This window comes from Cyprinus carpio, chromosome A20 (genome assembly GCF_018340385.1).
Source record: "Cyprinus carpio isolate SPL01 chromosome A20, ASM1834038v1, whole genome shotgun sequence".
NCBI lineage: Eukaryota > Metazoa > Chordata > Actinopteri > Cypriniformes > Cyprinidae > Cyprinus > Cyprinus carpio.
In genome coordinates this window covers 26,859,798-27,003,976 of record NC_056591.1, presented here as the reverse complement: position 1 = coordinate 27,003,976, position 144,179 = coordinate 26,859,798, and the positions used below count along the sequence as shown (strand labels likewise).

Here is a 144,179-nt window from a genome sequence, read left to right as displayed (position 1 = left end):
ACTGAGGAGCAGCGATGTCTCCTCAGCAGATGAGATCGGAGATGACAGGCCAACACTGCTCTTTGTCAGAACATGAGAGGGAGAGAGTGTGTAAAATTTTAATCTGTAGTTATTTAGGGTATGGAGGCGTAGTGAGCTTGTCTCTGGGGTCATGGGGGCTTATGGAAGAAAGTTGTTGCAGCAAACGGCACGAAAGTAAATGTCTGTGACAGCTTCCTGTAGCAAAACGAGTCTTAAAACTCTTGCTCACTCGCTCACTCCTTCTCATTTGGGGCATTCTGGATTAATAGTCCCTGTTTTATCCGTCCCATCATGCTTTGCTGTGTGCAACTCAACTCTCTTCACAGAAATCGCAGGTTGCAGTGTCTCTCAAGAGCAGGTTTAATCATTTTACAATGATACTGATTAAAGTACACAAGTATAATAACATCTACGGATTGATGCTGTAGAAGAGCGTACAGCAGTGGGGTTTTAAATAACGATTTCTTGTTCAGTCAGTGTGTAAAAATTAATAATAAAAAAATTAATAAAAACCCCAAAATTATATTTATTTTACTCACCCTCATGTTGCTCCAAAACGGTCTGATTTTCTTTCTTCTGTGATATACAAAAACAGATATTCAATTATAATTAAAAGACAAAATTATATATATATATATATATATATATATATATATATATATATATATATATATATATATATATATATATATATATATATATATATATATATATAATTGTGTAAATTATACAAAGAAAAATAACATTTTTGGGATGTACAATCAAATAGCTTTTTTTTCATTTTGTATTTTATTTTATTGTTATAGTTCAGTGATTTGAATTCCTAATTAACTTTGGATGATTTTGGAATTTAAGGGAGTTTGGAATGTTTGGAATGAGGGTCATGTGAAGGTCAGACACTGCATTTCCCCTCGGTGACCTTTGAACTTTAAAGGGACCCATTAGAAAACAACAATGATCGGAGCAATGACCATTCTCTGTGATATATTCTGGGAGGCAGACGGCGAGTTAAACTGGTTAGATAGTATTTGAGTTAAAGGTGATATGGGTGATATATTTTAACGTTAAAATACTTTTTCCTACGTGCAGATACAGGGACTGGTACACACAAACAAACACACACACATATCAGTGATGGATTATTTTAAGGGTCGGAGAACAAACCTATTAAACACCGCTGAGGTTTATGGGTAATCACTAATTAGATTCATCCAATTAGCAGCTGTTCAGAGCGGGAAAACAGGTGCAAAGCGAGAGGAGAGAGAGACCAGAAAAGATGGAGGAGGGAAAGAAAGAGAGAGTTACAGAGAGAAAAAAGGAAGGAGAGGAACAGAATCTGGGAGGGTTTCAAACACAAACTCCAGAGGGATGGAAACAATTCAAAGAAACCTGAGATAACAGACATGCAAATTACGAAACGCACACACACAACACAAATATACACACACACTTTTATAGACATTTTCATTGTCTAATTAATAAATGTGATTTTAAACTAAAAATAATGTAAATTATACAAGTGTGAGCACAGTGAAAATCGCATGTTAGTAAATTAAAACGGTCGCCTATACACATTATTCATTCTCACAGTAATCCATTATATCTATATGCACAGCACTCATCAACATGTTGAGTTGATAAACTACACCTGCAGTTACTCTTCTAGGACATCTGTGTGAGCTTGACTTCATAAATCCACTAAAAATCACCAAAAACCAAAATATACCTTTATGCATTGATATATGTTTAAATTTATTGTTATTATTATGAATACAAATACATAGATTTAATAATATAAATTATACATTTACATTTACAAAAAGGACTTATGATAGAGGAACATACATTTATTCATATTTTTGTATAATATTATATACTATTGCCTCTAGTATACTGTAAAAAATTTTTTAAAGCTGTAAATAAAAAGATAAATGGACTACTTCAAAAATGTATGTTTAACTCAATTTACTAGCAATTTCAGAGTGAAAATTGTTTCAACACCTTTTTTTCTTTTTCAATACTGTTTTAGTTTATTATATATAACATTTTTGTGAAGCATTATAAATTGGCACATATGTGTACATACACACGCACAGACTAATTTATACTAATGCTTTAATAACATAACTTTTTTTACCATGCCAATAATAATATTACTATTGCTATTACAGACAGACAGACAGACAGACGGACAGACAGTAAAAGGGTAAAAAGGGGTAAAGTAAGAATGTAAAAGAAAAAAGGCAGAAAAACTGAAAAAGGACAGCACAGTACGACAGCAGGTATCAGGTGGGGGGAATTATCCTCCATCCTCTAATTGAGGCCCCCTGAGTGTGTTCATCCCTGTGTGTGTGTGTGTGTCTGTGTGTGTGTGTGTGACCCTCTGCTCTTTGCCTGAGGCAGTGCCTGACCCCGCCCACCCTGGCCACACCCCCTCATTAAAACCCTAATCCCTCTATAACACCACATGCTCTCCTCACAACACACACACACACACACTCTAATTCATACTTCAGTGAGTATGAGTTATGAATGTTAACAGCAGCATATACCTCAATCTATCAGATCAAAATACACACAGCCATTCAAAACACACATCTCAAAGACTGTCTGTTTAACATGATAAGCAAACAAGTGTGATAAATACATAAACTCTGAGAGTCTTTGTCTGGGAAAAGTGATTTTAGGCTAGATTACTTTAGTTATTACTGTTAAATGCATTTTGTTTTACTATTTACAATTTTCTGCCCCAAAGCATTTCATGTCTGTTGCATTATTAATTATAGTTATAATTTTTATTATTAAATTCATTTATTTTTTAATTATTATTAATTATTACTATTATAACACCAAAATAAGAAAACAATAGATTTAATAATACAAACTATACATTAATACATCCATTTATTCTTCATCATCATCATCATCTTTATAAAGCAGATGCTTTTTTCCAAGGCAACTTGCAATAAAAAATATACCTTTATGCATTGATTTATGTTTAAATGTATTGTTATTATTATTATGAATACAAATACATAGATTTAATAATAAAAATTCGAAATTTACATTTGTGCATTTAGCAGAAGTTTTTATCCAAAAGGACTTACAATACATTTATTCATATTTATGTAATAATTAGTAATGTAATAAATGACACATCCAACAGGCATGCTTTTAAACACCTGTATAAATAGTGAACTATAAATTTGATTTTAAATGTTTATGTATATAATGTAATTATATGCCAACACACAATTTTTTTTTACTATGTGAATTAAGATACTTTTATCTTGAGAGAGACAGAAAAAGAGAGTCAGATCATGTGAGACCTATATGGAAAACTCAGACCTAAGAACTAAGACAGCAGAGCAAATCGATTACACACGACAATAACTAGCACCAGATTGTCCGTGTCTCCTAAATGACTCGTGTGTGTGTACTCCTGGGCTGGATATCACTATAGTTCTCTTTGTTTTAATATTCTTGCTTGCAGGCATATGCCACAGCCTCTCTCCTCTCATCGCCATATATATTAATAGTTTTATCTCCCCAACCGAAGAGCGCAAATAAAACACAAATGAAAGAATCCTCATGCATATAAAACACACGCGCACACACACAGGAGCAAATGCCAGTCAAGGTTATTGGTCTCATTTCCTATTTTCTGCTCTGGATGGAAATTCAAATCGCTATTTGCAATAACACCTTCAAATTCAACCCAAACGCCTGCAAACTCAGTGTTCATGTGTGTTTGTTACAGCCGAAACCTGTGAGAATTTCACACGGAGATGGTGATGCGTTTCATAAGCTACATCAAACACTGATTTATTGCAAACGGTGGTTGTTTAATTAGTGCTGTTTGCTCGGTTATGACCAGATGCACAGTTTTTGCTATGTGGGTGCTAAAATGCCCATAGAAATCCCTTGAAAAAAGACTTGAAGGTGAACTCTTTTGATTTGGGCCAGTAAACAACCACCTTTAAACACCTTTGTACACACTTGTTTTTAAATGTGCTTTATAAATAAACTTGAACTTGAACCACCTAGTAGCAACCATTCAGAACACAATGATTCAGAAGAAACTACACATAGCAACCATCAGAAACTACCACAAACATCCTGGAAACCACTCAGAACACCTCAGAAACTACATAGCAACACCCTGGCAACGATTAAGATAGGAACTCCCCAGCAACTACTCAGAACACCTCAGAAACTACAAAGCAAAGCAATGGCAACCAGAACTCAGAAACCATAGAAAATGTATAGCAACACCCTGGCGATGACTGGCAACCATCCATTACATCCTAGCAATATTGTAGTGAGATTTGCATGCAAACACCACTCAGGTTTTTTTTTTTCAGAAAATAAATGTAGCTCTACTTTTAGAGTTACACTGAAATATACATTTCATGTCAGACCAAACCACACAACACCCCCCAAACACACACAGAGAGAGAGAAGAGACACAGCCTCATTGTCTTTGGTGCAGAGATACACACAATTTCTATGTTAATTTGTGAACAGAGAGAGAGAGACAGAGAGAGAGAGAGAGAGAGAGAGAGTGTGTGTATGTGTGTGTGTTGATTATTTGGTATCCCACAGTGAATCTGTCTTTGTTCTGTTGCCCTTCTGCAGTGCTGCCCAGAACAGCAGTCCAGCTAATTGAGAATCTGCACAACAAACCTGTACAACACCTGATCTGCAGCTTTCACAGGGTCTGCTGAGAAATAAAAACCACACAAGAGCTTTATATCTTGAATGTCTCGACTGTTGCTCCTCAACAGCAATGATATTTAATGAAGAGCAATTAAAATGTGCTGATCTTCCTCCTGAGAAATTGAGGAATCTCACATTGTTCCACAGGATCTCAACAATGTCTCAGACTGTGTTCAGATTATAAGATACCAATGTCGGCAATTTCAATATGAATTTAAAGATTTCTCCTCACATTCACAAGATCAAATTAGCTATTCAAATCAAATTAATGTTAAGGCTCTATTATCTTAATGTATGTCAACTACTGCATCATGTATATTAAATTATGAGAAACATCTTAGACAAAAATGATACTTAATTGAAACATAAATGAAATAAAACATAAACCCACAGAGTCTACATAGTTATCAAAGAGCAACTTCTGAGCATTCAAAATGTTATCTGGAAAAGTCTGCAGCTAAATGTCATTGATCTTAATATAACCTCAAGTATTTCTCATCAAAATCTAGACCAAATCACTTTCCACATTAATTTCTTCCCTCTCTATACTCATTCTGTTCATCAAAACTTCATCAAAAATGTAAGCTGAATTTTCAGCATCATTACTCCAGTCTTCAGCGTCACATTTGCTGCTCAAGAAACATTTCTGATTATCATCAGTGTTGAAAACAGTTGTGCTGCTTCATATCCCATAAAAAACAAAAAAAACTAAAAACACTAAGAAAAGTTTTCCAATTAACCCATTAAAACTTTAAAACGTTAACATTTCTGAACATTCTCTAAACATTCAAAATGTATAGATTCTATTATTATGCAAATGTTGAGGAAATATTCCATTTGATCATTTTGCAAACATTGTGGGAATGTTATTTTAAATGTTCTCTGAACATTTTGGAAAAAATTGTAACATTTAAAAAACATTAAGCAAGCATCCAATTAAATTGTAGGGATAATATTTTTGTGCTAAAGTTTTATGAACATTGAACAAATGCTCTATTAACGTTATTGGAAAACTGTTACTTTGATTGATTTTTATTCAGGATTCTTAAATGAATAGAAAGTTGATGAACAGCATTTAATCAAAGCACTAAAAGAGAAATCTTTTGTAACATATATTAATAATAATGATAATAAATAATTCATTACATTTATATAGCACTTTTCCGGGTACTCAAAGCTCTTTGGAAGACCACCACCAAGTGCAGCATCCACCTGGATGAGGGGAGAAGGAGTGAACCAGGAGCCAGCCAGTATATTGGGATGATTAGGAGGCCATGATGGTGGACAGAGGCCAATTGGTCAATTTGGCCAGGATGCCAGAAGGACATCCTGGGATTTTGTTTTAATGACCACAGAGAGTTTAACATCTCACCTGAAGGACGATGCTTCTTGACAGCATTGTGTCCCCATCACTACACTGGGGCATTAGGACACACACAGACCACAGGGTGAGCAGCCCCTGCTGGCCTCACTAACACCTCTTCCAGCAGCAACCTAGTTTTCCCAGGAGGTCTCCCATGCAGGTACTGACCAGGCTCAGCCCTGCTTAGCTTTACTGGGCAACCAGTCTTGGGCTACAGGGTGATATGGCTGCCGGCAAAATAAATATAAATATAAATGTCTTTACTGTCACTTTTTTAAATCAATTTAATGCACCCTTTCTGGATAAAAATATAAATTTCTTTATTTAAAAAAATAATAAAATCTTACAAACCCCAAACTTTTAAATGGTAGTGCATGTCAACATTTGACTAATTTGTATTTGTCCTAAGTCATTTTAAGCAAAGATTCTGAAACTAAATTGATACCTAAAGAACTCTATTAAATCTCCCAAGCTGCTCAATTCCACAGCAGAATGAACCACTGATTCACACACTCAATTAAAGGGTCAATAATGTCAGACTTGTTATGGACTTAAATATTTCTGCTCCTCTCCTCTCCTCTGCCTGGCCGTTTCTCTCTGAAGTGTTAGATGAAGGCATTTGTCTGGAGGGTGGGTGAGGTACAGCCTGGCTCGTGTGTATGAGTCAGTCACAGAGCTCTCATCTCAGGCATTCTGACAGGTACAGACGCTCCGTCCGGCTTTAAAGGGAATTCCAAACGAGCCTCTGACAGGAGGCCTATTCCGTCTGTGAGCATATGTGTGTGTGTGTGTGTGTGATTTGCACACTACTGTGAGGCTTTGGACCTGCAGGGCAACACAACTACTGACAGCCAGATCAACCAATCAAATCAGACCTCCCCGGATCCACCTAGCCAACCCATGAGCATGATGCAGCGCAAAGACCCGCCTCCACCCCTGATTAATGCAAATGAGAGCACTGATTAATCCACCGATGCATGCTGGGTAACTGTATCATAAATTGGCCGTCTGTCAGCACAAACCGGCGAGGAACTGCACACATACACACACAATCTCTCTGTGACACACCATCAAGGCCCGTCCGATCAACAAGAAACAATGGAGTAAGCAGTAATTGGAGACCAGCGCTTTTGAGTGTGTGTGTGTGTTAGACTGTGCAGCGAGGATGTAACCTGGACTGTGTGTGTGTCTCTTCAAAGCTCAGGTGTGTTGTTCAGCAGCATTAGCTGCCTCTCAGAGTGCTTTTAACACAGAGCGAGGGATGACAGGCCTGCCACAGGAGGAGGGAGAGGAAAACGAGTAAACATGCGTATGCAGCAAAACAACAGTTACCTGAACAGCGAGATCTGAGCGAGCGCACACACACACATGCACACACAAACAGGAGAGCGGCAGAGGAACATGTCACTTACTGCCAGGTGTGTGTGTGTGTGTGTGTGTGTGTGTGTGTGTGTGTGTGTATGAGAGAGAGTTGCGTGGTGCAGTTCTGGTTCTAGTGTGTGTGTTTTTTTCTGGTGTTTTTGATGACTAATCACACACAGAAGAGAGAAAACATCATTTAAACAGGTCAAATCAAAGACCATACAGTCTATAGTTGTTGTTTTCTTACTTTAGTGTTATCAAAGTTTTAGTTTCAGTTATTTTTAGTAGAACAATGAAAATGAAAAATGTTGCTTTGGCAACTAGTGGAAATTAAAAAAAGTTGAATTTATTTCATATTTTATTTGATTTCAGTTAACATTTATTTTATAGCTTTTTTTCAGATTTAGTTAACTATAATAATCCTGGTTGGGAATTGAGATTATAAAAAAAACTATATAGTGTAACAGTGATTTAAGTGAAGAAATGATTCTCATAAACTGGTTCTTTACTTATGACTTTAATTAGAGTAATAGTTCTATGAAAACATATCCATGTATATGTACACATGTATGCACGCACACACACACACACACACAACACACAATATTTTTATTCATATTTAGGAATATATTTATATAGGTAAATATATACTTTAAAACTAAAATATAAAAATAAATTAAAATGTTAAAAAAAACTTAAAATAGTAGATTTTTGATTTGTATTTTTGTCTGTAAACTATCTAAACAAAATATAGAATTATTTGGTATTATGTGCAACCAGTTCAGATCTTGTCTGATCGCTTGTTCGGAATCAAGAGTATATAGTGCACTTGGATGTTACACATCATGTCCCAAATGTTGATGTGCATCCTGGATGTGGTTCAGGTCTGGTTTATAAACATCTGATTTGCAAGTGGTTTACTGCTGTTCAAGCTACAACCAACTAAACAGATTTAATGGGATACATCAGAAAAAAGAATCTGCCTGTCTGAACAAGGGCCTCAGACAAAACTTTCAAAGAGTTGATGCCTGGAACCCTGCAAACTTTGGCAAATCCAGCAAGTAGGTCTTCCTCAGAAGGCTCGTTTTAGCAACTTGGGAACTTGCAAAGATAACTTTTCCAGACGGACTGATGTAAACCAGCACACTCTGACTTGTGCAAATCAGCCAATCAGAATAATGCGTATGATTGCGAAAAGTGCTTGCCGTTTTACATGCAATACACATCAGACGGCACACAGGCAACTCCGTACCATGTGACACAGCAGGTGGATTAGATATATGCCATCACTGCCCTCTCTTTCATTTCTACAGAGACAGAGAAGAACACGCACACACTCCTGCGAGGCGGCTGGCAGTGCGCTCGGGTTGGATTAACTGCTGGATTTGTTCCCTGTAGCTGAAGTCAAACAGAGGAAATTCTCCTACATTACGCTTTTAATTAGAATCATCGTCTTACACAGCTCAGAGACGAATCGGCTCACACACTAATAACCCACACACAGGCAGAGAGCGTTAAAGTCCCCATGAAATCAAAACTGAAGTATTTTGTTTTTTAGTATAAATATGTTAGCCTTAAGTTTATCTATAAACTAGTGTGCTCCAAAACAATGACAATTCACATTTAGAAGATATAAGCATTCAAAACTTACATTCTCTAAAAAACAACCTTAAATAACAATTCATAAAAAAACTCAGAACAACCATAAAAATCCTCAAAGAACCTTTCAGTTCTTAAAAGAACTGAAAAACAACCTTTCAGAACAGTTCTTAAAATAACTTCAGAACAGTTCTTAAAATAACTGAAAAAGTTACTACTATCTTAAAATAACTTTTTTATAAAGTGTGAAGAACCTGTTACTACTATAAAGGACCTTCAAGAGTGAAGCAATTCAACTGAACACTCGTCAAAATAAAGGTTCTTTATTGGTGTTGATTGTTCCATTAAGAAGCTTTAATATCCATGGAACATTTTCATTACACACAAGTTTCTTTATAGTGTAAAGGGGTTCTTTAGATTATTCAAATGTTCTTTACACTAAAAGAACAGATCAATGAAAGGTTCTTAGGGAACCCAAAATAGTTCTTCTTTTGAATCATGGAAAGATTCCATGGATGTTAAACCTTCAGTGCCAATAAAGAACCTTCATTTTTAAATCAAGTCGTTGTCTTTATTTCTACAGCTAGTGCTCCATACAATAGAGATTCACAGTAATAAACAGTAATCAAATCATTGATACAAAATTCATCAAATATCAGGCAAATCAGAATTCTGCTATAAAGCAGCTCTACAGAAGACGATCTTGTCTCTATTCAGCTCAATTCAAGTTTTGTTCTCATCCGATAGTGTCAGTGCAGTCAAATCATAAATATTACTGAATATTAAGTGTCTTTGAGAGTGCATGTTTGTATTTGTCCTGCCAAAGAAAATAGTTCCAAAAGAAGTGAAGCTATAAAAGGTTTATGAAATATCCATACTCTCGGAATGCTGCTCAACCAATTAAATGAACGGAGCAGAACTAACTAGCAACAACAAAACTTATGCCGCTTGACTCTTCCCTAATAATGTTTTTTGCTAAAACAGGTGAAATACAAAATGTGGCCATTGTCTCTGTCGTATGACCCGTTGTGTGGGTTTGGTGGGTTCCTGTGGCTTTCAGATAGAAGTGCGCCTGCCATTCCAAACTCTCCTCTGGAACAACGCATTCTGTTTGAAGTGCTGATCCCTGCTTCACCTGTGAGATCAATACGCTCCCGTTCAAAGCCAGTTCGGCTTCATACAGCACCAGATCTTTATTAATTTATAGAAACTTCTTGAAACTTTCTGTAAAGGGAATCTGGGAGAAAAAAAAACAGAGAAGGAAGAGAAGGAAGAGAAAGAAGAGAGAAAGAGGGAAGAAAAAAAGAGAAGAAACCAGTATGAAGAGTGTGATTAACTCAGAGATGCCTTTGACGGACAGCGAGGTCACATGATCGGCCTGCTGCAGCCCATAATGAGAATGAGTGGATATTTAAATGAGCATGCATGTAAATGAGGAGATGTGATATTGAATCACATTTGTGCCAGAACTGATTTGTGTTGGAATTTTAGGATCAGAAAAAAGCCAGTGTCAGAAATTAATTTAATTGTTTTTGCAATATGGGTGCAATAGTTGCCTCACTATTTAAAATAACGGTTCTTTATCTGCATCTATGGTTCCATGAAGAACCTTTAAAATTCCATGGAATCTTTCCATTCCACAAAAGATTCTTTAAGGGTTCCGTGATTTTTTTTTAATGTTCTTCACACTAAGAAAAAAAATGTTTCTTTTAAGAACTATTCACTCTAAGGTTCTTTGAGAAGCTAAAAATGGTTCTCCTATGGAAGTCACAGCAAAATATTATAACATTATATATAATGCCTAATATTTTCAGGGACATTTGTACTTTTACATAAGGATTATTTTCAGCAGATTTACATTAAGATGGGGCAATTTCTTCATGTAAACAAAGTGTGTAATTGTTTTACATATAGGCACATGATGTAATTTTAGTATTTGCAGATGATAATCTGAGTTTTTGCTATCTTAATGGGAATCAGTCTATGTTTTTCTCCACCAGCCAGGAGAAAATTCCCAGCTGAATTATCTACTGTTTGGTAATTGAATTTCTGCATGAATCGCCATCTCTGTGTTAGCATGGAGGAATTGGCCCAAAAGTCATTTTAAAAATATTTTTTGACTAATACTAAATGCCGTAGGGCTGCTCTCTGACATTTTTGCAGGTAATGAGCATTTGGGAATTTAAATACTGGCTTAATTCCCTAAATTATCATTCCCATATAGAGTCACTCCTGAAACCGTTACGGTTGACAGAGATAACCAGAAATACGAATGACTGGCAGATTTTACAGACACACTAACAAACAAACACAATCTAAATAATGCTTAAAAGAGTAATGCAGTAATGCAGCTTAACATGAGAAATTATGTGTGTTATGTCCCCTTAATTTCCATAAAATAAATGCAGACTTGGTGAACATAATCTTACAGAATTTTACAAATTACTCATTCTTCATGTCATTCTTCTGTGAAACAAACAAGAAAATATATTTAAATGTCTCAGTGTTTTTTTGTCCATATAATGAAAGTCAGTGTTGTTTCATTCCTAACGTTCTTCAAAATGTCTTTTGTCTTCTGCAGTAGAGAGAATGTCAAACATGGTTGGAAAGACATGAGGATTTTTGGGTTAAGCATCTCTCTAATTTCTCATTTCTGACCTTAATTTTCAGAGCTGTGATTTTAGAGCCCAATTTGGAAGCGTTTCAAGACCTCTGTGAATGTTTGAGCGTGTGCAAGAGTAAAGTGTAAATGTGTAACTGTGAAAGAGAGAGAGAGAGAGAGAAACCTGCATGCACAGCGCTGGAGATCTTCATTTCTTTGTTGTCAGATTTGATGATTTTAGAGAAATTACCATCCCTGCATTCAAAGGAAATCTGCCTCACACTTCCATGGCCTGCGGCACGGAGGGAAATAGAAGGTTTATATTTATTTTTAATTATATCAGTTTATCAGGAGGCGTAACATCAGAGCCACATCTGATTTTATCTCTTCTCTTTCACACCTGAGGGAATATTAATACAAACAGCCATTCCAGCTCTGATCGTTGCCTCACACACTCCACACACACACACACCGCCACTTTTATGATATCATTTCATCATCTCTGTCGTTCTCGCAAATAAAAACAAACTGCAAGATCTGTGTTTATATTCGGAGCTTATAAAACACTCTGATGTAAACAAAACAGCACACGGCGCTAACACACACCTCAAGACTGAATATGTCTGTGTGCAAAGGAAAGAAAAATCACAGATGAGATCTCTTTACTGTCTCACTTGTTGCTCCTCAACAGCAATGAGATTTTATGGAGAGCAAATTGAGACTTGACATTTAAATCTTCTACTTCTCAGACGTTTCTCCTAAAAGACCACAGTAATCTCACACGCATCTTCTCTGAGTTTCAAAATAAATCTTTTTAATGTCTCAATTGTTGCTCCACGACAGCAATGAGATTTTATGGAGAGCCAACTGAAATTTGAAATTAAAATTTTCTGCTTTTTAGATGTTTCTCCTAACATACTGATATTTTTGAAATCCAGTAAGAGTATAGCACAATAAAAATTTAAATCTTGTGTCATTTAACTTTGTGAAAAATGTTTGAGTTCGTACTGAGTGCTGATGTCAGGCTTTAGAGCAGAGTTTCTTGGAGATAGATCTGAGCTTCTCAGAAAAAGAACAGTAATCTCACATGCATCTCTTCTAAAGAAATCTCAACAATGTCTCAATTGAACCCCCACAAAATCAAAAAAAATATATAAACAACAAATTAAAACTAAATTAGGAACTCAAACTTTTCTTGTCAAATTAAATAGCTAATTTCAACAATTTGAGTCTGTTATGAGAAATCCCTAAAATGAATTTTTACCTCAAATTCCAATAATTTATAAAACACAAACCCCAGAAATCCCTAAAATGAATTTTTACCTCAAAGTCTCCTGAGTTATAAAAGAGCAACCTCTGAGCAATAACACTTTCCTCTGAGTGCATTTCAAGATTTGTGCTGCTACATTCAGTATTCAGGATGGTCACAACACCCATAATCCCTTGCTGCAGAGCATCCCTGTGAAGATGATTTTCCCAGATGATATGAAGGTGACCTCTGAGTCAAATGCTCACTCTTTCTCTCTCTGTCTCCAACCTCAATGTATAAAATAGCTAATGCACACAGACACAGTGCCTTTATGTGCGGTACAGCAGTGCATTCACATGCTAGCAGTGTCTCATGGTTTCCTGCATTCACTCTCTCGTCACCTTCATCTCTGTGGCCACATAACCCTTTTCAACAGACTTGAGAGCAAAACTACGACATAACTGTTTCTCCATAACCTGTCCACAAAAAACATGGCATACTGTGGTCTGTGTTTACAGGTCTTATTCCTAGTAATGAGAACATCTTTATGCAAAATTACAGTTCAGTTCCTGAATTTAAATTGAATTTGTATTGAGGTAGCAAACAAGATGCAGAATTGCTAACTGAAATTAAATGTAAGGAAAGAAATTCATGTTTTTTAATATAATGAGAAAAACAAAGTTTGTCAAAACAAACTTCAAATGTTGATTTGACAAAGCCTTGTTTGAAGTCTTAAAGTTTGAAGATTTATAGACCTCATATTGTAGAAATATGGATGGATGGATGGATGGAAGGAATGACAGACAGAGCGACAGATAGAATGATAGACTGAACGATGGATGGATGGAAGGAATGAATGGATGGATGGACAGAAGGATAGATAAACACAATGATAGAAAGAATGATAGATGGATGGCCAGACAGACAGATAGAATGACTGATAGAACAATGGATGGTTGGATGGAAGGATAAACAGACAGACAGAATGGCATATAGATAGAATATTAGAAAAAATGATGGATGGATGGATGGATGGATGGACGGATGGATGGCAGAGAGACAGATGCAGACAGATATATATATAGATCGATCGAGATAGATAGATAGATAGATAGATAGATAGATAGATAGATAGATAGAATGATATGTGTGTAAAACAATGACATTTAGTTGGGTTTGTCTGCTGAAGGTGTTTTGGGCCTCACAACATGATCCTGTGCCAGAAAGTAACTTCTTAACACATCAAGGAAAATCCAGCAATTTGATTTCTGGGTAAAATTCACCTTTAAAGCCCCAGCGTCTGTCTGTCTGTCTCATGAAGGCTCTCTCGGCTCACTCCAGTGCTCCCAGTATGCCGAGTGCTGTGACACGGCTTTGCTATTCCACACATCGCCGTGACCCAGTGCCGACGCTTCTTGGCTTTTTCTTGGTTTTCCCCGCGGCGCTTTTCTGGGGGGCGGTGGAACGGGGCAAAGAGCGTGAACCAGCGTGTGTTTGTGTCTGTGGGGAGAGCGGGTGACATTTAGAAGCTGCTTGGGGTTTCGTCCCGTTAATATCCAAACTAATTAGCCTCAAAACGCAGCGGCGTGGAAATCACTACCCAGCCTCGTGGCTGAAGCACTCCTGTACAGACCAGCACACCCACACAAGCTCCACAAGAACTACAGTCCACAGGATTTGTGTGTGTGTGCGTGCTTAGATTACAAATGTCAGAGAGAGATTGTAATTATAACTTCTCAGCTGGTATATCAGTCAAAACGCTGACACCCTCTCGCTGTCTCTCTCTCTCTCTGGCCTGTCTGCTGTGCGGTGAGGGACGATTGTCATGATGTTTTGACAGGCTGGTCAGAGCTGCAGTCCCTGTGGTTTCACAATTATGCAGCAGATCTCAGCTCACACCCCACTGCCAGCAGATACAGGCCAAGAATCTCAATGCAGCCCCACACATACACTCTCACACTCGTACTCTTCTCCTGCCTTTCTCTACTCCATGGTCTCTGCTCAATTTAACAATTTTGCAATTTTCTCACTTGTCTTTTATTGTTTCTTTCACATTGTTCTGTTGCACACAATCTCCTTCATATTTATCAGGCTTTCCCTTCTTCATAATTGAGTCTGAGACTCATTAGATGTGCATTTTTATCAGTTAAGGTGAAATAGGTTTGCCTATCTATCTATCTATCTATCTATCTATCTATCTATCTATCTATCTATCTATCTATCTATCTATCTCTAAAAAATTGAAATAAAAATATTTTTAACTGAAGTGTTTAATGTTATTATATTACATGAATTTCAATTAATTTAAAAAAAAATCTTTATATATTAGATGAAGTAGATACATTATATATAAACCCAATTTGTTTTAAATCCTTCCTCTGATGAAATATAATTTTTTTTATATTTATTTTAATTGTTTAAAAAACTAAACAAAAACTAATAAAAACAGCAAAATCAAATAACAAAAATGACTAAAGTACTAAACTATTTGAACAAAAATAAAATGAACTGAAAATATAAAAACAAAAACTAATTCAAAATATTTTTAAATACTACAGTAGTTAATTGTAATAATACTAAAACAGCATTCAGTCACTCTTAAAATATCTGAAAGTCACTGTATGCAACGAAATATCAATTATTTAATTTTATACAAAAATTGCACTAGCATATTTTTAAGCAAACTATTTCACAAAATGCAGTTTGTTAGATTTTAAATACTATACGATATCCAGTCTAAGAAGTTTATTCTGCTTGCCAAATGCTGACTTGCAGAAAATGACAGGTTCGTCTCGTAAGCCAAAAGCTTTAAACACGGTTGGTTGGAAATCAGAAAGATCAGTCACTGGGAAATTGACTTTGAGGGGAACTGACTTTATACATGCACTAAAAATGATTGTGAGATGAGCTGTAAAAACAGTTTAAAAAAGTGAAATCATTTTTGAAAAAAAAAAGTTCCTGCAGAGTTTGAGTGCTGATGACACTTGCCTTGATATTTTGTTATTTAATGCAATGATATCCAAACATCTGATCTGTAAAATCCCAGCTATGTTCTTCACTAAAAACATCTACATTTCAGTGTGAGCTTGAACAGCTCTGAAGTTTAACAACAGCCAGTGAAGATGGTTCTGCTGAGACGTTCCTGCTGTATTAAGCATAGATGGTTATGAAGGCAGATGCCCTATGAACAGAAGAGTGTGTGTGTGTGTGTGTGTGTGTGTGTGTGTGTGTGTGTGTGTGTGTGTGTGTGTGTGTGTGTGTTTTAGAGGGTCTGTAAAAAACTATAAACTTGAGAGTGGAGGTCAGTAAGGAAGGTGGGGGAAGAAAGCGAGAGACAGTGAAAGAGAGAGCAGGGTAGAACCTTGCCTCAAGGCAAAAGCCACTGAACAGTTAAGAACTTCCTGTTTCACTTCAGGCTACGAAGAAAACGCTAACCACACATGATGGAATGATGGCCTTTCATCCGTCCGAAGAAAAGAGGGAGAGAAAGAGAGGGAGCCGGCGGAAGAGAGATGTTATAAGACAGATCCTATTTTCTTGCTGTCTGTGTCAATTAGTCCGGTGCCTTTGTGTTAAGCACAGGTAACTGTTTTAAATGCGTCAGCGCAGTGTTTGTACTCAATCTGTCCGGCTCGCTTTGGGTGGTTTGAGAGAGAAGCGGTGGAGAACAAAAGGAACATACACATATACAGACGTTCAGATGACTGGATGTGGTCAGGGTTTGGTTTGATTGATTGCTGGATGATGATAATTTGGCAAATACTAGAGACTCAGGCTGTAAATCAGTATGTTGTGAAAAAATGTAGCCACTAACAAGAGCCTTGAGTGACTGAACACTGGGTCATTGCCGATTCAGTTACCAACTACGAAATTAATACAAGGTTGTGCAATAAGGTATATCCATCATTCATCTTAACTGTTAAACTGTTAAAATGTCACTATAATATACACTACCATTCAAAAGTTTTACATTTCTATTTTTAAGTCTCTTCTGCTCACCAAGGATGAATTTATTTGAGCAAAATAAATTTCTATGAAAATTATTGTGAAACATTATTACATTAAAAAAAAAAAATTCTATTTGAATATATTTTAAATGTAATTTATTGCTGTGATCAAAGCTGTATTTTCAGCATCATTACTCCAGTCTTCAGTGTCACATGATCTTCAGAAATCATTCTAATATGCTGATTCGCTGCTCAAGAAACATTTCTGATTATTACCAGTGCTGAAAACAGTTGTTCTGCTTCATATTTTTGTCATTTTTGGATCAATTTAATGCATCTTTGCTGAAGAAAAATTATTTCAATTAAATCTACTTCACATGCATACTTACACTTCAACATACATAAATGCACAAAAATAGAGAGCTTTTTAATTTTCCTCTAAAAAAAATGTAATAAATACAAAAATATGACTTGATAGTAATCTACATCACTGAGATGAATGCTGTTATTCTCTGATAATCCTTCTCTCCAGTGAGTCAGTGAGTTGAACTCTAGAATCGAATCAGTTCAATTCATGAACAAATCATTCAGACCACTTTTTCAAACTGGACCAACTGATTCATAGAAAAGTTACAAGAGCGATTCTGTGAATTCATTTTCAGTGAATACATTTCAGTCTGTTTCTCCATACAAAATTACTGCAAGACTAGAAATATGGTGCATGAGTCACATAAGCCATTTATGATTCTTTTATGCTGCTTTTGCATCTTTTTGATGTCTGAAAGCTTTAATACCCATCGTTGTAAATGCATGGAAAAAAGCATAGAAAACAGCCTTCATACGTTCCCCTTTAGTGTTTTGCAAAAGACAGATAATAGAAATCACTTAGAACGACATCAGAGTGAGTATGATGACTAAATGTTCATTTTGGGTGAACTATTGCTGTGAAGGGCGCGATGCGCTGATGCTTTGTGTAATATGTGTGTTTGTCTGTACAGCCTCCAGTAAAGCAGCTGCTGGTATCTGAATCCAGACCCTACGATAGATGTTCACTCACATTTCAGAGGCTAAATGTTTAGCTATTAGTGAAGCACTTTGATGTGTCAAACAGGTTAACAGGTACATTTTCTGCTTCATGAAAAGGTGTTTTAAAATACACACACATACACACGCATGCAGTGGTTTAAGGCAGATACTTAGAAGTGCAAATTGGCCGTGCCTGTGTCTCTGATCAGCGGATTACGTGAGTGTTTGCCAGGTATTTCCCAGCGATGCTGTGACAGGGCTTTTACATGATGCCCACAACCCGGCTCAGGGACAAGTTTCAGGCACTACACGCAACCTCTGCCTCACTCTCTTTTCATTTAAAGGTGTTGTATGTCATTTTTTGACTGTGCTAATGCATAAAAATACCATAATATGTTTGCAGATATTTAAGAAACATGCTAAATTCACATACTTGTTTCTCTAAAAAACAATGCTACAGCCAGTTATTAGTCTGTTTTTGTTTTGGACTGTGTGATTCCGCCCACTGCCAATTCACCCAATGATATTTCAACACCCTGGGTTGCCAGTTGGTGGAAAACACAGCGCACAGCAGCCATGGAAGCCAGCAAACGAATCGGGTCAGAGATCACAGATTCTACCTGACCTAAAAGCCTTGTTATCCATCTAAAAAGCTCTATGACCAGAGGAATATTAAAACATGGATAAATTAACTTGAAATGTAAGGCTAGTCACCTTCCACTGTGAATTGTGATCATTTGTTGCATGTTCTCAATCTGGCAACCCACGTTCTGCATGTTATATAGTACATTGCTATGCAGTTGCTAGGGTGTTCTGGGTGACAACCTAAAGTTTCTATGATGTGGCTTTGGTCTCTATACTTCAATGTACATCAATGGTACGTTTTCACTTGTTTTATTATCTACCAGCTAAAAACACCACAGAATAAACTAATATCATGACATTCGCAGCAAGCTGCACGATTTGAGGCATCATTCAAGTCCGTAAAACAAACAAAGTTTAAAGTCAACATGAATCATTAACACTTTCTGTACACATGTTCCAGGTCTTACTGGAAATTATTCATCAGTGCACCTTATTTCAAAGAAAAAATATATATTTGTAACTTTAAAAATATAATTACTTGCTCTTCTTCTGAACCAACTTCCTATTGGGTCTTTTATGGTTTCACTCAGAAGTAAAATGAGTCTCAAATGACAATTCATGTGGGTCTCATGAGCAAGTCTAAAGAACTATAAATGAAACCGCTGCTATAGTTCTTAAATAGATGTCAGAGGGCGGGTCTAAGTGAGGCCCCTCCCTCTATGTGTCGCAGTGGGTGGGGCCACAGACTCCTCCCTCTCCCCAACAGCAGTGTCAGGTTTCTTTATATGTTTTTTTGGTGCGGAGGCGAATCCTCCCACTCGACACACACAATCGCCTACAGTCAGGCTGAGCGTGTTGTATGTGTGTGTGATGTCAGTGCCACAGGCGACTACTGCTCATGGGCCAATCTACCCAACCTGTCACTCCACATCTGTCTCCCACACACATGTGCACAGCAATTCTGCCTTAAGCATCTGGGCAGACACATGGAAAGAGGATTTTTGTACAACACTTAGCAATATTAGCAGACTCAAGACTGGTCATGTGTTTGTGTGTGTTTTTGGGGGTGGGTGCATCCGAATTGTGATGAACTAGCAATATAAGGTAAACATACGTGTGTGTGGGTATTTCACTTACCTGCTTCATTTAAAGCTGAATTGTGTCATTTTTTGCTATGAATTACTTTTTTTTTTAGGTTAATATGTAGAATATGCCAATGGCGTGAAATTATCTGTTTTGCAGGCCAGTGAGTAAAGGAGGGAAGTTTCCATTAACCTGTTTGAAAACAATCTGATTATTTTTACAATTCCATTTAGTGATACTAAATGACACACTTTGGCTTTAAATACATTTACATTTGTTTTCTTAAAACACTAGAGAACTACTAAAATTGACAAATTTTTTGGACAGATCAATATATTTGACTAACCCAAGGATTTTAGGATCAGGGTAGTCAAGTATTACCTCCTCATGTTTAAACATTGATGTGAACAACACATTATCAGAGCTTACAAGTTGTTAAAGAATTAAGAATATCTACAATATATATATACATATATTTAAAAATATATTATAAAAATACTTTTAAAAGTGTTATCTTTAAAAAAAAATATTCTCAGTAAATTTTTGATTTTATACATTAAATACATTTAAAAATACTTTTAAAAGTGTTATCTTTAAAAAAAAAAACTAAAAAAAACTAAAGGCCTAGCCATGTGAAAAAACAAATCTAAATAACATTAAAAGTATTATATATATTTTCCAAAAATATAAAACATGATTTATTAAAAAAAGTATCCTACATGAGATTTCTTATATATATATACATATATATATAGCCAAATAAAACAAGAATTTAATAAATCAAAATAAAATTTGAAAGTATTAAATATATTTCTAAACATTATTTAAAATATCATTTATGTATTATATTATTTTAAATATGCATATATAAAATAAAATAATAAATAAATGTAAAATAATTTAAAAAATAATATTTTTTGAGATTTATCTCATATAGATAAAAACAGGAAACTAAGGATCGAATCAACTAAAAATAAAATGAAAAGTATTAAACATATTTCTGACATATAGATAATAATTTAAAAAATATATAAAATATATAAATACTGGAACTAATACATACATTTAATAATCATTTAAAATGTTTTACTTTAAAAAGTATTCTTCTTTTCCTGGCCAGTAAACTAAGGATTGAATTCTACTAATGCACTGTTGAAAACTAGAACTCTCATTATCAGTGGAAAAAGGACACACACACACACACACAGCGCGCATTAATTTAAGCCAAGTCTCTGCCTGAGTTTAACTACTCACCACCAGTCATTCCCAAAACTACAGCTCGACCTCATTGCCCCAGGATATATATCCCACACACATACACACACAGGAGAGCAGCTCCTCTCACACTCCCATTAATTAACCACATTAACATACGAGCACAATGACCCAGTCAAATGACCCGGGGCGAGAGTCGTTCAACTTCATTAAATGTGAAGCCGTCACCCTCCGCGGTCTCTCAGCGGTGCTATCATCTCATTCTCACCGCCACATAACTTCACACGTCACTCTCCGTTTCAGTGCGAGACATAAACAGGCCAGCTAATTAGAAGCGGTTTAATAATGACCTGCAATAAACCAAAGACTCTTCATAACAGTTTTTACAGAGCTGACATTGGTTTATCGTAAGTTTTTTAGTTGTTTTCAGTTCTACGCCTCCCTGACCTTCATATCACATGCCTGAAGGCGATTCAGAGCACTTTAAACTGATTTCAAAGCAAGAAAGAAAACAACTAAATTTGTAGTTGAACTCTGATTGTTTTAGTGAACTCTTAGCTAGACGCTTGTTCAACATCTTTCTACATCTGAATATTTACACATGAAGAACTGAAACTTTAGCGTGATGTGACATTATTAGTACTGCGATTCAGACCAGCTTTTGAAGCAAACAAAGTATGAAAACTAAAAACATAATGCTTTGTCAACATTAATAAGTGGCACTGCAATATATCCCACAAAAAAAATACATGTTAAACAAAGAAATTAACTAGTCCAAATGATGTTAGTTTGTGTCATCTGGGCCCATTGTCATAATTCAGAGCAAACAATCTGAACAATTACTGTAATACTGAAAAGTGTAATTTTCATTTACTTAATGTAAAAAAAAATAAAAAATGTAATGAAGAAAAAAAAAGATGTATTATTTAATTTGTTTGTTGTACTGCCCCTAAATTATGCAGATTTTTAATGTAATTGTGTCCATACAGGATATTTTTTGTTAGTGCATTACAAAAATGAGAATGAAAGCTTTGCATTACAATAATGAGAATTTAATGTATTAAATTGTCATAATATCATAGTGCTCAATTGTTGTACAAATAGGCCTCATTTTCTTTTATGCAAAATATAATTTCTCTTTGCTTCAGTTTGATTTTTTTGGGTGAACTATGAGCCAGATATTTCATCATAAGTTTCACCTACAAATATACCCGACTGTGCAAAAGTTTGGGGCTTGTAAGATTTTTTTATGTTTTTGAAATATGTCTCTTCTGCTCACCAAGGCTGCATTTATTTGACCAAAACTATAGTAATTTTTTTATATATTATTGCAATTTAAAATAAATGTTTTCTATTGTAATATATTTTAAAATGCAATTTATTCCTTTGATCAAATCTGAATTTTCAGAATCATTACTCCAGTGTCATATGATTCTTCAGAAAACATTCTGAATTTGCTGATTTGCCACTCAAGAGACATTTATTATTATTATTATCAGTGTTGAAAACAGTTATGCTGCTTCATTTCAGGATTCTTTGATGAATAGAAAGTTAAAAAGAACAGCATTTATTTGAAATAGAATTCTTTTGTAAATGCCTTTCCTATCACTTTTAAACAAATTGAATAATTCTTGCTAAATTAAAGTAAATGCAAAACCACAATCAAGCAGACTCATATTGAAGTCAAGACAAAACAATTAAATTGTAGAAGGTTTCTGATTTTCTGAAGCTCATTTAGAGTTGCCACATCTCATCATCATTCATTTGCTTAAAGTTAAACTCTGTTCAGCTTTGTTGTGTCTCTAACAGTCGCTGTCGCTCACGTCGCCTCAAACCACCAGCTCTTTGAAAACTAATGACTTCTGGTGGTTTTGGCGCTGTCAGTATGAATGACCCTTAAGCTTTTTCATGACATGACAAATGCAACATTAGGCATACTGTGATATCAGGGCCATAGCTAGGGGAATCTGCCCTCTACTCATACGGTATACGATATGGGCATGGAGGCCTACATCTGGTGCCATGTTTTGTTTTAGTTTTTTTAATGAAATAACAAAACAGAAAATACATAAATAAATACATACATACAAATAATGGCTCCCTGATAGCACACATACATCAAATTTGATGCCTGCATTTACATCTGCATGATGTATGTTTTTATAGTGTTTGCTCATCTGCAATACATCTCTAAGATGTGTCCTATCAGATGTTATATGTGACCCTGGACCACAAAACCAGTCATAAGCGTCAATTTCTCGAAACTGATATTTATACATAACCTGCTTTCCACTAAATAAGCTTTCCATTGATGTATGGTTTGCTAGGATCAGACAATATTTGGCCGAAATACAACTATTTGAAAATCTGGAATCTGAGGGTGCAAAAAAATCAAAATACTGAGAAAATCACCTTTAAAGTTGTCCAAATGAAGTTCTTAGCAATGCATATTACTAATCAAAAATATGGATTTATTTCTACTCAGAATTCGTGCTCTGCATTTAACCTATCCAAAGTGCACACACACACACCATAAACACACACCCGGAGCAGTGGGCAGCCATTTATGCTGCGGTGCCCGCCCGGGGAGCAGCTGGGGGTTCGGTGCCTTGCTCAAGGGCTCCTCAGTCGTGGTATTGCTGGCCTGAGACTCGAACCCACAACCTTAGGGTTAGGAGTCAAACTCTCTAACCATTAGGCCACAACTTCCCCCGTTGCTTTTGCTTATTTTATATAAATTTATAGGCTATACAAAGTAATATTACATCAAAATGGCATTAAGCGATTAATAACTTTTTAAAATCAATTTTTAATCAATTTAACACAAACTAATAAAATAACAACAAAAGACAAGAAATTAATACTTTTGGAACATGTCTTTAGTGTCTGTTTTGATCAATTAAATAAAAGTATTATAAAAGTATCAACCGAAAACAGTGAGAGTAATATTAAGGCAGTATGATGAGTGTGCGTCTGTGAATGCTAACCATATGATTAATAAGCACGGTCATGACACACACACACACTGGGTTTTTGAGTGGTCTGCTGCGGTCACTGCTCATTTCCTGCCCCCCAGCACTGTTCCCAGGGTTCCTTGGGGCGACCTGTCTGGCCAATTACCTGCTGAGCTGTAATGAGCTGCCAAGAGCCAAACACAAACACACACACACACACACACACACACACACACACACACACACATTCCTACTGTAGCCACATGTGTGTGTGTGTCATGACCGTGCTTATTAATCATATGGTTATTATTCACAGACACACACTCATCATGTTGCCTTAATAATACTCAATCCTCACATAAATGCAAACACTAATTCGGTGTTCCTCACACACAGCAGAAAGCGAAAGACTCTTATTCTCCAGTGGTCAGGTTTAATGAAGCCGAGTTGAATTAATGCAGGCGAGCTGTACTCTGCAGACAGTTATAGAGTGAACATATAGAGCTGAGGAGATGTATAGAGAATGACAGAGAGACAGGATGAGCTGAGAGTGATGCTGGCAGAGAGACGAGAGCCGTGTATAAACAGAGCCGGTGAAACGGAGCAATGCCTCGATCAGCTGAAAATCTGACATTATTGACATGACATTCCTATACCCCCTCGCACACACACTCTCATACATACATGTATCTAGACCCGTGAATCTCATGAAACCAAATCCAGGTCACATTTCAGCTCAAAATCAAAACAAAAATGTAAGAAATGACATTTTTCATAAATGAAATGAAGTCTGTTTTTTTTGCACTGTGACATTATTTTTCATTATTTCTCAATGATTTCAGTAGACTCTGTAACACTTTTTTTCTAATCAGCATACAGCAATTACAACAGACACTACCATGGTGCAAAAACACTTTCTTTCTGAGGTACTTTTTTTTGCATCACAGTAATAAAAAATTTAAAATTTTATTTAAAAAAATAATAAAAGTTTGCTTGAACTCAAAATGTATTACCAAATTCTTATTTCCATAATTTAAAAACTTTTTATCATTATTTTCATGACTGTCATCAGATTTTAGTATGATTTTAAACAATAAACAATTACATTTACAGATTAAAAATATAACATACAGTCAAACTTTATTCAGACACCTTCAACAGTTTATAAAATGGTAATCAAATATGACAAGAACTCAGAGTTAAACTGTCATAAATTCATCTTGATAATGTCAGATAACACTTAAGCAAAACATGCTCAGGTCAAAGTGTCTGAATAATTTTTGGTCCCAAATTTTTATCAATTTTACTGGAAGTCCACTGTATGGAGAGTTTTTGGGATAATTTGTCAAAGTTTACTATATTTTGCTATCCTCACTTATATAAATAAATAATAATGTCCTGCACCCACTAGTAAAAAATATCAAAAATTATATCTGGTGCCTGAATAATTTTTGGTTTGACTGTATATATATATATATATATATATGTGTGTGTGTGTGTGTGTGTGTGTGTGTGTGTGTGTGTGTGTGTGTGTGTGTGTGTATAAATATTGACCTGAATGGTCATAAGTGATCGATTAAGCTCATAATTTATAATTTCTTTGGATTTTGGGGGAAACATGAGCTGGCCATGATCTTGACATGACAGGTTTCCTGAGATTCACCCATACATCAAACACACACATTGAGACAGACTTTTTTCCCAGACAGACATTGACACATTTACACAATAATTCACAACTACTTACATAAACATCGTTCACTATGTGAAATGTCACCCAAACACTCATCGTGACACACTAAAACCACTGAACTCATGCAAAGGATGATGGGTAAGCTCTGACAGACAGCAGGCCATTTAGCATCCTCACCCAGACAACACACGCCACCACCCCCCCCCAACCCACACACACACACACCCACCGCTACAGTGCCTGGGGGGGTTTCCACGGTGACGGGCCGTGTCAGTGTCAGGTGCTCAAATCTGCCAGTCTGCGCTACGGCCCTGCCATCTGATTGGCTGTTGCATGCTGCTAAGGAAACTCAGGCAGAAGGAAGCATGGTAAGGGGGAGTCCACTCCAAACACAGTGTGTGTGTAAATGTGTGTGTTCTGGTCTTTCCTGGATGTCCCTGCCCTCATGGGACCCTGTGATGCAGATGTTTATAAAAACCTGAAAACTGGTGAAGTTTCAAAAATGCACAACAGAGACTAAGACCAGCGTGTACAGTGTGTTTACGTCTAAGAGGATCAGTGTCTAATCAGCTACTGTACTGCTTCACTCGGTTGAGAAACAGCAGCTAGTGACCAGCTTAAATGACCAGTTAAATCCATCATGTTACTGGTTAACAGCATACAGTGTGTTTTAGGCACTTTTATGCTGGCCTTCCTGCAACAATAACCATCTTGACCGACTTGTGCCAGTAATAGACCAGCAGTGCATTTCTAAACCAGTCGGACCATTCTTAAAATAATAATAAAAAATAAAATAATTTAATTACTTAATTCGAGCCACACACATTTAAATTTTTAAAAAAAATTTAAAAAAAATATTTAAAACAAATCTGAATTAAAAACAATAAACAAACCAAAAAAACAAATCCAAAAAATAAACATAATTTACAAAAAATAAAAAAAAGTAAGCAAAAAATAACCTGTTACAGAATGAGCACAAAAAAATCAAATCTCCACCATAACATGGACTCTAAATCTCTGAATATTAAACACTGACAAGCCTTTCCCTGTACTCAAAAACACATAAAACACTTTATATTAGTATAACGTAAATGTTACTTTTTTCACTGATCTATTTTACAATACAAGTGTAATAAACATAATGAAATTGTGACAGCTTGTTCATAAATTGTGTTGATTTAGCTTGTGTGACAAACCAACTTGACAGAATTCATCAAATCAACCACTAATACACAAAGTAAATGAAAAATAATTTGAGACTTGGGCTTAAAAATAACACTTTATTAATCAAAACTTGACTAATATAACTAAAGTTAGCCCACAAAATAAATTTTCTACATTAATAATTGACAAATATAACTAAAGTAAGCAATTGCTCAGTAATTGTCCAATGACTGTAGATGTCAACTTATTAATTGATTTTTAACCATCTTTCACTAATACTCACTGATGTTTGTGATGACAATGTTAATCCCACCAAAAAATAATACTTCCTGAAACAGAATTCATCAAATCAACCACTAATACTCACTGATGTTTGTGCTGCCGTTGATTTCCCCCCAGAATGATGTCACTTCCTGCAGGATGTTGTCACTCAGGAACCGGCTTTTGTTTGTTCGTAAGGATTTTACAAAAGACAGAGAAAATGGAATTTAAAGATTTTGAGGACACATGAAAAATGTTTGAATTGAAAAAAAAAAAAATAAAAAAAAAAACAAAATATAAAATATAAAATAAAGTAAATGTATAAACATTTAAATTATAAATCAATTTTAAAATAAAATTAAAAACAAAAACACTTTTTTTAATTTCAATTAAAGAAAGAAGAAACATACATTTAATAAATTACATTTTAGAAGTAGTGAAATTATTTAAAATAAAAAATAAAATTAATTGTTATAAAAGAAAACGTAATATGACTGCAATTGTGAAAATGTGATTTCAATATTTTATCTTGCTTATAAAGACAACAGGGAATGAAAACGTACTTAATAGTAGAGAACATCCAAACTTTTTGGTCAGTATGATCCGAATACACCGCACTACCAGAAAATAACCGTCTTGATTTATCCATGAAGGCTTGGGTTTTGGAGACTGTGGTTGAGAATGGTTGAAACCGACTAGCTTAATTTCCTACCGATATCCAATCCAGGGAAAACTGACCTAAGGAAGCTAGAGGGGTCAATTTGTGTCTAAAGGAGTTGGTGTGTGTGTGTGTGTGTGTGTGTGTGTGTGTGTGTGTATACACACACACACACACCTGATGCGGGCTGGTTAACCCTTAAGTGTTTTGCCCTGAGGATGTCATTAAATGTTCAGCAGCACACCTGGGAGGAGCTGCAGCTAATATGAGCGAGAGAGAGTCTAAATGCTACACACACACACACACACACACACATATATAACTCCAGTCTGGAAGGAGGGTCATATCCATAATTGATGGTTGCTTTTTATTTGAGGTACTGTGGGACACAGGACTGCAGCCTAATTTGATGAGAAATCGTTTTTTAAGGTTGTTACTTTGGTTTGACACGTCTGCTTTGAGCCGACTGCCTCCCTCTCGACTCAAACAGCACTCTGCTCTGATGGACGAATTAAAGATACATGTGAGAATAAATCATACATGCAGGAGAGAACAGTGCAATATAGCACATAAAGGTGTGTGTGAGTGTGCATTTTGCCGGACGGGACCAAAAAAGTGGCAAACAACTGGTTAAAAAGTCAAAGCAAGAAAAAAACAGGAAATTAAATTCAAAGCAGCTATTTATTATTCATATTATTATTTGTGGTTGTGTTAATTAAAGTTAAAGAAACTGTAAATTATGCGTGCATGCTCATTATGATAATAACATATGCAGAGCGAGTGTCTGTCGAGGGAGGGTCAGACCTTCACTACACAATCGCAGCATCTGAATCTCTAATATCACATGCTTCATATAGTGCATAAAAACACATGATAGCATTACACTTTTAAAATTTTCTGAGAAAAAAAAAGTGAGTTGTGCTACAAAACTGAGCTCGGTTATGAATGGCTGCTAAGTGCCTTAAAGAGACAGTTCACAAAAAATGAACATTATGTCATAATTTACTCATCCTTGTGTCATTCTAAACCTTATGCATTTCTTTCTTCTGTGGAACACAGGAAAATGCCTTAGTGCTTCGTGTCTGTTAAATATAAATGCATGTGCCGAAGTTGAACACTTCAGAATTAAAATGATTTAAGTTGTAAATAAAGCAAAGATTATTGGAGTACATTTTACAAGAAAATATTTCAGTTTTTCTACTTCAAAATTTTGAAATGTACATGCAATTAAATTGTTTCTAAGCAATTCTTCTGAGGTGGTTGAAACCACTTAACTTAATTAGGAGCAATAGATGCAAGTCTTAACAAGCCCTGCTAATAACTAAATAATGAGTGCATGTGTTTAGTGGATGTAAAATCAATTTTTCCACATGTACAATATGTGTTTTGTGCCCCAGTTTTCCTTTAAATCAAACAAAATCATCATGTATGGAAGATTTCAGAGACTGTCTGAATACTGAATTGGAATTAGAGGATTTCTTTGGCCTTTATACGAGAGCTGAGGATTCCTCAAGGAGACACTTTGACGCTGAATTTTCCTTCAATATTTAAGATCTCTGTAATCTACAGTCAAAAAGATGTTTAAAACCAGCCCTGTCAGGTTTGAGGAAATCTCGTAAATCTCGTGTTTATCTCGTAAAAGCAGCTACATGCTTAAGACCACAATCCAGTGCATTTCTCAAACAACACTCTTGTAAATCTCCCAGTCGAAGCGGTAGATAAACACGCGTCTCTCATGCATGTCAGGGGTCTGGATCTGCTCACCTCATGGGTTTACCAGCTTAACCACAGCACAAACCCAAGCCGCAGAGCTCATCCTGTGGAGAAACATGCGTTTATTAGTCACATGACTATGTCAGCTTACAGATTTCATAGTGTGAATTTAATGAATGTAATATTGTTTTCCTTGCACTGCAATGAAATTCAATAGAAAGCAATTGGAGAGCAGTGTTGTTAACTAAAACTAAAACTATTAAAAACATGTTTGATCATTAAAATAAAGCTGAAATAAAATATAAATAGTAGTAAAAACAGAATAGTAATAAAAACAATTTTTTTTACTATATCTATATTATAATTATAAATGTTACCTTAGCAACAAACTGAGATAAAAAAGGAATAAAAGGAATAATTATAAATTAAAGCTATACAGAAATATAAAAACACAATTTAAACTAATAAAAATGACAAAGTAAAAATTACAAAAGCATAAACTAACATTCAATTAAAACTGAAATAAGTAGGCATCTAAATTACTATGTTACAAAAAACTAGCATAACTTGTTCATACCCTGGGGAATCGAACATCTCTTTTTGTTTTAAACAGGAAATACATTGACAGAGGAAAGAAAACCATCTTTAACTATCATCTTTACATAATTTCACACACATGCTGGAAACTAAAACCAAAATACAACCATATTCCAGGCGAACCATGATCCATTACCATTTTCCAGGGAAAGTTTTGAACCCACAATTGGTGATTTAAAAAAGGGCCCTTCGATCACGTGTTTTAACCAAAATATGATTTGCAAATTAAAAGAAAACCATGTGCAGAATTTTAACTTTTACATAAATATTACACAAACCCACAATCTAACCCACAATCTATTTAAAAAAAAAATTAAAAGAAACCAAAACCACAATCTTGCTTAAAATAAAAAAAAACAAATATTCTTGTATTTCCTATTAAAACAACACTTGCCAAAGCTCTTTAGCTATTTGTCTTCACATAATTTTATACATTTGCATGCTGGAAACTAAAAGCTGTGACAACAGCCAGATTCCCTGGGAATCGAACCCACAACTGGTGTTGCTTGGTGTTTTATCGGAAAATGCATTAACACAGGAAAAAAAAAAAACATGCACAGAAGTGCTTTAACAGTCAGTCTTTACATAATTTTACATATTTGCATGCTGGAAAATAAAAAACCTGAGACCACCACCAGATGTCCAAGGAATCGTACCCACAATCTTGGTATTGCTTGATTTAAAAAAAAAAATAATAATTTCCTGTTAAAACAGCATTTGCATATGGGCTTTAGTTATACATAATTAACTCTTTACATAATTTCACACATTTGCATGCCGTTAACTACAATCTGAGACTATTTTCACTCAGACACTAATAGTATATTTTAAAAATAATTACAAAAGAAACAGCAAGTAACACACTAAATTAAACATGAAATTTTGAAGCAGAAAGACTAAAATAGCGATTTTTCCCTGTAAAACTTACTCCAATAATCTTTGTTTTATAGACAATTTGAAAAAAAATGTTTACAGCAATGTTTTTTTTTACAGTGTAGTCTTTCTAAAGTAATCAAGTCAAACAAACAAATATCTAAATGAGCTGCTCATAAGACCTCATGAACAATGGAGATATTTAGTGCCGTGTAAATACTTCTGAAGCCTGTGCTAAGGGTGTATAATGATGTTTACAGCAGCTGTATTAAAACTGCATGCGCTCACCTGTGTTAGCAGAGGCTAGTCCCTCTTCCCTTAGGCAGGTTACGGTTCTCGCTCTCAGAATGGCCCGAGGCCTCGGTTCTAACACACTCATCCAGACATATCTCCTATCCCTTAGTTCAGCTCTCCCTCTACTGCTGTCTGCCACTTTTCATCTCCCTCTTTCTTTTGCTTTGTTTTCTTTATAACCAATTATACCTTCCTTTCAAGCTATTACCACTTGTTGTCTCATCCCTTGACCACAGCGATCCCCTTAGGTTGTGGTTTCCAGCATGCTAATGGGTGCTGTGATTACGTAAAGACTGATAGTTTTATTGTATTGACTTATTTCCCATTAAAACAGTAAGAAAGGGTTGGAACATGTCAAACACCTTTTTAAATGCACAACAGCCTTTTTATTTCATATCAAAGCCATTTGCCATGATTAGGTACTTACTATTACTAGTGGAAGCACACTATCATTTAAGAGATCAAACAAATTAGATGCATTAGTCATCAATATTGAATGACTGCATTATAAATGTGTTTATTAGCCTGATTATATACTATCAAATTATTTATTGTTTTCTTTTAATTTTTATATTCTCACATTTCATTTTTATTTTAGTTTAAGTTTAGTTTAAGTGTGTTTACTACTGTGTGTGTGCACTTGGATGGGTTAAATGCAGAGCCACATGTCACTTCACTTTCACTTTATAAGTAGATGAGACAGGCAGCCCATGATACAGTGACTTGCGATAATCAAGCCATGATGAAATAAAAGCATGGATTACAATCTCAAAACTCTTCCTACTTAAGAAGGCTTTAACTTTGGCTAGTCTTCGAAGGTGATAAAAACTGGAGCTGACAACAGAGTTGATCTGTTTGTTCCACTATCCAGAATAAAACCCAGATCCTTGACATCAAGTGAACCCAAGTCAACAGCACTCAGATCTGTCATCACACCAAAACAAAAAAAAAAAAATTTTGCCATCATTCAAACATACAAAATTATTAAAAATACATGTTATCCAAATTTCCAATACACAGACAAATGAAATTAATTGATATATGGCAGACATGTCGTTGTGCACAAATGGTATCTAAAGCGGATACCAGAAATGATACAACACAACCAAATCTCCTACCAATGGGTAACATTAAAGTGAAAACAGTAACGGTGCCAAGGTTGAACCCTGAGGAACACCACATGTAACATGCGCTAAAGTAGAAAAACGCTTCCCTATATTTAGTGAGAATCTTCTATTGGACTGAATGGACCGAAACCAGTCGAGTACAGTGCCTCTAACGCTAAGTGAGACAGCAAGAGACCATGGTCAACAAAATCAAACGCGAGCTGAGATCTATCAGCACTAAAGCCATAGGAGTAGGGATGTAACGATTAACTGCGAGCCCGTTGAAAATCGATTCAAATATGTGACGATTCAAATCGGTCATTGCAAACAAATAATTTAGGGGCAGGAGTTTATATGAATGTATGTCTGAGGGGAACTTACCTGTCTTTAGAAAAGTTTAGATGGTATTTTTTTGTCATCTTGCTATCTGTAAATGCTAGCGCTGCTTTGTTAACACAGGCAGAAACCAAGGAAAGGCTTTAAGAGCCACCTCAGAAGTGAAAGCTGTTACTGAGTTTCATGAGGATATTTTTATGTATCGTTTACAAAACTGAAGTGAAGCCAAATTCTTTTTGGCTTCAAAATTTCGAAATTATACAATCCTCAGCAAAACTGCTCATGTTTGCATGAATGCAACATCTTTATCTGGATCATGATTAAAATGCAATTTACATTCTATTTACATTTAGTCATTTAGCAGATGCTTTTATCCAAAGCGACTTACAGATGAGGACAACAAAGCAATCAAAACCAACAAAAAGAGTTTTAATATGCTTTGTAATATTAGTATTTATTATAGTTTATATATTAATTTCACAAAGAAATGTACAGCATTTTGTCCAAGCAATAATAAAAGGACCCATTAATTAATAATTTGTCTTAAATATCATTTAGTTAAAAAATTTTTTTGAATAAATCGTGAATCGAATCGAATCATGAAGTCAAAATCGTGACTCGAATCGAATCGCAAAAGCATCAAATGCAAGTGTTACTGAGGGAGGGATCAAACACAAGACTAAATCAATAATTTAACCAGCAACATTATAAAATAAAAATTCATTAAAAACTCTCAAAATCACAAAACAACAAATTCAATCATCACATACAAAACCAGTTTGCACCTGTTTGAGACCAAAATTTTTGAGGACTTGCCCACCGCCCCAGAAACCAACCACTTGTTCACGTTTGCACAACAAAATAATATAGAGTTTTAAATATTCAGTTCATTTATATTATTCTGTTATGTTATTCTGCCCTTATTTTATTTGTTTACATTAATTTTATTTTTATTAGTGCTGTCAATCAATTGAATCACGTAAAGGGATAGTTGACCCATAAATAAAAATTCTGTCATCATTTATAGAAGCATCTCATGTTGTTCCAAACCTGTATGACTGACTTTCCACTGTGGAGCACAAAAGAAGATATTTTGAAAAATGTATCCATGATGTTTGGAGCAAAATATAAAATACTTTTTTTAAAATTTCAGCTACTTGCAAAGGCAACTTGATGTACTCAAATAAAAATCTATAAAAACTATAAACATAAAAAGACATACTAAAACTGACAAAAATACACAAAAAACTACTAAAACATTAACTAAAATTAAAATGAAAACTGAAAATATAAAAATAAAGAACTGATTCAAAATTTTAACATATTATAACAGTAGTTAGATACCAAAATAACACTGAATTAAATGCAATTTTTTTTCTCAAAATAAACATTTAATTAAATCATAGGTTAACTGTTATTATTTTTTAAGAATATTTTATTACCATTATTGGCTCTTTATTTGTGCATGTTTATAGATGTTTTGGCAAAACAGTATGCAAAAACAATCTTGCATACTTGAAGTACTTTGAAATGTTAAAGCTGTGACAGTATTCCAGGCGTTATTGCTATCAGTGACAGAGCCGTTACACAGACTTGTGTTTATGTTACTATCAAACACGGCTTTAGGGAGCAGGGCCTGACGGGTCACGATCCCGACGTCCCGCTCGTGGCGATCCGAGATAGAGAAACACACTCACTTCAGACACTAGTCTTGTCTCTGTCCTTTCACTGGCGTATGATGCTAAAGGGCTAATCCACATATTAAAGCTAATTTATGGAGATCCAGTAAGCACTGCCTTTAAACATGCAGTCAAATTAATATTCAAATGTAATTCCTCACCTAAAGAAATAAAACATGCTAATGGCATACTAATTTAGCTGCAGCTGCTGTTGCTCAGAGGCTGATGGTCTGATTTCTCAAGGCCGGGTATTTTAGCACTAAAGCCAGAGAGTAAAGAAATACATTTTCTTCCCGCAAATTAATTAGTAAACAGTGAGTACGTGTTTGTAGAAGCATGTGTCTGTGGTTGTAAACGTACGCTGCTGGATGTATCTTGTCAAATAGTTTGTTCTTAACTGCGTACGTCCTCTCAGGCCAGAAAAGGGTCACGTTTTAACTTCAACCTCGTCTCATGCAGGGAAACTATTGTTTATGCAAACTTGATTTAATTATGACTTATAGATGTGAGGGAAAAAGCACATAAGCAACGGATTATTCGGTTTGGCGGGGAAGTTGCACATTAGCCGTCACCACCTGTGGCTGTTTCAGTATCGGCTGTTTTCATGCATGTCTACGGGGGGATGAATAAAACAAACGAAAATATGAAAATATAGACATTGGTTTGTCATCGTGTGCTGTCCTACAGGGGTGGCTTTTGCATATTCATATTTTCGACTGGATATATGAATAATTTCCCTCTCTCCAAAGGTTAGAGCTCATTAATTAAAGCCCAACAATTAGAGAGAATATTTTCTATTATTAATTGTTTCAGTGTGTGTGTGTAAGTGGTGCCACATGGAGCTGTTCTAGCTGTTCTAGTTTCCACTCAGTTACCACTGAAAGCCAGTTCACCTTGGGCAATGACAATCTCCAGCTTAACCTCTCAAAGAGCCGCCACAGGGCAGTTCCTCCAGCCCAACAAACAGCTCCTCCTAGATTTTCCACAGGGAATTGACTCTGCACAAATGAATTGGACTAGAGAGCGAGTGCTTAAACAAATCATTTAGGTGAACTAGAAACAGATTGAGGGATGCTGAAGTGGACAAATCGGGAGCAAACAGAAAGCTCCGCCCCCAGACTCACACCATTGGTTGAGACAGCATCACTGCATTAAAGTATTTTAACATCAGAAAAGGACACACAGCTCTAAAGAAGAAAAATAAAGTCACAAGCCTGTAGTTTTCGAAGCTGATCCTCAACAGCGGCTTACATTATACCTGGATCAAACAAACTGAATGAAAATTATCTTAAAACTATCATATTAATGCATGCTACTATGTTGGGATTGGTAAGATTTTCTAAGAGTTGCTTTCAAAAACATTTCTCATTAATACAAATGTTGAAAACTGTTGTGCTGCTTAACATTTTTGTGTAAACCATGATATATTTTCATGACTCTTTGATAAATATAATGTTCAAAAGAACAGCATTTGTTTTAATTATAATTTTTTGTAACATTACAAATGTCTTTACTGTCACCTATCACTTTTGAACAATTTAAAGCATCATAGCTGAATAAAAGCTTTCATTTCTAAAATTAAAGTATTAATTTCTTACTGACCCCAAACTATATATATATATATATATATATATATATATATTTTTGTGTGTTGTGTGTGTGTGTGTGTGTGTGTGTGTATGCTGCTTAAAGGTGAATAAATATTAAAATATGATTAAATTATTACCGCAATAACAGACTGATCACGGTTCACATGGTTATGGGAGCTTGAAGTTTTCGGCAAAATTGAAATATCTGAAAGAGAAAAAAAAAAGTTTCCAGTGAATTCTATGAGATTTGAATTCTATGTTGATTCAAAAACATTAGTATTATAATTAATTGAAAAGAGCATTAAAAACAAGCAAACACAGTTCCTTGTGAAAATCACCAAATAAATATCAAATCCACCCAAGCAAGATTACTTCAATGCCACGCCACAAAAAAAAGATTTAAACCATTTGGTGGCACTAATGCACAGAAAGCTGTTTTGCAATGCAGCATGAAAACACCAAAGAACGAAGCATCTAGAACAAACTTGACAGCTTGAAATAAGATGTTCAATTAATTTTTGAAGGGTACAAATTCAGTTTGTGTTGAGTGAAATAAAATCTGGCATGCGAGTGTGCACACAAGAAATTTCTGGATGTGTGCGTCTGAATATTTGTCCATTTCTGTCTCTGACTTCTGAATTTCCGGGGTGAATAATGACAGTAAATCAGTTCGGTCCAAACTGCTTTAATCGTTATTAATTCGATATATATTACCTCCCTGTTTCTCTGTCTTTATAAAAAGTTGCTCCTTATGGGGTAAATGGGATTAAAATATGATTAATAGTTCGGCAACAAAAGAGACTGATCACGGTTCACATGGTTATGGGAGCTTGAAGTTTTCGGCAAAATTGAAATATCTGAAAGAGAAAAAAAAAAGTTTCCAGTGAATTCTATGAGATTTGAATTCTATGTTGATTCAAAAACATTAGTATTATAATTAATTGAAAAGAGCATTAAAAACAAGCAACACAGTTCCTTGTGAAAATCACCAAATAAATATCAAATCCACCCAAGCAAGATTACTTCAATGCCACGCCACAAAAAAAAGATTAAGCCATTTGGTGGCACTAATGCACAGAAAGCTGTTTTGCAATGCAGCATGAAAACACCAAAGAACGAAGCATCTAGAACAAACTTGACAGCTTGAAATAAGATGTTCAATTAATTTTTGAAGGGTACAAATTCAGTTTGTGTTGAGTGAGATAAAATCTGGCATGCGAGTGTGCGCACAAGAAATTTCTGGATGTGTGCGTCTGAATATTTGTCCATTTCTGTCTCTGACTTCTGAATATATCGGTCGATTTCGGGGTGAATAATGACAGTAAATCAGTTCGGTCCAAACTGCTTTAATCGTTATTAATTATCTCCCTGTTTCTCTGTCTCTATAAAAAAGTTGTGCAATATTTATTAAATCACACCAAAAATTGTTGAATGTTGAGGGGCGAAAAAATCCTTGAAATTTTCATCAAACATATTCTAATCAGGCAGTCGTCAGGTCAGCTAATGAGATGGCAGTGAGGGCCTGACATTGCAGACTCTGCCAAACGACTACCTCTCTCTCTCTCTCTCTCTCATTCTATCAGCCCGTATCCCTCACGCGCTCTCTCGCACTTTCATCATCGCTGAAGCTCATTAGTCCATCTTTCAGGCTTCCATTTGATTATAGTTTCACTTTTTAAAAGTAAAAAATATTTCACTCATTTACTCTCATTAGTCCTCAAGGTCATCGTTTGAAGCCGCTCCTGTCAATATAAGATAAATCGACCCTTCGCTTCCTCTCCCTCTCTCGTGCTTGTATCTCCTTCTTCTTTAGAAACATCTCTCACTGTCCTTTGGCTCCAAAGTTATGCTGCTGTAATCATCTCTTCCTCCCGTCCCTCCGTTTCGCTCACACCATCCTGACAGAAACTAGCGGAAAAGCAAAGTGGAAGACAAAGATGCAGAAAAAGAGATGAAGTGAGAGAGACTGGCTAAGCATACTACTACTACTCTTTCTGCAATATCTGTAGTATGCATTACACAAATTGAGCCAGAGACTCTAAAATCTAGTGTGCTAGTCTTATAGGCAGCATCCTAAATGAAATAAAACCTCATAAGAGAGTATGTATACTTTCTATGTATAGCAATTCTGTAATACAAATAGTCCAAGAATACATAGCACACAGAAATTTATTGCATAAATGTCTATTAAAAATGATATCTTGAATAGATTTCATGGATTTCGCTGCAACATATAAATATAAAAAATTACTACAATTTAAAAGAGCTGTTTTTTTAATGTTTCTGAAAGAAGTCTCTTATGCTTACCAAGGCTGCATTTATTTGATCACAAATCCAGTAAAAACAGCCATATTGTAAAATATTACTACAATTTAAAAGAACTGTTTTCTACAGTATGTAAATATATTTTAAAATGTAATTTATTCCTGTGATCAAAGCTGAATTTTCAGCATCATTACTCCAGTCTTCAGTGTCACATGATCCTTCAGAAATCATTCTAATATGCTGATTTGCTGCTCAAGAAACATTTCTTATTATCAGTGATCATATTTATTATCTTCCTATTTTTGTCAAGATCATTTGATGAATAGCTGTATTTGAAACAAATCTTTTTTAACATTATAAATGTCTTTACTGTCACTTTTGATCAATTTAATGTGTCCTTGCTGAATAAAAGTATTAATTTCTTTCAAAAAGAAACCCACAACCTTTGAACGATACATATGTATACAGTAGCAATAAACAAATCATCATGTTAAAATCCACTCACTCTAAAGGTGGACGGTGACATACTAATTGCTATATTAGTAATAAATAATAAATTAAATAATATAGCTATTATATTACTACCGTCTAAAGGTTTGGGGTGTGTATGTTTTTTTTTATTCATATTTAAAATGTATTTATAAAAGATTTATTTTAAATAAATGCTTTTGAACTTTCTATTCATCAAGGAATTCAAAAAAATAGGTTTTTGCCAGTAACTTCCACCACTAGAACAAAACAAAAAGAAACTAATGGACTGAATAACAGTAATACAAGTCTGCCACATCACATGAGTATTTGTTTCTGCTAAGCTCCTGTGTAAATGAAATCTGTTTGTGTGTCTTTGGTTGTGAACGTGGCGTGTGATTGAGGCCTAAGGCTGACTTCAGGAATTAAAGCACAATCGATACTGACTGATGTTTCTTCCTCTGACGAGTCTCCACCAGTCACACTGTGTGTGTGTGTGTGTGTGTGTGTGTGTGTGTGTGTGTTGTCAAATGCTCATCAGTACGGCTGTTTCATGGATTAGCAACTTCTGTATTAATTGCTAAATTTAATGACTGTCAGTCAGTCCAAGTCCTGCCCTCAACCTGTCAGTCAAACTCTCCCAGGCAGTGTTGGGCAGTAACGCATTACTTAGTAACGTGTTACTGTAATTTGATTACTTTTTAAGTAACAGAGTAATTTAATGTGTTATAATTTTCAAAATAGTAATTAAAGTATAGTTATAAGCCAAGGTCTCTATATGTTACTGCCACGTTACATTGCTAACAGAATGCAGTGTTTTATAATCTAGAGATAGTAAAAAGGATGCAGCACATGCGCTGTAAAGTCAAGTGCATTCAGATGATTAGAGACCTGCTCCCGCGAGACCCGACGTAACATCAGCGTGGGAAAAGATGAGCGAATTGGCAACATTATGAAAGATTCATTATGCTTATATTTATTGTGTTATAACAGAGATTTGTGAGATTGTGATGAACCGAGATGTCTTTTAGTGATTAAATGCAGCCCTCTTTGCTGGTATTCTGCCAAACCATGCACACAGCAGCCACTTGCTTTAGTTAAAAATAACAGTGTTGTGTGAATGTTGATGCTTTAATAACAAATATTTATCTGGAGTGTGTATGCTGGGATTTCATAAGTTTCATGGAAGAAAAAGTAACGTAACTAGTAATGTAACTAATTACTTTTAAAATAAAGTAATGAGAACAGTAATGTGATTACTTTTAAAAAGAGTAATCAGTAATTTGATTACATTTTCAGAGTAACTTGCCCAACACTTCTCTCAGGTGAATTATTGCACCACAAACACACTTTTGCTTTTCTTTTCTATTGGCTTCTACTGTTTTCACCCTAAGCTAATGCATTTTCTATTTTCACACTGCACAAACTGTCCCTTGGTGGTGGAAGAAGCAAAGAAATCCCCAAAAAATTAAAAATAGATAAATAAATAAAATAAACCAGAGGAAGACACAACTTTTCTGAGATTAAAAAAAAGAAAGAAAATAAATTTGCACTTACATTTTTTATATATTCATTTAGACACTATTTAATTCAATTTGTTTATTAAGCTATTTACCTCAAGGGAGCAGTTGGCCCTAAAAATAAAATCAGTTTTAACATATATGATTACTTATGTTTTATTCATAAAAATAAGAAGGAGAGAGATATTGACTGTAATTATAAAAAACAATTTTTGAAATTATTATATATAATGTATATATTTGTATAGATATGTATAAATATACATGTATAGATACTGACTGTGATTATGTATAAATGTATAATATAAAATATAATTTCAAATAATCTTTTTATAATTACTATCAATAAATATTAATCAAAAGTTTTTTTTATTTCGTACTGCCATTTTAGACTCAATTACATCATTCACTGTGCTTATGAGTATTGCATTGCATCTTCAAATGTTTTCCCTGTGATTTTCAAATACTTTTTGCATCAAAGTTTGTAATGTCAGTTTCTGAGCTTGTTGATCTGGTTTATAACTTTGAATCTCCATGGAAAAAAATAAATGTAAAAAATACTTCCAATGCCAAAGCCACTAACAAATGGCCGGTTACTATTCCGCACTGTAGTCTCTCTCTTATTTATATGTGTGTGTGTGTTTGTTCTGAAGCTCCGCCCCTGACAAGGGTCTCAACCTCATATTTAAAATATCAGACAAAGTGCTGTGATGTCACAAAGCATCAGTGTCCAGCAAACTCGCTCTGTGTGTGTGTGCATGTGTGTGTTAGAGAAAGAGCTTAACTGAACCCTTTTTACTGTTATGCACTCTTTTCTTTTCTTCCTCCATCTTCCTGTCACTCTTGGCTGTGTCCCTTCTTTCCAGTCTTGCTGTCTCTCCTGGTGTCTTTAAGCTGCTGAATGCAGGACGCTCTACACAATCTATAGGCCTCAGGGATACAGCAGAGAAGAGAGAGAGACAGAGAGAGACAGGGCACTCAGTCAGTGTCTGCAGATGAACATGGTGCCCAGAGCGAGACAAACAGGAAGCTCATTGAGCATCTCGAACCCTGACAGCACAATCAGCCTTACACTGCAGCCATGCACACACATGCTCACATGTATAATATGCTGCCTTCTTTTTATATTTGAAGTCCACTCCATGTGAGGACACACACACATTGTGTACATTTACTTAGCTCTCTAAACCTTACCCTACCCGTGAACTTCATTTATAATGATTTATGAATCTTTTTCCAAATGAAGATTCCCAAAGCAAGCTCACTTTGGAAATTTCCCAAAGTTTTAAATAAAACAAAGATTATTGGAGTTTATTTTAAAAGAAAATACTATGTTATTCTTTTTTGTCTTTCTACTGCTAAATTTTACATTTAATTCAAGGTATTGCTGTTTCTTTGTAATTATTTGTGAAAAGTTGTGATTTTCGGAGTGAAAATAGTTTTTAAGCAAATCCTACATAAATTTAGTGTCAGGTTTAGCTTGACTTGAAGCAAAGAACAAATTTGTATCTATCTCATGCGCACACACACACACACACACACAAACACACACACACACACACACACACACACACACACACTTTACCTAGTTATCTAAATTAGATACTTCCATTATTTCTGTATAAAACTAATTATGAACACTACAGTTGCACTTAAACCCTAAAACTCTAAAATAAAGCTTTTTTTGCCTTTTGCAGTTACTTAATTTAAACCTCTAAATGAGGAAATATCATAGACTTCCATAATTACTATACACTAATCTAAAACCTAAATGAAAGAAGTTTTCCATTATATATATATATTTCCAGTGAATGCATCATAATATGCACCTTGAAAGTCGCTTTGGATAAAAACATCTGACAAATGAATAAATGTAAAAGTAAAATTTATTTTATTTATCTTTTTCACCAGTGCAGCTTTAGTAAGATTTACCTCAACTTCTGTACACACAACCAAATAGCTATGAGGATATAGCATAAATTGCTGCTGTTTATATTTAATGCTAAACCCACTCCACAGAAATATTAAGGCCTAAATAACTAAACTATTAAACTTAATGTGGTGCATATTTGTCAGTTATACACAAATGAAACGGGTAAGAACAATGTATGAAATTGAAACAAATTGGATTTATTGATGATACACATATAAGTCTGGTTACTATTTATTACTGTGTAATTAGTACTATTACAGAAAACTGACCCATTTCTTTTACAAAAGATAGACAAATGTGCACCAAATTAAGTTTATTAGTTTTTCATGTTTAAACTGTGTAATTCAAATGGATGGAAATTTTATATGCAACTTAAATACATCAATCTTAAATTAAGGCCAAAATTTTTTGTCAATACAGACACACTCTCATCCATCAAAACACATTAACCTAGTTATAGTTAAACTGATCCTGTCTGAAACAGATACACACCGAAATAACGACCCCTGACTCACTCACTCACACACACACACACACACACACACACACATCAACACACATGCAGGCCACAGAATGAGAGCAAGGACTGCAGTGTGGCAGAAATTTCAGAGGGATGAGTGTGTGTGTGTGTGTGTGTGTGTGTGTGTGTGTGTGTGTGTGTGTGTGTGTGTGTGTGTGTGTGTGTGTGTGTGTGTGTGTGTGTGTGTGTGTGTGTGTGTGTGCGTGTGTTTGGAGGTGGGGTCTGGGGGGAGTGTGTGTGTGTGTGTGTGTGTGTCTTTGGGGTGGGGGGGGAATGGTGTCAGCTGCACAGGCAGCAGAAAGCAACATCTTAATAAAACAGCCCGAGGCAAAATCCCATTAAAGACTTCACAGAGCAGCCAGGTACACACACACACACTCACAGTATACAATACATCTGTCTGTCTTTGTGTATGACAGTGTGAATTCATTTGGACTGTGTAAGCCTGTGTGTGTGTGAGGGGTTACAGACCTCACTGCGACCTCAGTACCTTCAGAGACATTCAGAGAATACCAATAAGAAAGAGCTATTCTTTTATGCATTTTGTGTGTTGTTGAGAGATACAAAACTTTTTTCGGCGCGCGTACATTTTTGGCGCTGCTGGATTGTTCAATATTTCACTATATTTTCCTTTACAGCAAGTCATAGAGGGAGACAGTTCTGTGAAAGCTACCCGAACCAATCTGGCCAAACAAACACACGCACCGTTTACAAATGACGAACGCTGTATTAGCTTTTTATATGTATGGAGGCAGATTGTGAGCATTAGCACACATAAAAACACCCGAAACTGTCAGAGCGCAAACGGGATGCCGCGAGAGGGAGGGTAAAAAAGAGACAGACGCAGAAGTTAAAACTCCCTGGCTTTTTCTGCCCAAAACGCAGAACTTCACGTTTTTGTAAACTATTGTTATGACAGCATGTCACTTCGGTTTGAGCGTCAGCGGTTAGCGGCGCGGGTTTAGCAGGGCGGTGCAGCGATCTTTAGCGAGACCCTAAGGCTATTGTCATAAAGCTCAACGGCACTAACAGCCAACTCTAATTCACTTGTCAACTGCCTGATAAAATACTGCACAAATGCCATTTTAACTGAAGCAGCTAATAGGGAGGTTTATAGGCCTTCTAGTGCGGCGCGTGCATGAGAGCGAGAGTCTTCACACAGTTGTCCTCTAAAGCATATTAGAATAATCAGGCGGAAATAGATACTCTGTGTCATCTGGTTAAGTAGATTCGGTTAAGTCGCCTGTTAACCCTTGTAATCCAGACAGCCAGTGAGTCCTGACCCTCACTTTAGAGTTTGAATGCTAAACTAACCCTTTAATCTGAGTCGAGATGTGTTAAGTGCTGCTATTGACTCTGGCGCTAATGAACACGGCTCTGCTGCCAAGACAAACAAGTACAGAATTGACTGCACTGGATTTAAACCTAACAACAAAAAGATTGGTAAAACAGTCACGTGATGTGGTGAGAGGCGTTTAGTTGAAATGAAAATATCGTACGGAGTTGCACAGGATGTTCAGGTGTTTGTCTGCACCTGGAGGCAGGAAGCGAAGGATGAAGCTTGTCTTGTTATTTCAATCAGTAAAATATATGAAGGCTTATGCTTAACACATAAACTGGTGAGTTACAGACTCATATTATTTCTCATATAATACTCATATGTATTTCAGATTTCACAGATTGTAAAGACACAGAGATGTAACAGAGGCCTATGGCTGCTAAAACGTAGAGTAATGATATCAGACATTATTACTGCAGTATTTTATGAATACTTTGTTTTTTGCATGATACATTCACAAAAACTACAGTATAACGTAAGTGTGAGCTACATTAAACAGAAAAACTGTGTTGTGGCTAGAAGGGATACAGCAAAAACCGGAACAATAAATTTAACTTTCTACCTATCAGATTGTGTTTTATTAACGTCTACACCCACCCCAACCCTAAACCTGCCCCTTACAATAATGCAAAAATAGTAATTATTGTTGGACAGTGTGAGAACAATTATGCTATACTGATGTGCCTATGCCCAGTAGTTTTTTGCTGTATGTCATCTAGCCTTAACCCAAAAACTGTGAGGAAACAATGACGCTTGGCTTTGGAGATGTACTTTGGACGCACTTGCCTAATGCAAAAAGAACTTTTTGTTAGTGTCAAGTTGGGTTGTTGACGGTGTGCTGGTTACGCCCCCTGCTGGCGCGAGCCGCTGCTCAGTTATAATTAAACCCGCGCACCTTCCGGGTCAGAAGAGCGAGACAGGTGAGGCTTGCTGAAGCTCACGGTGACGCGGAGCCCACTGATGCAGTCTCAACCGCTCAGAACGTGTGTTTACACTCGCTTTACCGGGAACTGTACCAGCAGAACTAGTAAACAAGTTAATGAACGTGGAGAGAAATAAAGAGCGCGCGCGTCCGGTCAATATTACTGTGGCAACAGCGACATCTGCTGAGAAATCAAGATCACTCACTTTACCAAAGTGCCCAACAAAATACCAGCTTCCTTTATTACAATAAAACTGTGGTGATTTTGTATGATTTAACACTATCATAAAAAAATATTTTGTTAAATAAAAAGACAAAGATTTGAAAAGCTTCTTATCTGTTGAAAGGGCATCCTATATTCATTATTACGTGGGCTGATCAATACAGCATTTTAGCTATGCTAAATTACACCATACAGGGAAATGAGGAAGAGAACATAGCTATGCCCTGCTCATTACTGTTATGCCCTACAGGCGTATATATAAACTCCATAAATGAAAGCATAGCACCTTGTTTTTGGATGCTACCTTGATAATATAACAGCAAAATTTAAAATGATTGTAGCAAATTTCCATTAATATAGACTGTACCGTATACATATTTAAATATATTTCTTGAGTACGGTCTATACTTCTGGTGCATGGTAGAAACAAACATTTCCTGCTGAGTTTAAATCCCAGGTAATACATACATTTCTTGCGCCACCCAGGATCATGAGTTCATAAACAGCAAAATCACTTTAAATTATGATAGCACTCATAACAAAGTGAAAGGAGCCTTTGTGAAGGGATTCAGTTGCTCACCTTTGTTTATGACGACCCTTTAAGAAGCATTAAACTAAAACTCCCACAATGCAACATAAAACTACTGATCATCTGCTGTTTACTAATTAGAAATAGAGGACTTTTGCTCACACTAATATTTACTGTAAAGCTGCTTTGAAGCCATTTGTATTGTATAATGCGTTATATTGATAAAATGAATCAGAACTGATACTATTTCATCATGACACTGTACTTCTTAACAGCTACAACAAAAATGAACAGCATAAGCAAAAACAAAACATAGCAAATCGGTGCGATAACGTTTCGCAGGGAAGACGTCAGAATCCTAATTCAAATTTGATCAAGGCCCAAATTCCTCTTTTTTTTAGATCTGATCTGCAGTTGAGACGAAACTTTCATTAACACAGTCAGAGGAAATATAAATTATCATGATTTCTAGTAATTTATTTTGTTAACAAAGCAGCCTGCATATCAATGAAGAATCATTCACAGAGCCAATAAAAATATTAATTTGATAAAATGGTGTGTTCATGAAGTTTTATTTACATCTGAGATGTGTCAGATGTGTGATGTGATCATTTAGACGTGCATTTCTACATGTGTGTGTGTAACATACATGCAAGGTGTTGTTTTTGATTGTGAGAGATGCTAAAGAGTGACTTTCCTGTTTGTTGTGTGTTCATGTGCATGCTCTGGCTGGTGTGTGTGTTTGAGTAATGGTACCTGTCTGGAATGATTGACTCTCAGGAGACAGATGAGTGGTGTCAGGCTGTCAGCGTGAACTCTATCACACCAGTGCGTCTCTTTCAGACGCAGAGAACAGAGAGGAGAGACAGACATACTGAAAGAGTGCAGCTCTGTCTCTCTGTTTGCTTTTCGCTCTGCTCGCAATCATTTCCCTCCAGCCCTGCACATTAAACAATTTACCCAAACTTTCCTCGCAGTGCTGGAGCGAACACAGGCGCTAAATGTTTTAGCTCGACAGTAAACAGGATCTCAGATCAGATTTTAAACTCATTTAAATTCACATTCTGCACTTGCTCTGTGCGGCAGGCACTAATAATATGCTAAAAACATCAGATATTCAAAATAGCTCAAAACACTTTCAAAATTATTCATTTCTGACAGTGAGAAAACAAAGGCTGTGAAGAGCGATGACAGCGGATGGAGGGATGAAATCGAGAGATGGTGCAGTGAGGTGGAGGCCGGGTGATGAGGGGTCAATGGTCAGACGGCCCGGAGCAGATGATGCTCCGACTGAACAGAACCGTCTCAACAGAGGGAACAGACGGGTCAGAACCACAGGGACACAGAGAGAGACAGATATACATTAACTTCAAATAAAATTACTTCTGGCACCAAAATAATATTAATAAATATATATACAGAAATAAAGATATAGAAAAAGATAAAAAAGATAGATAGACAGACAGACAGACAGACAGACAGACAGACAGATAGATAGATAGATAGATAGATAGATAGATAGATAGATAGATAGATAGATAGATAGATAGATAGATAGATAGATAGATAGATAGATAGATAGAATAGAACAGAACAAATGATAGAATGAACAAACGAACGAATGATAGATAGATAGATAGATAGATAGATAGATAGATAGATAGAAAGACAGACAGACAGACAGACAGACAGACAGACAGACAGATAGATAGATAGATAGATAGATAGAAAGAACAGAACAAATGATAGAATAGATAGACGATAGATAGATAGATAGATAGACAGACAGACAGACAGATAGATAGATAGATAGATAGATAGATAGATAGATAGATAGATAGACAGATAGATAGATAGACAGATAGATAGATAGATAGATAGATAGAACAAAAGATAAAAGATAGAATGAACAGACGATAGATAGAAAAACAGATAGACAGACAGACAGACAGATAGATAGATAGATAGATAGATAAATAGATAGATAGATAGATAGATAGATAGATAGAAAAACAGATAGACAGACAGACAGACAGATAGATAGATAGAACAAAAAAACAAATAAAAAAATGAACAAACAAACAAATGTTAGATAGATAGATAGATAGATAGATAGATAGGTAGAATGATCAACAGAATGATAGAACAAATGAATGAACAAATGAATGATAGATAGAACGAACGAACGATAAAAAAGAGAACGATAGAACAACTGATAATGTTTGTTATACAGTGAAATGTGAACATGCTAGATAGATAGATAGAAACAAAAAGGGGGAAGTTTACAAATTTTAGTTTGTATGCATGATTGAAATACAAACAAACTTTAACATTCCATTTAAAAAAACAAAAAATAAATTATAATCAAAATATATCATAAAAAACAAAAACAATTAAAAAAAAAAGTATTTTAAAACATTATTTAAAACACTAAAAAATTACCAAAAATGATCATGTTCTCCAGCATGATTTGAGACGTTCCAAAGAGCATCTTGAGCTTCAAAGGAAAGAAAAACATATGTTCAGCTCTACAGAGTCATATGACCAATGACACTTATTTACTTACATTTATGTCTAAAAAAAAAAAATTTGTTTGTACAAAAAAAAAAAAAAAAATCCCTGATTTCCAACGTGGTCTCAGACTTTTGGACCGACTGTATAATGTGACTTCTTAAGGGAGACAGAGAAATTGAAAAAATGTGGGGAACATAGGAAGGGTTTTGACTTAACAGAGTACGGCAAGGTTACAGGAGTGTCGAAGTGTATTTGAGAGCTAAAGCGTGTGTGAGTGAGACAGAGAGCAGCTCTGAGACTAATTAAACAAGCAGAAGGCAGAGAGCGTTCGGAAGAGAAGCCATCTCTGGGCCGGGACTGAGGTAATGATGGAAAAAAGGATTTAGTCTATCCACCATCGCTCCATCCTCTCCTCCCTTTCCCTCGTTATTGAGAAGGTGTCCGTGTCCCAGCTCAGTGTGTGTATGTGTGCGCACGTGTCCCGACGGAGGCTTTCACAGATCTCGGCTCTTGTGACTGTATCTCCTTCACCAGGGCTCAAACTCCCATTTACTGGCAGATATGTACAACATAAACCACAACCAACCAGCAGTTCACACATAAAATCATCTCAAGCAGTGCTGGGGAAGCTGCTTTGAGGGTGATTTCACAATAGAGCTTAAGGACTTGAGGTCAGATCGTTCGGTTTGATGTGAAAGCGGTTTTCTGAACTTGGGTACATCTGAGTTTGCTTAAAAACTTTTGAAGTCTGGTATGGTTTACAGTTGGTTTAAATGCAATCCATCTTTAAATGTAGAAATGCAGACTGTTTGCTAAATTGCATGTTCTGGTGGTAAATCCAAAGCTACAAAACATGAATAAAACAGTGATGCTGACATCTCGTCCTGAGGGGTTACCTAGTTACAGTGGTAAAGAGCCTGTACTAGTATTCGGCGATACACCAAATATTACAATGGGGACAGGGAGGTGAAATCAAGCTCAGGAAGAACCTGCCTGAAACTAGCTTGCCAGGTCACAAGCTACTCGTAATTTAATTGGGGAAGTCGTGGCCTAATGGTTAGAGAGTTTAACTCCTAACCCTAAGGTTGTGGGTTCGAGTCTCGAACCAGTGAAACCTAAGATGCAATCAGATATTTAAGATCTGGGACCAAAAGCTTAAGAACTGGTAACTGAAAATGCATTGATATATACAGTCGTGGCCAAAAGTTTTGAGAATTACATAAATATTGGAAATTGGAAAAGTTGCTGCTTAAGTTTTTATAACAGCAATTTGCATATACTCCAGAATGTTATGAAGAGTGATCAGATGAATTGCATAGTCCTTCTTTGCCACGAAAAAAAAACATAACCCCAAAAAAACCACCCCACTACATCATTTCAGTTAATCATCTTGTGATTGGCATCTTGTGAGAATGTTGACGAGCACATACTCAGGTGAGAATGTTGACGAGCACAAGGCTGGAGATCATTATGTCAGGCTGAATGGGTTAGAATGGCAGACTTGACATGTTAAAAGGAGGGTGATGCTTGAAATCATTGTTCTTCCATTGTTAACCATGGTGACCTGCAAAGAAACGCGTGCAGCCATCATTGCGTTGCATAACAATGGCTTCACAGGCAAGGATATTGTGGCTACTAAGATTGCACCTAAATCAACAATTTATAGGTCATCGTATCTGGAGAAGAAAAGGTGACAACTACCATAAAGAAGGCTTCAGGGCGTCCAAGAAAGTCCAGCAAGCGCCAGGATCGTCTCCTAAAGAGGATTCAGCTGCGGGATCGGAGTGCCACCAGTGCAGAGCTTGCTCAGGAATGGCAGCAGGCAGGTGTGAGTGCATCTGCACGCACAGTGAGGCCAAGACTTTTGTAAGATGGCCTGGGTGTCAAGAAGGGCAGCAAAGAAGCCACTTCTCTCCAAAAAAAAACATCAGGGACAGATTGATCTTCTGCAGAATGTATAGTGAATGGACTGCAGAGGACTGGGGCAAAGTCATATTCTCCGATGAAGCCCTTTCTGATTGTTTGGGGCATCTGGAAAAAGGCTTGTCCGGAGAAGAAAAGGTGAGCGCTACCATCAGTCCTGTGTCATGCAAACAGTAAAGCATCCTGACACCATTCATGTGTGGGGTTGCTTCTCATACCAAGGGAGTGGGCTCACTCACAATTCTGCCCAAAAACACAGCCATGAATAAAGAATGGTACCAAAACACCCTCCAACAGCAACTTCTTCCAAACAGTTTGTTGAAGAACAATGCATTTTCCAGCACGATGGAGAACCGTGCCATACGGCAAAAGTGATAACTAAGTGGCTCGGGGACCAGAATGTTTAAATTTTGGGTCCATGGCCTGGAAACTCCCCAGATCTTTATCCCATTGAGAACTTGTGGTCAATCCTCAAGAGGCGGGTGGACAAACAAAAACCCACTCATTCTGACAAACTCCAAGAAGTTATTATGAAAGAATGGGTTGCTATCAGTCAGGATTTGGCCCAGAAGTTGATTGAGAGCATGCCCAGTCGAATTGCAGAGGTCCTGAAAAAGAAGGGCCAACACTGCAAATACTGACTCTTTGCATAAAATGTCATGTAATTGTCGATAAAAGCCTTGTAATTATATTTCAGTACATCACAGAAACAACTGAAACAAAGATCTAAAAGCAGTTTAGCAGCAAACTTTTTGAAAACTAATATTATGTAATTCTCAAAACTTTTGGCCACGACTGTATATGTCTGTATATATATATATATATATACACACACACACACATACATATATATATTTTTAATTAGAATCTCAATTAGGGTGATGACAACAAACTTTAACACTGAATGTAAAATATACACAATTCATAAAACTAAAAAACATTTTATTTAAAGAAATGAATACTTTTATTCCACAAGGATTAATTAAATTTAACAAAAGTCACAGTAAAGACTTTTATAATGTAAAAACAAAATATATGTATATTTCGAATAAATGCTGTTCTTTTGAACTTTCTGTTAATTCAAGAATCATGAAAAAAAGAAACGTATCAAAATTTCCACAAAAATATGAAGCGGCACAACTGTTTTCAATATTGATAATAATGAGAAATGTTTCTTGAGCAGCAAATCAGTATATTAGAATGATTTCTGAAGATCATGTGACACTGAAGACTGGAGTAATGATGCTGAAAATCCAGCTTTGATCACAGGAATAAATTACATTTTAAAATATATTCAAATAGAAAACAGATATTTTGAAATGTAATAATATTTCATAATATTACTGTTTTTACTGTATTTTTGATCCAATAAATGCAGCCATGGTGAGCCGAAGAGACTTCTTTCAAAAATCTTATAGACCGCAAACTTTTGAACTGTGCAACCAAAAAAGTAAAATGGTATGTTGGCACCAAAACAAACTGAAATGAATAAGATTTCCCAACACTTCTTAAGAGTAAAAGGAACATTCAGCAAGAGCATGTTTCATATAATGTGACATCAAGACAAACAACAATGAAAATCGTGAGTTTGGTCATGTTACATCACTACTAAAAATAGCTTGTTTCTTAAAAAAAGCTGTTTTGAAAACAGGTGAGCTATTGTCATACTGCTAAACAAATGTAGTCAAGAGAGAAGCATGGTGCAAATACTGGCCTCAACATATTCAGCAACAAACAACATCCTGTTCTTTCTTACTGGCCTTGTACTTGTTGCTAAAAACATTCAAATTTATACTCATATAACAGTGTCACCGTCTTTCTGACAGGTGTGGTAGTGCTATCTAAAATCATTTTATATTCTCTACAGACAGGGAAGGACTAGACTGGCACAGGTGTCTCGTTCAGGCCAGATGAGGGTTAAAACTAATTGAATGTTTTGAGTATTGCAATCTTTCAGCTGTGTTCTGCAATCACAGAGCAAATAAACCTTGTCTGTTGTCTGTCCGTTTCCTCCTGTTAATCACTCTTAGCACATCTCCTCATGACGGCTGCTCCTCCGTCTACTTCTGATTTTCATAAAATCGTATTAACAGCAAACCAATTGTCATTCGTCCATTCTCCTGTTGCCGACAGGCTGCCCTTCTCAAATTCTGAATGGTATTGTGTGTATAAAAGCCCCAGAGTGCCACAAAACCCAGCGCTCATTCATATACGCCTTCTCTTCTCTGTGCCTGCTGCCTGATAATGTCTAGATGGTAAACTTCATTTGATTAGCTGTAAAATCTTTCAAAAATGAGGGTTACTATCTACACAACCAGATGCCTGTGTCAGGCCAAAAACATATATTCTCAAGTCAACAACCAAAAGTCACATGACTGACATGTAAATTGTCCAACAACCTCCCAAAATCACATATATATCTGAAAAAAATCAGACATACACTATTGTTCAAAAGTTTGAGGTAGGATAGTGTTTGAAATACGTTTCTTATGCTTACCAAAGCTGCATTTATTTGATCACAAATACAGTAAAATCAGTAATATTGTAAAAATATTATTATAATTCAAAATAAGCCTTTTCAATTTGAATATATGTTAAAATGTAATTTATTCATGTGATGCAAAGCTGAATTTTCAGAATTAATACTCCAGTCTTTAGTGTCACATGATCTTCAGAAATCATTCTAATATGCTGATCTGCTGCTTAAGAAACATTTTTGTAATATTATCAATGATGAAAACAGTGCTGCTTAATACTTTTGTGGAAACTGTGATACTTTATTTCAGGATTCTTTGATGAATAGAACGTTCAGAGGAACAGTGTTTATTAGAAATAGAAATCTTTTGTAACATTATAAATGTCTTTACTGTCACCGTTGTTCAATTTAATGCATAACTGCTAAATATAGTATGAATTTCTTTGTATATATCACTTACTGCAGTGGGGAGCAAAACAAACACAGGTAGTATTTATATATGAAAACTAACAGGAATTTTCAATAGATTTGGCTTTTTAAAAAAGAGAAACATGCCTAAACATTGTTATGCGTTTTCACAATGAATATATTTTAATAAGACAGTGGAATCAAGGAATTCAGTGACAACATGATAAGAGAAGCCTGTGGAAAGCAACATCTAAACATGCGTACATCTGGAGCAGATCTTGTTTTGCAGATTATATTACAGGTAAAATAATAAAAAAAGAAAATTCAGTCTCTTATCACCTTGTCAGTGAACCGCTTGCATTCAGTCTTCTTTTAGCATATTTTATTCAACTGACTGTCGCAATAAAAAGGCAGTTGTTGCTTTTTTAGCCTTATTTGAGCTATAAAAAACAGACATAACTTTCTGTTTGTCTTTTTGGAAATAACTAAATTTATCAGTACGTTTTCTTCATTTCCCCAACGTTCCCTCTTCTAAAAAAGTTGGTGAAATGAAGAAAACTTATTCTGAAAGCAAAATGCATAGAGAAAATCAGACCAAACTGTGCCTTTCAGCTCAAATGTGCAAGCCTGGTTACAAGCCTGCTTGTTTCACCACATTTTGGTTTCCAGCACAGAAAGAGTTGAGGAATGATTAATGCAAGAGATAAATTGACATATACATGCTTAAATGTTCTTAAACAACTAAATAAAGTAAATGCATATAATATTAATTGGTTACAAACCTCTGGAATAGTTCCTATTCAGTGAAACACAGCCTGGATACTTGATGTTTTCTGGTGGACTGATAAAAATCTGTGCATTTGACTTCTAGAAATTATGTAAAATTAAGGGGGGGGGAGGGGTTGTATCACTGAGATACTACTGTAGTTTTTATTAATACTTTAAATTAGATTTTAATTTTATTGTTGCCAATTTTATTAGCATTTTTAATATACACTGTTTATATAATTATTAAATATATTTTAATAAATTAAAAAAATTATAAATCTTTCTAGTAAATAAAAAAATGAAAAATGTTTCCTTGGTAACTGGCTGAAATAAAGTACACACACACATAAAACAAATATATATAGAATATATAATAAAATATATTAATATACATATATATATATATATATATATATATATATTATTTTATAAATATAAACAAATATATATAGAATATATAATAAAATATATTAATATAATATTATATATATATATATATATATATATATATATATATATATATATATATATATATATTTTTATTATTTAATGCATATATATTTGATATTATAGTAGATGTTATAAAATATAAATCTTTTATAGTTATATATTATATTTTAATGTGTTTTATTTTATTCCAGTTAATGTTTATTTTATTTCAAGGAATACATTTTTTCTATAGTTTAATTTTACTTAACTATAATAACCCTGGTAAAGTCATATTGGCGCATAAGGTCCTGCCATTTTTGTGTGCAGCATACATTAGACGGTCTGTTAGGGTCAAAGGTCATGACTGCACACTCTACTCAGGCCTGTTCTATACGGGACTTCTCTCCCTCATACTGTAGCACTTAATTTATTCACATCTGAATCATACCTAAAAAACTGACACTCACAGTTGAATACAAAAATACTTTTTGCACATAAAAAGAGCTCCGAAGTCAGTCAATGGCCTGTCTGCCAGCAGCCCAGTGCAGTATTGCAGCTTTGAGTTTCTGCTGTGCTGGTGATGCTCTCTCACCAAACACGCCGGCCCTCTCAATGTTCCCTTCATCTTGTCAGCTCACAGAGGCTGCCGGTGTTTTGATGCTGCTAGCAGTATGACGCCACAGCCAGTAAAATGCCAGAGGGAAAAATGCCCTTAAGGTGTAGTATCCGCACTCCTCCCTCCGTTCACTAGCTTAACGTCTATAAACAGACACTAAACGCTGGGTCTCTCTGTCTGACAGCCATTTTGAACCAGACCTCACACGGACATGCGCTCTGTCAGTTCTGCTGACACGCTTCACTGTGCTCAGCAAAAATGCTCTTTTGAAGTAATTGCCTCATTTTTGTGTGAAGCTTCACATTCAGAAGGGATGCTTAGAAATGTCTTGTTTGAAAACACGGCGTGCATTATGTAACACGTTTTCGATCAAAACTAGGGCTGTCAAAGTTAATGCATTAACGCAAATGATTGATTAAATCAATTTCACACTATAACTAGTATTCTGCTGTATGATTTCTAATTTTCAGAGATAATTGCAACAGAACGGTATATAAGCACACAAACCATTTTTAGCAGTAAATTATAGAGAAAAACTCTTTTTTTATAGGTTGCCTGTTTATAAATCAAATCCGAATTGGATGTTTAACACAAGAAAGTCATTTCATCATGCACTGACTTCCATGTTTGCATTTACAGTGCATTTTAATGATATTTGAGAAAGACAAATAGAAATACAAAAACAATTTGTCCAAGTGAGACAAACTGCATGCACTGTAGATTCACACAGATTGCAGAAGCTAATAATACCACATGGGCCTTTTTTAGTTGTTTTTCGAACACAATATCATTAACCAATTAAAAAATGACAAAAAGTGGAAATTAAACACATATTTTGATAAATTAATCAAGCCCAAATTAAAAGCTATTACTTTTAATCGCAATTGTTTCTGCACATCCATCAGACTTGGGTTACAAATCAATCCTCAGGTAGACACCATCTTTAATATAATGCATTTAAATTAATTTAAATTGCATATAAACATACACATTATTGTGCATGAGTGCACCGTATTTTTTTAATCCGATTAAGAAAATAGTCAGATTCAAGCATTTACATGCTTATTTCAGGTCTACACTGCCCCTTTCAATCCGATATAAATTTAACTTGGATCGAGCTCAGTTTGCTCGGTTCTGATTTCTGTATACATGAAGGCTTTTCAATCCAATTGAATCATTAATCCAATTAACACATCATTTGGTTGGATGTAAATGTAGCTATTTAAAAATCCAAAAATAAGACGTGGCATAGGGCCTTAAGACAGCATGACCTATTACATGGACTGTTATTTTCACTTGTGCCAGTTCTTATACAAAAGGTACAAAACCTGTCACAGGGGTGGTATCTTTTCAAACGGTACTCTTTTGCAATCTTTTTTTTTTTTTACCCCTACAGGGTGTATATTAGTATCTTCAAGGTACACAGTATTACCTAAAGTGTACATATTATTACCTAAATGTTAAAGGTACTTGTCTAGTGACCGATTTTGTACCTTTCTTTTAAGAGTCACCAAACTCTGCAGGATGTCACATCTTAACTAAAAAATAACAATAACACCAATATCTGCAGGACGTCTGAGGTTCAGTGAAAGTTTACGCTCGCACCAGGATTCAATCTCGACGTGAATTCAGACCAAAAGAGTACATCTGACCGATTAAAGAATAAGAATTGTTATTTAAGAGTTCAAACTGTTGAGAGAAATCTCATTGTGTTGAATCGGTCATAAGATCACAGGCACAAACCATACACACACATGATTGTTATATGGCCCTTGGCATCCTAAACGATGCCTACAAACAGATTCAGGGAAATGCTTAAAGTAGCCGTGTCGAGGGCGGAGGAGAGAGGCACAAAAGAAGACTCGGACTCGCCATAAAGGGTTTCAATGAGAGCAAGACAGACAGGACGGAAAGCGCACAAAGCAGCTGCAGTGCAAGATGATCTCGGGCCCGTGCATGCACAGGAACGGGAGCGCGTTTGAGGCCGAGTCGAGCACAGCGGCATTAATGTAGAGTGGGACTCAGGTAGCAGCCTGCTGTCAATCATTCATCCATCCACCTGACTAATTGGCTTCTTACCCTCTCTCCACCCGGCTCCTGTGCTAACCGCTCGCCTCTGGCAAAAATGCAGATGAGCGCTGGAGAAGGTGTCTGGCGGAGGGAGGGAGAGGAGAGGAGGAAAACTGCAGCTTTAGTTAATTATCTCTCTGAGTCAGTCTGTCCGACAGCAGCCCACACAGCGCACTTATGCTAAACAGCAAAGCATCCTGGGAATTGGAGTGACAGCTCATTTTCCTCCTGCAATTTTATATGAAAGGTGCACCAGAGAACTGCACCCCTCCTTCTATCCATCCATCTATCTCTCTCTCCCTCTTCTCCTCCTCCATCAGCTCTTGTCTTTCTCCCCTCGCACTCTTTCTGGGTGGCGAGGACTCATGGGATGTTGGTGTGGTAGCTGTCAGTGACACGGTGTATGCCTTCTCTCTCCCGCTCGCTCTTTCTCTCTCTCCGCGCTGACAGCGGCTTGTTGACAAACGCCAGCAGTCATCTCGGCACCCTGGGAAATCTCTGCTACCATTTTGTCAGCAGAATGACAGAAGCTGTTAATGTCTCAAATTCTCCCTGTGACAGAGAGCCATCTTGTTGACAGTGTTTGACATTCGGTGCTCAATTCATGTCGTCCATTTTAATTTATTATTTTTTTTTTCACACCAGATCCAACTCCCCCTTTTCACTTTCTCTCTCTCTCTCTCTCTCTCTCTCTCTCTCTTTCACACACACACACACACACACACACACACACACACACACACACAGATCCCATGGCTCCTCGGCGGAAAAATTAACAGTTACTCGATTTGTCTGAATGTAGCTGTGGAGCTAATGATTTTTGTCCGGTAATGAGAATTGTGTCAGCGCCCCGTTAAAAATGAAATAAATCCTTCGCTCTGTATGAATCCACTGGCATATCTCCCGCCAGCTGCGATCGATGCTATTTACAAATTAGAGTCGGGGAAAAAAACAGTTTATTCCCTCTCTGGGGTGTTTAAGGCAAACATACCAAAGACAGGAAGTTCCGAAGTAGCAAAACGAAACAATGCGCAAAACACAGTGGTATGTCAAACATATAAACCGTACAGGACTACTTCTGGATAAAATGCACATTGATTGCAAATAAATCTGCATGAGAGGCAGTACGTCACAGACTTCGAAAATTGATATAAACAATATTAATATGATAATAGTACTGTAAATGCTGTCAGAGACAGCAAAAAAAAGATTTTTAATGACTAGGAAGTTCATCAGCATTCAGGTTGAGCCTAGTGATGCTTGTAGGTGAAATCTGAACAGTCGAACTGAATCTGTGGAAATTGGTTGCATTTTCGGTGCAGATTTGAAAAGAAAATCAAAATCTAAATGTTGCTTCTAAACAAATTAGTACAAAATTACTGCCTGATTATAATTATGTTGACAATTAGGAGCTGATCTTGTACTAATATTCTGGGAAGATACAAATAAACCAAGTAAGCGAGTTGAGTGTGAATGTGCTGATTCCTATCCTCATTTAAGTGTAATAAAAAACTGATTAGGATAACAAACTGACCTGAGTACACACTAACTGATCTTGTTGACCCACCCATTTAAGACTCAAATCCCTGCAAGGAAAGTCAAAACAATTTAGTGGGTGTTAAAACTAAACATCTTTTTGCACACAATACACACACACATACATACACACACACATATATATATACAAACATACACACACACACACACACACACACACACACACACACACACACACATATATATATATATACATACATACACACATATATACATACATACACACACATATATATATACATATACAACACACAGTACCCACAAAGGTATGTTAAAAACCAACTGTGTGCTAAAAATCTTGCATATTATTATAACAACATACAAACACACAGGTTTAATAATGCAGTGATATTTTGTACAATAACACACAATACATATACTCAAAAAATTACACACACAAACACCATATGTAATGATTAAACATATATATTTTAGATTCATGCACACCAACTGAAATATTCCAGGTAATATGATGATTTTTGCATACAGCTATAAAACCCAAAATCTATAAAAAATTAGCTCATCCACCAATAAAAGAAAAAGTGTTTTTAGCTACAAAAGCAACTATATATATTATATAGTTATGCATATACTTGGTCGGGAATCCTTTTGCAGAAATGATGCTTCAATGCGGCGTATGGATAATATATGGCATGGAGGCCCAGGATATTCGATAGCACCTTAAGCTCATCCACTTGCACACACAACTTTCTCTTCACAATATCCCACAGATTCTCTATATTCAGGTCAGGAGAGTTGGCAGGCCAATTGAGCACAGTAATACATGGTCAGTAAACATTTACACACACAGGTGCCAGGTCGTGCTGGAAATATATATATTCATATCCATAAAGCTTTCAGCAAATGGACATGATATACAAAAATCACCACACTAGCACATTGACCCTGCCCTTGATAAACACAGTGGACCAACACCACACTGACATGGCACCCACACACTTGACACTACATTTTGGCATAGTCTTCCTCCAGACTCTGGCACCTTGATTTCCGAATGACACAAAATTTGCTTTCACACAAACAAAGTATATGGACCACTGAGCAACAGTGCAGTGCTGCACACAGCACTGGATGTTTCACACCAGACTTAGTCCACATCGGGTCCTTCTCACAATCTTCTCAGGGTAACAATTTCAATCATTTGTGCAGTAACTTACCAGCAGGTTAATAAATGCAGTGAAGTATTTCTGTTAGAATTAACTTAAAAAACTCACAGAAATAATTCATTTACATAATAACATTAACAACATTACTAAAAAATGCTAATAAATTAATTGAATTATATCTTTTAGAATTAACTTTCACAGAGTAGATATTAGTTGATTAGATGAAAAACTTGTCTTGATGATAAAAGATAGGATTGGGTTAGAGCTGTATGCCAAAATCGTATTAAAACAAAAAAAAGCTCAATGGGTTGCAATGAATCTAAACCTCAAGGAATTTTTACTGAGGGGAAAAAAATGAACTTTTAAATATACTTGAGAAGGGTATCAAAGGTCTTGAATAAAAATTCCAAAAGGGCTCACTGTAGCAAACCTCAAGGAGGCTGTGTTATAAGGGTCAAAGGTCATGAATAATACACACTGTAGCTATGGTCTGTAAAATTACTGTTTTAAACTTCCATGTATTTTGGTGTTTGTTTACATCGTAGTCGACTCCAAATTACTTGACATAAAACTATGTTTTTTTTTTTTGTTGAAGCCCTCCCAAAACAAATGCAGACAAAATATTGAGAAAGTGAGTCGTGAAACTACAAAATCAACACCTGAGTTCAACAATTTTCTTTATATTCTCTGCCTGTTTAGTAACGCGAAATTCCCCATAAACATAGTTTAGAATACAGATTTATCCTATATAAACAATTACCTTCGGTTCCCAAGAGCCTGAGCGGGAGGCTTTTAAAATGTTATAATATTTTCTTCACAGCCTGTGTTTGTTATTATGGCCTCGCAGCGGCAGCCGGTAACCGGGCGCGTTAAACTCGGGGAGGCGCGCGGGGGCCGCACGCGCTCCTCTGCAGGTGCGAGCGCGAGCAGAAGGACGAGATTAAAGTGCCTCCCTCCACCTGTCTCTCTCTCTCTCACCTCCATCTCTCCGTTTTGACGGGGTGAGGAGCGTGAGGCAGATTTGTACCGACAGCACCGCGCGCATTCTCCAGTCAAACGGCATAAAAGGCGCGCGGCTGATCAAAGCGCGCGCCGCGGCGCCCGTCTCGCGGGTTCACGACGTTTGAAGCTTAAAACAAAAAAACCCGACACGCAACCGCTAACAACATACTACTCCTTTCATCATCATAAAAAAAACATTTTTTCTCTCTCTCCACCTCACTCTCTGAAGCGCTCCAAAAAACTTTTCTGCACAAATAACAACATTAATACGCAAATACAGAAGTAGGCTAGAGGCGCGTGACGCTTGTTTGGAATTAATTCGTTTAAAAATAATTTAATGATGCCGACGTTTTACGGAATGTGAAATGATGACAAACGAGCGATTTTGAGGGAAACAACTTGCGTCGTGAAGGGGGCGCGGGATGAAACGGAACCGTGTCGCGTGCACATGGGATCGGGATGCCTTTGCGCTTCAGTCCAACGGCGATATCTGTAGTTCATCTTCTGAGGAGTTGAAACGCTACTATTTACACACCAAGGGATTCGCGGCGGAGCAGGATCATCCTCTGGGTGCTTGTGAATACAATCACAAACTCGGTAAACAGCGTTCCGCGCATGAACGTGCGCAACGCTTGCGCTGCACGTGACGTAACGCTGCGCTAATATGAGGCAATCCGTCTTTAGAGCACCTTTTATTAAGCGCAAGACTGAGGGCTACGTTATTATCTCTTGTTGCACATTACTAATAAATAATACTATGCATTATTTTATATTCATGTAGAAAAAGTGCCTCAAAAATAGAACCAAAATACAGAGATGTTAAGCATTATATAAAGTTCATATATGTAAATAGCTATATTACAAGGGTATAATTAAAAAAAAAAAATTAGGGTAAAAGTGTGTCCCAAAGTTTGTCCCACAAAATGTGAAGGAAAAAAGATACAATTTTTAATAAACTGACTTATTATTATTATTATTATTATTATTTAATATAAAATTATATTATAAAATATAAAAAAAAAAAAAATTATTAATATAAAAAGAAACTAAGGAAAAACAATGTATGACAAAGTCATTTTTGAAATACGTGAGCATATCTGACGATTTCAAATAATGTTTATTTGTACAAACTGCTAGAAAACAGAGAAGGCAACCACAGAGTTCTCCAGAAGTTCACCTGCTTGAATCTGAGGCACATGTATGTGTGAGTGCATTACTTTTGTCTTTATGGTTAACACAGGATCGGCCAATCTTACAATCCAATCCTTAAGAACTAAACAACAGCTAATACTGCCGTACAACACAAAACCAGTGAGGGGAGATCCAGCTGTTAAACCTCATAGATAAAATGAAGCATTATCTGGAGATTAGAATGCTTAGAATTGGGACAAAAAAAATCTAGAACTATAGATTTCAAAATCAAATGTGAATTGTACGCTTCTGTAATGTGTAAGAATACAACTGGCCTGTTTTAAGTGCTATATTTAGCAGACAAAATATCACCTTTTCAAGGAAAGCTACATTAACATGTACATCCGTGTCTCAAGCATCATTTCAAATCAAGAACCTCCGGATAATGAACAGCTCATGAACATTTCAAGGCACTACGGCACTGTAGTATTTACAGAATCCATGTGTTACAGTCTGTGGAAGTATGAGGGTTACTGAGGATAAGCTTCGATCACCATAGCATGACCCTGCAACACACATACAAGAGAGTGTTATGAGGATATTTCCACGTGTGTAAATGCTTTGTTGGTTTTGTAGAGTCACACACCTGTCCTCCAGCGGCACACGCTGCCACCAAGCCGTACTGACCACCCTCCTTCTGCAGTCTGTGGGCGACGGTGGTCACCAGTCTACAGCCGGTGGCCGCAAACGGATGTCCAAGAGACAGAGAACCTCCCCATGAGTTAAACTTCTCCATCGGAGGAGCACCAACCTGAGAAAACAGAAACAATGTGCATGAGCTTTCATTATCATCGATATCATCAACATTATTATGAAGAGAGAAGCAAGATTTGCAACCAATTATTTCACAGCCTTACATCTTCGGGGGGAAAAAAAATCAGCTCATTTCCAAAAATGGCCTAATATTCACAAATCTTATAAAGCAGAGTTCAAAAATATCATATATTTTTTCAAATGATAAATAAAAATAACAAGAGCAGTCAAATGCTTTTCTAAATAATTGCATTAAATTCAAAATTCAAATAAACACGTTTCAATTTAAAAGTATTTACATTTTTCATGTAGCTTACAATCTGCAAAGAAGTGGAAAATATATTTAAATACTCAAGCAACTTCACATGAACACGTTTATAAATACTTTTTTTTTTTTTGTTCACAAAATCTGTAGTAAAACACCCACAGCATTCTCTTCAGTCACCGCCCATAATTATATCCTTAAAAATCAGGATAAGCATAAAATAATGTCTTCAGAATCATTCATACAGATTCAGAGGAAGACAGGAATCCTGTGTTTGTGGCAGTTTTAATGGTGATTAAGGGTTAATACAAGACGTCTTCACCTTACAAATAGTTGTCGAAGGCAAAAATGCTATGAAATGCATCATATTTTATGTGAAAGTGTTACATGCTCCAGCTAAACAGCCCCTATTTTTGCAAATTAGGACTCCAAAATTAGAAACAAGTATTGGATTTCATTCAGCAAGTGTGTAGATGTTTTTTTTTAGCAACAATAAATCAATTCTTTATAAATGGTGAGTTTTGCATGGCAAATGCAACTCATATTTTCTTTATTAAAACCTATTTTTTGTAATTATGCTTTGTTTAGTTGATGATTTATTACCCAATGGGACATCCAGTACATTTATTATTGCTCAAATCCTCTTGGAGTATCCTGAGGTTTAGTATTTTGCTCAAGGGCACTATGGGGAATCATGAATAAACCCCTCCTGGGTTTCGAACACACAACCTCTGGGACTTCAAGTACTATTTCACACACCCTCTGGTGTAAACACGCACCTACCTTAGTTTTTCTGCCCATATATGTTTGGGCGAACCAGTCAGATTCCATTGCCTTCAGGTTTGCCATGATCTGACCCTGTAAAAAATAAAAACAAATAAAGCAGACAACTAAAGTCTTTGCACAAGTGTTCTGCATAGGATCTGTAACGCAGTATCAGTGGAAATCTGGAAGGCGATGCTTACAGCAAAAGCTTCATGGAACTCAAACACATCGATGTCGTTCAAGGTCAGACCGCTCTTCTCCAGGACCTTTGGTGTGGCGTAGGTCGGCCTGAGAGAGAAAACAACCAACACATGAGTGTGTGTGACATGAGAGAGAGACAGACATTTTCAACATTGTATTAGAATGATTTCTGAAGATCATGTGACACTGAAGACTGGAGTAATAATGGTGAAAATCCAGCTTTGCACCACAGGAATAAATTTAATTTTACAATATATTCAAATAAAAAAAAGAGATTTTAAATTGCAATAATTTTTTATTTTTAACCCCAAACTTTTGAACAGCAGTATCTAAAAAGCTGATTAATGTATGCAAGCAATTCTCTGAATAAATGACTTCATCTTTTTACATGATGTGTAAGAAAGTATAACAGTGTCAATTTGGTACAATATACTCACTTAACTGATTATTAGTCTGTCTCTATTAAGAATCTCTATCTTTATATCAAAGGAGATAAAGAAGATGTAGCATATAAAAAGAGAACAGAAAATGTTTTGAACGAAAATCTGAACCAAAGAGGCATTTTTTTGCAGCCTATGTGAATGTCAGTCAGAAACTCACACGCCACAACACAACCAAACCACAGCAATAACAAAACCCACAGCACAAAACCTCACAGGCCTGAAAGAGAAAGAGAGGAAAGAAAAGAAAAGAGGCAGGAGCTCACCCGAGAAGCAGCTGGTCTTTTGGGTCTTGAGACACGTACACAAAATCTCTGAAGGTAAAAACACACAGATATAATATCAACATCAGCATCAGCAGCATGAGGCACTGTGTGCTGAAGAAATGATGTCTGTCTGCTGTAATGGGACACAATATAAACACATGACACCTACAGCCGCAGGAAACTGAGCTTGATTAACAGGAAAATGGAAAGACTTCACTATCATTTCAAATTATTCAACAATTACATTTACTTAAAAGTAAATTGCATCTTTTTTAAAATATGTTAAAATATTTCCCTTAAAAGAGTAAACACTGACGTTACTGAAAATTACTTTCACGTGTTTCTGAACACATATGTGACCCTGGACCACAAAACTGGTCTTAAGTCTCCGGGGTATATTTGTAGCAATAGCCAAAAAAACATTGCATGGGTTAAAATTATCGATTTTTCTTTTATGCCAAACATCATTAGGATATTAAGTAAAGATCATGTTCCATGAAGATATTTTGTAAATTTCCTAAAGTAAATATATCAAAACTTAATTTTTGATTGGTAATATGCATGGTTAAGAATTAATCTGGACAACTTTAAAGGCGATTTTCTCAGTATTTTGATTTTTTTGCACCCTCATATTCCAGATTTTCAAATAGTTGTATCTCAGCCAAATATTGTCCAATCCTAATAAACCATACATCAATGGAAAGCTTATTTATTCAGCTTTCTCTTAAATTGACACTTAAGACTGGTTTTGTGGTCCAGGGTCACATATTTGGTTTTCAGATAGTATTTCTGAGCCATTTTTGCAGTTTAAGCTCAATAAATACACTTGATTCATGGGTAAATTTTGACAGATCAGCTAAACTGTTTAGGAAAACACAGATGACGTTGTCAGTGATATGCTGCTTCTGGTAGTTTTTTAATGTAAGGCATTATTTTTGTTTTGTACCTGAGATACGCTTTAGGCTTGTAACCCATAGCAAGAGCTTTCTCCTCTGACATGATCAAAACCGCAGACGCTCCGTCAGTCTGAGAGAACAACACACACACAAAGGGAAAGAGCTCATGACAAATCTGACAGATATCCCTTAAATTAAAGGGCTGGTAAAAGCAAGTTGGATTAAACCAGAATCTCAGATGAACTGACCAGGAAGGAGGAGTTTGCGGCCGTCACTGTGCCGTGAGGCTTGATGAAGGCGGGTTTCAGTTTGGCCATCTGTTCCATGGTGGAAGGACGGATCCCGTTGTCTTTAGACACAATATCCTTCCCTGTGACAAACACATCATCACAACATTTAAACAACGATCTGAACTGCTCAGTTATGCTTGACAAAATGCAAACTTATACTGTTGCTTGGTCCAAACAGACTTGGGTGTGAAAGCGTCCTCAGAAGTGTAAATAAAAGTCTTATTTCTGTTCAATTCATTTGCTTACTGCACTTTCATAAATTGCCTGCAAGCAGAATTGATAAAAATAACAAGTATGGAAACTTGTTTCCACCAAGGGATAAAAAGCAAAAAAGGTCATTGCGACTCTCACAATTATTTTTCCCCCTCACAATTTCAAGTTTATATCTCACAATTCTACCCTTTTTTCAGTCAGAAAAGTCAGAATTGCGAGATACAAACTCAGAACTGTGAGACAAAAACTCACCAAATGTGAGAAGAATTAAACTCATAAATAAAAAAAAAAAATAAATCCTATATAAATAAAAAAAAACCTTAAATCAGAAAAAAAAATCTCAAAAAAAAAAATAAGAAACAATAAAAAATGTGAAGAAAGTCACACATTACAACAACACACTGAAATGTGAGATAAATTGCAATTTTTAAAAGTCCAAATTGTAAGATATAAAATAAAGAAAAAAAAAAAAAATCGATGAGTTTTAGAACAAATTGGCTGAAATGTGGCAAGTGCTGCTGTAGTTAAAAACCACAATTCTGAAAAAATTGTGTTAATTGTTCACCTGGCACTTTAAATTGGCTGAAATGTTGTGGCAAGGTGCTGATGACATCACTGAGCACTGAGCCCGCTGTCTTGAGCTTTCTTTGCGAGGGTGTGAGATCGCAGAGCAAATTCATCCTGCTCTAAACGCGACACACCGAATGCAGCCGCCAGACGGTCCGCGGAGTGACCCATTGTCTCGGCTGTGGAGAACTCGGCCACGGCCGGCAGCTAAACACACGTGAAGAGAGAGACATTTAAGAGCTTTAAATGACATGAACCCAACAATACCATACAGACTGTATTTAGACAGATTAAAACAATGAAATATAGATGTTCTAGTGATATATGCCATTTTATTAATCAGATGTAATAAAGGGCTATAATATATGATCAGACATTCATCTTGAGGGCATCAGTAAGAATGGGTTGCGTCAAGAATTACAAAAAATCAGTAATGTTGTGTCATATACATATACACTATAGTGTTTATAAGATTATTGCTGTTTTAAAATTTATGGTTGCTTTCTGTATCATTTCAAGCTATTTTTGCTAATAACCTTATAAAATAATATTATATACAGTATATATAAAATACTGATATATAAAGTGTTTATGCTTTTATATCTATCTTTATAACTATTAGATGTTATAGATGTGTCTTGTATAATTCTATGTGTTTGCTAATTATCTTTGCAAATAATAGTAATAATAAATAACAACAATATTGTTATCTAAAACATGTAAAATATCTTTGTAATAATAAAAATATTAACAATATAATATAAATTAGAAAGTAAATTTATTATTATTATTATTTTTACAATGTAGATTATTATTTTTACAAAATGCATAATTGATATGATGTTGCAAACCACAGCAGGGTGTACTCTATTTCTCCAAAATGAAAAATTACAGAATTTGGAGTGATAAATACACTATGGGGAATTTGTTTTCTGTGTGCTGGGGGTGATAAGTGTGGTGTATTATGGGTAATGTAGTACCTCAGGTGCCAGGTGAGCGAGGCGGATGGAGCCCAGCAGAGAGAGTCGAGCCCCGAGGGTTTTTGCTTTGTTGAGTGACAGCATCGTCTTCCTCATCCTGCGGCTGTGACGAATGGGAACGTCAGACATAAACTCGACTCCACCGGCGACGACGGCATCACACTGACCGGCAGCAATCAAACCGACAGCTAGAAAACAAATTAACAATCAATAGTTCAGTCCATTTAACAATCTTCTGTACCCTGCCTTCAGGTTTAGTTTTAATTCAATCCACCATCACCAAAAGGTGTGTCAGTACCTGTGGTCATCGCTTGGTTGGAGGAAATACACGCCATAGTCACTGTGTGAGCAGGAGTCTTATCTGAGAATCCAGCACCAAGAGCCGCCTACAAGAAAACATTACAAATAATTATTTCTAAACGAACATCCAAACTAATTTTATAATCAGAAACCAAGCAGCAAATGTAACATTTCTAAGAAATGGTCTTTCGCTGATGATGGTACCAGATATAATATAGTTAACTGAACTAAAACAATAAAAAATTTAAAAAAAAAGTTCAGTCAAATACTTAAATATAAAATATATATATATGTAATCAAATTATATATATATATATATACACACACACACACTATTTAACTTTTTTAAAATTAAAACTAAAAAAAATAAAAAATAACAAAAATACAAAAAAATTAATAAAAAATTAAAACTAATAAAAAATAACAAAAATACAAAACAATTACTAAAACTTTAACTAAAATTTAAATAAAAACTGGACAATATAAAAATAAAAACCAATTACCAGTATTTATAAAAACTATAATTGCTTGTAGTATAATAGTTTGTCACAAACATAAAATAGCACAGGAAAAATAAAATATGTATTTATAAAAAATAAAATAAATATATATCCTATACAAAATAATGCAGATAATTTATGTAAATAAATATGGTCATGGGTTTAATGTGTTCACACACACAGACACACACACACACACACACACACACACACACACACATGGTAAAGACACGCAAACATATTTAATCTTATGGCAACTAAAACATCATTAGGATTGAAAAAAAAAAATCACAGGAATAGTAAAGTCGCTTTTTAAATATTTACGTATTTAATCCTTTTAATTACATTTTTAAATTTATGAATGAGTTTGCTTTTTGTTTAAACACATAGTATGTGTTCTACCCAATTCACAAACAAACACTGGAACTGCAGTGATGCTCTGTGGACAAATGAAATCTCTGTTCATCTCTGGCCCTCGAGGTCCACTTTCCTGCAGAGTTTAGCTCCAACCTTGATCAAACTCACCCGCCAGTAACTAAAAATAGCTTCAACATCCAAATTCTATTTTAGAAATGATCCCAGACTAGAAAGAGGACAGACTGACCTCTCTGGCCACATTACTGGTCTTCACTTCCTGAATAACAGTTCCATAGACAATATAATCAACAGCATCTTTAGGGAGACCGGTTCTGTTCAGCAGACCTCTGAAAAAACAAAAAACAAACATACAAAGACAGACACTTAGTCCTGAACCTTCTAGTGATGAGTGAATCTTTATATGTATGTGTGTGAGTGTGGTGGCATACTGTAATGCAGCTCTCGCCAGATCGTGGGGCATCAAATCAGAGTATCTAATAACAAAGACAGAGAGAATAAAGACACAAAGAATGATTTCAACAGTAAATCTAATGAAGAAACAAACTCGTCTACATCTCTGATGGCCTGAGAGTAGATTTTCAGAATATTTTAATTTTTGGGTGAACTATTCCTTTAAATCTATTCCTTTGTGCACCTTACAAACTATTGTTTAATTTAAAACGTGTAACGTGTGCCAGTTAGGCCACTTTTTTTTAATTTTATTCAAAAAGGAGTTCGGACGCCGTAACGTGTGCCAGTTAGGCCACACCTCTGACTTCATGCTCATCTGAACCAAAACACATTCTCACTTACATGGTGCCAGACTGGAGGAAAGGAGTTCGGACGCCATCAACTAGAACAATGTTCTTCACTCCCAGTTTGGCCAGAGTCTTTTTGCTCTTTGCTGTGTGATTAAAAAAACAACATAAAGAAAAAGACCAACAAAAATATTTACAGTTGTATTGTGAAAATGGAATGTGCATTTTTCTTTTTTACTCTAAATCAACATAAAATTTGGTATTTATTTTATTTAGCATGAGGCCCTTTGCAGAATAAAGCAAAATAGATCACAACTGGACTGATTACTGGTAAGCATTACACCTGGAACATTACCTTGAGCTTGCAGATGAACAGATGTGCCGAGAGAACGAGCAGCTGGAGAGAAAGAGAACCAAGTTACTCATACAGCTCTAATCATCTATAAGTACATTAAATGTTTAGTGCACATTGCATAACGTGACGTGTTATTTAGCTCTGCTGAGACCCAGGACGCCTTACCAAACTGAGCAGCCTGCACAGATGTCAAAGGGCTGCTCCTCAGTGAAGTTAACAACATAGACGCCATCTTCGATTATCTGGAAGTTAATCCAAAAGTGTGAAAGATTATTCAAAACTATCAATCATTTCAGTCTAACAAAGCAGGTGCTTTATTAGACAAGTATGCTCTCTCTCTCTCTCTATATCTATCGATCTATCTCTATATATATATATATATATATATATATATATATTGTGCTAGTCTCAACATTTGTTTTCTGACATTTGACATTTAATACTTGTAACAGCTAAAACAAAAATATTCCGTACAAAACATAAATTAATCGGTCTCAACATTTGTTTTCTGACATTTGACATTTAATACTTGTAACAGCTAAAGGAATAATGTTTTTTCAGTTCTCATTCAAAAAAGTCAATAAAGATTAATGAAAAACTTGGCAGAAATGAGTTAAGCATAACAAATGGATGTTTTATTATTATACTGCACGTACTGTTATCACACAGTGATGTAATTGTTGTATAATAAAATATATTTATATTTGACTCTGACCTAATATCGTGTACACGGCCTTCAAAACTATTAAACATCTGTAACAAAATATTTGATTTACTTAACCTTTATTTAACCAGGATAGCCTCTCTGAGATTAAACAAACAAAAACAAACTATTACACATCACTGAATCATCTTGCAATTGCAAAATAACCGTTTTAAAATGTTTATAATCGTATAATGTGTATCAAAACTACGTGCCATCTGCACATAAATGCTGCTCAAAGTCTCTGAATCAGCTGTCACACAAAACTGATTGTCTTCATCTTCACAAATACAGATGTATCATTTAAAACCCTCAATCTTTCTTTGAAATAAGTGACACTTGCTTTGATATTTTGCATTAATGCAATGACATTCACACATTGTTGCTAAAGTTATCAAATGCTATCGAAATGCTATCCATATCTGACATTAATATGTTAAGTACGATAATATGGTAACATAAGTATGCCTGACACTGATCTGTGAGAGTGAGTGTGTGTGTTTGTGTGTGTGTGTGTGTTTGTGACCCTTCACCTACTTCTGTCAGTAGACCGGGCAAGGACAAATATATAAAGGCATTATGAACATTTAAGCAGCAACTTGCGATCTCGACATCATTATAAAACAACACCGATCATGATATGAGACATAAAAATAACACTTTAACACACAAGAACGACCAGACCGATTCATTATTCCGCATGTCTAACAACACTGTTTAAGATATTCATCATATAAACACAATGTATGTTCGAATATAAACGCATAAATCACATTTGTACCTGTTATTGTTGTGAATGTTGAGCGCGAGTGTGATGTTTGATGTCTCGCGTCTATCTAATGACTACAGCAGTGCACGAGCCGCAGGACCCCGCGCCCCTGGCAACCCGAATCACTGCCAGAGTGGAGAGAAAAACGCTTACTTTATGTATTAAAAAGTGACATTGTGTTAACGTTAATACATGTGCATACACACACACACATATAAAAAGATATGCAAGTTTGTTATATACACTAAAAAAGGGAGATGAGCTTTTATTTAAAGGCGCTAAGTTGGCTGCCCTAATGGCAGCTGCACGGGCTCGCGCTTGCCAGTGAGCGCGCGCGTGTTCACGGTGAAGGATGGCGAGCGTGAGACTCCTGTTGACGCGGCGCTGCTGCACAGCTTTAAAAACTACCACAGGTACAAACTTATTCAGAAATATGTACTTAGAGTACATTTATATTTTATTGAATTATACTGTACTTGTATATCCGCCTCTGAGTGAGATTGGAGAGTTTAAATGAGGTGACCAGCATGAATGACCTTTCACCTAATTTTGACAGTTGAGGTCAGTACAGGTATAATAATGGTATAAATTATACCATATTTAATCATAACTACATAAAAATATATAATTACTAGTAATACAGGTCCAGTGGCAGCTATAGTATCCAAAATATTACAGTTTTTACTGCTGTGGTGGCTGTAAAATCATTAAAATATATGCTTTTTTATTTTTTTCTTTTAACAGTGTAAGAGACTTATTGTCATTTGCTTTATTAAGTTTTTGTTTACAATTAAATTTAATGCCAAGTTGGCATAGTTTACTGTACACTGATTTTGTCTGCAGAATGATGCAAAAATATAAATATCAGTGTGTTTCAGCAGTAAAAGTTACTGAGATACTTAGCAGGAAGCTAAGGCTATTACAGTAAATTACTGTTTCTCATATTCTTCTACAGGATGTGTATGACTTTACACTTGTGAAACACTTGTGCATATAAACAGTGGTGTGAAAATGTGGTCCTGATTTCTTATTTTTTTGCATGTTTGTCACACTTTAATGTTTCAGATCATCAAACAAATGTAAATATTAGTCAAAGATAACACAAGTGAACACAACATGCAGTTTTTAAATGAAGGTTTTTATTATTAAGGGAAAATAAAATCCGAAACGACATGGCCCTGTGTGAAGAAGTGTTAAAACTGTGGTTTATCACACCTGAGTTCAGTTTCTCTAGCCACACCCAGGCCTGATTACTGCCACACCTGTTCACAATCAAGAAATCTCTTAAACAGGACCTGCCTGACCAAAAGTGAAGTAGACCAGAAGATCCTCAAAAGCTTGACATCATGCCGAGATCCACAGAAATTCAGAAACAAATGAGAAAGAAAGTAGTTGAGATCTGTCAGTCTGGAAAAGGTTATAAAGCCATTTCTAAAGCGTCAGGACTCCAGCGAACCACAGTGAGAGCCATTATTCACAAATGACAAAAGCATGGAACAGTGGAGAAGCTTCCCAAGAGCACAGCGACGACTCATCCAAGAGGTCACACAACAACATCCAAAGACCTGCAGGCCTCACTTGCCTCAGTTAAGGTCAGTGTTCATGACTCCAGCATAAGAAAGAGACTGCGCAAAAATGGTCTGCATGGCAGAGTTCCAAAACGAAAACCGCTGCTGAGCAAAAAGAACATAAAAGCTCATCTCAGTTTTGCCAGCAAACATCTTGATGATCCCCAAGACTTTTGGAAAAATACTCTGTGGACTGATGAGACAGAAGTTGAAGTTTTTGGAAGGTGTGTGTCCCATTACGTCTGGCATAAAAGTAACACCGCATTTCAGAAAAAGAACATCATACCAGCAGTAAAATATGGTGGTGGTAGTGTGATGGTCTGGGGCTGTTTTGCTGCTTCAGGACCTGGAAGACTAGCTGTGATAAATGGAACCAGAAAAGTCCTGAAGGAGAATGTCCGGCCATCTGTTCGTGACCTCAAGCTGAAGTGAACTTGGGTTCTGCAGCAGGATAATGATCCAAAACACACCAGCAAGTCCACCTCTGAATCGCTGAAGAAAAACAAAATTAAGACTTTGGAGTGGCCTCGTCAAAGTCCTGACCTGAATCCTGTTGAGATGCTGTGGCATGACCTTAAAAAGGTTCATGCTCGAGAACCCTCCAATGTGGCTGAATGAAATGATTCTGAATAGATGAATGAACCAACAAACATCCCACAGACATCTCACATACACACTCAAAGCAATCAAAAACAAAGCTTGATTGCAGTTGTTGCTGCTAAGGGTGGCCCAACCAGTTATTAGCTTTAGGGGGCAAGCACTTCTTCACACAGGGCCATGTATTTTAGGATTTTGTTTTCCCTTAATAATAAACCTTCATTTAAAAACTGCATGTTGTGTTCACTTGTGTTATCTTTTACTAATATTTTAATTAGTTTGTTGCTCAGAAACATTAAAGTGTGACAAACATGCAAAAAAATAAGAAATCGGGAAGGGGGCCAACACTTTTTCACACCACTGTGTGTATGTATATATCTATGGGTCAAAGAAAAGTTACATTTTGGTGTCCGCATCAAATACAATTTACAAAAATTTTAAATACATAAAAACATGTTAAATTCAAGTAAAGTGTCTACTTTTATATTTCAAATAACTTTTGTGAATAAAAAATATGGGGGAAATAATGTTCCAAAGTGTAAAATTGTTATCCAGCATAATGGTCCGGACTTTGATTTTACCATTACACCGTTAAATAAAATACCAAGTTAAAAAAAATATATTTGTTTTCTTGGTATTTTTAAATAAGTGTTGACTGTAATATTAAATGGACTTTATCTTATTGGTTATTTTTAAGCATTTAAATAAAAAAAACTCAGACATTCAGCAGTCTGTGACATCATCAGATGGCATCTGGAAGACCGCGTGGTGCTGCGAGAAAAGTGAGGTTATTGCTCTTTTTTGAAAAATAAGTAGATGTTGTGAATAATTGTGATTAACTTTACTGGTCAAGCTCGGTGTTTGAAATAGGTGGCCAGTTGATTGCCTGCAATATAAGCAGACATATCATGAAGGTCATGTGAATGTGACAGGTGGAGGTTGTATGTGGAACTGGGGTGGAGGTCATGCATGTCTCCAATGACGACAGGATTCTGGGTCAAAGGTCACCATGTCACCTGTTACATGAATTTCAATAGAGATTACATATTTAATAAAGTATATTTAAGACACCCGTGTGGTGTACAACATATCAATCTTATCATTTATACTGTAATAGAATCAATAAAAATTGATTACGGTCTGTTCAGGCTGAAAGGCAGCGCTTATTATTAGCATAAGACAGGTTATGTTTTGTATTAACTTGTATTATTTTGTATTTACAGCAACATTTTGTAAGATAAGATCCAGATTAAGAGTGAATAAATCGCTTGTTCTGTCATAAACACAAACCAGGCTTGTGAATTACAATATTCATAACTATTCATTTGTTAAAAGGAAATGCCCTCTGTGCATGAAGGACTATATGACATTTTCATTAAAGGTTCACATGGAACTTTAGACGTGTGTGATCGTGTTTATTTTTGTTTTGGGTCGAAGGTCATGGACAGAGAAGTCTCTCGGTATCATCAGCTGTGCTGGGTAACTATTAAAGACTGAATAGATGAATAGAGACATGTTTAATGTTTTCTTTTTAAGCACTTCTTTGTCTCTCTCTGTCTGCAGCTCGCACTCATGTCAGTTATGAGGTCAAGGATAATGTTGCTGTGGTTCGAATCAATGATCCGACCTCAAAGGTGTGTTCTGTTCTTCTCTTCATTACTTTGATGTAATAATGTCAATGTTTATTGATTTAAAAAGTTTAAATACATAGTTTTATTCAGCAAGGATGCTTTAAATTGATCAAAAGTGACAGTAAAGACATTGTAAAAATTTATCACGTTTCCACAAGAATATGAAGCAGCACAGCTGTTTTCAAAATTGATAATAATAAATGTTTCTTGAGCAGCAAATCAGCATATTAGAATGATTTCTGAAGATCATGTGACACTGAAGACTGGAGTAATAATGCTGAAAATTCAGCTTTGATCACGGGAATGAAATTACATTTTAAAATATTTTCAAATAGAAAACATTTTAAATCTTTTTAAAAAATATTTCATTATCTTACTATTTTTACTTGATATTTGATAAAATAAATGCAGCCTTGGTGAGCATAAAATAATTTTTTTTTTACCATCCCCAAACTTTTAAAAAGATATTACATGTAATTTGTGTGTGTAGGTGAATACTCTGTCCAGGCACATGCAGGCAGAGATGGTGGAGGTGATGAATGAGATTTGGGGGAATGCAGCAGTAAAGAGCGCCGTCCTCATCTCCAGAAAACCAGGATGCTTCATTGCAGGAGCTGACATCAAGTACCACACACACACTCACTCGCGCACACACAACGAATGCTAGACCATTTATACAGACTCACATTCATCATCATCTCCTTCTTTCAGTATGATTCAGGCCTGCAAGACAGCAGAGGAAGTGACATCACTTTCACAGGAAGGACAGAAGATATTTGACCAGGTTGAGAAGTCACCCATCCCTATCGTGGCTGCTATTAACGGCTCCTGTCTATTATTATTAACTTACATCAATTATTATTCACTTTCATTATTTAATTTTGATTTGTTTTTAATTCATCATTTAATCCCTTTTCAGTGATGTTACCGCTAACTAAAACTATTAACATTTTTCAGTGATTGAAAGAAAGGATATATAAAAATAAAATATAAGTTGAAAAACTTAATCTTAAAAAACTTTAAAGAAACTGAGAAATGTTACCTTGGCAACTAGCCGAAATAAGTTTAAATTTAAGTACTAAAATGAATACAACTAAAACTGAATTAAAGGTGAATAGAAATATACAAAACCCTGAAAAATAATAAAAATCAATAAATTACTATGAAATAAAATTAAAATAAAAGCTAATTTAAAATATTAATATTATAATAATATATAATAAATAATACTAAAATAAAAATATAAAGTGTATAAATAGTTGTAAGAAAGGTTTTATCATTTTTAATGACTATTAATCAGTTGCATATTAGTATGCATTTTACTAGCATATTGGCTGTTTATTAGTACTTATAAAGGACATATTAATTCCTTATTATCCATGACCATACCTTACTTAATATCAATAAGAGTGACCAATACCTGAACACTACTACTACAACAACTACCTTACTTAATATCAATAAGAGTGAATATGTGTTCCCTAAGTGTTACCGTATTTAATAATACAGAACAATGCAATATGATACATGCAGACTGTAATATTATATTATACAATAAACCCTTTAAATTCACCCTTGGTTCTCCTTTCTCCTGTTCTTTCAGTTTGCCATTGCATGTCAGTACCGCATTGCCACTAAGAGTAAGAAGACGATTCTAGGCACCCCAGAGGTGATGCTGGGACTGCTGCCCGGTGCTGGAGGGACTCAGAGGCTGCCCAAAATGGTTAGGAGTTTACTCACACTCTCTAACTGCTCAGATGATCAGGATATGTAGATGCTGTCAAACTCTGAATGGTAGAAAACCAAATTTTTCATCAGTATTTTTCATAATGTTGTTTGTGTGTCTTAGGTTGGCCTTCCCGCTGCATTTGATATGATGCTGACCGGCAGAAACATAAGGCCAGACAAAGCCAAAAAAATGGGGCTCGTACATCAGCTGGTGGATCCTCTGGGTGATTTCATTTATTATAATAAATATATAGTCCCTCAATCACAAGCAAATCATTTAATTTATATTAAAGAGGCTGGTATCATTTTCTGCTTTTAAAAAATATTAATAAAGTTTAAAATGGTAAAATAATTAAAATAAAAAATAATTAAAATAAAAAACGTAAATGGAAATTAGAACTGAAATAAATAAGTTGAAGTACTAAAGTAAATAAAAGTAAAATTGTAATAACAATATAACAACAATAATTAGTAATATTAAAAAAAGCTAAAAGAAATTTCAAAAACACAAATTACTAATAAACTAAAATGATTGCAGTTAAAAATATAAAATAACAGTTAATTCAAAATATTAATAAATTCTAAAATAGTATATAAATAATACTAAAATAGCACTGCTTTATACCATTTATTGAGACCAAACAGCTTCCAAATAAAATATAACATTTACATGTTAAAGAAAGGTTCAGTAGCATCAGCCTGGTTAATAAAAAAGAGAAAAAGATGATAATTAAAACAGTTTTTGATGCAGGAGACCATAGCATTTTAAGTGGACTTTAGACCCAAGAAAAAAAACCTATTCCATAATTTATTTAAAATACATTTATTTCATATTAAGTATACTTCAAATTCATTAACATATTTATTGACGATATCACTTAAGACTTACGGATATAAAATTATAATTAATTGTTATTTGGAGTATTTCTTTATTGCACAATGCACATTTCTTAATATTAAGCCTAAAATGTGTTTTAATATCACTTTTAATAAGGATTGTATGATCTCTGTATAATATCTGTCTGTGAATGCAAGATATTTAAAGTGTACCTGAAGTATGCTTGCAATAGTTAGCACAATCAAATATACTTGAGTGTTTCTTTAAATGGACTTCAGCACTACTTCAAAGTAGTAATTTTGTGCATTAAGCACAAAATTAGTTGTTCCAATTTAGCAGACTTTAAGTAGCAGTTTAGTATACCAAAAGTACAATTGCAGGGTGTTTTTATTAAGCATGTAAATAACATTTTTATATATATTTATTTTCATAGGGTTATATATATTTATTTTCATAGGGGGAGCATATTTTCACTCGGGGAGGAAAGATAAAAAATTCTACACAATGCAGATTTGGACCCCTGTAACTAATACGTGTTTGTGTTTTGTGTGACAGGTCCAGGACTGAAGAGTCCAGAAGAGAGGACCATCGAGTATCTGGAGGAAGTGGCTGTTGATTTCGCTAAAGGTCTCGCTGATAAAAAAGTCACAGTGGAAAAGAAGAAAGGACTCGTGCAGAGTAAGACAAACACATTAGTGTCAAGATAAGAAGAAAAGTCAGACCGTTGACTTGTCTGTTTATTAAAGGCTTTTATTGTTTTAATCTGTTTTTCTAGAGATACAGGATTTTGTAATGGGTCTGCCACCGGTCAGGAAACAGATCTATAAAACTGTCCACAGTAAAGTCATGAAACAGAGTAAAGGGCTTTATCCCGCGCCACTGAAGATTATAGAGGTAAACACACACACAGACAGACACACATACTCTCACTCGCTCATGAACTCAAATGTTTTGGTGTGATTTTAGTGTATTCAGACGGGCATTGAAAAAGGAAACGCTGCTGGATATCTGACTGAATCTCAGGTTAGTATCGTCAACACCGTGATCACTTGAATTTCAACATCCCTTCCTGAAAGTGAAACCTCCAATAAGATTTCAGGGTTTCACAGAGTTTAACTCTGTATACACAAATTTCTAAGGCCTCTAAATGATCAATATGATCAAACCCTTGCCAAAAAACCTGTTGCAAGCAATCCACTACATGCCTTATGTCATCTGATTGATGTTTTATACTTACAGAGCAAGTAAAAGGCCTTATAGTTCATTCCTTTTAGGTTGTGCTTGTACAGTAAACATAAAAATCAAACATAAGAATAACTTGAAAATGAGCAGCACTGAGTGGACTGAAACAACTTAGGTTTACTTGATTATCCAGACATCATTTTTTAGAAAAATCAGTGAGTATCAAATATAATCATCAGGCTTTTGAGGAACGTGTATTTGTTCATCTCTCAATCATCATTGTATTGCATTGCATTATATGTTTTGACACTTCAGAGCTTTGACCATAAAACTAAACACTTAAATCTCATTTTACTAAGACATATTATTGGGAGATATAGAGTGACAACTGATATTTCTATGCATTTTTTGCAAGTAGTGTTATACTGTTATAAAGATCTCACTGATTTGCATTACAAACATCAGAATTTCATCTGACCATATAAATATCAGCATCTGCACCAATTAGCAAATTTCTGCTCAGTTTGGGGCTTTCAATAAAACTTTCCGTATTTTTACTATATCATACAATATGTGCTCTAAAACCCTGATGTGTCAAATATGATACTCAATAAAAAAACACATGCAAACCATTTTTTATATTTCTTTTTATATTTTATCTAAATGTTCAGTAAACTGTTATAGGCATATAAAACAGCATATTTGAGCATTTATCAGCTCGTCTGACCTCTTGTCTGTTTTCTAGAACTTTGGCAAGCTGGCGATGACATCAGAGTCCAGAGCTCTGATTGGCCTTTATCATGGTCAGGTGACGTGCAAAAAGAACCACTTCGGGAAGCCTGAGAGAGACGTGAAGTACGTCTGGTGGGAGGGGCTGAGTGAAATGATGTCATCAGGATGTGAATGTAATAACTAATTGTGCATTTGATTTTTTTTTTTTAGAAAGCTAGCTGTCCTGGGAGCGGGGCTTATGGGAGCAGGTATTGCTCAGGTAACGATAGACAAGGGTGTGGCCACCATCTTAAAAGACACAACAGAGGAAGGACTTGCCAGAGGTCATCAACAGGTGTACAAGGGGTTGGTGTAGCACACCCACAGATAGACATCAACATGATAGAAATATACAGCAGTTTTCCAAACTCACTGGTTCATCAGCTGCAGGTCATAGTGTGATACAGCAGGGGGCGCTGCACTCCAGGGCATTAGAAAGAAACAATTTAAGCAGACAGCCAGCAGATGTCAAGCTCTGTGATCTTTGTCCATAGATGACCATGAAATGAGACTCTTGCTCTGATAAAATCCAAACACACAAATAAACACAAATATCAAAATGTCAAACTATTGAAAGTCTCCTCTTAAGATAAGTTTCCCCGCAGTCACTGCAAGCCTGTAAATGTGTGTAGATATGCGTCTTAAAATAATTTTGATTTTGGTTTTATTTTTTTTTTTTTTTTTTTTTTAAACATTTTTTTAATTTAACATTTTTATATAATTTTTTTTTTTTAAAAAAATCTTAAAACTTTCAAATAATTTAAAACTGCTATTTTCTCGTTTCAAGTTCAACCTGGAAAAAGGTTGAATTACGAAAAAAGTTTTATTATATTAAATACTTTAAAACTTTACTTAGTTTACTTAGTCAAGCGTAAAAACTAAAATATTTTTGTATTTGTAATATATTTTAAATGTTTAAACTTATGTTAAATCTAATAAATACGTTTCACTGTTTCTTTCTCAGTCTTAACGACAAAACAAAAAAGAAGAGTCTGACGACATTCGAGAGAGATGGGATTATGTCGTTGCTGTCAGGACAGCTGGACTACCGTGACTTTGAGAACGCTGACATGGTCATTGAAGCCGTGTTTGAAGACCTGTCAATCAAACATAAAGTGGTGAAGGAGGTTGAGGCCGTAAGTTCAACTTTGTGTTTGCTTAGTGCAATATACAGTCCACATATATACACTACTGATCATACTTGTTCTGTGTGCAGGTGATTCCTCCTCACTGTATCTTTGCCACCAACACGTCCGCTCTGCCGATCAAAGACATTGCAGCAGCCAGTAAGAGACCTGAAAAGGTGTGTGTGTTTTAAATGGGTTTGACTGTAGTCAGTACTGAAGGAGAGATTGTTTGTGAAAGTCTTTATGCTGAACTACTTGTGTGTGACGTAGGTGATCGGGATGCACTATTTCTCTCCGGTGGATAAAATGCAACTGCTAGAAATCATCACCACCAATAAAACCTCCAAAGACACAACAGCATCTGCCGTGGCTGTTGGGCTTAAACAGGGAAAGGTCATCATAGTCGTGGGGGTACGAACACGTTCTGCTTTATAGTTTCAGCATTTGCTCTGCATCAGCGAGTGATTATGTTGTATGTATATTTCATCAGGATGGTCCAGGGTTTTACACCACTCGTTGTCTAGCGCCTATGTTAGCCGAGGCCGTTCGAGCACTGCAGGTAAATTCCTACATGTTTGAATAGCTTATACAGGTAAAAACAATTGGTTCCAATTAAAGATTGAATGCTTGTTTGTGGTTTAAAGGTATCCTTGTGGAGAATCAGAAAATGTATTAAATTTGGACTGTTTGTTCAAAACTGTTTTTATTATGTGAGCCAAATTTTTTTTTTATTCCTTTATTCAATTAAATTTTTCTTCTTACTATTATTATTATTATTATCACTGTTGAAAACAGTTTCTGCTTAATATTTTTGTAGAAACTGGTTTCTTTCTGAATTCTTTAAGGGATTAAAACTTCAAAAGTACAGCATTTATGTGATACATAAATCTTTTTTTAACATTATAAAAGGTACAATTTAGGTATAATTTTTATTAAACTTGGACTGCTTGTTCAAAACAATTTTTATTATACGAGCCAACTCTAATCTTCCTGTCTCATCACTTTGGCCAAAGGAAGGAGTTGGGCCCAAGAAACTGGATTCCCTGACAACAGGATTCGGGTTTCCTGTCGGTGCGGCGACACTTGCTGACGAGGTCGGTATTGACGTGGCGGCTCATGTTGCAGAGGATCTTGGCAAGGCTTTTGGAACGCGATTCGGAGGAGGAAATGTTGAGGTCTTGAAGATGATGGTCCAAAAGGGGTTCAAAGGTGCATCTGTTAAACCACATACAGCTTTGTGTTCATAAATTGTCGGTTCGGTCTTACAGAACATTTGATGGCAAGTTAAAGGGATACAGTCGTTCACCCAAACAAAAATGTGCATTTGACTTTTCAGGGAATAATGGCTTAAATTTCAGAAACCGTATCATCACCATAACAAAAAAGGCAGAACTGTTCTTGTCACATTTGAATTCAGAAATCAGATTGTTATTGGATGTGAATATGTGCACTTTAGGACGCAAGTCTGGAAAGGGTTGTTACGTGTATGGAGCAAAGTCGAAAGAAAAGAAGGTGAACTCAGGAGCTGAAGATATTCTCAAGAGCTTCAAGCTAACAGCGCCCCCTGCTGTGTAAGTTGGTTTTCATGATTAACAAGCATCTTAAATCTTGATTTACCTCAGGAGAAACCTTTCATATTTCTCCTGTTTCTCTCTTTAGCTCTGCCGATGAGGATATTCAGTACAGACTTGTGTCCCGATTCGTAAACGAGGCCGTACTGTGTCTACAGGAAGGCATTTTGCCTGACCCCGTACAGGGAGACATCGGAGCCGTGTTTGGGCTTGGCTTCCCGCCATGCTTGGGAGGTAACACACACATTACACACCTTGTAATTAAAATGATTTATCATAACTGATGCGGGCCTAGCACTTAGCCCTGAGGCACACCGCATTGTGCCTGGGGATAATTAAGAATTTGCAAAGAAACTTTGACAACCCACTTTTTTCCCACATTTCAGGCCCGTTCCGTTTTGTTGATTCACATGGAGCTGACAAACTTGTTCAAAAAATGAAGCGCTTTGAGGAGGCTTATGGTAATCAGTTCACTCCCTGCCAGCTGCTCCTTGACCACGCCAAAGACTCCAGCAAGAGGTTCCACAAGTGAAAATTTGTCGCCATAATTTTGTGACCTCAACATTCAGGATCTTTTCAAAAAAAAAAAAAAATCACGTTCACTCACTTAGGGTAGTGAATTGTTTAAAAAACCTTCATTTTATTTGTGTTTTATGATTACTGGGTTAAAAAGCAGATATTTCCTAACTTGGCCTGTACATAATTGATCAGTTTATTTATGTGGTTAAAGAAACAATAACTATGTAAAATCCCTCTTTGTTCTCAACACAAACTCTATTTTTTAAGAATTTAACAGCAGCATATTTACTGGCATTATTCAGCTACACATAACATCAGTTCCCTGTAGAAAATTTCTGAATGTTGCAGCTACATTTTTGTTTTAACCAGCGTGCTTCAGATTATCTCCAGGTTGAGCTGGAGTGGAGACACAAACTTTTGTGTTATTTGTTGTTGTCTTTTTGTTTTTTTGTATAGCATAGTGGTTTGTTTGTTTGCATATGATTCTGCTATAATAAACTTGTAATCCCTGGATATTTTCTGAAAGGATCATCCTGTATTTCAGTATATGTAAAGGAAAACTCTTTGAAAGAATGAAGAATGTGTTGGCATATGTCCACACTATAGCATATATGTACTTGTAAATAGAGTATATTCTGGAGTACAGGTGTTTTCAAAGTGTGGGGCACCAGAGCTTTTCAGGGGAGGCACAGAGAGTGTTAAAAAAAATTATTGAACAAAAATATATATATATATAATATATATATATATATATATATATATATATATATATTCAATATGGAGCCAGTAAGGGGTCATGGCGCTGAGGAAAAAATATTCAGTTTTTAACAATCTCTCTCTCTTTCTCCATCTTTCTATCATCTTGTCCCTTTAGGGACACCGTAATTCAGTTTTAAACATTATTCAAAATAATTTCAAGAAATATTGTTCATCCAGCTGGCGGTGGTAAATCTGTTTGAATTTGCGGCTATTTTTCAAGCTACTAAAATAAATATAAATGCCACCAAAATTATTATATTTATAATAAATATTTAAGCAATGTGCAAAAACTAGAGCGATGTTTTCCCAAATATTAGCATAATTGCAAATACTAATTTTATACAGTTAGATAAACAAGTTAACTTTACTTTTAGACACAGTATTGTCTGTTTTTTATCTTTTTTATCAACAAAATAGTACCAAACAATAACTAATAACTGTTTTTAAAAGTAGTAATCAACAGTAAGCAAAAATCTAGTTTTCCATTCCGAACATATACCGGAGCTTCTTTTATACATTTTACCTGACAGTACACTTTGTTCAAGTGAGCACTATTGATTTACTCTTTTCTGTAATTGATCCATCAAGATTAAATCAGACATGGTGAAATTACAGTACAAATGAAACACTACCGCTGTTAAATATTATTCAAAATACAAATGCATCTACAGAGGGGGAAGCTGTTAAATAAGCATTCCTGAAATGCTGATAAAATATTTTTTTAAACCGTGAGATAAGGCTAAAACCTTCTCATTTCAGCAGCTCTGACTCACCTTGCACACGTCCTCCATCAGCGTGGGCTGTAGTTACTAAACTCTTAATTACTGTCACCTAATTACAGCGTGTTCTTGACTGTAAACTCTTGCTGCTCTTATTAGAGTGTACATCACAAACTGTTTATTTTTAAATCTCCTGTGTGCATGACATGAGCTTCATATGAGAGCAGAAGGAAAGAGGAAAATTGTGCTCTAATGAGTGAATCTCATCAAATCTGTCAAGAATATATATATTCCCCCCAGAAATTTTTCATGGACATTTTGCTAAAATTCTCCAAACAATGTTTTCATATTTTTTACTTTTATTTGAGATTTTTTTTCTTTAGATTCTGTTTTATAAAAATAAAAAATACATTGTTTTGCTTAAATTTATTTAAACCTTTTTTTCCACGTTACGGTAATGAGACATTAACAATGTTTAGGGTTTAAATGTGCTTAAACATCAAGAAAATAATGACACACTCCAAAATAATAATAATAACGATCTTAATGTAATTATTGTTCTTAATTATTTTAAAATAAGCTAAATTTGATGATTTATTTATTTTTATTTTTTGATTTTGTGGTGAAATATAACCTGGATATGTTCCTGACAGGTTTCATGAGATTAATCCAAGTCCCAAATCCAACTGACAAACATGTCAGGTTACCAGAAACCACACAAAAGTGGTCAAAACACAGTCAGTAAACCCTTGAAAGACAGCAGAACAGCTGCACCATAAGTTCTGACTGTCCACTGAAGCCACACAAAACCATCCCACCCCAGAAATAAAAAATATTCATAAAAAACATCAAATAGTGCTCCATAATATATTAGTCACAATCGGTCAGTCCTTTGATTAGAGAGGTGTATTTCAGACACACACACACACACACACTTATAAAACATCTGAAATAGTAAGAACAGAAGCACTCATTGTGGCTGGAGTACTCCTGTGTCTCTCAAACAAAAACATTCCTAAATTCACAAGGATGCTGCTCATATCTTGGGTCTCCATCCCTTGATGAACTGCATGATTTTTTTGACCTGTAGTTTGGTGAGTTTAAAGTCCTCCGACAAGATTTCCTCTGTCAGCTGAGTGAAAATAGAGCCGTCAATCCTCTCTCGGCTGAACAGACCAATCACGTCGTCCGAAAGGCCGATGAACCGCAGACTGGATGAAACCTCCTCCACCGAGAGCCAGCAGAGCTCCGCTGGGGGTCGCCAAGATGACCCGGCCCCTCCCTCTGCCCCCTTTGCCACGGCGACTGATCTGGAGGCGGGGTCTGTTACAACCGTGTCCTCTTCTGAACTCTTGATGGGTCTAGGCGGAGTCTCACGGCCGCCTTCTGAACCTCCCTGATTGGTTTGAGGCTCCTTGGGGGTGGAGCTAATGAGGTCGGGTATCAGAGTAGGAGAGTTTCTATCTGTGGTGGTGAGCCAATCGGAGGAGGCGTGGGCGTGTCCCGGATTGGCAAAGGGGTTTAGGGCACCAAATGGTGCAAAGCGGTTTTGCGCCACCGGCCGCGGTCTAGGGCAGGTGGAGTAGTTCTTTTGGGCGGAGTCAGTACTGAGTAGAGGTGTATTGAGGATGTTGGAGGTGTAGGCCCCGCCTCCTCTTGGGTGGGACCAACAGGCCTGTGCAGGTTGGGCGGGATCAGGGCTCACGCAGGGGTCGGAGGTCACACAGTCGGCCCAGGTGCACGGATAACAATACAAAGAATAAGAGTCTGGCGATGGAGAGTTGCTGCCACTACGAGGAGCAGAACTGAGAAAGAGTTGTATTAAAATGAGTAAATGAAGAAATCACCAAAAACTCAAAAAAACATTAAGCCACAACAATCCAAACAGTCGAAAAGTTGCAAAAAAGCATGCTAGAAAGGTGAAGAAGGACAAGAAAAAAGCAAATGCGAGTGCCCAGTGCATTCAAGAAGTTCACGATTGCACATGAGCTCATGTTGAGCTGTGGTTTTTATCTCACATTTACTTTTTTGTTTTTGTCTTTTTGACCTTTAAGATGTAATGATGAACCCTGAGCCGGTTGAAAATCGATACAAATTATGCAATGATTCTAATAGGTTGAGATGTTAAACAAATCACGATAGAGTTGGAGTCTGACTGAGGGAAACTAACTGTCATTAGAAACTTTAGAGGGTATTTTCTTCTCATCTTGTTTCTGTATAATGCATATGGACCCTTTTCACATTTCCGGGTTTCTCAGCAGCGGAAGTCGTCATGGTTGGGTTAACTTGAAAAGCAGTGAATGGAAGAGTGCCACAAATATATTTTTTGCATTCCCATTTGCTCAAATAGAAAAATAAAAACTCCACTATAGTGTTTTCGTGACTTTCAATAAAAGGAAAAAAATTGAGAAAGACTGATAACGGCAGTCAGAAGAGAGAACAATGTCAAATTTACCATCCCTCCAATAGACACTGCATTAGAAACACCCTTGCATTAGCGTTAACTGTTTTTTTGTAATTTGATGCAAAGGTGATATAATACAAAGAATAGTGTTATAAATGTACATACATTTTTTAAAAAAGTGTTTACGATGCTGATGACCGTTAAACACGTCATCACAGTCTTGTGAAAATGCTCCATTAAAGTAGTGTTCATAAGCACAGTGCTGCTGTGTTTACAGCTGCAACCAAGGAAACGCTGTATTGTTGCTGTTCCATAAGCGCCACCTGCTGGCAGAGAAGGAATCAGCCCATCTGCTGTTTTTGTTTCATGCAGATATATTTTATGTAGTATCGATTCATAAAAGTAAAGTCAGAGCATTGTTTTGCTTCATATTTCGAAATTATACAATTTAATTTAGGTTTGTTTAAAGATTTAGTTTTGCTGTTTGACAAACTTCAATTTCACAAAGAAATGTGCAGCAGATTTGTCTTAAATCTCATTTTGTAAAAAAAAAAAAAAGTATTCATTCATATTCAATCATATTGTGAAATCTGAATCATGAATCGCATTGCATCATGAGTCGAGTGAGTCGTTACATCCATATTTATAGTATGTGGGCCTTTTTGCAACTTTTCATAATAAATTAATGCAAAAATTTATGCAAATAATTTGTTCTTTAGCTATTTTGTTTCATAGTATTTGTTATAGTTCAATTATCAGTGCTTCCAAAGGGAAATATTTCCTCAAAAGCTCAAAAAAATTTATGGATAAATTAACTTACTCTTGATTCCTACTTAGTTCCAACCAATAACTCTATTTAAACCCCTGCAATAGTATTTTTACCTTTCTTGCAGTCCAGAGGAATAAAATGAGAGGTTTGGGTTGAGCGTCTGTGTGGGCGGAGTTTTAGGTAAGCGGGTGGGAACTGGCGGGCTGGGGGCGGGGCCTGTAGCACAGCGGGGCGGAACAGGAGGAGCGTTTAAGAAACGACACTCTTCTTTCACCTGGACAGACAGAACAAATGCAAAATAACAAGAAAGAACAGTTACTGGATTACAGTGTATGTGACATCTCTTATATTACAGTCTTCCTCACAACTCAAGACCTGTTTTTAAGTAAATGTCACTTTATTTCCAGGAGAAAGTTAAACAACCTATTCCTGTGTCATTTATACTGAACACAGAAAATCAAATAATAAATACAGAATATTGAACAATTAATATTAAACACAGAATACAGAATAAATGGAACACTCAGTACCAAACAATCATTATTAAACACTGAATACTGAAAACTAAATTCAGAAATTTGAGTCTGGTGATAAAAGTTTAATCTAATATTAACAGAATATAATACTATGAAATTCAATTTATCTCAGGCTGTCAGTGGAAATAATTACATGATATGCTGTTGATGAATTAATAAAAAATAATCATAAAAATGCATATAATAAAAGATACAAAGAAAATTCAAATCCGTTATTGTAGCAGATGTGTAAATAACTGAAGAGACAAAAAAAAAGAAGTTATGAGTCAGTAAATTTTATGGAAACTGTGTTAATAAATTTTAAATCATTTTAAATAAAATATTCAAATAGGTTTATTTAAATGGATTATACACAAAACCAAGATTCCAAGATCAATATATGTGCTTTTTTAATAACTCTAACCAGTATACAGAGCAATACAATCAACAAAAGAAATCACAAACTGAAACTCTTTTTAGGATTCTTTCATTAGAGTTTCAGTAAACCAGTGTTTACAAGTGCTTGTTTCCTAATTATGTTTAATATGGAAATATTGTCTCAATGATCATCCCGAAGATAAACTCCATCTGTTGTCACTGTCTAAATTTCCTCTTCTGGGAGGAACAACTCTAGGATTCTGGGATACAGTTCACTTCCTCCGCAAATACACCAGGGACAGTGTGTGTGTGTGTGTGTGTGTGTGTGTGTGTGTGTGTGTTTGGGAAGCTAAATTACAGGCCAGGCCTGAACCCACTGTGTGTGGGAGAGAGAGAGAAGGGGGTAAAAGAGAAAGGCTGTAATTCCAGTCAACAGTGTCAAAAAGACTTTAATTCCAGCTCTACTTACTGATGAGAAGAGATGTTTGTTTTTCTGTTTGTTTTACACTGTAAGAGGTTGCTACACTAAAAACTGTTTTACCACCTGTAAACATTCAGGTAGCTCCTTATATTGCTATTATATCAGTTAATGATTCACATAGTTATGGCACTAAAATGCCTCTTGGCCTGTAACGCCTGAAACACTGTCACTGTGTCTTTTTGCAGTGTACATTATAGGCACACAAATGAATGACACTGGCTGAGATGATGTGTGATTATATTTCTCTCTGTGTGTGTGTGTGTGTGTGTGCTGTGTATATGCTCTGTTCCAGTAAACGTATGGTCATTATTCAGCCTTTAAAAGCAACACTATCAATAATTTAGTCTTTAGTCTAGGGCAGCAGTGCTGCGTGACACTGTATGGGCCACAAAGAACATATGAATGTGTGTGTGTGTGTGTGTGTGTGTGTGTGTGGGACCGTGGCAAAAGAACTGAGGAAGACAAGTACAAATCATGGGAATAAAGAGGGTTACCAAAAAACATAAAAAAATATCTAAAAGACAAAAGCCCAATAATGCTAGAGAAATATCTAAAAGAGTGAATCTCACAAAACTGCTCAAGAACATGTCCAGAACATTTCATTCCTCAAATCAATAGTAACAAAGAAATTATATTTAAAAAAAAAATTATTTATTATTAAATTTTTCATTTAAATAAAATAATTTTTAATAAAAAAATTATAAATTTTTTTTTTATATTTACACGTAATATTGACATTTTACTTACAAAAAATTAAGCCTATTTTATAACCATTAAGATTTTTTGAAGTGGCATTATTTTATAACAAATACATATTTCCCCCATAATGAAAATCTCACTCTAAAAATGTATATATATATATATATATGGTATGTTTTTCAATAATAAAAAAAAGCAATATGAGGCAAAAGCTTTAATATTCTGTGCAAAATGTCTGCTTACAGCTTCAGATTTGGGAGGGACAGGAGGTGGAGTCGATACTCTCGACACTCTTCCTGCTTCCATCTGCACCATGGCTACGTGGGTGGAGCCCACCGTTCCATCCAGTGATGTGGTAGTGGAGTGGAAGGATATGAGGTTATGCTCCGCCTTCATTGTGCTCTCAGACGTCACCCCAAAACTTCCAGAACTCTGATTGGTCCAGAGCTCCTCGTATGGAATCTCCTGCATCTCCGTTGACCAATCGGGTGTGACGTATTCTCTCTCCTCTCCGTCACTAGAGGGCAGCGTGTGCGAGTCGACCAGCGAGTCTCCGCAGCCGTGTGAGATCGTGTGTGTGTGCGTGATGGCTCCGCCTCCATAGACGCACAGAGACAGTCTCTGCAGGGACGTCCCGAGCTCGTCGCGTCCGTAGCCCTGAACGCACACCCGAATCCGCCGTGGGCTGAGACACTCCTCGGAGAAATCCGTCTTGACTTCACGCACGGCGCGTGAGTAATCGTCCGGGTTGAAGCTCTCCTGGCAACACAGAGCGCACTGTAGCACCACCTGCTGGTAGGAAGCGTCCACACGCAATAAACCCTCCGGCAGAGTGAAGCGAGGCATGTCCGTTAATAACAGGAAGTGAGACGGCATGACATCCTCTTTCCGAAGTATGCAGCAGAGAACGACAGTTTTGCTGATGATGCGGAGGAGTTTATATCGATGGCCCTCGCGGATTGCGTGCAGGTCGTACGGGTTGCGAGGAGGTCGCGACGGCACGGACACGTTCACGGGTAACCGCACACGCTCGATGATGCTGCGCACGGTGTGTTCGCCTCCCTGCATCTGCAGCTCCTGCGGTGAACGCGTGCAAAACCGCCCACGGCACTGGAACGGCAAACTGACGCTCTCATTGGTCCGATGGTTCATGCATATCAAACAAGGCATCTTCGTGCGGGCGGGACGTCCCAAAGCTCCGCCTGCTTTGCCCAGTCGCCGTAGCAGCGCAGTCAGACGGGATTTCTCGCGAGTTGATTGGACGCAGAGCAGTTCTGCCTGGCCCATGAGTGTTAATTCATCTCCCGCCTGAAGAGAGAAATTATATAACTCACTATCCTCTGTAAACTCCCCAGACACCACCTACAGCGAGAGGAAGAGAGACACATGTATTAGCATTTAACAAAAAACACATTACTGATGCCATGAGGTTAAAAAACCAGGATGAACCTTCTTTGTCAAGCTACAGGCTTCTCGTAATTTATAGCAGTTAAACTATAATCAAGCCTTAAATGAGTTAAGGCATGTTCACACCAAGAACAATACCTATAACAATATCTAGACTGATAAGTATATCAGCATCCACACCAACAGAACAAACAATTCTAAATAAAACACACAACTCACTCTCTCCAAACAAACAATCAAGCTAAATAAAGCATAAAATATTATTATCTTCCAACAATTTTTTATTTAGTTTTCATCAGCCAGAAAAAAGTAATTCTGAAAAGCCCCTTTCACACTGCATGTTGGAGCCGGAAAATTGCCGGAACATTGCCGGGTCACCTTCTGTGTGAACGCAAACACGTCCCGGGACTGATTCCGGGATTGATCCCGGGTCGGGGACCTAGTAACATTGCCGGGTTCAGTCCCGAAACGAGCTCTTTAACAAAAAAAACAACAAATAACCCAAAAAATGTTTCGTAGTAATGATGAACCACATCATCTTACTACTCTACCACCAGTATTTAAGAAAGAACATCATCCTCGACAAAAAAAAAAAAAATATGTGCAAACTGTAATGAAGAAGAGATCAGTTAGTTCCTCACTTTCCGCGCTGACGCTGAGATCATTCCCAGGCTTAAGTGAAAGTTAACGTGCCTAGCGGTTTCAACTCGTAACATCCTGATGTCACGTGTCTTTATGAGACTTTTACGGGTTGTGTGTGAACACACACACATATTCCGAGTTATCACTGGCAGTGTGAAAGGGGCAAAATCTAGCGACCCAGGAACAATTGCCGGGACACATTACCTGTGTATTTTCTGGAATCGCAGTGTAAAAGGGGCTAAAGTGATTCCAGCAATATCGTTCATCTATGTCGTTATCAATTTAGTTGTGGTGTGGACTTTTCTATTATTTGTCCTTGGTGTGAACAGCCTTTACACTCGAATCTACTAACAAAACCTGCTAACTAAATTGAAGCCAATTAAGGGGACTAAAATAATTTAAATATGTAACTACCAGAGTAATTTATCATTCAGTCGTGCTCAAATTATAGCTCAAGAACATTTAGGGTTTTTGAATGAATCAGTGAATTATTTCTTTTGAACGGAGTCATTTACATGTAACTGTTTAAACAACACCAAAAACCCAAAAAAAAACACACTACAAAAAAAAAAAGATTATTAATAAGCTGTGTGAATAATACAGTGTGACATAAAAATTGATTTTGTCATGATAAATCACTATTGTTGGAGATTGTATACATAACTTATACTTAATATTTTATACTTTATTAATATTTTGAATTAGACTAGTTTTTATTTTAGTTTTAGTTTGTTGTTAGTAATAGCTTTTTAATATGTCTATTTTTCAGCTTTAGTTTTAGCAATTTTAGTACTTCAACTAAAACATTTGAAATGTTGCCTTGGCATGAACTGAAATTAGTTTATATTTTTATACAGAATTTCTTTAAATTTCAGTTCATGTTTATTTCAGTTAACATGTTTTTTAATAGTTTTAGTTAATGATAACAACACTGCTGGTAGATTCACGTGAGAAGTTTTGATGCTGTTGTTACCTTAACACTAAATGTGATGGGCTCCATGACGAACACACGATCAGGAAAGATTCCTGCGATCTCCTCCACACTTCCAAAGTACTGAACTGGCTCACGAACATCCCGATCCTGATCCAATAACTTAAACTTCCCTAAGGGACAGAGAAAAACAGAGTGAAAGAAAGAAACAAAAAAAAAGTTTTGCAAAATCCCCCAATTTTCCCCAGAAGTGAGCTAAAAGTGTTCATTAGTAACATCCTGGAAGGTAAAAAAATAAGTTAATGCAGTTTTTTTTTTTTAAATGCAAAAGGTTGTTTTAGGGTTTAAAGTTTAGTCAGTGTTAGTCTTGTATAAAAAACAACAGAAGTCAATGTCCAGTATGTCCACATTTAAGCATAAGTGTGTGATCTTAAAGGTCGTTTTCACACACACAGATAAAGCGTGAGCGAGCATATCTCTCTTTGTCTTTCTGTCTCCCAGCAACAGCTTTTCTTTCTTTCTTTCTTTCTCTCTGCAGTTATATACTTTGTTCTATTCTCTCTGAGTTTCACTTTGCTCTGTTCAACTTTACAAATAAATATCATTTGAAGTTTTTTCAGCCAATCACAGCTAGCATGAATTTAAACATATCAATCGCATTTCATCGGCACACATACTGTATGCACACACATTTACCCAGCAATCTAAACAGACCCTTAAACTCCAGCGTTTGTGCTATAAACATGAATGATTCCTCAAAGCTGTAAAAGAGGTGTGCTGTTACTTTACTAAGTGATCAGACTGACTTATCTCCACCTGACAGACAATTAAAAAAAATCCTAAAAACAAACAAGAAACATCATATAGCAACTCAATAAACACAATCAAACCACAATATCGAACAATCAAAGCACACTGGCAAATGCATAGCAAAACAAATAGAATACTCAAAACAACCTAGTAACTGCATAGCAACACCCTAGCAACTGAATAGGAATAACTTAAACACCTTAGCAACGCCCTGGCAACCACTCAATCAGTCTAGCATCGTAGTAGTGAGTTCTGATTGGTCAAGCATCACTCCTATGTTCTTCTAAATCTGCAGTTTTTGTCTAATCCCAACCCACTTAAAACACTGTATTTTTTCGAAGTAAATCATGAACTGCTTTTGAGGATCAACCCAGAGCCATTTCTTTCGCATTTTTATTTAAGAAGGCACTCTGCAGCATGTCTGTCCACAAATGTATATCTAAGACAGAAATACACGTGCAGAAATGTTGTTTTTGTATAGAGCACAAAACTAACTGTTTCAGCTGCTTTGGTTCTTAAATTGTGTTTGATCCATTTTTCCTATAGAGTGTAAACACAATATGTTTATTGTTATAGGTTTATGTTATCATAAAAAATTAATTTCTCTGTGGAGAAAATGAATGAGTTTATTATTCCCAGAACCCTACAGTAGCTCACTCAGAAACACACACATACACACACAAATATAATGTGTTTATATTATGCAGATCTTCTATTTTAAGAGTCAACAATAACAACGCTCTTCCACATCATTAAAATCAGAGCAAATCTAAAATATCAGCATGGTCTAATCTTCTGCATCTCTCAGATGTCTAAAAATCATTCTTCTGTAATTCCATCTTGCTTATTAGCACTCTATCTGTCTATCTGAGAGATGTTAGAGTTTAGACCGGCCGCGGCGGAGACACAAATGACCTCATCCATCCCTCTCAGCATCTTAACTGCCTCCGGAAACCCCAGCAGATGATCTCATTGGTCACCTGATGTAATGGTGCGGGTGGCGGGTATATTAGGTAACGGACGTCCCAGGAGAGGAAGTTCAGCGCAGTAATGTCTGCGATTCCGGAAGCTCAGAAAAACGGGCTCCTCCGTGGATCCCATGGGAATGTCGTCAGGATGAGGTAATGATGAGTTTGACTTTATGAATGAAAGCGCTAACCAAATGACACCATTCTTTGAGCAAAAAGCATGGTTCTCTATTGATGGCCATTCATAAGAAGTTTATATTTCTGATTTACTAAAATGTATTTATGTAGGTATGTGTGTGTATAGTGTGTATATATAGTATATATATATATATAGATAATATATATATATATATATATAAATATATATATATCACCACATTTTATATATATATGAAAAAAACTTTGTATAAATGTAGCAATATTTAAAAAAATAAATATAATCACTACTACAGTACTTACTATCACTTTGACATTTTTGCCATTATTCTCCACAAGAAATGTACAATCTTCAGCGTTCATTTGTTGTCCCTGTATCACCTGAATGCTTTGCCTATATGGTATGAAAACACTCACTGCAATATAAAAGTGAATTGAATTGAGACTGAATGTGTGTGTGTGTGTGTGTGTGTGTGTGTGTGTGTGTGTGTGTGTGCGCGTAATGGAGAAAACATCTAAGTGAACGTGTGAAGTTAAGTGCTTGAATACAACAATCAATATACTGTTAACAACCAATCATCTCTGTCTCTCTGTCTCTCTCTCGCTCTTTCTGTCTGCTTTCAGTGTTTTTTAATAGCTTGTACACTCTCGATGAGAAATCAGTTTTGTGTGCTGCTCTAGGGTCAGTTTCGTTGCTTATTTTCTTAAAACTTTACTATTACAAACTAGTAGAAGAAAATGTACAAATTTGCCTGTGCAAACATTTTCAACATGATGCACGGATGTTGCATCCAATGTTCCCAGTAAAAAGAGTCCACCCCAAAATCTCTATAATATTCTGGTCTCTAGATAAGACTCTTATGACCATTTTATCATTCACCAGGAGTAAATAAGTCACTTTTAGAAGTAATAACACACCTCTAGTCAACAAATTGGAAAATAAAATTTTTAATGCTGCATATCATTGCATGTGCGACCACGCTAATGAATTAAAATTATTACTTGAATGTGAGGTATACCTGTTGGCACATATTCCACTCTGTGTGTGTAATATAATATCCGTGTTATTTTAGTATCATTGAGATACTATTACAGTTTTTGTTAATATTTTGAATTAGATTTCATATATTTTTATATTTTCTGCTTTCATTTTAAACACACAGTATACACACATATTATGAATTGAGTAAAATTGTCAGTAATATTGTTTAATAAGTTTGTGTTTACCTATTCTATTTAGATAAATTCACACAGTATATATACACAAAATAACACAGTTATTAATATTTGACAGCACTAGTCTTTTATTTTGGATTTGATTAATCGATATTTGACAGCACTAGTCTAAATAGGTTTTACTTTTTAGGTTATATTTGGTTTTAGTTATTTTAGTACTTAAACTAAACGAAAATGAGAAATGTTGCCTTGACAACTAGCTGAAAAACTTTTTTTTTGTTTATTAAATTTTAATGTTTCTTTTAATTATTATTTGTTTTAGGTTTTAGTTAACGTTAATGTCCATGTATGGTACCTTGATACTGTAGTGGGATGTCTATTTTGGGTCCAATCACGTAATGACCCTCCTCCAGGCTGTGGGCAGTGACGGTGGTCCACTGTCTGCAGGAGTGAAGCAAAATCACATCCTCCTCCGACAGACCCTCCACATTCTCACCTGCACACACACAAAAACACACAACTGATAAGCACGATAATTCATCATTTACAGGTTCAGCACAAGACATTTATATTGGCTGACACACTCAGCATTGATAATGCTTGTCTGACTCTACAGTAACTCAAATTAATTCATGAATTTATAATTAATAACAAATTATAAAAGTACAATAACTACATCCAACCTCACCCAGATACTTACAGTACATTCACGTAAAGCAATATTTACTATGTAGCAAATCTCAGCCGTGTGGGTGTTTATATTGTCGCAAAAATGTTAACTATTATCAGCTCTATATATCAAGTTGTATATATTATACCCAACTTTATTTGCATCCATATAGTACATGTAAGGTGATATGTGAAAAGTGCTATACAAATTAATTTGACTAGAATTTGATATTATTTTTTACACACACAGCCCGTTATCTAGATATCAGCCACCGGAAAACCCAAAAGCTGCACAACGTCAAATCAGGAGGTATCTGACCTTGAAATTGACACACACACAAACACACACACACAGTCAGTCTCTCACACACACATGACAGCTCAACCACAAACATCAAATGAGTTCTCTGAACTTCCGTACATGGGGTTTATGCAAGAGAACTGAGGTCAGCGATCAGACACAAACAACATCACCTCACAAACATCACACTGATCTCTCTGCTGAGGAATGGATGAATGGACAGAGAGAGAGAGAGAGAGATGAACTGTATTGATCTGGTATTAAAAGAATTCCTCATTGAGACGAATCTCAAAACAGATGCTTTACACAGGGAACAAGTCCAGCACACACAGACACGTTCTCTGCAGATTGTCTGTTGTGTATAATTACTGCTGATACAGAGAGATCCTCCTACACACAAACACATCACAGCAGCGTCTAATCAAGATGATCTGAAGCTTCAAAATCAACATTACAGTCAAAAGGAACAAGAGAGATATTCATAAAACATACACTTAAAAACAAAGGTTCCAAAAAGTTTTTTTTTTTTTACAGCAATGCCATAAAATAACCATTCTAGGTTCCTTAAATAACCTTTCAGTGAACAGTTCTTAATCATTTTTAGTGTGTGAACATTTTAATAATCCAAAGACACTATAAAGAGCCTTTTGAGTAATGGTCAAGGTTCCATGGATGTTAAAGGTTCTTCATGGAGCCATTGATGCCAATAAAGAACCTTTATTTTTAAAAGTGTAAATCTGTTGACACTCTACCACACTTATACTTTATTCGCTTGTTAAGTCTGACGTCACGTGTCACTGCTTCCGTGTCCAAACGCTCTATTAGATACCACGAGAAAACAACAAAAGGTGCTAACATAAACTCACAATGTGATATAATACTACCGAGAAAGTTATAATCCTAACCTTTTAACTCCATACCGAAGTCCCAAATAGCCAGACAATGAAAGAGTATAAAATATAAATAAATAAATATAAAAATTATTTGCGTTTGGGACGCTGTGAGCACGGAGACTGTAGTGTACGCCGTAAGTTTGAAAGCGTTTAGCTTAAATGATTAATATGAATAAACAGTGCTCATAAATGGCTGCTGAGGTCGTATTCTCCAGTGAAGCCAGTTGAGGCTTGGACCCGGAAACAGCGCTTCTTACGTCATCACTTAACAACCAAATATACCGTATAATAGTGTATTTGTTGCACTTTAAAGGGCCATTCACTGTTGTCGATTGTCAATATAAAGCAGAGCTCACACAAAAGTCAAACTACGCAGCTTTGTGTCGATGAACGCGATGAATTTGCGTGACCAATTTGAACATGAGCAAAATCTGAATGGGGAAACTTTTTTGCAAAACTCCTGATTGCAAAGAATTCTTGAAATGACTGGATTCTGATGGCAAAATTTTGCAGAGCAAAATACAGCACCTTAAAGGGATACTCCACCCCAAAATGAAAATTTTGTCATTAATCACTTACCCCCATGTCGTTCCAAACCCGTAAAAGCTCTGTTCATCTTCGGAACACAATTTAAGATATTTTGGATGAAAAACCGGGAGACCTGTGACTGTCCCATAGACTACCAAGTAAATAACAGTGTCAAGGTCCATAAAAGATATGAAAGTCATCTTCAGAATACTCCATCTGCCATCAGAACGTGCAATCTGGGTTATATGAAGCGACGGGAACACTTTTTGTAAGCGAAGAAGAAACAAAAATAACAACTTTATTCAACAATTCCTTTGTCAGCGGTCTCCTCTGTGTCTCAGCACCACAAGGATGCACTTTTCTTTGAAATCAAAGCTAAATACACGTAGAAACAGCGCATCCTTGTGGTGAGGATGACACAGAATATACACAGCATACAGTGATATGGAGAGACACAGAGGAGACCGCTGACAAAGGAATTGTTGAATAAAGTCATTATTTTTGTTTTCTTCGCTTACAATTAGTGTTACCGTCGCTTTATGAAACCCAGATTGCACGTCTGATGGCAGATGGAGTATTCTGACAACGACTTTCATACCTTTTATGGACCTTGACACTGTTATTTATTTGGCAGTCTATGGGACAGTCACAAGCCTCCCGGTTTTCATCCAAAATATCTTAAATTGTGTTCCGAAGATGAACGGATCTTTTACGGGTTTGGAACGACATGGGGGTAAAATTTTCATTTTGGGGTGGAGTATCCCTTTAAGAGAAAAGTGAAGTCCATGCCACAATTGTAGCGTTAATGACAAAAAGGAACAATATCATTTGAATCACTTTTAGAGTAATATTTTTTCCAGCTGATGAACAATAAAAACATTGTCAGCCAATCAAAGTCCATCTGACTTTAAAGAGACAGAGAAATTAAACTGGCGGACAACATCACTTAGAATAAAGAGAATGTCATTGTTTGTTGGTGTGGACACTAATTTAGTTATAATTATCTTTATCATTCTTTGGGTGATCAGGCATTATAAATATTTATATAGTACATAGGCATTAAATAAGCAATGCATTACATCCTCAATCAGGGTAGATTTATATTTAATTTAACTGCAGAAGTCTCGTCACTTAACTGTCTGAAGTTCAGTCTTCTTTTAGATTCTTTATTAAAAATAAATTATGCATCATTAAAAAAAGAACCATTTTCATCATGTTTTATAAAAATAACCAGATCTAACCTGAAATACCTCTTTGTTTTCCTCATCTGATTTAATCATCTTCATGAGCTTCTGAGACCATTTTATGCTTAAAGAGTTCATTTACCCAAAACAGAAATTCTTAAGGGTGAGTAATACGCATTTATAAGTGCAAACTATACTCTCACCAGAGAATATGGAGTCCAACTTGATGCAAACACACAAAAAAAAATGCCTGATTCCAATTCAGAAGTGTTTTCCCTCCATAGAAAGTTAAACTTTCACACATACAGGAACGTGTCAACATTGATATGAGTTTAATTCTGTTCTTCAGTTGTGATAGTTGAGTAAATGTTGGAGTTTCTTCTGCAGGAGGATGTTTAGTATTCAACACACACTACAGCACATTACAACATTAACATATGAAAAGAGCTGCAGCTCTTTAACACACAACACACACACTTGTCACCTTTAGCCAAAAGACAAATCAAGTACACACTTCACTGAGGATGCTGTGATGCAAACATTCACACAACGCTTCATTAAAGTTTACATCGTTTTATACTTGATTTGATCAGCGTTTGCTGAGTATCTCCAGACTTCATTTGCATAATCAAAACCCTAAAGAGCATTAATATTCCGTTAACTTTGACGCGCTGCGGCGCAACAACGTCAAACAAACTCCGGCGTGCTTCAGTTTCTAACACCGTTCAATAACTGTCAAAGACGGTTTCTTACCGTGGCTCAGCCGCACGAGTGTCGGTAAGCGGAATTTGCTCACGATCACGTCCAGCGGCAGCGACGCGGAGCTCCACGAGAGTCCGTTAACGCTCGCGGATAGTTTCTCCATCTTTCATCCGTCACCATCATCATCACCGCGCGCATCACGGGGACGGAACGGAGCCGGTGTCAGGAGCGCATCGCGCCATGATGAAGAGAAACGCGTGAGAGAAACTCTGAAGTGATGTGATCTAAACCGGACCCGCCGACCGAGGCGCGCGACACCCCTCCTCTCCTCCTCCTCCGGACGCGCGCGCACCGGAACACCGGACTGAAGATTCACGACCTCGAAATGCCTACGGGACGTTAATGTGTTAATAGAAACTTAAATAGATATTTGTTTAGCTATGCAAAGACTTTTTGGTGGGGTGACGATGTTGACCTAATGGCATTTAACGTTACATCAGTGACCTTAAATCATAACGAGACTATAATATTGTACATCTGCTACACAGATATAAATGCTCTAGACTGATCTAAAAGTTTAGCCTACTTTTAATAAAATGATCAGTATGTATGCTAAAAAATATTTTTACTCAACGAGATTTTGTTAAATGATGTGTCAAATTGTAAAAATATAATAGTACATCTAATAATAAAAACAATAAATAGAGTAATTATGATTGTTTTGTCGGGGTAGCGCCCGTTGATGACGCTGACAGAAATCGCATGAGCGGCCAACTGTTGCTATGGTTACGAACGTTCGCGAACTTTTATTTGGCGCTTTATAAAGTGCGGGAACATTATTTCTCAGGAGGAAAGGGTCAATAGTGTAACGAAGCTCACACAAAAGTCACTTTCAAAGCAAATTTTTTTTTGTCGGTCAGCGAGGCGAATCCGAAAGTTCCTCATGACTTCGCCCGCGAAAATTCGCCGAACAATGGTAAATATGACCAATTTTAGTTCTATTTTAACTTTTATAATTACTTTACTTATTGATTTCTAAAAAAAAAAAAAATAAAAAAAAAAAAATCACTAATGATGGTACCTTATGGTTTTACTACAGTACGTTACTAGTCAAGTCAAGTCTGCTTTATTGTCAATTCTTCCACATGTACAGTATATACATACAGAATTGAAACTGCGTTACTCTCAGACCCCCGGTGCATACAGATAACACTAACAGTAGAGCCTAAAAATCTAGATCAAATATAAAATATAAGATACAACTATACAAATAAGGGCATGTAAAAAAAAAAAAAAAAAAAAAAAAAAAGTTAAATAAAGCAGCGCAAGGCACATGGCAGATAGAGTGCAAACCAGTGAGGTGAACAAACAGTGCAGATAAAAAGATTGTAGTGCAAAAGAAAGCTTATTCAGTCTTAAAGTGACAAAGGGCTGAGAGAGCAGTTCTTTTATTTAAACTGACTGATGAGGTAGTAGAAAGATGTCAGTTCTATGCTGAATGAGGTAGTTAGCAGACCAATGCTGCACAAAGTGACTGGTGCATGTCATCGTATGTTAGTGGGAGTGTGTATTTGAAGGACCTGGGGATAAGCTACCTGACGGGTGAGTGGGGTCACCTGTCTGTGGTCCTGGCCTGGAGACTCCGCAGTAGGCTTTACGAGTGAGAAGAAGCTGTGTGACGGGTGAGTGGGGTCACCTGCAATGCAGAGGGCTTTACGAGTGAGATGGGTTCCGTAAATGTTCTGGAGGGAGGGGAGAGAGACAACAATGATCTTCTCAGCTGCTCTCACTATGCGTTGAAGGGTCTTCCGGCAGGACGCATTGCAGGCCATACCACGCAGTGATGCAGCTCATCAGAATGTTCTCAACAACAATCTCCTTCGTCTTCTCCACGTTCAGAGAGAGATTGTTGTCATTGCACCACCTGGCCATGCGGCTAACCTCGCTCCTGTAGTTTGTCTCATCTCTGTTGCTAATGAGACCCAGCACAGTCGTGTCATCCGCAAACTATAAAGAGGTTGGGGTGTGTGTGACGGTGTGCATCGTGGGTCAGCTGAGTGAAAAGAGGAGGGGGCACACCCAGCACATACTTGGGGGGCTCCACTGTCTCAGTGATGGTGCATGGATGTATTGCTGCAGACCCACTGCTTGAGCTCTTCACAGTCAGAAAAAGTCTAACAACAATTGCACAGCGAAGTGTTGAGCCCACGCTGGACCAGTTTGTGAATAGCTGTTGAGGTATGATTGTGTTGAATGCTGACCTGAAGTCTATGACGGCGCATTGGACCGAGAGTCCTTTTTGTCTATATGTGTGAGTGCTGAGTGGAGGGCAGTGGCGATGGCATCATCAGTCGAGCAGTTGGACCGATATGCAAACTGGAAGGGGTCCAGGGACGGGGGGGCAGACTTGATATGGTGCATGACTAGCGTGGGTCAAAGCACTTCATGAGGATGGGAGTCAGTGCAACCATGACGGGCTCCTTTGAAGCAGGATGGAGACGGCTAGTTCAACTATGGCATTTGTAACCATAAATCATTACACCACATTATAATGAACCTCTACAGCTTGTTTTCAAAATATAACACAATCTGAGGGAGTAATATAACTAAATCATTACACCACATTATAATGAACCTCTACAGCTTGTTTTCAAAATATAACACAATCTGAGGGAGGCATTTATTGATATGAGTATTGCTGCTTAATTTTTGTTTCAGGGGATGTAGGCATGTAATCCTGCCACCAGCCAGCAGAGGAGACACTTTAGAGATTCACTTTACACTGAAACTGTGAGTAACACTGCATAAGACGCCACATTGATGACGAAAATCATTTCTCTATTGAAATTTTTTTAAAGCATTTTAAATGCTAAAATTATTCTGCCAAATCATCTAACGTCAATAGAACATGTAAAAGCAAATAACATGTTTTGATCATCTCACTGAACACACACATCATATTCATGTTCAAATGTGTTTTATTGTACTAGGTTATTTTTTTTGATTTTCCCTTCAAAGATAAAACAATCTGCATAAATGTGGAGGTAGAAACAGATTTCTGTCAAAAGCTCATTCACACACACTTACAAACAGGGTGAATCTCACTATAACAAACATGCTTGGCTTATATTTCCACTCCAATCAAAAGAAATGTTATGTTATTTTCATGACAGTTAAATGCATTCTTTCTCTCCAGTTCTCAATACCGTATGCAAAAACTCAGTCATTACAGTAATGCAAAAAAACCATGACATTATTGCGAAGCATTTATAAAATTTATGCCGATTTAAATTTAAAAAATGTATTGTTCTCATATTCAGTAATAAGAATCACCTCTGAGATTTTGGGGCAAAATGTGAATGTGTGTGAAAACATGTTTTCATGAGATTCACTTGCAAACTGATTTCTTGATGGGTGCTGTACATTGAAGTGATGTAGTGATCCATAAACTGTTCATGCCTTCCTGTCGTCAAATAAATACACTTCACCCCGTGACCTCAGTAATTATAATATTTCCTAAGTGTATCCCGTACACAGCCATGACACATGGTGAATTGATATGAAATCAGTCATTAATGTGATTCAGGTTACAGTTTTCAACCAACACTGGACTGTTTTTACTTGCATGTAACATTAAATAAGGAAACCCTGGAGAATTGGGAGAGAGAGAGAGACCAAGAAAGAGGAATAGTTCAGTGAACAGGAGAGCAAACAGGCAAGACTGAAATCAAACTGTAAGAAGAAAAACCTGCAGGAGTAGAGGAACAGCTTAGAGGAGGTTAAGAGCCTCGTAGCTTTCGTTTCATTCGATCCAGCTGAGGTTCAAGCAGCGAGCGATGAAGGCGTATGTGTCTGCCACCTCCTGAATGACTTTACTGGTGGGCTTTCCTGCGCCGTGACCCGACTTTGTGTCCACATAGATAAAGAGGGGGTTTGACTGGCCGGGCAACTGACCAATCACATTCTGCAGTGTGGCGATATATTTTAGCGAGTGCAGCGGCACCACGCGATCATCATGGTCACCCGTTAACAACAATATGGCGGGATACTGAACTCCGTCAGCTTCTGGAACATGGATATTGTGAAGAGGAGAATACCTGCGGGGTCAGAACGTTTACAGCTCTTTAAATTCAGAACAGATGAGGGTTTCTGCAGTTATGTTATGTTACTATGTTAGTTATGCACCCTTAGTTTTGCTGTAGTACTACAGAAAAATCATGATCCTAAAGTTTTTAATCTCCATACCAAATCTCAGTTGGCCAGACAATGATTAATCTTTTCTGAATTATTAAGATATTATATATATATTTATATAGATTTTATTTACTCAAGTGACTTGCCAAAGCAACATTTAAAAATTTTTGTTTTTCATTTAAAGTCTATTTTTTTATTTCAGCTTTATTTTAATAATTGAAAACAATTTAGTAGTTTAAGTTAACACTGCATATTAAAAATGATAAAATAATTGAATAAATAGTGATCATAAATGGTTGAAATACAGTTCTTAATTGAAATGGAGGGGGGCGTGGACACAGAAACACAATTTGATTCATCACCACTTGACAAGCGGATAAAATGCATGCACAATAAAATAAAATGCTGAATAAAACTGAATAAAATAAAATAATAATAAAAATACTCAGTTGCTTTAGTTGAAGTTACTTTATTTACAAACTAATTTACTATATATAAAAACTACAAAATAATTTAATAATATTTAAAAACAACTAATTAATATCTAACATTATTTATTAATATTTGAAAATAGCTATTTAATTTTAACATTAATTTTAGTTAAAGTTTTTTTTTATTTTCATTATTTTTATATTCTATTTAGTTTTAGTTTATTTAAATTTTTAGACAACATTTTTCATTTAATTTATATATTTTATTTCAACTTTATTTAAATTATTGAAACTGATTTAACAGTTTTAGTTAACACCGACAACATGGTATATAATAATGAAAACAAAAAAATAAAATTAAGGTATACTAATAAATGCATTAAATATTTTAACTATATTGCTCTTGCCACATTCTATAAAATCAATAAGCCACTTGACGCTGTGCATTAAAATTATTTTTACCACAGTCAATGAGGTAAAATCACAGTAACGCAAAGTCTAGAGTGGAGTGCTTCTAAAAAAGTAGAAAATTAAATGTATCTGTGCATCACTGTAGAGAGCAGACATAAACTTACTTGATTAACCAATCAAATTGCTCTTTGATTTCCGAGCAGCCGAAATCAGTGGTCCAGGCGTGTCCAATAGTGAACTTATGAAACTTTAACATGTCCATGACGCCGACCTGAGCCACAGCACAGCCGAACAGATCAGGCCTCTGATTCACACACGCCGCTGCAGCAGAGAGTTGAGATTTAGGACCAAGAGAATGCAAACCTGTGTGTATATATATCTGTGTGTGTTTGTCATACCCACGAGCAGCCCTCCGTTGGAGCCTCCATTGATGGTGATTTTATTGGGGGAAGTGTAACCCTCCTTTATCAGATACTCAGCTGCACACTGAAAGTCAGTGAAACAGTTCTGCTTATTGGCCAGCATCCCGGCTGCACAGGAAGAGAGAACAGAATGCAACAGAATGTTAAAGATACACATTATATCTTCCAAATGCATTCTATGCATACTATCAATGTAGTATGTACACTGTGATTTTTTTTTTTTAAATAAGTCTCTTCTGCTCACCAAGCCTACATTTATTTGATCAAAAATACAGTTAATCATTAATATTATGAAAATAACTTTTCTCTATTTGAATATATTTTAAAATGTAATTTATTTCTGATGCGAAACTGAATTTTCAGCATCATTACTCCAGTCTTCAGCGTCACATGATCCTTCAGAAATCATTCTAATATGCTGACTTGCTGCTCAAGACACATTTCTGATTATTAGACATTGTTAAAACAAAAATTATGTAAAATAAAAAAAATAAATAAATTTACTAATATTATAAATAAGGATTTCGTGATGAATACAGAGAACATAATTTATGTGAAATGGAAACATTTTGTAACATTATAAATATAATTAGTTTCACTTTTAATCAATTTAATGCATCCTTGCTGAATAAAAGTGTCAATTTCTTTAAAAAAAAAATAAAAAAATGGAAGCCATATATACAAACACACAATTTGCTAGTATTTTATTATGAACATCTGTGCAGATCAATCCCTGATTAACTCCAGAATTACAGTCACATGCCTTTATGCCATGTCTCTCCATACTCTCCACCTCCTCTGATATTGGCGACAGCTAAAACTCCTCCCAGATGCCTGACGAATATCAGCCGAGAAACACTGAAACACAAACGGTGAGAGACAGACGTTTACAAGAACAGAAGAGAGATGCGTGTTGAAGACCAGAAGTGCATCAGTGGAGCGTCTGATCAGATGGATGTTTTTGTGTTCGGTTTGTATTGTACCTGTAGCTGGGTGTGATGGAAATGTTGAAACCTCCATATCCATACAGGAAGGCAGGATGGGAACCATCCAGCTCGATTCCTTTCTTATGGACAATAAACATTGGGATCTGGGTGCCGTCTTTACTGGGATAAAAGACCTGTAAGAAACAAACAGATATGAAGTGAAAGCAATCACCCCCAAAAAAAAAAAATAAACCTCCTCAAACCGTCTTGCTGTACCTGAGTGGTCTGGTAGTCAGCAGGACTGAAGCCCTTCACTGTGACCTCTCTGAAGACATGCGGCTGCAGCGGCTCCTTAGTCAGATCACAGTGATAGATGATCGCTGCAGAAAAACACATCACACGTCATTCAATGCACAGCTTTTACAAGATTACCTGTTCGTTATTTATGAGCTATGAAAGGGACAGATCACTGAAAATGGAAAATTCATGTTGTTCCAAACTTGTATGAGTTTCTTTATTTCTGCTGAATACAAAAGAAGATATTTTGAACAATGTTGGTAACCAAAGGGTTGACGGTAGCCATTGACTTGCACAGTATTTTTTCCATACCATGGAAGTCAATGGCTCCTGTCAACTGTTGAACTGAAGACAGAAACTCATACAGGTTTTGAACAAACTGAGGGTGAATAAATGAAGACAATTTTCAGTTTTGTGTGAACTGTCCCTTTAAGGACCAAAGTTCTTCATTTGAGAAGCTTCTGAATCTTGACGGACCTGGAGAGAGAAAAGAGGTGAAGCTGTAAAAGATCTCAGAGTCTTTCTTCCTCCCAGTGAAGCCCACAATCGAGCCCACGTCCAGCGGAAAAGTGCGAATCTCTTCCCCCGAGGACAGATGGAACATCTTCAACACGTTCTTCACGTCATGGAGGAAACACACAAACAGGAACTTGGAGTATGTACAGGTAGCAAACACTGAAAGAGAGCGATAAAGAGGAAATATAGTTCACAAAGCATTACCATCATAACACACCACTGACAAAATATTATTTATATTATTTAAAATGATAAAAAAAATGTAATACAAATAATAAAATAGAAATATATAAATATAAATGTGTGTGTGTGTGTATATATAATACAACACCCTATAATTCATATATATATATACATACATATAATAGTTTTTATATATCTATATATGTATAGGGTTAATATAAAACATAACAATACAATATCTATTAGATACAATTTATATATTATAGCACATATATATATATATATATACATAACAATATATATATACTATATATCATATATATATATATATATTTATATATATATAATATATACAAACGATTCTATTTCAAATATATATGCTGTATATATAAAAAATGCGTGTTTTGCGTTTTAACGGAGTTTAAAAAACAAAGCACAGATGTAACAAAGCAATCGGATATTTCACACATTGATGCTGTTTCTTTGAATAAAAAAAGAACAAAGCTCTTTAACATTGAATAATAATTACATTTAGAACCAATGATAATTGAGCTATAAATCAGCATGAAGATCATGTGACACTGGAGTAATGATGCTGAAAATTCAGCTTTGATCGCAGGAATAAATTACATTTTTAAATATAATCAAATAGAAAATACTTATTTTAAATTGTAATAATATTTCACAATATTACTGTTTTTACTGTATTTTTAATCAAATAAATGCAGCCTTGGTGAGTAGAAGAGACTCATTTAAAAAAAAAAAATAAACCAAAAAAAAAAAATAAAAAAAAAAAAGTTTAAAAAAAAAAAATGTTATTCTTTATAAATCAAGAAAATAAATTAAATAAGAGTTTAAAGAAACAGAATTTGAAACACATTTAAAATTCCATAATGTGACATATTTCTGTGGGAAAAGTAAAAGTGAAAAAGTGATTACATTTTAATTATGAGATCATGAAAACATATTTTTTCTTATAATGACTTGCAGATGAATTAGGCACAACGAGACCATAGACATTAATTGAGAAAGTAAAGAATTGACGTGATTTCCTAAAAAGCATCTCTGCTCACCGATGACGTCTTTGTCGTGTTGGGGAATGAGCTCTTTCCACTGGCTGATGGACGGCTGGGCGAAGTCAACGTTGATGAGTCGATATTGAGGAGCGTCCAGGTTGGTTTTGAAAGTGAAAACAGTTCCTTCATTTGTGACGTATTCATACTCCGCATCGAAGTTATCGATCAGCTTCACCCACGGCAGCAATCCTGTCATCATTAAGACACACATGAGATCCTGGCAGTGGAAAACGAGCGTTTTTATCTGAAAAAATACTGTTTCTGTGTGTCTGTACCAGTGATTCCCTGCGGCACGTCGTTCAGGTCACAGTACCACAGTCTGTTGACGGGGTCACAGCCCTCTCGGATGGACAACAGCACATAACGGCCGTCATCAGACACCTGAAAACACACACACATACGTTATTCACCTCATAACACAAGCAAAACTCAAGCACCATCTGTGTGTGTGTTTGTTACCTCAGCACCGCTCATCCATTTCGGCTGATCAGGAAATTCAGCACACAGGACGTCCTGAGACTGAGGGGTTCCCAACACGTGATAGTACAGCTTCTGGTGCAGGTTAGTGGATGTCTCAGTGCCTGAGAGACAGACAGACTCAAGATCTCTTACCCATGTTGCTATTGGTAACTGAAACTAATGCAGAAACACTTTGTTTACATTAGTTAACATGAACTAACAATGAAAAATACTTCTAAAGCACTTACTAATCTCGGTTAATGTTCATTTCAACATTTACTAGCACATCATTAAAAGTAAATGTTGTATCTATCTGTTAATATTATTTAATAGACCTTTTATTTATACCTTATAAATACTTATTATATGAATATAACTTTATTATTTAAATAGCTGTGCCTCACTACAAGCATTTCAATGTACAATGTCACATGACTTTTTGTACACATGACTAATAAAGTTTAAACCTTATTAAAAATCATTTTCAGTGATTGAAATAAAATAAAATACAAATATAAGGCGAAAAACTTAAATGGAAATTAGAAATAAGTCTAGGTTAAAGTGCTAAACTACATATTTAAAACAAAAAAAATAATAACTCCTATTATAGTATTGAATAATATTACTAAAGCTATTAAAAACTGAAATAAAATTTTAAAAGCTGAAATAAAATATTAGATAGAAATATTAGATGAAAAACATGAACCTAAACCAATTTTTGATTAAGTGTTAAAACTGCTAAAACTAAATTTGAAAATAAAAGCTGAAAACGTAAAAAGCTGAAATAAATTATAAAATAGAAATATTAGATGAAAAACTTAAAAATGAAAAATAAATTAAATTTAGTTAAAGTGCAGAAAATGCTAAAACTAAACCTGACATAAAAATAAATTGAAGCTAAATAGAAATATATATAAAATGTATTAATAACAAAATAGTAATAAATACTAAAATAGTATCTGATTACGTCTAAAGCTATTAAAAATTTTAATAAAATTAAAAAACACTGAAATAAAATAAAATAAGATTTTAGATGGAAAAACTTTTAAAATGAAGCTAAACAGAAATATTTCAAAAATACGAATACAAAATATTAATCAATACTAATATAATATTTCAATTATACTACTAAAGTTATTTAAATTGTTTTCGGTGATTGAAATAAAGCTTAAAATAAAATAAAATAAAACATAAAAATTAGGTGAAAAACTTAAAAATAATAAAACCCTAAATTAAATTTAGAAATGTTGCCTTGGCAACTAAAGTTTAGGTTAAACTGCTAAAATCATTAAAACTAAAATTGAAATAAAAACAAAATAAAGCTAAATATTAATATTAAATATAAAAAAAAAAACTAATAAAAATGACAAAAGCTTAAAATGAAAACTGAAAATTTTTAAATAATTGCTAATACAAAATATTAATAAATACTCATATAGTTTGTGAATAACTAACATAACACTGTCTCTTACACCTCCATGTGTGAATTTCATTATCACCTCCAGAAGAACATCGTGTTTACCGTCGCTCTTGCCCTCCTGCTCAGGATAAGAGTTATAGAAGAGTCCCTTTCCGTCGTGAGTCCAGGACATGCAGGTGAATTTGACCCGCTCCAGTCGGTCCTCCAGAAGTACAGCGCCGTCCACGCGCAAGAACCGGATCTCAACCCAGTCGGAGCCGCTCGCACTGGTGCCGTACGCCAGGTACTCACCATCCTCAGAGAACGCATAACCTGAGAATAAGATACAAGCCTTAGCTGACAGTCATTACAGTGATATCACTGCAGAAAGAGACGTCACACACTGCGTCAGACAAACACAGACACTTCCAGCACCTTGTAAAGCAACCGTCCCGTCCTCTGAGAAGGTGTTTGGGTCCAGGAACACACTGGGCTCAGCTTCGAGGTTCTCCTGCATGTACAAAACACTCTGGTTCTGCAGACCAGTGTTGTAAAAGTGAAAAAACCTATGAGAGGGAGAAAAAACTGTGTTTGTTAGGGCACATACACTACCTGTCAACAGTTTGGAATAATTAAGATTTTTTATCTGTATAAAAGAAGTCTCTTCTGCTCTCTAAGGCTGCATTTTGTGATCAAAAATACAGCAAAAACAGTAATATTGTGAAATATTATTACCATTTCAAATAACTGTTTTCAATGTGAATATATTTAAAAATATAATTTATTCCTGTGATGCAAAGCTGATTTTTAATTTTTTTTTGAATTGCATGGAAAAACAGTATGTCCAGCTATAGACAGGCTCTAAAAGCTGCCAGGGCCGAGCATATCCACAAACTCCAATAAAAACAATCCAAGGTTTTTATTTAGCACAGTGGCTAGATTAACAAATAACCAGACGGCACTCGATCTAAATATTCCCTCCCAGTTAAATAGTATGACTTTATGAATTTCTTCACTGATAAAATAGATAACATCAGAAATACAATAACAAATGTAGATTCTACAGCGTCTTATAATTTAGTTTTATCCATCGCACCCAAAGACAAACTGCAGTGCTTTACAACTATAGGACAGGAAGAGCTAAATAAACTTATCACTGCATCTAAACCAACAACATGTTTATTAGATCCTGTACCCACTAAATTACTGAAAGAGTTGTTACCTGTAGCAGAAAAAACGCTTCTCAATATTATTAACTCGTCGTTATCTTTAGGTCACGTCCCAAAACCATTCAAGCTGGCGGTTTTTAAGCCTCTTATTAAGAAACCACAACTAGATCCTAGTGAACTGGCAAATTACAGACCCCATTTCAAATCTTCCCTTTATGTCAAAAATTTTAGAAAAAGTTGTGTCTGCTCAATTGTGCTCCTTCCTGCAAAAAAAATGATCTCTATGAAGAATTTCAGTCGGGTTTCAGACCCCATCATAGCACAGAAACTGCACTTGTTAAAATTACAAATGACTTCTTCTTGCTTCAGATCAAGGCTGCATCTCATTGCTATTTTTACTTGATCTTAGTGCTGCGTTTGACACCATAGATCACGACATACTCATAGACAGATTACAAAACTATACAGGTATCCAAGGGCAGGCTTTAAGATGGTTTAGATCCTACCTGTCCGATCGCTACCAGTCTTCAGTGACCAGCCCGTCTCACCTGTTCCCGCGTTTGAAGGGGCAGCTGTATTTGGGGTAGTCATAGAGTTCAGTCATACGATCCTTAAAGATGTTTCTGATCTCACACTGCTCCAGGAACGGCAGGGTCAGCTGATTCTGAGCATTCACAAACGCCTGCCGGACACATAGAGCCATAGAGTCATAAGTCACATGCTCTTTCAGAGGAGGGTGCAGAGGTGTTGTGTGGAGATCACCTGTGTTTTTTCACTGTCAGGATCCTCCAGCCAGCTGTACGGGTCAGGCACTTTACATCCATGATAGTCATCCACCTGATAACACATGCACACATGCATCACATGAGCGGTGAGGTCACCACAGAAACATGATTACATCACAGTACAGGTGCTTCAACCGCTGTGTGGGTTCGGGGTGGGACTTTCTGTCCAATGGCAGAGAGGAAGTGTGTTTTGGAAACCAGTTTGCTTTGCTATTCCACTTGACAGCATTAATAATGCTTAAATGTATTTTTTTTAATGATGAGCACTTTCTTTCAAAAACACAAACATGTCTCAAAGAATACAAATGTAGTATATATATGTGAGCTCTGCCTCATTTCCGCATTGCACACAAAAAAGTTAAAAGAAATAAATCTAGAAATAAATACAGGTGGGAATAAATGAGTATAAAAAATAAAATAAACACATGAATAAATACATTTAAGAATAACTAAATACATAAATAAATGACAAAAATATAAAATAAATGAAAGAATAAGTAAAAGTTAAAAAGAATAATAATAAATAATACATCAAGGAAAAAGGCCATTTAGAAATTAATTCAGGATTAAATTTTATTACAAATGAACTTTATTTGTTTTATCAAGTCACTTATTTCTTTATTTATTTTCCTATTATTACATTTATTTATTTATTTTTAATTTCTACAGTAAAAACATTCAATTCTCTCTTCTATTTTGAGAATTTCTCAAGTAAACAACCAGGACCTCTGTTGATTCAGGCTCTCATGGATGCATTTATTTATCCATCCTTCTATTTTCATTCAATTATTCTCTGATGGATGCATTCATTCATTTATTCATCCATTCATTCGTCAATCATGCAGCCATAGATTCTGAATGAGAGCTCATTTCAAGTACGCCCATGGAGTTTTAATACATATTTATCTGCATTTTTCAGCTTTAGTTATTTTAATACATCGAGTTCAACTAATTGAAAATACGAAAATCATGCTTTCATTTATTCTTTCAGCCGTTCACTCGTTCATTCATCCTCCCATCTCTTCATTCATGTGCTCTTTCTCATTCATCGTTCGGTCACTCACCACTGATTCGTCCCTATAGGCGTTTGGATACTGGAAAGCCATTATTTAGAGATCTTCAGAGCTGCTGAACAGATGAAATAAGGCTTTAATGAAATGAACTGAGACGAGTGTTGGAGAACCGCAGCACAATGTGCGGAATCAACAGTCAAAGACTCCGGACAAAGACAAACGCGCTGCTGGACAGAGCGCTGGATTCACAACAGCGCCCCCCGCTGGTAGACCCCAAAACACGCCCTGCCGGGATCACTCATGATGAAATACAATTTGTGCATTTCTCAAAACAATGAGGCCAAACAGCACCACACAACAACGGATGACCTGCAAAAGCCTGTTTCAGTGCCATCAGAATGAGAAGTCCTTGTGTCACACTGATCTCAAAAAACATAAAAATCAAAAAACCATAAGTCACACTGACACACAAAAAGATAAAAATAAAAATGCCAAAACCTGGTCACACTGATAACAGATCAAGAAAATTCATCTGTATAAACTGTATGATATATCAAAAGTACAAATGTACACATTACTGTATGTGTGTATCTGTATAAAGTATATTTACTGTATAAAATGTAAGTGGACTACTGTAATATGATGCATACAGTAAGTATAAAATATTTCAGTGTAGTGCACATTGTTGAGTTACTTTACATACCATACTGTCTACAAATGTTTGAACTATTTACAACACAAATGTGGCTACATCCTTGGCTTCTTCTACCTCTTTGTCTTTTTGATCTGGTTGACCACTGGTTTATTTAAAATCTTTGTTTTTTCTCAAACCACTGATCCAGTAAGATTCAGCACATCTATTCACAAACAACGGACAGATGTGACAACTATACCTATTCAACAGAGAACCAGCGTAATATACAAACCCGATTCCAAAAAAGTTGGGACTCAAAATCAAATTTCCGCAGAACAACAGATGTGTCAGTGTATCATGTAAAGTAAGGTTTTAGGCCATCAACACATCAAAAAAGTGATGTTTACCACTGTGTGGCATACCCTCTTCTTTTTATAACAGTCTGCAAACGACTGAGACTGAGGAGACAAGTTGCTCAAGTTTAGGAATAGGAATGTTGTCCCATTCTTGTCTAATACAGGCTTCTAGTTGCTCAACTGTCTTAGTACTTCCTCTTTATATCACCACTATGAAAAGATCGTGAGGCTGGCCATTTCAGATCACGGTCATGAATGCAGTTTGTCATGTTGTCCATGTTGGAAAATTCTTCCCTGAAAATGCACAATACCTTTCAGCACGTTCCTATGTGTAAGCTGCCCATCAACACGCAGTATGCAAACCATGTACAGGGCTTCTGAACTGATGATAACAACTGGGTATGTCCTTGTCCTCTGTAGTCCGAATGACATGGTTGTATATTTAGTCTAACCACAGAACAGTAATGCCACAATTTTAAATGTGGCCCAAGTGCTGTGCTTCTGGATCATGTTTAGATATGGCTTCTTTTTATGACCTATAGAGTTTTAGCCGGCAACACGAATGGCATGAATGGATAACAAATATTCAGTGTAGTAGCACATTGTTTAGTTAAGGGCCCGAAGATCACTTTATGGTTTTCCGCCTTGACCACGCACAGAGATACTCTGTCTACACTGTAATGTGATAAGTTCAAAATGAATGAGAAACTGATATTGACCACGCCGTTGTTCTCTGCCAATCTGCTGCATCTAGTGGCCTTTTTATAATCATGGAAAATAAGTGTGGCTACATCCTTGGCTTCTTTTCTACCTCTTATTGCTACCTCTTTGTCTTTCCAAAAAGAGACAATGAGCTGACTATCAAAAGGTTCACCACTTATCTATATTTCGCTTTTTTAAGAGATGTGTACAGTGTCCCAACAAAACTCAGACAAATGACTAATTTGTTCATGAGAAATGATATGAAGATTGAACAAGTAGTTTTGAGAATTTCGATTCTGATCTGAGAAATGTACCAAAGCGACTGAGAAAAACTGTAATACGTGTAAATGGTGTGAGGTGTTCTTACTGTTCAGCACTGATTATGAGGAACAATATGAACAGATATCAAAACCTCTGAGACCATGTGAGATTCTGTGAAATGCACATTCAAAGAGAGGAAAAGAGAAAGCCTCAAAGGGGTGGAGGGAGACTTCAGGGTGGAGTTTGTCTTCAGATGATGTCTGAATGAAAACGCAAGTTTCTACACATTCACGAGAAACAGAGACAGAGAGCTTGACAGACGGCTGGAGAAAAACTCACTTACTCAACAGAAGCCACAGTAAGTGCGTTTTACTCTATTTGAACATGCATTATTTCTGTAGGGTCTCGTGTGTGTGAATCAGCTGAAGCTCAGTCTGGAGGAAACCTCCTCAGGTCAGATGCTGAGACGTGTGTGTTGTGGTTGCAGCTCTGTGCGTGAGCAAGAACTGCTCTGGTATTGAGTTTCAGTTTTAGTGCTTTGCTGATCTGAATTCTCACATCAGCCTGAAATGATGGAGCTGTTAAACATACATAAAAGATCAGTAAGAAATTATTCAATTCCCAGAGTATATTGCTAAGTAGTTTCTCATTTGTAGCTCCGGAGACTTACTTATGTTTTGTAGAATTATCGACTTTGTCTTAGATGCCTCTAAAACTCCTTAGAAGAATAAAATATACAAGTGTGATATGATATGGTACAGTAAAAGTATGCGGCCATAAAATAAGTGTACTGTAGATCAGCTCAGGTTTTTTTTGCGAAGTTTGAGATGTTGAAAAATCTGCATTTGATCTTCATTTTGATAAAGAGATCTCATTTGTGTTTTGCCTTTTCAGTTGTTCATTTTGTCAAGTGACTCTTCAGTTAATAATAATTAATAATTAAAGGGATAGTTCACCCAAAAATGCAAAATGACTGAAAATGTCCTTTCCAAGATGTAGATGAGTTTGTTCTTCATCAGATTTGGAGAAATTACATTACATCACTTGCTCATCAAAGGATCCTCTGCAGTGAATGGGTGCCGTCAGAGTCCAAACAGCTGATAATAACATCACAATAATCCACAAGTAATCCACACCACTCCAGTCCATCAGTTAACAACATGTGAAGTGAAAAGCTGTGTGTTTGTAAGAAACAAATCCATTATTAAGGTGTTTTAACATATGCACAGATCAAGCACTGTTTACCAGCAATAACAGTCCATAACAGTTCTAAACATATTTTGGTGGATTTTGATGTGAATGGAAAACAGAGGATGGAATTTTTCACTGGAGAAAGCAATATAATGTTTTTAAAGTTTATTGTATAAAGTTAGAAACATCTTGATGGATTTGTTTCTTACAAACACATAGCTTTTGACTACACCACACATTAATTGATGGAGTGGAGTGGTGTGGATTACTGTGATGTTTTTATCAGCTGTTTGGCTCTCATTCTGACGGCACCCATTCACTGCAGAGGATCCATTGCTGAGCAGCTGATGGAATGCTATCTACATCTTAGAGGACTTGAGGGTAATTTTTCAGAAAATTTCACTTTTTGGTGAACAATTCCTTTAAATCAAGTAGTAACCCCCCAGAACAAAACTGTGTAGGAAATACATCTTACGTTGATCATCATGTGTATGATTTACTGTCGTTCACAGGTGTAATCTCCACTCGGTTTGATTATGCCTTCAAAAACACTCACAACCACAGCAAACGAGAGCATCGCTAAACAAACTGAGGAGCAGGAAGTGGATGTGCGACACAACCATCATGTTAAAGACGATGAGCCAGACTTTGATGGGTGGAAAGAAACCAGAGCCCGGACATCATTATCCAGAAACCTCAGATTTGCATATCACAATCAGGTACATGCATACATGTACAGTGGCCCAAAAACCTATTTGGACACTTAAATCACACTTAAAAATGTCTGTTTTATATTTAACTAAAACTAAAACCAAAAAAAATCTGTTAATTCCAATCATTTCTCATTATCATTTAGTTTAATTTGATGTAATAATATAATTAAAACTGATATATCAACTAATAAAAACGATATATACATTTTTAATTAAAAACACAAAACTAAATTACTAAAACTTTAGCTACAATTCAAATCCTAAAAAAAAAAACTAATTCAAAATATTAAATTAACTATAATAGTATCTCAATGATACTAAAATAACACTGACATGTTATTGTATTCGTATATGTATTAATTTATTGGAAAGAAAGTCTGAGTAATTGTCTGCAGTCTGTCTTAACCACAAACACCTTTTTTTTTTTGCATATAGTTTTACATTTTTTAATACTGTGTCATCAGAAGGTGCTGGGTGTTTTCACCACTGAGGTCATTCCTTTAGGGACCCTCTTTGGCCCACTGCTCGGACAACATCTTCACCCTGAAGATATGCCTGCAAACATCCACGGGAAACACATCTGGATGGTACGTTAGTGTGTGAGAAAGATAAGAAGCGTGTATGTGTGTGTGTGAAAGAGAGAGAGAGAGATCGAAAACCATTCTGAGTCATTGGGGTTCATATTTACCAGTCATGCTTCAGAGGTGTGTGCTTGTGTTGGGTTTTTCTGACGCACTGCTCCTCGCTTACATGTGCCAGTAAAGCTACACACTTTTGTCTTACACACTGACTCAGCAAGGAAGTGGCTGACAGGGGTGCACACACACACACACACACACACACACACACAGACAAAAAAAGAGAGAACAAGGTTTCCGGAAAACCTTAATAGATCGTTCTGATTCACTTGCAGTTCCACTGAATTTCACACGTCACGTTCAGGCAATATTTCTGATGCATAAGTTCATTTTCTCAGGGTTAGAAATTTACAGGGCAAAAATGCATCCAAAATTTTGAGATATTAAAAATGTCATATTATAGAAATGTCTTATAGTGACAGGTTTATACATAAGGGAAAAAAATCCTTATTTTATACTACTATATATTTAGACTGAGAATTTACACTACCATTTAAAAGTTTGGGGTCAAGGTTTTCTTCAGCAAGAATGCATTAACTTGATCAAAAGTGACAGTAAAGATTTTATAATGTTACAAAAGATATTTCTTTTGATGAACTTTCTATTCATCAAAGTATCCTGATTTACATAAATATGAAGCAGCACAACTGTTTTTAACATTGCTAATAATAATAAATGTCTCTTGAGCAGCAAATCATCATATTAAAATGATTTCTGTAGGATCATGTGACACTGAAGACTGGAGAAATGATGCTGAAAAATTCAGCTTTGATCACAGAAATAAATTACATTTTACTATATATTAAAAAGGAAAATATCTATTTTAAATTGTAATAATATTTCACAATATTACTGCTTTTACTGTATTTTTGATTAAATAAATGCAGCTTTGGTGAGCAGAAGAGATTGTTTAAAATAAATCCTGACACCAAACTTAAAATAAATGACACCAAACTTTTGAACATTAGTGACATGTTTTAAATACTAAATTATACCAGAGGGGTAAATATAATTCTAAATGGAAATTAATTTCCTCTCTCTGTATAACCACATCAAATGCAAAACGTGCATTCTCTTAAGTTCAATATTAGACAGGATGAACTAAACTGACAAAAGAAAGAGAGAAAGAGCCAAACAGAGAGAGAAACAGGTGTTGTAAGGTCAAACAGTCGAGTTGTTCAAACGGCAGCTAAAAGACTGAATCAACAACTAAACCACAACCTCTCACTTTCACACAGTCGCTCGCACAAACAGATGTGCACTTTCAATTTGAGAACAAAACTCTAATCTCACACTGTTTCATTTCCTAAACCTGTCAGGATGCTTATTAGTGCTGGCTAAGCATAACTATTATGATTGCTCATGCTAACATTGCTGGATGATAAAGGCAGAAAAAAGAACTTGATTCTTTAATGCATCATTTTAAATCTTCTGTTAAAACGTCAGTGCTGATTATTTTTTTATTCACTTTCACAGATCTTCTCAGAGGGGCGATTGCATCACTTCCTGTCTTGTGAGGATGAGAGTAGCAGCAACTGGATGCGCTTTGTAAACTATGCCTCGTCTCCTTGGCAACAGAATCTTGCCGTGTTCCAAATTGGAATGCAGATTTACTTCTATGCCATGAAGGTTCTAATGCCAGGGGAGGAGCTGCGGGTGGGGCGGAGCCTAGAACACGAGCAGCCAATGAGCACCAGCCTCAGAACTGCCTGTCTAAAACAGCCGCCTCCCACACACTGTGAGTGACAGCCACATCAGTTTCATGCTATTCTGAGCCATACACCTGGAATGATTTGAAATACAAATGATTTGAATTAATGCATTTATTTTATTAGTAATAATGTATTGTGCTGTTACATGGGATTACAAATTCTAAGCTTCAAATTAGTTGCATTTACTATATTTGACACATTTAATTTCATGGCAAGACTGTTTAACCACGTGATGACTGTATCTTTTATTATGAGATTTTGTGCTATTTTGCTTCCAAAGCATGTTGTCTTTCAGACTAGTGTGGAAGAAAACATAAAAAATACACTTTTAAGTATTGATTTTATTGCACTTTATCTATCTGCATCTGTAGATTTCAAATACAATACATATCTTTAAAGGCTGTTTTTTCTAAATGAGTTTTTCTCCTGCAATGAGTCAGACATCTCCACTTCAGCAGCACATACATACTTATTCATATCTATATCCTGAAGGGTTTGTTCATATATTTCATGTGGTTTTGTACAGTTTATTCCTGAAGACATTTGGCTGTTGACCGTATTTTCTGATTTATGGAGTGATAAAAGAGAAATCTGAAATGCCCTCAGTAAAAACCTTTAACTTGAATATGTCGACAAAATTAAATGAGCATTTTGAACCTGACTTTATTCAATGTTTGCATTTCAGTTCTGGAAATGTAAGCAAATTGGTGCATATTTAAATAGATAAAACATCATTTGCATATTTAAACATAACCTTTTAGAAAACTTGTAATAAAAAAATGAGCAATTCTTAATGTAATCATTGAACTGGGGATATAGTTAAATGTTTTCACCTATTCAGCTGGGGTGTCTTGCCTTAAGGATTTTTATTTTATTTGAACCATTCACTCAAATGTTTCTGAATATTATGTTTATTTTCCTGCTTCAGCGTCTTCTCAGGGTAAAGATCAAGTGAGGAAGAGAAAGCGAGGTCACACGGTCACTGAGATCCTGGATCTGGATCCCTGGACTGATCATCACACTGAAACTCCTCCAAACAAACCGTTTAATGCCATCACACAAACGAACTATAGAGAAAAAGAGACCAGAGATCTGCAGAATCCAAAATTACCTCTATTTTCAATGACTAAAGCCGTCTCTGAGGTCCCCTTGAACTTGAAAATGGCATCTAGTGTAGGAGAACATGTATACACCTCTGCTATCCCACAATCCTCTATGCCAAAGTATATATGGCCTGTTATTCAATACGCGCCGTCACATCAGCCAGTGGGATTTGGCCAGACAACACCACACATGTCCCATAATATTCCACCAATCCACATGTATCCATCTCTCTTGCATCCAACATCCAATGAGAATCATCTTTCATTAGCATTGACTAATAGAGGCAACCCCAAAATTAAAGTGAGAGACTCTGCAAAGAGAGAAACAAATCCTAAAGACTCCACAAATCAACTGTCAGGCCTCAGTAATGCAACCAATCCGTCTCCCGCTGAAGTGTCCAGTGCAGATGACATCACAGCCCAGAGAGACTCACCTGAGATGCGCGTCTCCCCCACATGTCTCCCCCCCCACACCCCACCACACCACAGACTCACATTTTCCAAAAAAAAAACACACTATATTACAACAATTCTACACCGTATCCATTACAGAGACAGAATGGAAAGATCCAGTATAAATGTAACGTGTGTGAGAAGAACTTCAGTCAGCTGTCCAATCTGAAGGTAAATGGATTATTATCTTTTATAAATCTTGGATTTATTAATTACAGTGTTGGTGGTATAGTGAAGTAAGTCAGAGATGATGATGGATAGAAGCATTTTTATCATTTTTACTTTACATTTTTTTGATTTTTTAAAATTAAAGCTTGTTGAAAAGATAGTATATATATATATACGATATATATATATATATATTATATATATTATATGAAGCCATAAAAAGCATTTTTCTTACTTAAAAAAATAATAAAAAGCATTTTTCTTACTTAAAAAAATAAACTTTATCTGAAATAAAATAAAATATTAAAATATGAAACTTTGTTTTTTAAATATTTATTTCCACTTGTTCCCAAGGCATCAGTTCTCAATTCATTTTAAGTTTAACTTAAGTAATAAAGTAACTTTTAATCTAATATATATATATAGAGAGAGAGAGAGAGAGAGAGAATTTAAATGAATTTAAAATATTAGAAAAAAATAATATTATATCAGTTACACTAAAATAATAAAAAGTAATGTCTTTGAAATTAGTCTCTTAAGCTCACTATGACTGCACTTATTTGATCAAAAATACTGTAAAATCAGTTTTTAAAATAGCTGTTTTGTATTTGAATATATATTAAAATGTAATTTTCAGCATCATTACTCCAGTCTTCAGTGTCACATGATCCTACAGAAATCATTCTAATATACTGATTTATTGTTCAATAAACATTTCTGATTATTATCAGTTTCTTACTTTATTTATTTTATTTATTTTTTGGTAACTGATACTTTTTTTTATGTTTTATTGATGAATAGAAAGTTTTATTGGCATTATCTGAAACAGAAATCTTTTGCACCATTATAAATATTCTTATTGTCAGTAACTTAATGTTTTTTTGCTATATTATGTATATATATATATATATATATATATATATATATAATTTTTTATTTTTTTTTTTTTTTTCGTTGACAGACAGCATTTATTATATTTATTCATATTTCATTTTCTTTTTCTTTTTAATAAATCTCTCTCGGTTCCCGGCTTTCTGATCTCCAGGTTCACCTGAGGGTTCACAGCGGTGAGAAACCTTACAAGTGCAATATCTGCAGAAGGAACTTTTCCCAGCTGGCTCACCTTCAAAAGCACATCCAGGTTCATACGGGAGAGAAACCACATGAATGCCATGTAAGAACACACAGAGGAACATCTCACTGCTGTCAACATCTCTCAAAAGAGATCTCAATGCTCATATGCTGTGTCTCATGTGCAGGTGTGTAACAGGCGCTTCAGCAGCTGCAGTAACCTGGACTCACCTGCGGCTGCACTCGGGCGAACGGCCGTATGCCTGTAAGCAGTGTCTCGCCAGCTTCACCCAGCACATCCACCTGCGGCTGCACAGACGCATGCACGCCAGCCCGCGCTCCCACTGCTGCCCGCATTGCTCTCGCAGGTACACACACCTGTGCAGCCTGCAGATCCACCTGCACCAGTTCTGCCCCGCCTCCAGCCTCACAGGCTCCGCCTCTCAGCTGTGCCGAGCCAATGACGAGATCGAGAGGTTTGATCTGAGTGAAGGTGCAGCGAAGCATGAGGCTGGCCTGGAGGCGGAGTCCATAAAGAAGATATGTCAGGAGATCTTGACACTTGCAGTTCCGCAGGGAGCAACACAGGCCAAAACAATGACACATCAATCCTCCAGCTCTGTTTCTCCAAAGGTTTGCATTAAACAGGACGATGATCAGTAAATTGTCTGATATTTCATTCTTGAATACATTTAACACTTTTATTCAGCAAGTATGCATTAAATTGATCTAAAAATAACAGTACACATTTATAATGTAACAAAAAAATATATTTCAAATAAATGCTGTTCCTTTGAACTTTCTATTCATCAAAGAATCCTGAAAAAAAAAACATTTTCCACTGATAAATAATGAGAAATGTTTCTGGAGCAGCAAATCAGCATATTAAAATAATTTCAGAAGGACTATGTGACACTGAAGACTGGAGTAATGATGCTGAAAATTAAGCTTTACATCACAGGAATAAATTACATTTTAAAATATATTCAAATGCAGAACAGTTATTTTAAATTGTAATACAATTTCACAATATTGTTGTTTTTATTGTATTTCTGATCAAATAATTGCAGCCTCTGTGAGCTTAAAGACATAAAAATCTTACAGACCCAAAACTTGAATATAGTGTGTAATATATGTTTTATGAATAACATTTATGTAAATGCACAGTACTAAATGTTGCAGTCTCTGGATTTATGTGTTAACTAAACCACTGGCAAAAGATGTTATATAGCTTTAAGGGGAGATAGGGGCTAGTTGTCACACTGGGTTTTATTTTTGTTTTTCCAATATCATCATTTTTGTGTAATATCATATTTGTATAATAACACTGTAAAACCAAGCAAGCTTTCAGACGAGGGTCGGCTTTTGAAAGAATTTAGATTTTCTCAGGGAAAGAATATTTTCATTAATGACAAACTGCAGAAAACTGGCATGTTTTATAAGTTTTATAAATCTTTATAAATCTTTTTTCCATTTGTACTATTTTGTGAGTTTTTACAGTATTTTTTGCTATTTAAACAACCATTAAATAGAATATATTTTCCGTGAAATTCAATGTAATATATTTTTGTTTGATAATTTGTTTTATTTTTTATTTTGAGAGAATTCCATGGTACTATTTAATATTCATGCAATAATTATAGTAAATTTTTCCCATTGAAAATAACAAAAAAAAATCTAATATGTTTCTATTACTTTGTAATTATGGCAGTATTTCATGTTAAAATAGAGTCAATGCCTTTAAAATCCAATTTCTGAAAGCAGATTAGCTCCATCTGGTGGGAGTATAAAAAGAAAAACATCTGAAATGCCATGCTTTAGCTGCTGGATTCCTACAGAGCTCTATATAAAGTTTCTAGTTGTTTTTAGACATAAATACTTTTTTTGAGTTGTGGATCTAGATTCATATTTAGACATTCTCAAAGACATCTTTTTGTAAAGGTTTAGATTTTTTTTCTTTTTTTTTTAAATGCATTAATTTTACTACAGTCAAACCTGAACACATAGAAATAAATTTTATTACACATAACATCAGAGTTCAACAAAAATGTAACAAATATGAACATGAATGCTTTATCAGAGGTTAATCGGTCTGATTTCAACCTCTTATTTGAGTCTTCTGGCTCAATTTTGGCATATTGTAACAGCCACACCAGTGCATTTGTGTGTGTATGATAGATAGTGCATAAGTTTTAGTGTCACCCCTTCCTTTGTGTCTGTTTTTACTTCATCGTAGCTAAATTATTATTATGATTTTATTTCAAGTATTTGCAAAAACATGCTTTGTGTTACAGTCACACTAGCTCATGTATGTCTCTGTGTGTTTTGCACTCATGATATTTTAGAGTGTCACTCCTTCATTGCTGTGCACTTTTTTCTGCATCGCAAATAGACTACACCAGTGGTTCTCAACCACATTCCTGGAGGACCACCGTCACTGCACATTTTGTATGTCTACAAATTTCTGACACACCCATATCAATTCTGTTAATAACCACTAATGAGCAGGTGACCTGAATCAGGTGTGTTTGATTAAGGAGACATGCAAAATGTGCAGTGATGGGGGTCCTCCAGGAATGTGGTTGAGAACCACTGGACTACACACAAAAAAATCTCTGTATTTTCGTATTTTTGCGTACTTAATTCCCATTCATTTCCAATCGCGGTCATTTTTTATCGTGAACAGCACAAGTGTGACTATTTTTTTCGACCATTTAGCTTTTTTGAATCAAGTGCACGATTTATTTTTATTTTATTTATTTTTATTATTATTATTATTATTATTTTGTGTGTGAGTGTGGTCACATCGAGTTTCGAACCATTCCGATGAAGTTCTAACAATACATGTGTGGCGTTTTATTACACATTAGATTAGTGTGTGTGTGTGTATGTGTGTGTGTGTGTGTGAGAGAGAGAGAGAGAGAGAGAGAGGCGTCCAGCTGAAATCACATTTCCCTTGTGTTGTCCTACTGAACAGCATCGGTTTGTATACATCCGGGTCACAGTAACTAGCACGCATGTACAGAATGTAACATAACAAAAAACAGAAATATAATATGTGCATCCGTTTATATAACAACATGCGATTTTACTATCGGGTGTACGTTACTGTCTCTTTAAATATCCAGAAGCATGACGTCAGATATTTTGACAGGACGACGGAGAAAGCGGATCCGCCGCTGACAACAACAAACACAAACAGAGCTGGGTAGATTACTTATTAATTGTAATCAGTTACTGATTACAGATTACATGACAAAATTTGTAGTCAGTAAATATAATCTCTTAGATTACACATTTCTGGTAACGTAATCTGATTACTTTTGGATTACATTTAGATTACATTTGTGCTAACCCTTATTTGAGATCACATATATTGAATTAGCCTAATCTCGTACTATTTTGACAGATGCAAAGAGAAAAAATATAGTCCAAAAAATATATTTAATTCACCAACAAGAGCCACAATAGCTTCTTTTTAAAGGTGCAAATGTATGGACAGTTAATACTTACAAAATACAAACACTAATGTACCTTGCTGTTAGTGTTTGCTAGTACACCTGAATAAAACAAAATCACATCTTATGATTTTAAAGCATATTTACTTATAATTAATAAATTTAGAAAACAGCTACATTACAAAAACCAATATTGAAAAACATGAAAGAAAATCACAACAATATAATTGCTAGGTCAAATATTTAATAATAATAAAAAAAAACTCTAAAAGTGTAATATGACTATATAAATGAAAAACATCATATATATATATATATATATATATATATATATGTATATATATATATATATATATAGTAATAACATATGACAAAGACAATTTCTAAGTCCAATATTTCATCTCAAAACACCTGAAGTGTAACAATTAAGAAAAATCAACATTATAAAAAAAATATTAAAGAACATGAAATTCCCAGCAATAACTTTGCTAGGTCAAAGATTTCATGGACAGCAAATTCATCCTTGGTAGGCAGAGCTTACACTGAACCTGACATTTTAATAATAATAAAAAGAAAATAATAATAAAAATAAAAGTCAGTACATCCAGTGATTAAAGGCGCGATTTTGACACCCCTCCCCCTCTCCGCCAGAAAAACTTGAAGAATCATGAACGTGATATAAACGGCAGGTTTATTATGAAAAAATATAAACGTTAAAAATAAGGAAATTTTAGGAGAATCAATGATTTGTAAAACAACTGTATTACCATTGTGTAAATAATATGAATCATGTAATCCATAAAAAAGTAACTGTAGTCTGATTACGAGTATTTTAAAAAGTAGTTTACTCTAATTACAAGTACTTGAGTTTTGGAATCTGATTACGTAATCCAGATTACATGTAATCCGTTACTACCCAGCTCTGAACACAAAGATGTTTCGAGAAACGCCGAGTCCCGGTCGGTGAGATGCCGGTGACGGAGCGGAGCGGAGAGGATGCGGCGCGTGCTCGAGCTGCTGGCGCGTGCTGCTGCTCGCCCCGTCCGCGCTCGTGCTGCTGGCGGAGAGAGCGGCGCGTGAGTGACCGTACACCGCATCACAGGTGCATCTCATGCACCCCGTTTAGCACATTATGACGAACGTTACCCAGTTTATATACCTTGATATTTACACGGCACTCCAAGACACTTCAAATTATACAATAGTACCACTAATGTCAATCCATAATACTTCCTAAACATGATATTGCTACTGTACATGTCTATAAATATCATGATGTAACCATGGAACCTGTTTTAAAAAATGTTTATACTTTATATATATATATATATATATATATATATAATATATATATATATATATATATATAATATAAATATATATATATTATATATATATAATATTATTATTATTATTATTATTATTATTATAATTATTATTAGCTGTGATTGCATGTTAAATTATACAGGCATTCAGGATTCAGCATTCCGGGTGGAGGTGGAAAGATCATTCCTCCTGCCTGGAACAGTGAATGAAAATGTTCTGGGAAGTGATTTTATTCCTCTCTGTGATTGTAGCACGAGGCATCGAGGCAAAGAGAGGTGTGATGTGGACCCTCTTTGTCATGCTGCTGCATTCTGAATCATTTGAAGAGGTTTGATTGTGCATGATGGAAGTCCAGAAGAGCATTGCAGTAGTCCAGCCTAAAAATGAGAAGGGCTTGGACAAGAAGTTGTGCGGCATGCTCCATTACGAAGGATCTGCTGGATCTTGCAAACCTGCAAGATCGAGCAGTTTTTGCAAAGTGGTCTTTGAAAGTCATGTGGTCATTAAAACTTGTTGTAGCTGGATGGTGAAATCATGCTGTAGAGTCGGAGAGGCAGGGAAGATGAGAAGCTCAGTCTTTGCCAGGTTGAGCTGTAGGTGATGTTCTTTCATCCATGCCGAGATGTTCACCAGGCAGCCTGGGATCCGTGCAGCTACCGTTGGATCATCTGTCTGAAATGAAAGATAGAGCTGTGTGTCATCAGCATAGGAATGGTAGGAGAAACCATGTGCCTGTATGATGGATCCCAGTGATGTTGTGTATATGGAGAAGAGGAGGGGTCCTAGAACTGATCCCTGAGGAATCCCAGTCGCCAGTTGATGTGATTTGGATACCTCTCCTTCCCAAGCCACCCTAAACAACCTTAATTATATACATTATATAAAACAACTTAGAAAACCACCGAAGTCCCTGTGATGCCCAGTGAATCGAGGGTGAACAGAAGGATCTGATGATTCAGTGTCAAAAGCTGCAGATAGATCCAGCAGAATGTTATACTCATAATTTAATCTGGTTTTATTTTCTATCCACTATTAGAGTATTGTTAGTCGTATAAACCTGAACAGAATCATTTAATTAAAAGGTATTTGAAATGCTCTTTTCAAAATAAATATTGTTCCAAAGCAGCTTTAGAGATTTAGAGATCCGTGAAAACATCTGATCTAGCAACGCTTTACTGTCAGGAATGACAGATTAATGAAATGTTTTGATCGTATCACATTTAACCCGGATTTACTGTGATATAATCTCATCCCATTTCACTGCTCTTTTGTTATGTCAAATATTGTAGCGATAATCTAATGCAACGCAAAAACATACTGAAGTACACAGATGGAGTTTGATGATGACACATGTTCTCTGTGTTGTTCATCAGTGGTCTGCGGTGTGGGCTTCTACCTGTGGCAGAACTATCTTTGTCCGGACTGACCTACCCCCTCCCTCTTCCTGCCGGTGTCACTGGTGCAGGTGTTGAGTTTCAGGTGGTACAGGGCCGACTGAGACAAACGGACATGGTACAATTTCATCATACACACACTTCACCTGGGCATCTTCAAAATGTGTGTGTGTGTTTGTGCATCTGTTTAAAGGAATAATTCTTTCAGAAATTATCTTTTTCACTGCCGAAACCTTTAGATATAAAATATTTACCCCCTGAGAATTTAAGTTAGTGTGTCAATAATTTAATGATACATACGCATGTTCACAGATCTCTGATGTTGGTTAATGGTCACATGACATGCAAGTAAACAGATAATGAAAAAATAAAAATTAGCTGAAAATGCCCTCACCCCAGAACATTAAGAGATGAAGATGAGTTTGTTTTTTTGATAGAAACAGATTTACATAAATAAAATTCTCATGCTCTCCAGTGAATGGGTGCCGTCAGAATGAGAGTCCAAACAGCTGATAAAAACATCACAATAATCCACAAGTAATCCACACCACTCCAGTCCATCAGTTAATGCCTTGTGAAGTGTTATCAGGCATTCAGGATTCAGCATTACGGGTGGAGGTTGGAAAGATCATTTTCCTCCTGCTGGAAGGAATGAAAATGTTCGGGAAGTGATTTTATTCCTCTCTGTGATTGTTAGCACGGGCATCGAGGCAAAGAGAGGTGTGATGTGGACCTCTTTGTTCATGCGCTGCCTTTCTGAACATTTTGAAGAGGTTGGTTGTGCATCATGAAAGTCCAGAGAGGATTGCAGTAGTCCAGACCTAAAAATGACAAGGCCTGGGACAAGAGTTGTGCGGCATGCTCATTACGAAGGATCTGCTGGGACTTGCAAACCTGCAAGATCCAGCAGTTTTTGCAAAGTGTTCCTTCGAAAGTCATTTGGTTTCTTAAAACTTGTTGTAACTGGATGGTGCAAATCATTGCTGCTTAGAGTAGGAGAGGCAGGGGGGAAGACAATAAGCTTCAGTAGTACTTTGCCCAGTCTTGAGCTGTAGGTGATGGTCGTTCAATCCACGTCGCGATGTTCACCAGGCAGCCGGGGATCCGTGCAGCTTACCGTTGGATCATCTGTCTAGAAATGAAAGATAGAGCTGTGGTGTCATCAGCATAGGAATTGTAGGAGAAACATGTTGCTGGTATGATGGCATTCCCAGTGATGTAGTTGGTATATGGAGAATAGGAGGGGTACCTAGAACTGATCCCTGAGGAATCCCCATTCGCGCAGTTTGAGGGTGATTGGATACCTCTCCTTCCCAAGCCACCCTGAAGGATCTTCCTTTGATACAGGATTCAAACCACCGAAGTCCCTGTGATGCCCAGTGAATCGAGGGTGAACAAGGATCTGATGATTCACGTGTCAAAATCTGCAGATAGATCCAGCGGAATGGTATACTCATAATTTTAATCTGGTTTATTATTTTATATCCACTATTAGAGTTATTGTTAGTCGTCTAAAAAACCTGAACAGAATCATTTAATTAAAGTATTTGAAATGCTCTTTTCAAAATAACTAGTGGTCCAAAGCAGCTTTGCGATTTTAGAGTAGAGATCCGTGAAAACATCTGAGCTTGCATACGCTTTAACTGTCAGGAATGACAGATTACCGGGGGGGGGGGGGGAAAGGTTTTGATCGTAGCACATTTCAACCTGGATTGTACTGTGATATAATCTCATCCCATGTTCAACTGCTCTTTTGTTATGTCCAAATATACTGTAGCGATGAATCTCATGCAACGCAAAAAAAAATACTGAATGTACACAGATGGATTTGGATGAATGACACATGTTCTCGGTGTTGGTCATCAGTGGTCAGCTGTTGTGGCTTTCTAGCCTGTTGCAGGAGGAGGCTGTGTTTGGCCGGAACCGACCTTTTGCCCTCTTGTTGACGTGGTATGTACACTGGTGCAGCGGTGTTGAGTTTTTCAGGTGGTCCAGGGCTCTTCCGACCTGAGACAAACGGACATGTACAATTTCATCATACACACACTTCACCTGGGCATCTTCAAAAGGTGTGTGTGTGTTTGTGCATCTTTTTAAAGAAATAATTCTTTCAGAAAAGATCTTTTCACACTGCCGAAACCTGTAGATATAATACGATTTACCCCCCCCTGAGAATTGTAGTTAGTTGTCAGATAATTTAATGATACATACGCATGTGCACAGATCTTGTGATGTTGGTTAATGGTCACATGACATGCAAGTAAACAGATAATGAAAAAATAAAAATTAGCTGAAAATGCACTTACCCCAAACCATTAAGAGATGAAGATGAGTTTGTTTTTTTGATAGAAACAGATTTACATAAATAAAATTCTCATGCTCTCCAGTGCAATTGGTGCCGTTCCAGAATGAGAGGTCCAAACAGCTGATAAAAACATCACAATAATTCCCACAAGTATCCACACCACTCCGTCCCATGCCAGTTATGGCTTTCTGAGAAGTGAAAAGCTGCATGTTTGTAAGAAAGGAATCCATTGTTATGCAGTTGTTTGGATCAAACCATAAAAAACTTAAAAAATCTCATTTCTCAAAAAATAACCAAAAAAAATAAAAAAAATAGAAAACAAAAAAAAAATAATAAGTAAAATAAATGGATGAAAAAAAAAAAATATAATAAAACATAAAATTACAAAAATAATTAAAATAAACAAAAATTATTAAATTATAATAATTTTTATATATTATAATAATTATTATAAAATTTAAATAAAAAATAAAATAAGATTTATAAATAAATAAATTACACAGGCAATTCTTCAAAATGCTGACCCAAGTGATTGATTTCTAAACGTGCAGTTCAAATACAAATCTGGTTGCTGTAGATGCATAACTGCCCTCCTCAAGTAACATTTGCATTTGAGCTTTTTCAGCTAAATTCAATTAATTGCTCTCTATCTCTCTCAGGTTTGACGTCCCTGATGATGTACTATCGTTTCCTGCATCCCAAATCTACTGAAATCTCTCTAGGTTTGCGTCAGCGTGCGCACATGGGTCGTGAGTGTCTTCAGCAGGGCGATTCGTCCTTTTCTCTGGGGGACAAGCAGGTTTTAACAGCAAATTAACTGCAGCCTTGAAGGGATGGTTCACCCAAAAATAAAATTTTTGTCATTAATTACTCACCCTCATGTCGTTCCAAACCTGTAAGACCTCCGTTTATCTTCGGAACACAAATTAAGATATTTTTGATGCATTCTGACAGCTCTCTGACCCTCCATAGACAGCAAGGTCCTTATACGAAATTATATGAAGTAATAAACGATAAATAATTTACATTTTCAGATTACTTCATCACATTGCATGTTAAATTAACCAAGCTGCATCTAGTGATCATCTAAGAAATACGAATGGTTATTTTTAAAGTTTTAATCCAGTTGTCTGACCAAATGGTTGCCAGTCCAAACAAATTAGTCAAAGAGGAGATAAAAAGGTCATGTGTGTATTTCATGCATATAGAAAATTAGCAAACTTTGTACTATATAGTCTACTGCAGGAATGGAAGTAAGCCATTCTGAACATAACCAATAAAAATCCATATGCTGTTGAGCCGAACGCACAATCTTCCTGTCAGCTGCAGGTGTTCAGTGTAAGTCATATCCTCTCAGACTCTGATGTAAATCACTCTTATGAAGGGCTGTGGTCTGGATTATCAGTTTCTGGCATATTGTGCCTGATACAGACATAAATAGAAACAAAACTCATCTTAGAACATGATCGGACTCTGAATATGTAGATTAGCAGATAATTAATAAGGTTTTCTAATGGCAGATTGCTCCACTTCCTTGCATAAGAATGTTGGCTCTCTGATCTTTTCTGCTGGTACTTCAGTCATTTGCATCTTGGAAATTTCATGCTTTGTCTTATCCACAAGTCTTTGGTTTTGCCTTTCAAAGGATCTGTAATTTTTGTTTATAGTTTTTCATAATTTTATTTATGGTTATTTTGGGCGTTTAAAGTGTTACAACTGCACCCTAATTTGGAATGTTATTTATTTATTTATTTGATTATGATTTTAATTTTTTATAAAGCTGAAACATATTTATATACAAAACTGAACAAAACTGCTACTATAACACAAGCTCATCTTATTAAAATCTACATAAATTAAATCCTAAAAAAAAGAAATATCAAAAAAAAATAATATTAATAACGAAAGATAAAGATGTTGTACTGTATATTCAATGCATTTCCCTTAGACAGGAGATCAAGGGTCATACAATGTTTCAGGGCGGGGGTATTTACAATGTTTGAAGTGCTCACTGTGTGTGTGTGTGTGTGTGTGTGTGTGTGTGTGTGTGTGTGTGTGTTTTGTGTGTGTGTTGTGTTTCCATTGCTGTGCTTTAACAGTAGAGCAGGGTTGTGTCCCCTAACAGGTCAATATTTGCATGCATCTGAAGGATGTCTGTGCTTTAACAGTAGAGCAGGGTTGTGTCCCCTAACAGGTCAATATTTGCAACAATTTCAATGCAAATCCAGCCATAAGATTATAAAGATTTGCAGATAATGTGAATGAAAGTTTGTTTGGTTTTCCTGGATGTGGATTGTTTGCTCTTCTGGTGAATTCCATCCACCCATTAAATTAACTTAACTGAATTATGAAGTTGTTTAAATATGTCTCTCGCATATGTGTCCACTTGTGAAATATCAAGCTCATTTTTATAGCCCAAAAATAGCCATCATAAATAAAATCGCAGGAAATTGCAGACTGTCACAAATATATATCTACATTACACAGTGGAAATAATTATAACTAAAATGAAGTATCAGATTAAATAGCAAAGGGAAGGCACTGAATAAACTGATTAATGTTACACACAATCTACAGTATAACAGACACAGTGTTTTGTGGAATGGCAGTGAAATAAGCGTGTCTACAAATATAAAAATTAAACTCTACAATTTAATAATAAAATTTTTTAATTTTCATAATAAAGCTTTAATTCATTATTCATAATTAAACTAAACAAAAAAAATTTGCTGTACTGTCACGTGGTACGTGTTACTGTTCTCAGCGCTGGTCAGGATAGACCAATCACTGTCGACTGTGATTAAGGAACTTGAGATTTAAAATAAAAAATCTATTTATAAATTAATGTATCATTTAATTATTCCAATATAATAATAATATAAAATTAACTAATAATATTAAAATTATTATGTTTGGAATGTAAAATAATTTGTGGAGAAAAAAAAGAAAACAATTGAAATTCCTACATTTTTCACCCACACGAGTCATTCCTAGTTTGTTGCTGCGCATGCGCGCTACATTCAGTTCGTGGCTAAAGCGCGCATGCGCAGTGCGCTCGCTGAAGTTTGGAGTGATTCGTGGAAGTTTTAGATTTTGGAGGAAAAAAAACCCTGCTGAAAATCGCTAACTTGTAAAATGGCCTTTCGCAGGAGAAACAAGAGTTATCCTTTCTTCAGCCAAGAGTTTCTCATTCAGAATCACGCGGACATTGTGTTCAGTTTGGTGATTTGCATTTTGATTGGGCTGATGTTTGAGGTGAGTGAAAAAGTTTGGGATTCTCGTTTTTTTCTTCTTCTTGTCTGTGTCTCAGCCAGCTGTTTTTCTGTCTCCCTCTCTCTCTCTTTCTGTCTACTGACTTTTAAATCAAAATTAAACGTGCAGCTTTAAAAACAGACCGAAATCTGACAGACTCCACTTTTATTTGAATGTGTAAAGCCTTTGAAATCATCATCTACTCAAAAGCAAGTTAGGACACACATTATGCATTTCATCTACATTAAAAGTATGCATCAAACACCACTGTGGTTGAGTTCAGTGCATTAAAAGAAATTCATATTTCACGACTTTATTCAAAACGTTGTCACCATCACCTGCCACCATATCTCTATTATTAATAAAATAAAAAAAAATTGTAAAGCATATCACGTAATGTGTCAAATATGAACACAAACCAGGTGTTATGGTGGTGAATGTGAGTTTTATGATGTTGTACGTGATTCCTCTGAAGTGCCACGTCAAATCTCTCACGCGCTCACAGTTTGATTGACATTCCTGAAGAATCCAGTTTGAATCTGTTTTATAAAAACACGTCATATTCACATGCATCATGATCTGTCGCTTATAATTCAGTGATCAAAGGCAGAAAATGTGCATTTAGAGTTTCTAGACAAACAGTCTTCTCGTGTTTGTCGTGCAAGCCTGTTGAACGCTGGCAAACTTTCAGAAACACTCAATTATAATCTCCTACATCACCTCATGCAACTCATGCATCCATTCATGCATCTCTTCTGTGTTCAGATGGGTTTTCACACACCTGCTGCTCTCAACATCTGTGCTTCATTCAGACGCTTCTGTGTTCATGACTTTAAGAAGCACATCAGTGGAAAGTCAGTTGATTTGTTTTGCAGGTTTTCATGGATCAAACTGCTAAAATGCAATTGTATGAAATGCCAGTTCTGCTTTTCATGCTTTCGTGCATGCCAATCCTCTGCTCAGTATTTATTGTATTATATAATATTATATTATATCTATAGTATTCATGCACACACCACTTCCACTAGATTTATTATAAGAAGCTATTATTTTGTCATCGTTTTATTTGTCAAATGGGCAGCAGCTATAATTGTTGACATTAGAATGATGTAAATTTAAATAAACACGGAACATTTTATAATGATGCATTAAATAAATAATAAGTACTAAGTACCAAGTATAACAGGTTGCAATGAATTATTACATTATTAAAATACGTTTGAATGCATCCAACGTTTCTTTCAATATTATTATATTATTTCCGCCCCTGTTAGTTGCATGTTATTTTTAGTATCATTGAGACTATTATAGATCTATGATAGTTATTAAATTAAAGGATTATTAAATTTGTTTTGAATTAGTTTTGTATCTTTTTTTATTTTCTGTTTTTATTTTTTAAATTTTAGAAATTTAGTTGCTTTTTTCTCTTTTAATTTCTCTTTTGTGGTTTTTATACATTTTCGTTTTAGTCATTTAAACTTAATGAAAACAAGAAATATTCCCTTGGCAACTAATATTTTATTTCAGTTAACGTCATTTTATTTTATTTTATTTAGTTAGCAATAATAACCCTGATTTTTTTTTTAGTCTTTGTCGTCTTCCTTTTAATTAAAATACACAATCTGTAGGTCTCTGACAATGTTTTTAAATGTTTTAAGAAAAAGAGTAATAAATCTAAACTTGTTAACTAAATGCAGCTGTAACTGTAGGAAAGCACATGATTTATAGATCGTGTGATCTACGTGTGTGTGTTTTATCATTGTGCAGGAAAGTTGATTTTTATTCAGTGAACATCAATCTCTTTCTCTCTCTTCTGTCTTTCAGACAACAGCGAAAACAGCCATTTTAACAACACAACCACAATAAAACATTTGACACACATTCATGACAGTCTCTCAGATCTGCTGATGTCTGATGCATCACTGACATGAGCTAACGTGTGTGTGTGTGTGTTTCAGATGGAGAGTTGCTGTGTGTGTGTGTGTGTGTAAAGACTGTGTGTGTGTGTGTTTCAGATGGAGAGGTGTCTCTGTATCTTTACGGATGGAAAGACTCCACCACCGTCTTCTACCATCTTATCACCACCATCATCCACCAAGCAGTTCATGAATAAGTACGTACAAGTAAGTGTCGCAATGCATTTTGGGTAATGTAGTTTTAATTTAATAAATGAAATTTTTTTTTTTTTGCAGTTCTTTAATGTGCATACCACGTTTTTTATTAATTAGCATTTTCTTGGCTGTTGTGTGCTCCATTCAGAAAGTAAACCGGCGTCTTCACTTGTCGAAGAGTAAAAACACAAAGTTTAATGAATCTGGGCAGCTGTGTGTGTTTTACCTGGTGTCCAGTTTATGGAGTCTCTACGTCATCGCCACAGTAAGAGCCGCCAGATCTCACACCCAACATATTAAACATCACACTTTCTGTTTATGTCACATAATCATTTATGTGATTGGCAGGAGGGATACCTTCTGCGTCCCAGCAGCCTTTGGGAGAATTATCCTCATGTTCACCTGAGGTACATACACACACAAACACGAAGCATGCATCTCATGAAAACTGTCACGAACAACAACTTAATTCTTCCAAAAATCAATTTTTGCACAATTTTTGCATTTTGAAATTATTTTGGTCACATTTCACCTCCAAATTCATAACGTAGATGTATGTATAAATTACCTATTTTTTCAATAATAATTTTGAATAAAAAAATGTCAGATTTTAATTAATTTTTAAACAATAATAATTTGGGTTAAAAAAATGTTATGCAAAATGCATTAATGATCACAAAAACATTTAATTAATGCAGAATAATAAATGTTTAGTTTTTTGATCATTCTTTTTTATTGATAGTCTTTTTTAATTTTTTTTTTTTTTTTTTTTTTTTTTTTTATGATTTATTTTTTTGAGTAACTTTAGTTTTTTGTGAGATTGTCTCGTGGATGTTTGCTGCTCCATGCAAACACTATACAGGTGCTGGTCATATAATTAGAATATCATCAAAATGTTGATTTATTTCACTAATTCCATTCAAAAAGTGAAACTTGTATATTATATTCATGTCATGACACAGTCAGATGATATATTTACAAATGTTTATTTCTTTTAATTTGGTGATGATTATAACTGACAACTAAGGAAAATCCCAAATTCAGCGCACATATTCAGCATCAACTTTTTGATGATATTCTAATTATATGACCAGCACATGTATATAACATGCTGAATATAACATGACAAATAAAACATGGAAACTCTCAGTATGCCAGTGTTGGTGGTTGATTTGATTGTGATTGGTTCTGTCAGATTGTCATGTGACTGTAATATCATCTTTCTGTCAGGTTTCAGGTGAAGTTCTTCTACCTCACACAGCTGGCGTACTGGTTTCACGCACTACCTGAGCTTTACTTCCAGAAAGTGAGAAAGGTAAGAGAAGATGAGAGGAAAACAGAAACCTTGATGCAGGGAGAGAGAGAGATGTATATACACAGTAATGTATCTATATAATAATTTAATTGTGTTGCTATATAATGAAAGCATTATGTTTTTATCTTTTTAGGAGGAAATCCCACGTCAGCTGCAGTACATCAGTCTTTATCTCTTACACATTCTGGCTGCATATCTGTTAAAGTAAGACATGAACGGCATTAACGCACATCACTAGACACATGAAACAGTGTGTCCATAGCTCTCTGAATCGCTGTTCGTCTACCCTCATATCTCTCGATCAATCTCGAGTCCAGAACTCAGATCTCTCTCGCCTCATCTCTTTAATCACAAAAAAAATCAGCTTAAGTTCATCTCTCTCGTCTCTCTGATCTCTCTCTCTCTTCTCTCTCTCTCTTTGCTCTCTCTCTCAAGGTACCTCTCTCTCTCTCTCATCTCTCTCTTGAGAATACCCAATAAAAAGAAATAATAAGAAAAATCAATCACATTCAATCACATTAAAACACACTAGAACAGGATTTGAGTCAAACTCATTAACACCCTAAAACCTCTAAAAACCAATAATACGAAAATTAGACAAGGCATTCCGGTACTGTATGCATTTCAATAACCAATTCACCATATTAACCTCAGTGTTCCTGTTTGTTTATTTCTTAGGGCGATGTTTTCCGTAGATTTGAGTCACACTCTCTTTATTGTCTGACTAGCTTTAATACCCAATAGGAGTATAAAAGTCATATCTAAGACAGTTATGATTAATATATTTTAATATATGCCGGTCGGCATGGTAGCCACTCATAGATAGTAATGCATGCGGTTCACGTGACTTTTTGGAGCAGCAGCAGTACATATGTCTTGGCGATAGATCAGCTTGTTTTGGAGGGATTTGTTCTATACTGACCTGTTTTCATTTTTCTGTAAGTGTGAATATGTGCATGTCTGCTCCGCTGATGCAGCAGTTTATATTCTTACACTCAGCGACATGCATTTATTCGGCTGTATTGTCCGTTCCTGTGTATCCTGCTTTGTTGGGGGGTTGTCTCGTGTATGTTATATGTGCAGCAGCAGTATTTCTTACATGTTCACAGCAGCATGTCTGTGGATGTACTGGCAGTCTATTCTGCCAAGACCAAACACATTGACATTGCCATGTATATTACTAAACTCTCAGAGAGTTGTCCGATCCGCACTGAAAGCCCGCTATCACGCGGGGGCTGCCCGATATATAATATCTCAGGCCTATATATATCGATATAAGCTACATATATATCGATATATATATAATATATATATATATAATATATATCCCTAGCATATATATGTGTTGTATATAATATATTATATATATATAACAGGGTCTATACTATGTGTAGATATAACCGTGTGTATATAATATATATATATATATATCTAATATAATATTAAGAATAGGGTAATATAATATATATATATGTATATATGTGTGTGAGTGTATGTGTGTGTGTGGTGTGTGTGTGTGTGATTTTCTAGAGAGAGACCCTGGAGCACAAAATCAGTCTTAAGTCAATATTTTGTAAATTTCCTACCATTAATATATCAAAACTTAATTTTTGATTAGTAATATGCATTGCTAAGAATTCATTTGGACAACTTCAAAGGTGATTTTCTCAGTATTCCAGATTTTCAAATAGTTGTATGTCGGCCAAATATTGTCCGATCCTAACAAACCATACATCAATGGAAAGCTTATTTATTCAGCTTTCAGATGATATATAAATATCAACTTCGAAAAATTGACACTTAAGACTGGTTTTGTGCTCCAGGGTCATATAATATATTTCAAATAGTATTTTAATTGAAAAACTGTTAGTTTATAATATCAGATATTTGTACTGAGTGTTTAATTTAACGTATTTTTTCATTTCTCTTTAGCTTGACGCGGGTCGGGCTGGTTTTGTTGTTTCTGCAGTATCTTTCTGAGATGGGTTTCCATCTGTCTCGACTGTTTTATTTTATTGATGAAAACCAGCACAAAATGTAAGGCACACTTCTTTTTTTTTTTTTTTTTTTTTTTTTTTTTTTTCAGCAAGGATGCAATTGATCAAAAGTGACAGTAAATACATTTATAATGTTACAGAATACTTGCTGTTCTTTTGAACTTTCTATTCATCAAAGAATCCTGAAAAAATGTATCATGGTTTCCACAAAAATCTTAAACGGAACAATTAATAATCAGAAATGTTTCTTGAGCAGCAAATCAGTATATTAATATGATTTCTGAAGATCATGTGACACTGAAGACTGGAGTAATGATACTGAAAATTCAGCTTTGATCACAAGAATAAATTACATTTTAAAACATACTCAAATAAAGAACAGTTATTTTAAACTGTAATAATATTTCGTAATATTACAGTTTTTACTGCATTTTTGATCAAATAAATGCAGCCAAACTTTTGAAGTAGTGTGTATCAAAATATCTCTGAATAACATCAAACATGCTTGTATTGTGTTTGTAGGTTTGAGATGTGGTCCATCGGGTTCGTCCTGACCCGTATGATCACTCTGACTCTGATGTTCCTGGCTGTGGGCTTCGGTTTGGCTCGTGCAGAAAACCAGACACTAGATTTGGAGGCGGGAAACTTCAACACTCTTCCTATAAGGTGAGACAGATGTTCACACTTGTTTTGTGTTTTTATAGTAGAGACCCGGACATGAGGACAGTGCTGTGTGTGTGTTTGTCGCGCAGGCTGCTGGTGTTGTTCGTGGTGTGTTTCACTCAATCCTGGCTGCTCTGGAAGTTCTTCCGTTTCCAGCTGAGCCGAACGCGTGAGCTGAGACTGGAGCAGGTGGCCCGGAAGAGAGCGGCCACTAAACAACAGATGCAGCGCACTCTGAAACGAGATTCAGGTACATGGACGGTAAAATTATTATTTTGAAGTTGTAGTTATGGGAGTAATATTTTACAAACATCTGTGTAGGTCAGAGCAGGGCTCTCCAAACTAAACCCCGCACCTCCAGAGCACCACAACAGCTAAACTCCAACTCCAACTCACCTCAACACACCTGCCTGGAAGTTTCTAGTGTGCATAGTAAGACCTTGATCAGCTGGTTCAGGTGTGTTTGATTAGGGTTGGAGCTCGGGCCCTCCACGACCCAGTTTGCACACCCCTGATCTATGAGGAACGACAGCTTGTTTTCCTTTGAATCAAGTAGATTTTTCTGAGCCCATTGACAGATATTTGTCTTCTTTTTTTATTTTTCATTTCATTTTGATAAATGTCTCAAAAACAAGACTTGGGGTACAGTATTTTGTTACCTTTAATTTATTCTTTGAATTCTTTAATTGGTCTTAAAAAGGTGTTTAAAGGGGGGGTGAAATACTCATTCTCACTCAATCTCGTTAATCTGTATTACCTATAGATAGTACACGGCCTCCTTCAGATCTCCAAAAAGTCTTTTAGTCTTAATTAATATTTATAAAGAGAAATATAGTCTGTGCCGATTTTTTTTCGAAAAACAACGAGCGGCTGGAGGCTTGACTGTGGGCGTAGCTAAAGAATCACATGCGCTACTTTTACAACATTTGTTGTGGTTTACTCGTGGTTTATGAGGACATGAATTGATTTATGGTTATTGTATTGACTTATCTACGCACGGGAACCGTTTTTGCCATCAACTAATATTTTCATAGAAAAACTAGGAATAGTAGCGCATTTCAATGCAGAAGTCGCGCTTTGTGATTTTATTATTAAATATCATTTATTTTTCATTGACAGTTTTTCACTACACGCATTGTTTATTGTTGTTTGAGTGGTTTAACAAAAAAGAAAAAGAGAAACTACAGTGGCCAGCTAAACACATGTATTGTAATATACACACACACACCATACATCGCATGTTGTTTACTTGATGTGCTTACTGCTCCGATAGCTAAGTTTAACACCACAAAGATTTTGAAAGCGTTTTACTCACGCTGCGTTCCAACACACATCGTGACCCTTTTTCGTTGGGACGGCATCAATCCTTAGAAATAAACGCTTTGCAAATCGGCTCAAACTGTGGACTTTTGTTTGTAAACAGCATCTTCGAAATGCAGGGAACACACAAAAACACTTGCACAACGCCGTTTATGCTCTTTAAAAATAAACTCCATCCGACTGGTCCTTAATGGTTTTTTTTTTTTTGGTAATCTGTGAGGCGTTGTTGTCTTGCCCTGGCAACCAAAAAACACACTTCTTTGGTGACCTTCGCTCGCCCTCGGCTCTGTTGAGTGCATTTCTCTTGCTCCTGGTCGTACGGGCCGGCGCGCAGCCGCCCTCCGAGAAGTGCCCTTAGGACCCTATAAGAAATTCCGCACCATCAACGTCACACAGACCCATACTCGAAAAAAACTTTCCCCCGAAAACTTGTGACAAAACCGAAGGAGTATTTTTGAACAAAAATACTCCTTCAACGTACAACTTATTTTTGAAACTTTGTCATGTTTACATGGGAATCAACTCTTTAACAGTGTAAAAAAAAAAAAAAAAAAAAAAATTCAGTATGGCATGAAATAGCATTTCACCCCCCCTTGTTTACCCAAACAAGATATTAAACAATTTTTAAAATTTGTAGAAACCCTGTGTAATTCTAAACTAAAGCGCTCTAGATAGACTAGGGTTAGTTACCCAAACATGCTGTTAACCCTCTTGGTTTCATTGTTTTCCATGCACTTTGCCAAACATTTACACAAAAACAATAAAAAAAAAACAAAAAAAAAAAACAACCTAATCATACACATAAAGAAAAATAAAAAAAAAAATATAAAAATTAATAAAATTAAAATTCCTATCTAATTCCATTGTGTTTGACCAAAATATTTTGTTAAAAATTTGCTGTGCAGATACACAAAACAATTTCAGAATGAATGAGGCATTTATATAACGCTTTACTATGTGTACTGTTCACCCAGTGACCACTTGTTATTTGCACCTCGTTGTGCAAATAGTCACAAGTATAAAGTAGTTTTTTTTTTTTTTTTTTTTTTTTTTTTTTTTTTTTTTTTTTTTGGGGTATTGTTAATTGGTTACATTTTCTCCAGAAAGGTATAAGTAGTTGAAAAGCCACAAAATAACAACCAAAACAACCTTTGCACTGAGATTTTTTTTTTTTTTTTGTTTTTTTTAATTGTGAAACTAGACAATGACATTTTCTTGGAATGTCAGTTTGAATCAGAAGACGGGAAGTTATCATGGGGCCTTACCAAAAAAGAAAAAAAATTTTTTTAATTAATTAATTTTTTTTGTGTTGAATCTGCGTGCTCATTCATGAATTCATCATTCAATTTTGTTTTTCTCACACAAAGCTATGGTGGATAGCTTGGAAATGTCTACTGAAAAAAAATCATACAGCTTTTGTAAAGAATACTTTTTTAGGTGAACCTTCTCTGTCCTCCAGACAATAATATTATTTTATTTTGTGTGTGTGTGTAATTCCATATTAACCATATTTTGGAGACAAATTTGTACGCAAAAGTGAGCAAAACCTGACAAAATCGCCAAAAACCTCCATTTGGGGACGTCTCTCATTTGTAAAAACTGGTTATAAAATAAAAAGTAGTTTTTTTTTAAAATTTTTTTTTTGAAATTGTAAAAATGCAGACATTTTTCTGGTAGGGGTGGGTTTAGGTTAAAAAGTGTATATCTATCTTTATATAAAAAGGTCTGATGTCTTTGGTCACATGTTGTTTGGTGTTCAGTGATGCGTCTTTCTTCTCCGTGACACTCAGGAATGACAGACACTGGTTTCGTAGGTCTGATGTCTTTGGTCACATGTTGTTTGGTGTTCAGTGATGCGTCTTTCTTCTCTAACACGAGCTGTTTGTATGTTCTGCAGTTGGTCACCATGAGAATGGACTGATTAAAGCAGAGAACGGCACATCTCCTCGTCTCAAGAAGATCAAAACGCCGTAAACTTCAGCCCCATTCCAGCGCATGGCCTCCACACATGGAGGGCACGGGGACAGGAAACAGCACAGCCTGCCTCCTCCTTCCTCCACATCAACATAAAGAGAACAGCACAGATTAAAGAAACCACAATCAACAGGCTCTGGTCAACGTACTAAACTTCTCTTTCCAGTTTCAGTATTCATGTTTTTTCTTCTGCATATGTTTCTGAACTTCACTCAGTCCTTCTTTATTGAGAATACTAAATCTAAATTATCTTTATCTTCTTTATCTGAGTGTTTTGAGGTACAAAAACGGCGGCCAAGAAATCCCACAAATTGACACTAATTAAAACTAATAAATCTGAGGTGTTGTTGTGAGATCAAAAGATTTACATGACAATCCAAAAAAACAAAAAACATTGTGTTGTAGTAGTGAAATGACCCTGAACACACAGCAAACACTCTCAGATTTGCTTTGTACATTTATGCAGTTTGATATTTGATTGTATATGACGATGCTTTATAAATATTGAACCTTTTTGAATAGTGAAATTGAGTTTTCTATCTTTGTAGAAACAAACAAACAAAAATCAACATTTATGTTTATTTCATTGTTTATTTCATCACATAAACTGATAATGGATGGGAATCTCTGATGACAATTTGTCCTTGTCATGTTTCATCAAAAAAAAAAAAAAAGTTTTGCATGAAGAAAAAAAGCCTAATAGGATTTTAAATTTTTTTATTTTTATTTTAATAAAATCAGTGTAAACTGAAAATAACATTTAAAATTTATTTACAACTTACCTTTTTAACATTAGGTAAATGAGCTTTTCAGTGCTAAAAAAAAAACTTTTCATTTCTGAAATGCAAAAACAAATCAAATACAACTATGAACATGGGATTTACAATTGCACTTAATTTAAATTTACTTAACGTGGAATATAACACTGTTGCAAAAAATATTATTTAAACTAAAAATAAGGGGATGAATTCACAAAATATTTTAGGAATACATTTCTTTTAAACAAACATTCAATTTTCATTACCTAAATTAAAAAAAAAAAACTTTACATTACAAAAAAAAAATACTCAAGAACAATCTTAGAAAAAAAAAAGTGTTTTTAAGAATTCACATTCTTCTAGATGACTAAATTGTAAGAGTCTAAGCCTTTATGCATCAGGTGTCTGATGAATATACACACATTCAGAAAATTCTCCAGTTCAATTTATTTCATTTGTTGTATTGCACAAGGCATCCTTGTGTAGGATAATATCTAATCAGACATTTAAAACTGTCCTTTTACAAATAATAAT

At 35.7% G+C, this 144,179-nt stretch overlaps 7 protein-coding genes and 1 long non-coding RNA gene across 9 annotated transcripts in view; 3 read left to right on the top strand and 5 right to left on the bottom strand.

The window, feature by feature from the left end:
- Window positions 1–36,870: 36,870 nt before the first annotated feature.
- Window positions 36,871–46,698, bottom strand: LOC122149091. The gene is made up of 3 exons (XR_006162844.1): window positions 46,164–46,698; window positions 40,727–40,863; window positions 36,871–37,596 (listed from the first exon to the last, which is right to left on the bottom strand). It is a non-coding gene; the product is annotated as an uncharacterized LOC122149091 (long non-coding RNA).
- Window positions 46,699–61,395: 14,697 nt separating this feature from the next.
- Window positions 61,396–71,028, bottom strand: LOC109113064 (trifunctional enzyme subunit beta, mitochondrial-like). Its single transcript, XM_042778275.1, is given in 17 exon segments — window positions 61,396–61,994; window positions 62,075–62,239; window positions 63,290–63,364; window positions 63,472–63,559; window positions 64,179–64,226; window positions 65,125–65,204; window positions 65,323–65,444; window positions 66,143–66,200; window positions 66,202–66,351; window positions 67,125–67,312; window positions 67,423–67,510; window positions 68,529–68,628; window positions 68,731–68,775; window positions 69,095–69,185; window positions 69,395–69,436; window positions 69,560–69,636; window positions 70,879–71,028. Coding segments are annotated over 16 exon segments (1,443 nt in total). The 5' UTR covers window positions 69,627–69,636; window positions 70,879–71,028; the 3' UTR covers window positions 61,396–61,958.
- Window positions 71,029–71,141: 113 nt separating this feature from the next.
- Window positions 71,142–82,911, top strand: LOC109113066 (trifunctional enzyme subunit alpha, mitochondrial-like). The gene is made up of 21 exons (XM_042778363.1): window positions 71,142–71,279; window positions 74,469–74,510; window positions 74,595–74,665; window positions 75,153–75,286; window positions 75,374–75,492; window positions 76,149–76,155; window positions 76,229–76,385; window positions 76,512–76,614; window positions 77,784–77,906; window positions 78,004–78,122; window positions 78,195–78,251; window positions 79,156–79,265; window positions 79,353–79,487; window positions 80,146–80,317; window positions 80,398–80,484; window positions 80,579–80,719; window positions 80,799–80,867; window positions 81,322–81,517; window positions 81,765–81,879; window positions 81,968–82,113; window positions 82,266–82,911. The coding sequence occupies exons 1-21, from the start codon at window positions 71,219–71,221 to the stop codon at window positions 82,409–82,411; spliced, it is 2,310 nt and encodes a 769-aa protein (XP_042634297.1). The 5' UTR covers window positions 71,142–71,218; the 3' UTR covers window positions 82,412–82,911.
- Window positions 82,912–83,596: 685 nt separating this feature from the next.
- Window positions 83,597–99,929, bottom strand: LOC109112796 (GRB2-associated and regulator of MAPK protein 2-like). The gene is made up of 6 exons (XM_042778272.1): window positions 99,541–99,929; window positions 95,568–95,708; window positions 92,145–92,275; window positions 89,366–90,484; window positions 87,163–87,323; window positions 83,597–85,681 (listed from the first exon to the last, which is right to left on the bottom strand). The coding sequence occupies exons 1-6, from the start codon at window positions 99,650–99,652 to the stop codon at window positions 84,913–84,915; spliced, it is 2,433 nt and encodes an 810-aa protein (XP_042634206.1). The 5' UTR covers window positions 99,653–99,929; the 3' UTR covers window positions 83,597–84,912.
- Window positions 99,930–102,449: 2,520 nt separating this feature from the next.
- LOC109113067 (prolyl endopeptidase-like) lies at window positions 102,450–112,983 on the bottom strand. 2 transcript variants are annotated; one of them, XM_042778273.1, is made up of 15 exons: window positions 112,822–112,983; window positions 111,735–111,809; window positions 111,521–111,654; window positions 110,239–110,369; window positions 109,927–110,136; window positions 108,405–108,526; window positions 108,221–108,326; window positions 107,943–108,134; window positions 106,648–106,845; window positions 106,150–106,253; window positions 105,931–106,067; window positions 105,711–105,805; window positions 104,924–105,055; window positions 104,690–104,846; window positions 102,450–103,586 (listed from the first exon to the last, which is right to left on the bottom strand). In XM_042778273.1, the coding sequence occupies exons 1-15, from the start codon at window positions 112,861–112,863 to the stop codon at window positions 103,292–103,294; spliced, it is 2,130 nt and encodes a 709-aa protein (XP_042634207.1). In that variant the 5' UTR covers window positions 112,864–112,983; the 3' UTR covers window positions 102,450–103,291. The 2 variants fall into 2 exon arrangements, with proteins under 2 accessions (XP_042634207.1, XP_042634208.1); XM_042778274.1 differs by lacking the exons at window positions 111,735–111,809; window positions 112,822–112,983 and having other exon boundaries at window positions 111,479–111,615.
- A 1,861-nt stretch (window positions 112,984–114,844) lies between these two features.
- LOC109068893 (PR domain zinc finger protein 1-like) lies at window positions 114,845–122,581 on the top strand. The gene is given in 9 exon segments (XM_042778362.1): window positions 114,845–115,081; window positions 116,427–116,633; window positions 117,092–117,214; window positions 118,742–119,003; window positions 119,906–120,538; window positions 120,610–120,704; window positions 121,747–121,875; window positions 121,961–121,995; window positions 121,997–122,581. Coding segments are annotated over 8 exon segments (1,899 nt in total). The 5' UTR covers window positions 114,845–115,081; window positions 116,427–116,450; the 3' UTR covers window positions 122,436–122,581.
- A 10,681-nt stretch (window positions 122,582–133,262) lies between these two features.
- Window positions 133,263–142,963, top strand: LOC109068251 (translocating chain-associated membrane protein 2-like). Its single transcript, XM_042778361.1, has 10 exons — window positions 133,263–133,510; window positions 135,332–135,352; window positions 135,686–135,883; window positions 135,967–136,025; window positions 136,849–136,933; window positions 137,067–137,137; window positions 138,866–138,970; window positions 139,453–139,596; window positions 139,683–139,843; window positions 142,811–142,963. The coding sequence occupies exons 1-10, from the start codon at window positions 133,391–133,393 to the stop codon at window positions 142,885–142,887; spliced, it is 1,041 nt and encodes a 346-aa protein (XP_042634295.1). The 5' UTR covers window positions 133,263–133,390; the 3' UTR covers window positions 142,888–142,963.
- A 1,048-nt stretch (window positions 142,964–144,011) lies between these two features.
- The window catches only part of efhc1 (EF-hand domain (C-terminal) containing 1), an 8,527-nt gene continuing 8,359 nt past the window's right edge, over window positions 144,012–144,179 (bottom strand). Inside the window, 1 exon segment of the mRNA XM_042778271.1 lies at window positions 144,012–144,179. This exon segment is cut by the window's right edge and continues 430 nt beyond it. The gene's annotated coding sequence lies outside the window, so the exon portion shown is untranslated.

What these genes read in the sequence shown, in the direction of transcription:
- LOC109068251 (XM_042778361.1), top strand. Translation starts at nt 133,391, where the DNA reads ATGGCCTTTCGCAGGAGAAACAAGAGTTATCCTTTCTTCAGCCAAGAG. An exon ending in CAACAGCGAAAACAGCCATT is followed by an intron (nt 135,353 to 135,685) that starts TTAACAACACAA and finishes TAAATGAAATTT; the next exon opens with TTTTTTTTTTGCAGTTCTTT. An exon ending in CTGGCTGCATATCTGTTAAA is followed by an intron (nt 137,138 to 138,865) that starts GTAAGACATGAA and finishes ATTTCTCTTTAG; the next exon opens with CTTGACGCGGGTCGGGCTGG.
- LOC109112796 (XM_042778272.1), bottom strand. Translation starts at nt 99,652, where the DNA reads ATGGAGAAACTATCCGCGAGCGTTAACGGACTCTCGTGGAGCTCCGCG. An exon ending in ACTCGTGCGGCTGAGCCACG is followed by an intron (nt 95,709 to 99,540) that starts GTAAGAAACCGT and finishes GTGTGTGTGCAG; the next exon opens with GTGAGAATGTGGAGGGTCTG. An exon ending in TCCTCTGGACTGCAAGAAAG is followed by an intron (nt 85,682 to 87,162) that starts GTAAAAATACTA and finishes ACTCTTTCTCAG; the next exon opens with TTCTGCTCCTCGTAGTGGCA.
- LOC109113066 (XM_042778363.1), top strand. Translation starts at nt 71,219, where the DNA reads ATGGCGAGCGTGAGACTCCTGTTGACGCGGCGCTGCTGCACAGCTTTA. An exon ending in CGCCACTGAAGATTATAGAG is followed by an intron (nt 78,123 to 78,194) that starts GTAAACACACAC and finishes GTGTGATTTTAG; the next exon opens with TGTATTCAGACGGGCATTGA. An exon ending in CTTCCCGCCATGCTTGGGAG is followed by an intron (nt 82,114 to 82,265) that starts GTAACACACACA and finishes CCCACATTTCAG; the next exon opens with GCCCGTTCCGTTTTGTTGAT.
- LOC109113067 (XM_042778273.1), bottom strand. Translation starts at nt 112,863, where the DNA reads ATGGCTTTCCAGTATCCAAACGCCTATAGGGACGAATCAGTG. An exon ending in CTGACTACCAGACCACTCAG is followed by an intron (nt 106,068 to 106,149) that starts GTACAGCAAGAC and finishes TGTTTCTTACAG; the next exon opens with GTCTTTTATCCCAGTAAAGA. An exon ending in CAACGGAGGGCTGCTCGTGG is followed by an intron (nt 104,847 to 104,923) that starts GTATGACAAACA and finishes TCTCTGCTGCAG; the next exon opens with CGGCGTGTGTGAATCAGAGG.